This window comes from Dasypus novemcinctus, chromosome 25 (assembly GCF_030445035.2).
Source record: "Dasypus novemcinctus isolate mDasNov1 chromosome 25, mDasNov1.1.hap2, whole genome shotgun sequence".
In the NCBI taxonomy this organism is placed as follows: Eukaryota; Metazoa; Chordata; class Mammalia; order Cingulata; family Dasypodidae; genus Dasypus; species Dasypus novemcinctus.
The window spans coordinates 33,655,545-33,799,723 of record NC_080697.1 but is presented as its reverse complement, the minus strand read 5'-3'; the positions used below and the strand labels follow the sequence as shown (position 1 = coordinate 33,799,723).

Sequence of the window (144,179 nt, the reverse complement as noted above, 5' to 3'; positions counted from 1 at the left end):
GTTAGTATCGGGCAAAAATATAACCAAAGCTAACTATGGACAGTAGTTAGTTAATAATCTTCCATTAAGTGTAATAAAAGGAAATATACTAAGTGAAAGAAACTAGTCAAAAGGTACTACGTATTGTTTGACTCCATCTGCAAAACATAAATACAAATAAATTAGAGAGACAGAATCAGAATAGCAGCTATGTACAGAAGAGGAAGGAAAGAGCGAATGAGAAGTGATTATTTCCTGTTTGCATGTCTCACAGCCTGCAACCCCATCTTTACCCCTGTAATATCATCTTACCTTTACTGAAAAGAGGCTAATTATAAAATATAATCTATTGTATAAATTGTGCTATTTTTGTAAATTCAGAGATTATATGTAACTTTGATCATTTTGATCAAGACTGACTTAAAAGAAAAAAAGATTTCATAGTCTTCTGGTAAGACAGACATGAAAACAAATGATGAAACTTCAGAGTAATAAGCAGGTCACTGAGAAGGGATAGAGGTCTGAGGAGCCCCCTACAGGGAATGGCTGATTCTGCCTGTGCCATCAGAAAAGTTTCCTGGGAGAACATCTGAACTGACCTTGAAGGTCCCAGAAGAGTTTCCAGGCTTAGAACCAGAACAGCAGCACATGTAGAACAAAGATGTCATAGTACAATAACCGGCACTGGGGAGCTCAGTGAGGTAGGAGTGCAAGGCCCCTGGCGAGGGCAGGAGGGGCGGTTTTGAATCTCCTCCCAAAGAGCCAGGCAAGGCAAGGGTTTCCCCAGAGGAGGAGAGGAAGCTGCTCCCACCACCATCACCTGAATTCTAGTGGGGGATGAGTGGGGGCTGGAGGAATGTGCTACTTGAAGCCTCAGGTCTTGGCTTCTCCTCTCTTTCTTCTGAATTCCCCTCTGTCCCAATACCACCGTCACCTCTCCGGGCTGAACTGCTTACTTCCTCATTATCATCCAGGCTTCTTTCACGGCCCCTGTCACACATAATCCCACCTCTCCGTGTACCTGTCCATCTCCCTCCCTGATCATGAGCTCCCTGAGGACAGGGCAGGTGGCCTGTTCTCTGTGGCTTACCTGTGTCTGTAAGGCCTAGCCCCCTGTGAGAGTCTCAGGGTGAATCCAGTAATATTTGATAAAGAAGGGAAACTCATGCTTTGGTTCAGCTGCTCTGCGGGAGGAACTGGAGGGGGCGAGGTTGGAGGCAGGACGTCTGTTAGGAGATAGAGTTTGGAAGAGAGAGAAGAAAGGAAGAATGGCAAGAAACAGATGGATTTTGAGAGGCCAACACAGTGATGTCTTGATGTAAGAAGTGTGAGAGAAGAGATGAGGTGGGCAGTCCTGTCCCTTCCAGCCTCCAGCCCAAGGGTGTATGTCGAAGGAATGAATGAATGGCTGAGTACAGAAGCAGCACAGGAAATGGAGTGGTCTTCTCTGCTACCACAAGGTCTAATTCTTCTATACACAAATTTGACTCCTGGTGGGGTGCTTTGGTTAGGATACCAACTCTATTAAGCCATGTGTTGTTGAGAGATTGAAGTCTACCTCTCTAGGCTTTAATTTCCTTGCGGATGAAATAGAGACAGCAGGTAACATGCATATTTCAATGTCTGACACTTTTACTTTGTATGTGGAAGAAAGCCTTGGTGGTTTCCCATCAAAAGGAACCAGGACTCCAGCAGCTGTCCTTGGGAGAATGAAAACATCAGCGTGGGCTTAGCATATTCTTGTGTTGTCAGATGCTTCAACAGTATCTGGGTCAGTGCTAAAGTGACAAGTCAACTCAAAGGGACTCCCACTGGCCCCAGTTCTGACCATTTGAACATTAAAATAATAGTTGACCTCCACTTCTGCCAAAGATGGAGTGATAGGGACTGGATTGACCCTTGCACCTGAAATAATGAGAAAAAAATAAAAACCGGACAAATATATGAAATAACAGTTTTCAAGAAACTGAATGTTAGGTAATGAAAAACAGTGATCCCTGAGAGATGGGAAATAAGCAGGATGAACCTTATGGTTGCCCAAATTCACTGCCTTGAGGAAGTATCTAGGTTGCAGTGCAGGGAAGGGAAACTCAGATGGACCCCAACATATTTCCCGACAGAGAGAGAAAATCTGGGAGATCTACAGAGAGTGCCCTTCAAATAATCAGCAGAGTCAGTGTATGAATGTATGAATGTACATACTATGGGGTGGGGCGGGGGGGGGGGCAGCCAAAAAAAAAACACCAAACACACATCTGAGATGATTAAAGAAAAGTGTTTGGCAGTGCTCACACAGGACTAGGAATAGTATCTGTTTCCACCAGCCAGACTGGAAAAGCTCTTAAAAATGGAGTATTGTATAGAATATTCAGGAAGACCCTGCCCTACTTGTTGGGGAATAATTAACATTACAGTGAAAACTTTTTCAGATTTACCTAACAAATTATAGAAGTCGTACCTGAAAGCATCAAATTGTTTCCAAGTATCTTTACTACATCCAGAATAAAACTCAAGTAGATTTATAGGAATACAAAAATATCCATCACCTAAAATGATAAAACTTGCAATGTCTTGCATCCAGTCCAAGATTATCAAGCGTTTAAAGAAATAGGAAAACATGACCCATAATGAGAATATTCAGTCAACTGAAACCAAAACTGAACTGCCACAGATGTTAGAATTAGTAAATAAGGACATTTTATTTATTTATTTATTTTTAAAGATTTATTTTTATTTATTTAATTCCCCTCCCCTCCCCCAGTTGTCTGTTTTCTGTGTCTTTTTGCTGCGTCTTGTTTCTTTTTTCTTTGTCCGCTTCTGTTGTCATGAGCGGCACGGAAAGTGTGGGCGGCACCATTCCTGGGCAGGCTGCTCCCTCCTTCACGCTGGGCGGCTCTCCTTATGGGTGCACTCCTTGCGCGTGGGGCTCCCCTACGCGGGGGACACCCTGTGTGGCACAGCACTCCTTGCGTGCATCAGCACTGCGCATGGGCCAGCTCCACACGGGTCAAGGAGGCCCGGGGCTTGAACCGCGGGCCTCCCATGTGGTAGACGGACGCCCTAACCACTGGGCCAAAGTCCGTTTCCCAATAAGGACATTTTAAAAGCCATTGTAACTGTATTTTATATGTTCAAAAAGTTATATGGAAGATATAAAGAAAACTCAAATTCCTAGGGATAAAAATCAAAATCTCAATGATGGAAAATACACCGAAGGGAATTAATGGCTGGCTAAACATGGCAGAAGAAATAGTGAACTTGCAGACATAGCAATAAAAACTATCCAAAATGAAACACACAGAGAAAAAAAAATCTAATAAAATGTAAAGAGCATCAATGAGCTGTGAGACAACTTCAAGCAGCATAATATATGTGTAACTGGAGTTCCCAAAGGAGAGGACAGAGGATACAGGAGGGGACATAAAATTTTTTAAAGAAATAGTGGCCATTTCCCCCCGAATTTGACAAAAACGAATAACTAATAAATCTACAGAAACAGGAAGTTCAATGACCCTTGCCCCAAGGGCAAGAAGCTTGAAGAAAAAAACACGAAGGTTTATGAAAATCAAATTACTCAAAACCAGTGCTACGAGGTGGCAGACTTGGCCCAGTGGTTAGGGTGTCCGTCTACCATATTGGAGGTCCGCGGTTCAAACCCCGGGCCTCCTTGACCCGTGTGGAGCTGGCCCATGCGCAGTGCTGATGCGCGCAAGGAGTGCCCTGCCACGCAGGGGTGTCCCCAGCATAGGGGAGCCCCACGCGCAAGGAGTGCGCCCCGTAAGGAGAGCTGCCCAGCGCGAAAGAAAGTGCAGCCTGCCCAGGAATGGCGCCACACACACGGACACAGGGAGAGCTGACACAACAAGATGACACAACAAAAAGAAACACAGATTCCCGTGCCGCTGACGACAATAGAAGCGAACTAAGAAGACGCGGCAAATAGACACAAAGAACAGACAACCGGGGTTGGGGGAGGGGAAGGGGAGAGAAAAAAACAAAAACAAAAACAAAACCAGTGCTAAGAGAAAATCTTAAAAGGGGGCAAAAAAGACACTATATACAGAGGAACAAAGATAAGAATGACAGTTTCTGGCTGGAAATAATTTAAGTGACAAAACAGTGGAATGACATTTTTAACATATTGAAAGAAAAAACTGACAACCTATTAATAGAGTTATATATTCAGTGAAAAAGTCTTTCAAAAACAAAAGTGAAATATTTTTTCAGACCTTTAAACCTGAAATAATTCAGCACCAGAAGACATACATTCAAGGAAATGTTAAAGGAAATCCTTCAGTCTAAAGAAAAATAAAACCAGAAGGAAATCTAATTATTTTTAGACAAAAGAATGAACAAATTCAAAAGTAAATAGATGGGTACACGTGCACATATATTTCTCATTCTAAATTTTTCTTTAAAAGATAATTGACTGTATAAACAAACAAACAAAAAATACATTGTTGGTTTTATAACCTATGCATAAGTAAAATGTATGACAACAGTAGCAAAAAGGCCAGAAGGGGGAAAATGAAAGTCTATAATGGTAAGATTCTTATCCTACATGAAGTGTGATATTATCACTTGAAGACAGATTGAGATACTGAATACTATAAACTCTAAAGTGGCCATGAAAATAGCAAAATAAAGTGCTATATCTAATAAGCCAATGAAGGAGAGAAACAATGGAATCATAAAAAATATATTCAAATAATCCAAAAGAAGATAGAAAAATAGGGAAAAGGGGAACAAAGAACAGATGATACATACAGAAAACAGCAAGATGACAAACTTATATCTAACAATATCAATAAGCATATTAAATGTAAATTATCTAAACATGCCATTTAAAAGGCAGAGATTGGCAGGGTTGGATAAAAAAGCAAGACCTGGGAAACGGACTTTGGCCCAGTGGTTAGGGCGTCCGTCTACCATATGGGAGGTCCGCGGTTCAAACCCCGGGCCTCCTTGACCCGTGTGGAGCTGGCCATGCGCAGTGCTGATGCGCGCAAGGAGTGCCGTGCCACGCAAGGGTGTCCCCCGCGTGGGGGAGCCCCACGCGCAAGGAGTGCGCCCGTGAGGAAAAGCCGCCCAGCGTGAAAAGAAAGTGCAGCCTGCCCAGGAATGGCGCCGCCCACACTTCCCGTGCCGCTGACGACAACAGAAGTGGACAAAGAAACAAGACGCAGCAAATAGACACCAAGAACAGACAACCAGGGGAGGGGGGAAATTAAATAAATAAATAAATAAATCTTAAAAAAAAAAAAAAAAAAGCAAGACCCACCTTTATGCTGCCTATCAGAAACACACATTAAATATAAAGATAGGTTAAAAGTAAAGTTATGCCATGATAACATTAACCAAGATGGGTGAAAAAAGATTTCACTTTTGTTTTTGAAAGACTTTTTCACTGAATATATAATTCTATTAATGGGTTGTCAGTTTTTTTCTTTCAATATGTTAAAAATGTCATTCCACTGTTTTGTCACTTGAATTATTTCAAGCCACAAGCTAATGTGGCTATATTATTATCAGGCAAAATAGATTTTGAGCAAAGAATATTAACAGAGTTAAAGAAGGTCATTTATAACAGGTCAAGTAATCAAGATGACATAGTATCTAGATAAATTTATGTCCCTCATAAAAAAGCCTCAAAGTACTTAAAGCAAAAACTGGTATAAGTAGAAGGATAAATAGAAAAATCCAAAATTATAATCAGAGATTTTAATACCCCTCTCTCAATAATTGATAGAATAAGTAAACAGAAAATTAGAAGTCTTATAACAGACTTGAACACCACCATCAATCAATGCTACCTAACTGAAAATTATTGAATGCTCCATGTAACTGTAACAGAATACAATTTGTTTCCAACTGCACACAAAGCATACCATATTTTGGGCCATAAAACAAGTCATACTAAACATGCTCTCTGACCACAATGTAATTAAATTAGACATCAATAACAAAAAAAATATGGAAAATCCCCCAATTATTTGCAAACTAAGTAACATATTTCTAAATAACCCATGGGTCAAAGAAGAAATCAAAAGTAAAATTATTTTGAACTGAATAAAAATGAAAACACAACATATCAGAATTCATGGAATGCTGCTAAAGCAGTATTAGGGAAAATGTTTTATCACCAACTGCTTATTAGAAAAGAAGGATCTCAAATCAATAACCTCAGTATCCACCTTATGAAATTAGAAAACAAAGAGTAAACTGAATTCAAAGTAAGCAGAAGAAAGGAAATAAAAGATCATGGCAGGGCGGCGGGCGGCAGGCGGGGGACCCGAGCCCAGCCGAGCCCAGCCGAGCCTGGCGGCGGGGTTTCTGTTCTTTGGGTTTTTTTTTCTTTTTTTTTTTCTTTTTTTTTTTCTTTTTTTTTTTTTTCTCTTTTTTGTTGTTGTTGTTGTTCTTGTTGTTCTTTTTTTTTTTTTCAATCCTCTCTTTCTTGTCCCCAATATTCTTCTTATACTATTTTACCTTAACAATACAATAGGTCCTACAAGAAATACCTCACATTTGCTGGGTTTCCTCACCCTCCACTGCCTCATTTCTCTGTGAATAGATTTAGCCTATCTACACTATCCCCTTTCCCCTACAACTTGATATCCTCCACCATCTGCTATCTCTCCTATATTCCATCTCCCTTTCTTTGATCCACAAAGTGTCTAACTCTTAATTTCTAATACCTTTGTTTAGTTGTCCATCTGGTATTCGTCCCTGAAACTATTACCTTTCTTTTCTATTTCCCTTTCTCACGAAAACAATAGCCCCTTAGTACGTACCACATTCCTCCCATATTCAGTCGTCTACCTCATTATAGGTACTTTCCTACTACTATAACTCTACACAATTTACATGATCTAACCTCCATCCTCCCAGAACTCATATCGTTGCTTTGTAAACATATATCACCAATACTACTTCACACTTTTTCCTTCCTTACACAATTGACTTTCCCCAGCACTAATACTTTCCTTTAAAGTGAGCTTAACTAGCAATAAGAAATTGGAATAAGAAGAACAAAGTGACAAAGAGAAGATATAACACTTACGCAAAAACAACAGCTAATTAATCTCCAAGACTAGACAAAGAAGCTAAGGAACTGATTAAACCCATCAAGAAAAAATGTTGACAAGACAGCAACAAAAATCTACAAACCAAACCAGTAATCAGGAAAACATGGCTGAATCCAATCAACAAACTGAAAATCAGGAAGGGGGGCAGGACTTCGCACAAGCAATGAAAGATCTCAGAACATTTATCACCGACAAATTTGATGAAGTAATGAAAGAGGTTAACAGCGTGAAGACAACACTTGGAGGGGAAATTGCAGACATGCGCAAAAAAATAACAGATATGATGGAAATGAACACCACAATTCAAGAAATCAAAAATACACTTGCAGCAAATATCAGCAGACTAGAAGAGGCAGAGCAGAGAATTAGTGATGTGGAAGACAGTGCATTGGAAATCAAACAGATAGTAGAAGTGGTCAATAAAAAGGTAGAAAAAATCCAGATAGGACTTAGGGACCTGAATGATAACGCAAAATGCTCAAACATACGTATTATAGGCATTCCAGAAGGAGAAGAGAAGGGAAAGGGGTCAGAAGGAGTGTTGCAGGAAATAATGAATGAAAACTTCCCAAATCTACTGAAAGAGACAGATGTACATATCCAAGAAGCACAGCGCACTCCACTGGTCATAAACCCCAACAGGCCCACCCCAAGACATATACTTGTCAAATTATCCAATTCTCAAGACAAAGAAAAAATTCTAAAAGCAGCAAGAGAAAAGAAAACCATCACATACAAGGGAAACTCCATAAGATTAAGTGCTGATTTCTCATCTGAAACGATGGAGGCAAGAAGGCAGTGGTATGATATAGTCAAGGTACTAAAGGAAAAAAATCTCCAACCAAGAATACTCTATCCAGCTAAACTAGCATTCAAAAATGATGGAGAGTTCAAAATATTCACAGATAAACAGAAACTGAAAGAGTATATCAACAAGAAACCTCCCCTTCAAGAAATTCTTAAGGGAATTCTGCAGGAAGAAAGGAAAAAACAGGACAGTCAGAGATGGAGGAGAGTGTAAAAGCAACAAGAAAGACAAAAATAGAAGGGGAAAATAAAATAATGCAAACAAAATATAACAAACACAAATCCAACCAAAATATGGCTACCATAAATAACTCTCTAAACGTAATAACACTGAATGTCAACGGATTAAACTCACCTATCAAAAGATTCAGACTGGGACACTGGATAAGGAAATATGACCCATCTATATGCTGCCTACAAGAGACACATCTTAGACCCAGAGACTCATGGAGGTTGAAAGTGAATGGCTGGAAAACAATCATACAAGCAAACAACAACCAAAAAAAGGCAGGAGTAGCTATATTAATATCAGACAAAATAGACTTTAAATGCGAAACAATTGTGAGAGACAAAGAAGGACACTATATTTTAGTGAAAGGGACAATTTGTCAAGAAGATCGAACAATCATAAATATTTATGCTCCTAACAAGGGCGCCTCTAAATATGTGAGGCAAACGCTGGAAAAACTAAGTGAAAGAATAGATGCATCTACAATTATAGTGGGGGATTTTAATACACCACTATCAACTCTGGACAGAACATCTCAAAAGAGAATCACTAAAGAAACAAAACATTTGAACAGTATATTAGAAGAGCTGGATCTAATAGACATATATAGATCATTACACCCAAACACAGCAGGATATACATTTTTCTCAAGCGCACATGGAACATTCTCCAAGATTGACCATATGATAGGCCACAAAGAAAGGCTTAATGAATTCAGAAAGATCGAAATCATACAAAACAATATCTCTGACCACAGTGGAGTCAAGCTGGAAATTTGCAAGGGACAGAGACCCAGACTTCACATGACAATTTGGAAATTAAACAGCACACTCTTAGAAAAACAGTGGGTCAAAGAGGAAATCTCAAAAGAAATCAATGACTACCTTGAAACAAATGATAATGATAACACAACATACCAAAATTTATGGGATGCAGCAAAAGCGGTACTGAGAGGGAAATTTATAGCCATAAATTCATATATCAAAAAAGAAGAAAGAGCAGAAATTGAAGAATTAACTGCACATTTGAAGGAATTAGAAAAACAACAACAAAGTAACCCAACAGGAAGAAGAAGGAAGGAAATAACAAAGATAAGAGCAGAACTAAATGAAATAGAAAATAAGAAAGCACTTGAAAAAATAAACAAGACCAAGAGCTGGTTTTTTGAGAAGATCAACAAAATTGACAAACCTTTAGCGAGACTAACAAAGAAAAAAAGAGAAAAGATGCAAATACACAAAATAAGAAATGAGAAAGGTGATATTACCACTGACCCCACAGAAATAAAGACTATCATAAGAGGATACTTTGAAAAACTATATTCCAACAAAAATGACAATTTAGAGGAAATAGACAAATTCCTAGAAATACATAAGCAGCCCATACTGACGAAAGAAGAAATTGATGATCTTAACAAACCAATCACAAGCAAAGAGATAGAATCAGTCATTAAAAATCTCCCAACTAAGAAGAGCCCAGGGCCAGACGGCTTCACAGGTGAATTCTACAAAACATTCCGGAAAGAACTAACACCAATCCTGTTGAAACTATTCCAAAAAATCGAAACAGAAGGAACACTGCCTAATTCCTTCTATGATGCCAACATTACCCTAGTACCAAAGCCAAACAAAGACACCACAAGAAAGGAAAATTACAGACCAATTTCTCGAATGAACCTAGACGCAAAAATACTTAACAAAATACTTGCTAATCGTATTCAACAACACATTAAACGAATTATACACCATGACCAAGTGGGATTTATCCCAGGTATGCAAGGATGGTTCAACATAAGAAAATCAATCAATGTAATACACCATATAAACAGATTGAGAGAAAAAAACCACATGATTATATCTATAGATGCAGAAAAGGCATTTGACAAAATACAGCACCCCTTCCTGATAAAAACACTCCAAAAGATCGGAATACAAGGAAACTTTTTGAACATGATAAAGAGTATATATGAAAAACCTAAAGCCAACATTGTTTACAATGGCGAAATCCTGAAATCCTTCCCTCTAAAATCAGGAACAAGACAAGGATGCCCATTGTCTCCGCTCCTATTTAACATTGTCTTGGAAGTACTGGCTCGAGCACTGAGACAAGAACCAGATATAAAAGGCATTCAAATTGGAAGGGAAGAAGTCAAAATTTCATTATTTGCAGATGACATGATCCTATATATAGAAAACCCTGAGAGATCTTCAACAAAGCTCCTAGAACTCATAAATGAGTTTAGCAAAGTTGCAGGTTATAAGATCAATGCGCAAAAATCAGTAGCATTTCTATACACCAATAATGAGCAAGATCAGGAGGAAATCAAGAAACAAATACCATTCACAATAGTAAATAAAAAAATCAAATACTTAGGAATAAATTTAACTAAAGAGGTAAAAAACTTATACATCGAGAACTATACAAGATTGTTCAAGGAAATCAAAGAAGACCTAAATAAATGGAAGAATATTCCCTGTTCATGGATAGGAAGACTGAATATTATTAAGATGTCTATCCTACCAAAACTGATCTACACATTCAATGCAATCCCAATAAAAATCAACACAGCCTTCTTTAAGGAACTAGAAAAACTAACTATGAAATTTATTTGGAATAAAAAGAGGCCCCGAATAGCCAAAGACATATTGAAAAAGAAAAATGAAATAGGAGGAATCACACTTCCTGACTTCAAAACATACTACAAAGCTACAGTAGTGAAAACAGCATGGTACTGGCATAAGGAGAGACACACAGACCAATGGAATCGAATTGAAAGTTCAGATATAGAACCTCATGTATATAGCCATATAATATTCGATAAAGCCACCAAACCCTCTCAACTGGGAGAGAATGGCCTATTCAACAAATGGTGCCTGGAGAACTGGATAGCCATGTGTAGAAGAATGAAAGAGGATTACCATCTCACACCTTATACAAAGATCAACTCAAGATGGATCAAAGACCTAAATATAAGAGCCAAGACCATAAAGACCTTAGAAAGCAGTGTAGGGAAACATCTACAGGACCTTGCAATAGGAAATGGCTTCATGAATATCACACCAAAAGCACGAGCAGCAAAAGAACAAATAGATAAATGGGACTACCTCAAAATTAAAGCCTTCTGCACCTCAAAGGAGTTTGTCAAGAAAGTAAAAAGGGAACCCACACAATGGGAGAAAATATTTGGCAACCATATATCTGATAAGAGACTTATAACTTGCATATATAAAGAACTCATATATCTCGAAAACAAAAAGATAAACAACCCATTTAAAAAATGGGAAAAAGATTTAAACAGACACTTCTCCAAAGAAGAAATACAAATGGCTAAAAAGCACATGAAAAAATGCTCCAAATCCCTAGCTATCAGGGAAATGCAAATCAAAACTACAATGAGATACCATCTTACTCCCATAAGATTGGCAGCCATGAAAAAAACAGTAGAATACAAATGCTGGAGAGGATGTGAAGAAAGGGGAACACTAATCCATTGCTGGTGGGAATGCAGAAGGATCCAACCATTCTGGAGGACAGTTTGGCAGTTTCTCAAAAAATTATCCATAGATTTGCCATATGACCCAGCAATACCACTGCTGGGTATATATCCATCAGATCTGAAAACAAGGACACAAACCGATATATGTACACCAATGTTCATAGCAGCATTGTTCACCATCGCCAAAAGTTGGAATCAATCCAAAAGTCCATCAACAGATGAGTGGATCAATAAAATGTGGTATATACACACAATGGAATACTACTCAGCTGTAAGAACCAATACACTACAATGGCACGTGATAACATGGATGAACCTTGAGAATCTTATGTTGAGTGAAGCAACCCAGGCATTGAAGGACAAATACTATATGACCTCAATGATATGAAATAAGTTAACTGCCTCAGAGAGCTAGAGTCTGGAAAAGTGGCTTACTGGAAATCGGGGGGTGGAGGAAGGATGTGAGTTAATGTTTGTAGGGGTGGAATCTGTGATGAGCTGGGGGTAAGTATGAGCACAAAGAAGGGACAAAATGGGGGCAAGGGGTTACCTTCGGGTGGGGTTTTCTGGGTTTGAGGGGGGCTGGGGATGGGAAGAGGGGTAATATGGTCCAAGAAATAGGTGGGAGGGAGGGGCAACATACAAACATGGGAGAGTGCCAGAAGTTCGTTGAGAACTAAATGTTGAGTAAAACGTATCAAAGTATAAGTAGGAGGGTCACCTGGTTAGGACGCTCAGGGGGTATGGTGTGATGTGGGACGGACTCCGGAGGGAATAGCTGAAGGCTCATTTTGCCAAGGTGGGTTCTACCATTGGGTGGGGTGGACCCATATCCTGGGGAAGACTAATGCCGTCGAATAGAGAGAACTGTATCTCTCGTGAGAAAGGACGGCTCCCAGGGCATTAGATTGGCAGGCGTTGTGGGCCCTAAGGGGAGGGGAAAATGGACATGCAATGGATAGAACAAAGGTAAATAAGGGGGCAAAAGAGGAGTTATGTGAGAGTACACGAGGATGAATATAAAACAGCTAATATTACACCAAAAACATATAGGGGATGACAGACTAATAATGAAAACCATAAGACAAAACATAGGATAACTAAAAAATTTAGAAAACTGTACAACCTAAAGTATGGACCACATAGTAAGCACAAATGTTACCTTGTTTGAAAACTATAGTTTCGGAATCTGTACATCAGTTTCAGGAAATATGATATGAATAAGTTAAAAGATTATTGCTGTGGAAGGGAAAAGGTTTTATGGTGGATCTGGGGAAATACTGTATATTGTATATATGAATTTTGGTGATCTAAGACTCTTCTGAAGCTGACATTATGTTGGGATTCACTTTACGGGAAGTTATGGATCACAGAGTGGTTCAACAATGGCAGCGGAGGAATACTGATATGGGATGTTATTGACAGGATATATATGGTTGACAGGGAGTTATACAGGGCATATGCCCAGGGTATATGGTAATGTCTATATATACTCATAGTGGAAACAATTAAAAACAACAGCTGGGGGGGTACTGGGCTCCTGGCCGGGGGGTCACTGTTGTGGGCCCTGGGAGAGCAGCGGCAATCCTTCAGGTGCAACGGCAAGAACTAGGAAGGAAGGAGGGCCCAACAGTGGGCTCTTGATACTAATGGCTACACTTTTGAGCCTATGCACCTGCAATAAGAACAAGGCCTAGAGTAGCATTGTGCCTGGGGGTTTCCTCCTGACAGCCTTCATGTTACTCAAATGTGGCCACTCTCACAGCCAAACTCAGCGTGTAGATGTGATGCATTCCCCCCAGCGTGGGACACGACACCCGGGGATGAGCCTCCCTGGCACCGAGGGATCACTACCACATACCAGCTGAAGAAGCAACTAGAAAATGACCTTGAATTAAAGATTCAATGCGGAACAGCAGAATATACCTGTCTACATATAATAACATGACTTCGGGAAGCGGTTTGACCTAATGTAAGGGGGAAATGGAAAGGAGAAATGAGATTATAAGGCTGTGAGTCTCTAAAAAAGAGTCTGGAGGCTGTCGGAAGGAATACCCCTATGTACAACTGAACAGAGTCTAAGAGACAGATAAGGTAGATACAACCCCAGGTATTGGTTCTTTTGAGGGATAAAGAGACCCACGGGTTCTATGGTCATGGCAGAAGGGGTTCACTGCCATGACAGATGGCCCTTCTTTGGAGCTGGTGTTTCTGCGTGATGGAAATGGACTCAGAGGGGATCTCTTTTCACAAGACTTGCATGCTACTTTATTGGAATTGTAGTTGGTGCTGAGTTTAAGATATATGTAGGGGATTTGAATCTCTGGACTGATAATATGACACCCAGGCCCAGAGCCTCAACAGACTTCAGCTCCTACACTTTGACTTATTGGACTTACTCCACTCAGCTAACATGGAGTTGAAGAAGGTCAACCACCACAACATGGAGCCTAGAGTGTCTACAACTAGAAGTGGGAAGAGTGCATCCAGTACCCATGTGGAATCTAAGCCCTCACTTGACATAGGTGTGCAATGGACACAACCAATCCAATGTCCACAGAGAAAATGTGAAATGGGTGTGGGAACGGTAGCCATGGGGGCTGCTGGGTGTGGGGAACGGGAGGAAGAGATGAGATGTGGAGGCGTTTTCGGGACGTGGAGTTGTCCTGGATAGTGCTTCACGGACAATTACGGGACACTGTAGATCCCCCCAGGGCCCACTGGATGGAACGTGAGAGAGTCTGGGCTATGATGTGGACCATTGACTATGGGGTGCAGTGATGCTCAGAGATGAACTTACCAAGTGCAATGGATGTATCACGATGATGGGAGAGAGTGTTGCTGTGGGGAGAGTGGGGGGCGGGGGCGGTGGGGTTGAATGGGACCTCATATATTTTTTTAATGTAATTAAAAAATAATAATAATAAATAAATATTAAAAAAAAAATAAAATTTAAAACAGTAAAAAAAAAAGATCATGGCAGAAATCAATGAGATATAAAAGAGGAAAATAATTTTTAAAAAATCAATGAAACAAAAAACTAGCTCTTTGAGAAGAACAATTAAATTGGTAAACCTCCAAATGGATCAGGGAAAGAAAAAAAGTCTCAGGTTACCAAAATTGGGAAAGAGAATGATGACATCAATATAGATTCTACAGAGAAAAGGAAAGTAAGGGGATATTACAGATAGCTTTATGCCTGTAAACTCAGCAGTTAAGATAGAAGGGAAAAATTCCTTGAAGGACATGAATTACAAAAGTTCATTCAGGGAGAATTGGATTACCTGAATTGCCCTATATCTGTTAAAGAAATTGAATTTGTAGTTTAAAAAACCCTATTACAAAGAAAAGTCTAAGCCCTAATGGCTTCATTGGTGAACTCTACTAAACAGTCAAGGGAGAAATCATACAAATTCTATACGAACACTTTCAGTTGAAGAGGAAGACACAGTTCCCAAACCAATTCTTTTTCCCTTTTTTCTTTTAAAAGATTTATTTATTCCTCCTCCCTCCCCCTCCCCTCCCCCTCCCCTCCCCTCCCCCTCCCCTCCCCTCCCCCTCCCCTCCCCTCCCCTCCCCCTCCCCTCCCCCTCCCCACCAGCTGCACACGGTCAAGGAGGCCCAGCGTTTGAACCTTGGACCTCCCATGTGTTAGATGGACGCCCTAACCACTGGGCCAAGTCCGTTTCCCCCAAACCATTTCTTGAAGCCAACATTACTCTGATACCAAAACCAGAAACAGACATAAGAAAACTACAGACCAATACCTTTCATGAGTATATGCGCAAAAATATTAAAGCTTTAGGAAACTCAGTCCTGCAGTATATAAAAAGGATAATTACTACATCATAACCAAGTTGGGTTTATCCTAAGAATTCCGGGGGAGGAGGAGAAGGTTAACATTCAAATAAATATATTAACAAACTAAAAAAGGAAAAATGATTATCTCAATACACACAATAAAAGCATTTGATGAAATCTAACACCCATTCCCAGTAAAAACTCACAGCGAACTAGAATAAAAGGGAACATTCTCAACCTAATAAAGGGCATCTAGAAATAATCCACAGGTAACATCTTTCTTTTTTTTAAAAAGATTTATTTATTTATTTATTTTATTTCTCTCCCTTTCCTGCCCCTGCCCCCATTGTCTGTTCTCTGTGTCTATTTGCTGCATCTTCTTCTTTGTCCGCTTCTGTTGTTGTCAGTGGCATGGGAATCTGTGTTTCTTTTTGCTGCATCATCTTGTTGTGTCAGCTCTCCGTGTGTGCGGCACCATTCCTGGGCAGGCTGCACTTTCTTTTCACGCTGGGCAACTCTCCTTATGGGGCACACTCCTTTCGTGTGGGGCTCCCCTACGCGGGGGACACCCCTGCGTGGCATGGCACTCCTTGCGCGCATCAGCACTGTGCATGGGCCTGCTCCACACAGGTCAAGGAGGCCTGGGGTTTGAACTGCGGACCTCCCATGTGGTAGGCGGACCCCCTAACCACTGGGCCAAGTCTGCTTCCCAGTAACATCTTTCTTAATGGAGAAAAACAGAATGTTTTTCCCTAAAATCAGGAACAAAGCAAAAATATGTACTCTCTCTACTTCTATTCAACATTGTACTGGACATTCTGGCTTGTGAAATGAGGCAAGAAAAAGAAATAAAATACATCCAGATTAGAAAGGAAGAAGTAAAATTGTCTTTATTTTCAGATATGATTATCTATATATAAAAATATAATGGAATCTACAAAAAAAAGCTACTAGAACTACTAAGTGAGTTTAACAAAATTGTAAGATTCAAGATCAATATACAAAAATCAATTGTATTTCTTTATGCTAGCAATGAGCAATAGGAAATCGAAAATTTAAAAACAATTTAAAATAGTATAAAAATATGAAATACTTGGGAATACATCTGAAAAAAAGATGTGAATGACTTGTATATACTAAAAAGTATAAACATTGTGAGAGAAATTAGAATGCTAAATAAATGGAGAGACAGTCCATGTTTATGAATTGGAAGAGTCAATATTGTCAAGATCTGTAAATTCAGTGCAATCTCTATGAAAATCCTAGCAGGCTTTTTAGTAGAAACTGACAAGATGATCCTAAATTTATATGGAATTACAAAGGACCTAGAATAGCCAAAACAATTTTGAAAATGAAGAACAAATTTGGAAGGCTAACTACCTGATTTTAAATTTTACTGCAAAATCTCAGTAATCAAGGCAGTGTGATATTGTGCAAGGATAAGTATAGAGATCAGTGGAATAAAATTGAGGGTTCAGAAATAAATCCTTACATTTATAGCTAATTGATTTTTGACAAAGGTACAGAAGTAATTCAATGGAGAAAGGATAACCCTTTCAACAATTGGATACCCCCATGGAAAAAATGAACTTGGACCTTTACCTCACATCATACACAAAAATGAATTAAAAATGAATCATAGTCCTAAATGGAAGAGTTCAAACTGTAAAGGTAGAAGAAACATAGGCAAGGAGGTAAAGAAATTGGAATTCTCATCCATTGCTGATGGCAGTGTAAAATGGTGCAACTACTTTGGAAAATAGTTTCACCATTTCTTAAAAAGTTAAACATAAACTTACCATATGACTCAGCAATTCTACCCCTAGGAATCCACACAAGAGAAATAAAACTGAAGTCCTCACAAGGACATTAACACAAATGTTCAGATCTGCAGTCAAAAAGTCAAAAAGTAAGAACAATTCAACTGTCCATCAACTGATGAATGGATTTAGCAAAATGATGTATATTCACGTGATGGAACACTATTCAAAAAAGGAACAAACTACTGATACCTGCTACAACCTGGATGAACTTCAAAACATTATGCCAAGGGAAAGAAGCTAGACACATTAGACCACACATTATATAATTCTATTATATAACATGAAATGTCCAGAAAGGGCAAATTTATAAAAACAGAAAGATGATCATTGGTTGCCTAGGTCTGGAGGTGGGAATGGGAATTAACCACAAATGGAATAAAGGAATTTTTGGAGGTGACGAAAATGTTTTAAAACTGGAATATGGTGATAATTGCACAACTTTATAAATTTACCCAAACCCGTTGGCTGGTTCACTTAAACTGCTGAATTTTACAGATCATAAATTGTACCCCCAGTAGAACTGTTAAAATAATAATAAACAAACAAAACGAGGGCCAACAACTTAGATGGTGAAGAAGTTACTATCTATTTTTATTTTTATTATTTTTCATAGTAGGGAATTATTATTGTATTATTCATTCTGACTTTTAATTATTATTCATAGTGGGGAGCTAAGAGATACTACCTAAAGCAGTGATTTTCAAACCTTTTGGTCTCAGGACTCCTCTATACTCTTAAAAGTCATTGAAAATAAGCCGATGTGGCTCAGGTGATTGAGCTCCCACCTACCACATGGGAGGTCCAGGTTCAGTTCTGTTGCCACCTAAAGAAGACGAGCAAGGGGAAACGGACTTTGGCCCAGTGGTTAGGGCGTCCGTCTACCATATGGGAGGTCCGCGGTTCAAACCCCGGGCCTCCTCGACCCGTGTGGAGCTGGCCATGCGCAGTGCTGATGCGCGCAAGGAGTGCCGTGCCACGCAAGGGTGTCCCCCGCGTGGGGGAGCCCCACGCGCAAGGAGTGCGCCCGTGAGGAAAGCCGCCCAGCGTGAAAAGAAAGAGCAGCCTGCCCAGGAATGGCGCCGCTCACACTTCCCGTGCCGCTGACGACAACAGAAGCGGACAAAGAAACAAGACGAAAAAAAAAAAAAAGAAGACGAGCAAGACAGTGAGCTGACACAATGGGCTGGCACGGCAAGCTGACACAACAACATGACACAACAAGAGATATACAGGGGAAAACATAATGAGAGAAACAACAAAGCAGAGTGGAGGTGGCTTAAGAGATTGGGGGCTTCCCTCCCATGTGGGAGGCCCAGGTTTGATTCCCAGTGCCTCCTGAAAAAAGAAGACCAGCACACAACAAACACACAGAAAACGCTAAACAACGAGGGGTAAGGAGAAATAAATAAATAAAATAAATCTTAAAAAAAGCAGCCACTTAAGACCTCAAACAGCTTTTGTAAAAATGTGGAGTATATCTATCAATATTCATCATATTATAAATTAAAACTAATACATGGAATGTATTCATTAATTCATTTAAAGCTACCAATAGTAATCACATTGCATGTCATCATATAATAACATATTTTTATGAAAAAATAATTATCTTTTCATGAAAAGCTAGTGAGAAGTACGGCATAGCTTCCATGTTTGAAAATCTCTTTCATGCCTCATGTATTCATTTTCTATCAAAGTGTAACAAATTGTCAGAATCTGAGCGACTTAAAACAAGATCTGTTTATCATCTCACAGTGTCTATGGGTCAGAAGTCAGGTGTACAGCTGAACTGGGTTTTGTGTTCAGGAGCCTAGAAGCCTGAGACCACGGTGCTGGCCAAAGTGCATTGTCTTCTGGGACGTGGGGTCTTCTTTCAAGCTCATGGAGTGTCTGGCAGACTTCTGTTCCTTGTGGTTGGAGGACTGAGAACGTCCCTCCTTGCTGGCTGCCTCAGCTTGTAAAGGCTGCCTGTGGTTCCTTACCACGCGCCCCTCCACAGGCCCTCTCATTCTTTAAATCGCATCTTTCAGGAGGGCTCACCCCCTGGGCAAGCCCTGATCCCAGGGTTCCTGCCCAGCATACTCTCAGGTTCTGCTTACCATTGAGGGGAGGAATTGTACAGGGTGTGCACACCAGGGGTGGGCGCTTGGGGTCGTCTTAGAATTGTGCTGACCACATCCGGCTGATTAGAAGTCAGTTGTCTTCTCCTATCTGCTTCTGCATTTAATCTGTTGCACTATGTTGTTTTGGTTGAAGTATATGAAGAAAATCTGGCTTCACAGTGACATAATTGGAAATAGCCTGTTCAGATAATTTGGATGTCTTCTTTGATATTTGCAGCAGTTTGATATGGTTATGAATTCCAAAAATAGATATTGAATTATGTTTGTAATCTGGTTTGTACCTGGGCGTGATTAAGCTATGATTATTAAGGCTTTGATTGGGCCACATCATTAGGGCATTGAGTCCCCACCCCTTGGTGGATAAAAGGCATGGCAAAGGACAGAGTTGAGAGCTTTTAATGTTGGAGTTTTGATGGGGTTTGATGCTGAAGCTGGAGCCCCAGGGAGAAAGACAGAGCCATTTGCCTGATAGTCTACAGCTGACCTTGTGGAGAGAGGCAAAGCCTAGAGAGCCTCATAGTCTACAGCTGACCAATGAGTCCAGAGGAGCTGAGTCCAGAGGAACCCAGGAAGCCTGACCCTTCGCAGACGTCGGCAGCCATCTTGATCCAACACATGGAAAGAGACTTTGGTTGAGGAAAGTAACTTATGCTTTATGGCCTGGTATCTGTAAGCTCCTACCCCAAATAACTACCCTTTATAAAAACCAACTAATTCCTGGTATTTTGCATCAGCATCCCTTTAGCGGACTAATACAATATTATACCCAAATTTGACAAAATGAATGAACTCTTGCACTCTGTTTCATTAAAATCCATTGGTCTAGCATGCACTTTAATTGGCTTTTTAACCCATACATCATTTTGCAACATCACACATAGGTTTTAGAAAATAGTGGTTCACTGAGATATACAGATCTTCCAAATGTTGATACATTTTTGTTATACAGTATAAAAAAATCACATTCATTAATATCACTACTGATCTTTCCAGAAAAGCCTATACATATTGGGAAAATGTCAAATGCATGAACAGATGCCAGTTTTTCATAATTCTAATATCTGCTTGAATTTCATCATGGCAACAAATACTGTCAGTTCTTATCCTCGAATTTTTGAGAAAGTTGATTTTGGAGAAAGTCTATTAAATATCCAAGTCTAAATCTATCTGCCAGTAAAAAATGGCATTCCAAGAAAAAAGTGAAACTATTTCAGTTGAACTATGTGCAAAGTTCCCGAAGTGAAAAGAATGGATACATTTGGGGAACCAAAAAGAGCTGGGTTGAAACACAGAGTTTGTGGAAAAGGGGTGGCAGGAGAGGTGGATTCAAAGAGCAGGCGAGGCGCAGACCACGAAGGCACTTGTGTAGTGGAAGGTTTTGGCTGGTCATGACCCGGGTAGATTTGCTCCGTGGTAGGTGTCCTCTGACGCCTGCTGGGCCTCCCGGTGTGGGGTGGTCAGTTAGGACAATGAGAACACCAGAAAGTAACAATCAAGCCTTGATTCACCTACTTTTGCCAGCAAAAGGCAATAAACCCGCTGACTCTCCCAGGTTCCAGTTTTTTCCATGGCACCAGGCAAGGGGTCAGGTGACACGCAGTGTAGTCAGAGGGAAATGGTGTCATCACTTGCCTTTTTTTAAAGAAAACTTTACTTCAACTTCAAAAAAGAAAATAACAGACAAAAGGCAACTTAACAAATCATGGAAGCATTACTTTTTAAAAATCCTGTCCAGGCACCTTTATCTCATTTCATGCTAAAAACAAACTCAATTGTTTCTCTGGTGTTCAGAAAGCTACACAATGAGCACAGATTGGTTAAATGGGCGGCAGATCAGCGGTTAGGGCGTCCGTCTACCACATGGGAGGTCCGCGGTTCAAACCCCGGGCCTCCTTGACCCCTGTGGAGCAGGCCCATGCGCACTGCTGATGTGCGCAAGGAGTGCCCTGCCATGCAGGGGTGTCCCCCGCGTAGGGGAGCCCCACGCGCAAGGAGTGCGCCCCATAAGGAGAGCCGCCCAGTGCAAAAGAAAGTGCAGCCTGCCCAGGAATGGCACTGCACACACGGAGAGCTAACACAACAAATGATGCAACAAAAAGAAACAGATTCCCGTGCTGCTGACAACAACAGTAGCGGACAAAGAAGACGCAGCAAATAGACACAGAGAACAGACAACCGGGGTGGGGGGCGGGGGGGAGAGAAATAAATAAATAAATAAATAAATCTTTAAAAAAAAAAAAGATTGGTTAAATGACACAACCAAGGTCTCCTTGTTAATGAAGACAATGAAGAAAAAGAAATGCCTTATCATATTCATTTCTCATAAAACTAAGCCCCATATTCTTTTATTACCTTTAGCATTTGATATAGGACCTTCTTTGCTTTTGCTACAAAAATATGACGTTGTTATTGTTAACTATGGGCTATAACTGTATTATTAGAGCTCTTGCTTTTTCACGGGCCAGGGGAGTCTGGGTGGGGGAGGGGGGGAAGGCTGGAGTGGGAAAGTATGCACTGAGTCCAGTGGAGAAAAGTGCATCAGTGCAGGCTCCTGATAAGGAAGCTCCTGAGCAGAGAGGCACCTGGGCTAGGAATGCAGATATGTGAGCGCACATGCCTGGCCTGGGTGGGGGTCCCGAGTCCTCGCCTGCCACAACCTGCAGAAGACTACAGCCCCGCCTGTGCACCACGTCTGGTGTGTAGGGGGTGGCTTTCCCCCTTGGCCCTGCCAGGCAAAGCCTTGTAATTGCCAGGCCCGAGGCCTGGAGAGAAACTCCTCGGGGGCCCGGGGGTCCCAGGCTGCAAGGAGAAGCCCAGGCTCTGGCTGTCTTCCTGGTGAGCGAGGATGAGCCCTGGCGGGGGAGCTAGGGAGGGTGTGGTGGGAGACAGGTTCCGAGGCCCCGACCAGGACACGGAAGGCTGGTGGGTAGGCCAGGGGCTGGGCCAGACTGACACACAGTATGTCCTAAATTAAATAGCAATCCCAAAGGCCTCTCGTCTCGGGAACCTAAATGACATGTTGTTCTGCTGGGAAATGCTGTGTTTTATAAATACCACTGCACAGTGGGTGGACCAAGCACATGGATGAGGCCATGGACAAAGAGCAAAGGGTCTCAGAGAAAATGACACGTCCCCACCCGGCCCGCTGACACTGCTGCTGGAATGGCCGGTGGCCACGCAGCCCCCTGCGCACTGGCTGGCTGAGGAGGGCTCCGCCCGGGGCGGGTCTGAGCCTGCTAGGAGAAGCCGGTCCCAGGATGAAAGGCCTTCCCCCTGGGGGCCGGTAGCGCCTCTGAGGAGGAAGCTCTGGAAGCAGCGTGGTGAAGGGAAAGACCAGCTTCAGAGTCACACGGGCCTGGGTCTGCCTCCTGCTCTGTGGCATGGTCCCCACGTCTGTAAATAGGGAAAAAATATTTGCCTCGAGGCCACTGTGAGGAGCCCGTGAGAGGAGGTGGTGAGGCCTGTGCTTCTACTTGTGCTTCCTGGGATCACCTCCCAAACAAACCTGCTGTGCTCAAAAACTTGCCTCGAGGTCAACATGGGCCCCTGGCCCTCCCCCTTCCTCTGTGGTATTTCCAGGGGCTTTGGCCTTGGGCTAAGGTGATGGAGGGAGAACCTGACCCCCAGAGGATGGAAAGAACAATGGCAAGTGTCATGAATACCTGCGGATTATCAGCTGCCTGAGAACTTTCAGGGTTACGGGGAGGGCTCTTGGTAACTATATTCAGAAATTGTGACAACCCTTCTCCACCTTGGGCACCTCTTACTGGATTAGAAGAGGACAGATCAGCCAAGATGGCCCAGTCACTTCCCCAAGACCCATTAAACCCAGGAGCTGTTGGTGGCTGGGTTTCCACCACCTGGCCAAGAGGTGGAGAGGCTGGACTGCAGCGAGAGACACAGGTATCAAATGAAGAGTCCTGTCCCCACACAGCAACATGATTCCAGATTGTGCCTTTGACTGCTATGTCCCTGTTCTGGGGTTCCCTTGAGAACCCTGCATCCTTCTGATTTTTTTCCAGGCCCAGTGCTTTCTGTCCTTTGCAACCAACACATCCTCCACAGGTAGAGGAATGGGGGCTCTTTGGGGAGCATGAGGGTGGTGGTGGCTGGAAATGGGCTAGGGACGCAGCTTGGTGGGATGGCCGCTCGACTGGCATTTGGAGGCCTGGCTCCACCCTTGGCAGCTGTGAGGACCTGGCAAGTCACTTTGAGCCTTGGTTTCCACCTCTGTAAAATGAAGATAATATTTGACCTTCCAGCCTTACAGGGGCTGCTGGGGGCATACAATGAGATTCTGCAAGTGGAAGAGAAGAAGCTACAAGAAGGCAAACAAATGGGATAATAAAGTGATTCCAAACACTGCAGGCCATGGGCCAGTCGGCCAGCCCTGTCTAGACTCCTGGGTCCCAGGGCACAGCCGTCGACTGTGTTGGACCCAGCTGAGAGCAACTGAGGGACGGAGGCAGAAAGATTGTTGCTGACCTCTCAGAGAGCCAGTCCAGGAGAGTTGGGGGTGGTGGTGGAGGGCAGAAACCAAGTGGTACTGGGCTAAGGAGCAATTGGGAATTGAGGCAGTACATGCAGTAGTTTCAAAGACCTGTAGGAAAATGTAAAATGATATGTGTTCAGTGCTACCCACTGCCTCATTATTTATAACAGCAAAAAGTTGGATACAGCTTAAATGGCCATCGACAGGGGACATGTACAATGGAATACTAAGCAGACATAAGTAATAGGAAGTTCTGTTTATAGGGATCTGGAACAAATCCCCAAGATGTATAGGTACATGTAAAAAGCAAGGTATAGAAGAGTGGAGGCACTACTTCTGGGTATAAAAGGGCAGAAAGCCTGTAAATGCATGTTCTTGCATTTGCACAAAATGTCTTTGGAAGAAGCTGGTCATGTTAGTTGATCTGGAAAGGAGAACATGGGCAATGAGGACCTACAGAAGAGACATTTTACTGTCCACTCTTTTGAAACTTTTGAACTTTGATAAAGGAGATGGCTTCTAATAAAAAAAATAAATAAGTAAAAAGAATAGGGAAAAAGACCCCTGTATTCTTAAAATAGAATTCCCTTTCCATGCATTGAGCCATGGATGTGGCTCAACCAACTGGGTTCCTGTCTACCATAGAGGAGGTCCAGGATTCGATGCCCAGGGCCTCCTGGTGAGGGCACGCAGTGAGCTGGCCCATGCAGAGTGCCAGCCCACGCGGGAATGCCACCCACGCAGGAGAGCCAGCCAACATGGAGAGTTGGCGCAGCAAGATGACGCAACAAGAGACACAGAGGAGGGAAAATAAGAAGACATAGCAGAATAGGGAGCCGAGGTGGCGCAAGAGAGTTATCGCCTCTATCCCACACTGGATGTTCCCAGGATCGGTTCCTGGAGCCGCAGAATGAGAATACAAACAGACACAGAAGAACACTCAGTGAATGGACACAGAGAGCAGACAATGGGGGGAATGGGGGAATGGAGCGGGGGGGATAAATAAAATAAATCTTTAAAAATAAATAAAAAGAAAGAAGAATTGTATGGAGAAGGCAAAAAGGGTTTGACTGGAGAGGGTGCAGGGGAGAGGGAAATTTTTGTTTTGTTTTGAAAACGTGAGAAACACAAGCCTTTTACCTGAGGGAGCAGAAGGGCTGAGCCAGGAGGGCTGGAGGGGGCATGGAGACACTGGGGGACTGAGGAGTGCAGCAGGGTCCTGGAGACGGAGGGAGGAGCTGTGCGTGGTCAAGGCAGGCTTGCTTTCTAGGGGGTGAGGTACCTATACCCTCAGAGACTGGAGGGGGTGCAGGAGGGGTGAGAACAAGAGGATCTTGGACAGGAATTTGGGTGGCGGGACCCAGAAACACACTCAGCCAGGCTCAAGCATTTTCCAGCCCCGGGAAATGCCACAGAACCCATTGGCAAGAGGTACAGCAGTTGAGAAGCTGAGGCAGACATTCAGTCTCTCTCAAGGGCCTGCCACAACCCCTGGTATCTGCTCCACGTCCCTGCTGCCACTGCCCACCCAAAGGTTTTCAGCTTCCCCCAGGGCGGGACACGGCTGAAAAGGGCTACCAGCCCTGTGCCCACGAGGCTTACAGCTGGGGCTCCACAGGGCCCAAGGGCCTCAGCCTCCATTCCTCAGTGCCGCATCCTGAGGGGAAGAGGGCTGTTTGTGTCGGGCCTCCACTAGTGGGTTCGGGAGAGCTGAGCCATGGGCTACTGATGGCTGCCCCTCGGGCTGATGGGTGTGTTTTGTTTTGTTTGGTCCCTGTGTGTGGGAAGCTCTAGGATAGCAGGTGTGCGTATGTGGGGAAGGAGTGGAGAAAATTCCTGTTGGATGTCCTCCCTTTTCTTGACAAAGGCGAGGGAGCAGGTGGCAAACAGTGGGGACCGTCACGAGGGGAATGAGAGAGGGGGCTGAGAAGGACGTGCTAGATAGCTGAGGCTGGCCAAAGCCTTGATTTTCTTTGAGGTGTTACCCCTACCACAGGCAAGGGAAGATGGAGGCCCAGACTGAGACCAGAAGGGACCAGTTCCTCGGCCGCCTGCCGTCGAGTCTCAGGGCACCCACCCCCTCGCTCACCAGAGTCCTGCCAGAACTTGCTCCCCATCCCGTCGGAGACCACACAGAGGCACTGAGTGGACTCTGGCCTTACATCCTGGAATTCAGGGAATGCTGGGCATCCAAGGTGGGGGAGGTGGGGGAGGTGGGGGGGGTGGGGGGGTGTCCACAGTGCGAGAGGCCTTGGCTTCTCTTTGGGCAGGGCCCCAGGGGGCAAGCAAAGCTGGAGCAGGGTGGGGACACCCGAGACAGAAGGCAAAATTGTAGGTCCAATTCCATGTGTACATTTTTCTGGGTGCTGAATATTCATCATTTTTAAAATCAGCTGCTCAAAGAGTGACCCTAAAGAGTTAAGCTCCGTGCTCTTGAGAACAAGGATTCTTGGAGAAAGCACAGATGAGGGTCCACAAGTGCCACAGGACATGTTGGCTGGGCCCAGGGCTCGGTGTGCACCAGTCCTGGGACCCATTATCCCCACAACGGCTCGGCACTCTCACGAGGGGGAAGGGGCTGTCTGTGAGGGCCAGAAGAGCTGTGACACGAGGGGCCCAGGCAGTTTTACTCTTTTACTATGGGACACCAAGATACCATTGTGCCTCTCCCACCTGTCCACTCCCCCATCCCCACCCCACCCCACCCACGAGAGGAAAACCCAGCCTGGGGGCTTGGCCTTGGCAGCTAAGAGGCACCTGAAGCCCTTGTGCTCACAGCCAGGCCCCCGGAGGCCTGTGGTTAGACTCCAGGGGCACCATCGAGGGTCAGTTCCTCAAGCAGCACCTCAGAAATACTTACGGAGGGGAAAGTCGGGAAAATACAGGAATTCCTGCTAGTAAACGTAGGAGGGCTTGAAGCCACGGGTGCTCAGCCGTGGGAGGGTGGAAAGCCTGGGCTACTGGGCCCCTGAGAAGAGTCCCGTCTTCTGGTCGACCAAACCCCAAGCGAACTCGGCGGTGCTGTACCAGGCCCAGCTGACATCCTTCTGCGGAGGGTCATTCCACGGTCCCAGAACTGGCTCACCCACCCACGCCAAGGGGCCAAACAGGGCTCCTCCAGTACCATCTCCCTGGGGCTCTGCGTTGTGTGACCAGGCCCCCACCTCTTACTTGTGTGGACTTCGCAGTATACGGAGCACCCAGGAGGTCATCTCTCATTTGAGCCCCACCATAATCCTGGGAGGTAGGAAGGGCGGGTACTATTGGGCCCATTTAACAGCTGAGGAAGTGAAGATTCCCTGAGGGGAAGGATTCTGCCCCAGATCACATGGTGGGTTAATGGTGTCATGTCAAGGCTGGGGCTCTGCCCCCATCCTCTCCCTCCCTGTTGTTGCTGCAGAGAAGGCAAAAACCTTCCTCAGGAAGCCTGGCCACTCATCCCCGCTTTCCCAAGAACAGGTGAGAGTGACTTGGACTTCAGGTCTGACCGCATCGGTGTGAGTCCTGATGATGATGGTTTCCTGCAGGAACCTGGGCAAATTGTTCGCTCCTTCGTTAGTCACCTTCAGTTTATAGCCCAAGGGCCCACCTAGCACAGGGCCTGACATGCGTGAAACTTTTTCAAATACCTGCATATAAACTAACCGTGCACCCACACAAGGACGTTTCTGTAACCTATGCTCCCCTAAATGAAGGTGCTCATAAGGTCATTTTTATTTTTCACTCAAATCCTCTTCTTCCAGATTAGTGGGAAATCCAACCTCTCCCTCTGCACTTTTTCCCTTTCCCCGGGAATTGTCCTAAGCCTCTTACTCCAAGTCGGTCTCTCCAGCTGCCCAGGAATACAGCTGTGAAGTCCAAGCAGCCACTACGGCTGTTTGTTGCCACGTGGCGTCACTGCTGGCTGCCAGCCACACGCCCCCCACGTGGGGCCTGGCGCTTGGAAGGACAATCCTGTGCCCTCAGCGGCAAACTCAACCACGCGGACCCCTTGTCGAGCCCCTAGAGGCACAGCTTTCGGGGCCCTCTTTTGGCCTCATGGAGGCACCAGCTCCCTGGAGGGCTGGGCGAAGGAGCCCACCTTGTGTGGCTTCTTTCCTAGGAATCCACACCCTGATGAGAGGGCAGCTTTTCCTTTCCAACTCTTGAGATTAGAGCATTGCATCACGACAAAGAAACAACCCACCTCTACAGGTCTGACTTATCCCCAGGGTGTCCAAATCTTCTCAACAAAAACTAATGATATGGCCTCTTTTCTGGAGGAAACGAACCTCCAGAACTTAAGATGTGATTTTATCCTCTCCACTAAGACGACTTCTTAGTTGCCCCGTTCCCTGGAGCCCACCACCAGCCCACCCTCCGTCCCACAGTCAGGGAACTGAGCAGACTAGCCTTGCAGTAGCCGAGGACACATTGCTTTATTTGGTTAGCCTCGATTCAGAGGACACTCCTGAATTCAGGGAATAAAAAAAGGACCAGAGAACAAGTATGGTGATTTCTTAATTTTGATTAAGTGCATTCACTTTGACACTGACTGTAACCACTTCAGGAATATTTTTTTTTCTTAACATATTTATCTCATTAAAGGTTTTACACGGTTTCCGCTGGACAATGCCGAGGTACTGTCTTTCTCTAGGAAACTGGCTGGATGTGTTCCATTTTAACAAAATAGTGATGTGAAACTGTCAACATTTCACATCGCTAAATTCCATGCCTGATCTGCCTGGTGGTAAGAACAAAATCAACTTCTTTTTCAAGAAGTATTTGTATTATTAAAAATTGTAACGGGTCTAACCTTTATAGCAAAAGAAGAGCTTTGGTTTAGCTGAGTGATGGCTCTGCCTGGGGGAGGCGCTGAGCCACCTCTCAGGAGGGTTTGTTGGAAGCGTCCCTGCTCCATCCTCTGACTTCACACCCAAGTCTCCTGCTGCGGAAATCCCACCCCGGGCACCCCTGCCAGCTAATGGACGTCTGTGCAAACGCCCATTTGTCACAACACAGCAACAGGCCTGCAGGTCCAGGGCCATGCTAGTGTTTCTGAGATACTCGTGCCCCCCGGCTGTGTACTGAGGACATTGGGCTGGCGCTTCTTCTCGAGAGAGGGTGCCTGCCAGGGCGAGGCCACTGCGGTGGTGGGGAGGTGAGAGAGAAGCGTCGGCGTGCTCGGGCTTCCCCGGAAGCTGCCTTGTCTCCATCTCCCTGTGCTGGAGCCACCCGGCCGCTCAGGAGCCTGCCTCTGCGCCTCCCCAGGCGCGGCTCTGCTCTCCAAGCTTCGCGCCCCCAGAGCACGCCACACCTGAGCCGGTGGCTGGAATCCGACCCCAGCCCCGTGGGAAGCCCGGCTTCCAGCAGCCAGGCCGGTGCTGCTCCCACCCTGCCGCCTGCTCACAGGGTGTCCTTGCACATCACGCTGCTCATTTGTCAGTTCAGGGTCTCAACCGGAAGACTGCACGGCTCTTGTAGCCTCATTTCCTGTGATTATCTACCTTCCACCCAGGGAGGAAGGGCGTAAAATGGCCCGTAGGGCAGTCTTCAGGCTGCCTGGGCAGGGGAAGGACTAGAGGCCAGGTGACCACGAAGATCTGTTCAAGGGGGGCCTGGGCGAGCTCCTACTTGGCAGTGAAGGCAGTTCTGTGTCTCGGGGGCGGGGTGGGAAGACAACAGAGGAGACCAAGCGCCCACCTCCTGGTTGAGAAAGCCTGGAATGGTATAATCATGAAGTTATGGAGCTGGGGAGGACCTCAGAGAAGATCAGGACTCATTTTCCAAAAGGGAAACTGAGGCCCAGGAACGGAAAGCCTATTACATGTTAATGAAAGAGCGAAGAGTAGAACTTGGGTCTTCTGGTGCCCTGCCGGGTGAGCTCCTTTCCACCAAACCCCACTGCAGAAGGAACAGACCTCTCTTCCGGGGTGTCCGGAGGCCGGGGCAGGTGAGGGATGGGGCAGGTGGGGCTGAGGCTACAAGCAGCTGCTGGAAAAGGAACTGCCAGAGGCCTTAAATGTGGACTAAATGCTCGCTCCTCACACGAGGTGGAAGTCCAGCAGCTGGGCTGGGAGCCTGCCAGCAATGCAGAAGCTCAGGCCCCACCCTGGAGGTACAGAATCAGAATCTGCATTTGACAACAACCCAAGTGGCACATTTGCATGCTAACAAGGCACGGGTGCTGCAGGGGCCTCCTTTGGAGAGATCAGTGCGGGAAGGCAGGCCCGAGGATGCACTTCCTTCAGGAGTGGCTCACGGTGCCCCTTCCACAGAACAGACCCCAAGGCTTGGGGACCCAGAGGTGCTCACCTGTGACACCTCAGGGCCCCAGGCCATGACTCATCCAACCAGCCTTCCCCACTGTCGAGTGGGTGATCAGAGGGGCTCGGAACAAGGCTGACTGACAGGCTCTCTCTGCAACCGCAACTGAGAGGCGCGGATTGTCCCGGCCACCTCCACTTCCTTCACTGGCCCGCGCGGCTCGGCTCGGTGCCTGCGCCCTCGCGCTGGGCTGGATCTGCAGAGCTGCACTCTCTCCAGCAAGCAGACGGGGGTTGAAAAGGTCAGTTTTCAAAGATCCAGGGGGCCTACATCTTGGAGGTGGTTCAGGACCAAGGGAGATGCCCCCGAGGCCTGCTCGGGGTGGGGTCGGGTCTGCGGGGGGGGGGGCCCGGAGCTGAGGCGGCGTGTTTGGCAGTGGGTGACCCCAAGGCTGCCGTCCCCCAAACCCCGGGACTAGTCCAGCCTCAACGGCAGTACTCCCGCTCGATGCTCGCCATCAGCTCCTCTTCCGAGTAGTCGTACAGGACGGCCGGCTGGCTCTCGGGCCTCTTGTGGCTGCTCTTTGGGGGTCTGTAGGTGAGAAACGAGGATGGGATGTCAGCCGGCAAGATGTCCCCTTCAAACATGTCATCTCTACCAGACAGCCGCAATGGGCCCTTTCACAGATCTCTGATCCACCCTAAAACCAAAATGGAATACCTCTGCCAGTTTCCCACCGTCTAAATCTCTCAGCTCAACATCTAAGACAGGTTCCACCCCCTGCCCAATTCTCGGGCTTCATTTCCCACTCCTCGGACCGCCGAGACCTTAGACCCCAGCAGGAAGCCGGGCCACGTGGTGTTCAGGAGGAAGGGCTCTGGGGCTGCCTGGAGGATGAACCCCAGCTCTGCCACTCACAGCTTGGTGACCTTGGGCAAGTCATTGCCTTCTTTGAGCATCTTTTTTTCTTTCTCTAAAATGGAGATAATGCTGTGTTCATAAGCTCATTCTGCGGGGTAAACACGATCATGCACGGACAGCGTGTGACAGACTCTGGCACATATATGTGCCCTTGGTGAAACGGGAACCAGCATTACGATGTTCGTTTGCTTGGTTTCACTGCTGTGCGTCTCAGCTCTGGGGACCCACACAGGACTGCTGTGGTAGGACAGGATTAGGGGTTTGGAGTCCTGTGATGCTGGCTGCTCTTCAGTCGATCTGGCAGGAAAACTGAAGGGTGATCTAGACCCTACGCCCTGCAGACCGGGCTCTAGGCAGTGCCCACCCGCCAGCCTGGCCCGCCTGCCAGCCCCCTGCACTCTCTGGACTCTGCGTGGCCTTTGGGTGGTGCTGAGGGCCTCCCTCTCCCTGTCCTTCAAGGCTTCCACATGGCTGTGTCTTCCTGCACTACCCTTTGACAGGCGGGAGCCCCGAGCAGGGTGTGAAGATGTGGCCATGCTGGGTGCTGCCCGCTGGAGGGAGCTGCCTTTGGCGGGGGCATGCAGGTCTGCAGCTGCAGAGAGGGTCAGAGGGTTGCACAAGTGCCAGGTGCAGAACACACTGGCCTCCCACATGCCAGTCAGAGACCTGCCACCGTGCCAGGAGAGGAGCCCTGGGTCTCGCTGCCATTTATCAGTCACTGAAATGTGCCGTGCCGCCTACCCTTTCTGGGCCGCTCTTTCCCCAGCTGTAAGCTCAAGGGGCTGCTGGGCGAGATGACCTTTCAAGGGCTGTCTCATTTCCACAGCTATGTTCCTCAACTGATGTTCAGAGAGCAGCATTCCGGGACCCTGTCTGGCTCTCCCAGGAGCCTGGGCATGAGCTGGGCCCAAGGGCACAGTAACTTGATTTTGTCTCCCAAAGGTGTATACGGCCAAAGAGGTGTCGGGGAAGAACGAAGATCTAACAAGTAGGATTCGGGGTATCCAGGTACAGACATCCCCGCCCCTTGCCCTAGAAATGACAGGTTCAATCCCCAGCACCTCCTAAAAAAAGAGAAAATTACTTCAAGAAAAGAAGACAATCTGATTCTCTAGAAAGCGCCGGTCAATTAGAATTGGATTACAGAGGCCTGCAGGCTAAATGAGACAAGAAGCAGTAACCGAGGGGACCCCTGGGAGTGGATACAGGGGTGAAGCCTATGCGGTAGAAAGACAAGAAAAAACCAGCTAATTAGTTCGAGAGAGAACTCAGTCCTCTTAAATTCCTTGGGTTGATGAAAACTATAGTGAAAGTCACTGCAAATAACCTTTAAATTCCACTGGGGATATTCAGCCAGGACTGGACTCATGCTTTTGGGGGGCAGCCCACTGACGCAGCCCCAGGAGCAGCGCTGCCTCCTCTACGTACCCCACAGCGCCGTGCTGGGGGTCTGCTCTGCGCCAGGCCCAGAGAGGTGCAGGGCCAGGGTCTCAGCTCAGGGTCCTGAGGCGCCAGGCCCAGGGCCACGTGCCCCGCCTCAGCGGCCCACTGCGGCGAGTGCGTGAGGCAGCGGGGGAAAGCCTGAGTGAGTGGGGACGAGGGCGTCCCCAACCAAAGGCTGCGGGCCTAGCTGCCGGGCAAGGGGTGGGAGAGATCCCACCTAGACTTTCCTACTACTCGGGCCCCTGGCTGTGCCTAATTCCTCTGCTACCTGAAGAGCTAAATCCCAGCGCTGACTCCCACCTGAGGGCAGCAGCCAGTGTTTTAGCTCGCCCTCCAAAGCCCTTCCTGCACTTTTAAATATAGCTCTCTCCGCTCCCCTCCACAGGCCCCGTGCTGCAACTCTACCAGCCTGCGTGCCGTTTCTTGAACGAGCTGTGTTATTTCAGACCTCTAAGTCTTCTTTCTGCTACCTGGAATCTCCCTCCCTCCTCTCTTCTCAGTAAAACCTCCATATGTCCTTCAAGCTAAATTTAAATATCAGTTCCTCCATGAGCCCTGAGACCCCTCTTGCTGCCTCTGTGGTCCCTCTGAGTGTCCCACCGCCCTGTCCTCTGGAAAGCTGCTCGGATACCTGCATTTCCTAAGAGACCGGGAGGCCGTGCCGGGCAGGGCCCGGGCCCCAGACTTCCCTGTACTGCCAGTTCTTAGTGCACCTGCCCAGTCCTCCACGGAGGTTTGTGAAATAAGGGAAGCCAGTGTGTCTCTTGCCAAGAAATCATTTGGAATTGAGGATAAAAATATTGCGCCAGAACTTTCTAACTTTTCTGGATCCATCGTCTTACCACATTCACAATCACCCATATCAAAACCTTTCAAGGCAGTGTCATTCCTGCCATTTTAGCACCAAGGACGTGAAAGGGAAGTGATGGGCAGGGGTTGCAAATTGTCCAGGCAAGCCCAGAGTCCAGGCTTTTCCTCGCGTCTTGGCTGAGCTGCTCCCGAGTGCACTGGAATCCTCCAGCGGCTGGGCCACATCTTTCCTGTCGTGGGGTGGGGTGTCCGGCCAAGCCGGGCAGGGCCGACCAGCTGCAGGGAGCAGACAGGGAAGGCCTGGTCTTTAGGCCTGGAGAATTTTAAAGGAGGACAAAGTCCTCATCCTGGGGTCCTCAACCAACACTACAGAAGTGCTTTTTCCTGAAAACACTGTGATGGAATAATAGGTTTACCACCCCTGGCTGTGATCCCCTCAAGGTCAGGACTGTATCTTCGTACAGCACCTAAATACTTGCTGAATTAATTAGTGAGGGTGGAATGGGGAATGGAGAGGGCCAGGCAAACCCTGGTATGATTTGGGCCAGTCCCCTTTTTAGGAGGAAGGTCAAAACTGCTGAGAAATTGGGGGGCTTCTGCAATTTTCCCTGGCTGGGGACCTTACCTTGAAGGATAGAGCTTTGTTCTGAAAGAGGGAGCCTGTATCAGGAAACAAGTTGGGAAGTGGAAAAAGCAGGAAATAGGGAAGTCTGGGGGAACGGAGCCAGAGCCAGCAGAAAAAATCTGTGGACTTTTGGAATAGGAAGTAAGCTTTCCCATACTTACTCTGAGACACTGCTGCTCTCTTGGTGGTCCTCGTCACTCGGTTTGGGGGACACCTTGAGAAGGACAAAAGGAAGAGACGTCAGACGGCTGTTAAAGTACACACTGCATAGCATTCTGGCTCCATACTGACCGAAAGACAATGGCCACTCCATTCAACCCAGGACCGAATGAGTCTTGGAACTGGACAGCCTCTTCCACCTCTCTGTCTTGTTCCACGTGCTCATTTTGTGGGTAAGGACACCGGGGCGGGGAGCTCAAAGAGCAAGTGGCAGAGTCAGGACTGTGCGCCCTGCTGCCCAGGCGGCTGCTTGGCAGGATCCCACCCGGCCCCTCACCCGGCGTGGTCCTGCCCGCAGTCTAAGTGTTGCCCTGGGGATGGTTGGGCAAATGACCTCACCTCTAGGAGCCTTGACACCCGGCCCCGCCCCCCCATCTGTAATATTGGGCAAAATATAAAACCAGGTCATGACAAGGAGGTGGTACAGATAGTATTCCAGCGGGGGAAGGGGAAGCTCCGTCAGGGCCGGGCTGTGCTTGGCCCCCACAGTGACCTGCGCTTAGCACAGGGTCTAGCACAAGGCAGGCGCCCGCGGAGGGGAGGAGGGCTGTCCCTGGAGAGGAGCAGGGAAGACTCCAGGGCGGAGCAAACTCCCCAAGTGACGCGCATGCGCGCGCACACAAATACTTCCCGCAAGTCGAAGGAAGGTGCCGTGCACGAAGAGTGAGCCTTCATGTATGCAGATTGAAAAAAAAAATCAACTGGGGCTCGGGCTCAGGTGGAAGGCAGGCTGTGACAAGAGAATCTAACTCTATTTATAAAGGCATGACGGCCTCACAGGGTGGAGAGGACAGGAGCCGGCCTCAGTGACTTTGGGAACTGGCCAGGCTCAAGAAGGAAGGGATCACACCCAAACACGGTGCTCTGGATGGAAGAGCTGTTCCTCACCGGGACGACTCTGCAACTGCTGCCCATGTACACGACAGGCGGACAGAGAAGGAAATGGATGGAGGACACTGGGAGCCAGGCTTCTCACTGCCAGGGAAGGAAGTAATGATAGATAAGCGGGGGAGAAGGCTAGAGTGAACCGAGGGGTGCTTGATTAGAGTGGGAGACATCAGTATGAACTCAGGTTTAGCTTAATCCAGAGACAAAGAGATAAGGAAATAATTATAAATTCGTGTATATGTGGTTAGCATACAGACTATCCTGTCCACTGAGAGGGCCTAGAAGCAGTGACAACCCAGTGGCCACCCAGTGCCCACATTGTAACAGGAGCCAGGGCTCCTTGGAGAAACAGCTGATTCTAGGGTTGAGACAAGGAACAGAAAAGATGAGCCTGGAGCATCTTCTAGAGCTGGAAAGTAAGGAAGTGCTCCCGACACAAAAGGATGAGGGCATGCCAAAGGGACACAGAAGCCAACTGAAAGAGCTCCCAATGGCCAAAGCTGGAATCTGAGCCACAAAAAATAAACAACATAGTATTTATTGGATTATAACCCAAAGTATATAATAAATATCTTTGAGTCCATCCTTATATAAATACTTGATCAAATAAATAAATAAGCAAATAGAGAAGAGACAATGCTCCTTTATAAAAGAATTCCAATTAATGCATGTAGATACTATCCTCTCCAGGAGGTGGAGTGTTGGCCCTCGCACCCCTTAAGTGTAGACTGCACTTAGTGATTTGCTTCCAAAGAGTAGTATGGGAAGGAGGGAGATGCAACTTGACAGTGGAAAACCTAACCCATATGACCTTAGCCAGGGGGTTCAAGGTCAACTTCGACAGCAATAAGGCAAGTTGGTAGCATGTACTCTTGATATGATGGCACTTTGCCTTTGTGTGTTTTTCTCCACAAAACCCATAACCTCAGTCTAACCAGGAGAAAATCATCAGACTAACCCAAATTTAGGGAGACTCTGAGCCAGCCTCCCCTCCTTGCCCTAACTGGCCCTTCCCATGTCCAGTTCTTCCATCTGGGGCAGCAGCATCTTTCACAGCACAGTTGTGACCTGGTCCTCAAAGGCAGCTGGTGCCTTAACGATTTTTCCCAGTTTCCCCAAGCCATGGAAGGGTCAGGGAGACGCTTTGGCTGCGGAGAGCAGTCATCAAGGAAGTGAGTCTCTTCCCAGGAGGGCCAGGCAAGTGGGTGCTGGGGAGTCTGGGTGCCTCCATCTCTCTCCTGCCCTGAGCTTCTCAGCTGATGCTGTTAGTTGACTGTGCTCATGAGCACAGATACAGACCCCAGTCTACCCCAGACCCTGCAGGTGCTGGGGGAAGTGCTCACAGGACTCCTTTCAAGGTGGGGCATCTGTTCCCTCGCTCAGGTGCTTCACGCCATGGAGCCAGTCTTTCTCCTGGGTTCCACCAACTTCAGCTTCTTGCTCTCCTGGCTCTCTCTCAGCTTCTGTGGGCTCCTCTCTTTGCCTCTGTGCTCCACTGATTCCAGCCTCTGGCCCTCTCTCTCAGCCTCTGGGAGTTTCTGTATCTGAGGCCTTTTTTCCCTTCTGTATATTCATCCTGTTTATAAAGGACTCCAGTGAGAGGATTCAGACTCACCCTGGGCTATGTCTTATTGAAGTAACCTAATCAGAGGGTCCCACCTACAACAGGTTCACACCCAGAGGAATGGGTTAATTTAAGAACACAATTTTCTGGGGTCCACAAAAGCTTCAAACTACCACACTCAGACCCTGTTTTTCCATGCAAAGGTAATTCTTGAAATTAAGTAAAAAATTTCTAGATTTGAGAGGGAGGGAGGGAGGAAGGAGCCTAATGGAACCCAGGACTGGAAGGCAAAGGAAATTTCAAGATAATGTGCAATAAACCTAGAAAGCAACTTGTCCATGTTCAAATCATCTTCATGACAACTCAAGTGATTGAGATTGCTGACTTTAACATCTAAAGAGGTGACATGTAAGAGAGGGTTCACATTTCTTCTGCCTGTCCCCACAGGTTCAACATGCACAAACTAGAGGGTGGTGGATTCTGGCTCAACACAGAGAACTAGCAGCATTGCCCACAGAGGTTGAGAGCTCCCTATCAATGAAATCTGACAGAGGCTGGGTGCCCATTTGGTGGGGATTCTGCAGAAGGAGAGCTGAAGTAGAATTAGAAAGGGGGCTCTTTTGCCCTTGAAATTTCTCTCCCTGGTTCTGTGAGTGAGTGAGTTGATGTAAAGATGAAGGCCACATGATGACAGGAAGGGTTCTGCCTTTAGGTAGACGGAAGGCACTGGAAACTGGCACCAGCAATTGTTCCTCCAACTGGAATTTAAAATCAAGGCCAAACACACACTTGCATTCTACGAGAGACGTTCAACAGCTGAAAAAAGGAACGTAAGGGATAATCTAACAGTGAGTTTCCTGTTCCTCTCTCCCACGTATGCACTGACTCTGAGGAGCTTCCCCCGACCCTCCCTCTCCCAGGCTGTGTCGGTGTTTTAGTTTGTTAAAGGCTGCCAAGGTAGTATACTAGAAACAGTGTGGCTTTTACAATGGGGAGGTATTAACTTATAAGCGTACAGTTCGGAGGCTGAGAAAATGTCCAAATCGAGGCTCCTTTAGATGAGCCTTTTCTCCCTGAAGACCGGCCGCTGACAGTACTGGGCTTCTCTCTCTCATGTGAAGCCACATAGTGGCATCAGCTGGTCTCTGCCTTCTCCTACAGACTCTGCTGCTTTCAGCTTCTGGCTGCTCCACCTGTGGTTTTTTTCTCTCCTGGATTCCATTGATTTCAGCTTCTTGCTATTACGGACTTCTCTCTCAGCTTCTGTGGCTTCCTCTCTGAGCTCCTAGGGGTTTTTCTTTGTCTCTCTCTGTAAATTCATCCCATTTATAAAGGACTCCAGTTAGAGCATCAAGACCCACCCGGGGAATGCCTTACTGGAGGAATCTAATCAAATGGCCCTTAACTGAATCTAATCGAAAGGTCCCACCTACAACAGGTTCACACCCAGAGGAATGGATTCATTTAAGAACATAATTTCCTTGGGTCCACGAAAGCCTTACACCACAAGGTCACCTTTATGTACTGCCCTTTGCCCTGTCTGTACCCCTCTCATTGTCTATCACTCTGTTTTGTAACCGCTGGGCTAGCCTCGGCTTCCCCAGACAGCCTGAGAACTCCTCCATTCATCTCTGTGCTCCCAGCACTGAGCACCGGGCCGGGTTCCAAGCAGAGGCTTTGCTATGGAAGATGAGGTTTGCTGAAAGGGCAGCTGGTCTGTACATAGGGGGCCGCTGAAGGCCTGGCATAGGAACTCTACTTATTCTGCTGACATTGGGCAGCTTTTAAAGGTTTTTATGCTTGTTTGTTTTTTTAAGCAAGATAAGCTCTTCTCCTGTGCACTCTTGGCACATAATCCTACTCCGTCAATAAATAGACTTCTGCAGGAAGTTGCTTCCATTCTACCCAAATTCTCTTTGAAAGCCTGTATTCATCCTCCAATTCTGAGACTTAATCATACTGTTTAATCATTCACCAGCAGTGTATTCAGCACCTCCAGGGAGCCGACAGCTACTTACATCAGCTACCATGGGGACACGGGCTCTGTACTCCTGCGGTACTCACAATCTCAACAGAGAAATACGTCTTAAGCACATTAAACAATTAGCAAAATATGTAAGACTTATACCGAGAGCGAGTTCGGTGGCTATAAAATGAGTGTGCAATAGAAAGGGTGATACAGGATGGTAGTTAAGAGCATGCATTTTGAAAAAGAGAGAGATATACAGACCTGATTCTCCCCCCTGCCCGCACTATGACTGAACGTTTCTAAACAATGGTTTTGTCATCTGTAAAATGAGTTTATTGTGATATTATTTTTAAATAATTACCAAATTGCCTGGTACTTGATAAGTACTTGTTAAATATTAGCTATTATAATTTATATTATCATCAGACCAGTGCTACATACTATGTTTCCCTAATTGTTAACCTGCTAACATTAGCTAATACTCCCCCACGAGATTACCAATTCCCCCAAGTTAACAGATCTCCAAGCTGGGGCACACAATCAACACTAAGTAAATTAAGATGCAATCTTGGGTTTAAAACCCAAGCAGCTGGCAGAGTAGAGTAAAAAGAGCCTAAGAAGAAGGTGCAAACCCCACTTAGCCGTCTAAAGGACGATCTGCCTTTGTGTGAATTATGAGGTGCTCTGAGCCCCAGTCAGCCAACTGCATAATGGGGACTAACCCTTCAGGCTTGGGAGAAGTTGAGAGAGAACATTCTTTTCATAAAGGCTGCCTTCGGTGACCAGCAAACACCCGTGTCAGTCTCTGGAGCAATGTCTGGTCTGCCGATGTCCTCAGGCACAGCGCTGCTAGAAGAGAGCCCAGGCGCCCCACGGGCCATCCCCGCCCAGGCCTTCTTGGTCTTCAAGGCCTGGGGCAAGGCTCTAGTGCCGCATATTCTTCCCTGAGAAACTCGTCCTGACTCGTCTTTTGGGAAACAGTGAAAATAAACAGGAGCCAGCTGACAACAGATGTGTCCTGGTGATGCAAATCATGTGGGAAAATGGCAGCGGAGGGCCGGCCAGCTGCCTTAGGCGGTGGCTCGCTGGCTGGGGACGTGTGCGCACCGTCTACCCGGCGCCATCTCTAGGCAGAGGCTGGCAGCAGGGCACACGGGCACAGCGCCAGTCTCGGAGACTCTGAGAAGCCATGGGTGGCTGCCAGTGACTGATCATCTTTCCCGTTTGGGAAGTCAACATTCAAAAAGCATTTATTTGGACACTCTTTGTGCCTAATCCATGCAGGACTGTAAAGATGAAAAGGGGAGGACTCCTAAACCAGGAAGGAATTCGCGCACGCGCACACACACCCCTCCTGTGACGGTGAGCCCATTATCTGCTCTAGCAGCCCATTTCACTCAGGGCAGCTCAGACTAGCGAAAAGATCTTCCATACACTGATGCCAGCTCTGCCTCCCTCCAACTTTTAGCCACTGGTCCTAGTTTTCTTTTCAGGAGCCACAGCGAAGAACACTTTCACCCAGGTACCCTCAACTACTTTTAGGAGAGGAACAGGCAGTCGTCCTCCACGGACCCCGTTTTCCTCCTGCCTTCTGCTGGAACCAGCTTTGGCTACCATCCACTTTGGCTTTTCCTTTCGTCACCAGATTCCAGGAGGTTCGTTAAAAATAGAGTTTCTTTGACCAGGCTGGTGATTGCGTGAGACCACCTGATTTGGAATCAAACACCTGCCCCAGAGCAGCCTGGCCTCGGCTCGGAAGGGCAGAGGTCTCTACTGTCAATTGGGACAAGAAAGCGGGGATTTCGGGGGAGCTATGGGAAGGGAACACCACCATGGACGTGAACGGCCAGCATTAAAGCTGGGTGCAAAAGGAAGGCCAGACTCGTTTTCTTTTGCCATTTCCCTGATGGCACAGCTTCCTTACATCTTTTCATTTTTCTCCTGTGTTTCTTTTTGTGTCTCAGGTTTGAATGTGTGGCTCTCACTCATTTGTTCACATCTGCAACTCGGCATCCTTGGATGGGAAATGTATGAGGCTCCCTCCCAGAAAACACAGCCTGCTGAAAGCACAAGGGAGCTCGGCTGACAACAAAGCCACGGCCTCCCTTGGTAGCCACTCCAGGCCTGTTCAAGCATGTTCCTGCCACCAGCCGACTGGCTGCCTGCCACCTGCTGGCCCACACTGCCATCTGGACCCTACGGTGGCGGGCTGCGCCGGGCTGGGACCACACAAGCCCTGGGAACAGGGGATTGAGCTGGCCTCAAGGGCATGTGTGCATGTCTGTGTGTGTGTTTTTTGGGGGGGGGGGGTGTACATGTGTCACCACTTAAGACCCTAGAGGGCTGGAAAAAACAAACCACAGCTGAACAAGAAGCCGAAAACACTGACAAAGGAGTTGAATACAATGATCTCTAATGTCTCCTATGACTCTTACAACTATCATAAAGTGTCGAAGGTTAATTTTTAAAATTAACTTCATATTTTAAGCACCAAAACGTATTATACTCTGCCTCTTTCCAATCTAGAGAATTCTCCCCTGAACTCTCTATTTTTATTTCTAACAGTTTTATAGGTATATTCATATGCATATCAATTCTATGTATAATTGACCTAGAACAAACTGCACATTTAAAGTATACAATTTGATAAATTTTGACATATATGCTTATGTGAAATCATCACAATCAAGACAGTAAATAAATTTATCGCCCCCAAAAGTTTATTCATGCCCCTCTAGAATCCCCTCCTTTCCTTCTCTGCTCCTGCTTTCTGTCACTACAGATTAGTGATACCTTTCTAGAATTTTAGAAAAATGCAACTATATGTACGTACACTTTTGGGGGGAGGGTAGGTCTGGTTTCTTTTACTCAATGTAATTGTTTTGAGATTTATCCATGTTGTGGCATGCACCAATAGTTCATTCCCTTTTATTGCTGAGTAATATTCCATTATATGGCTAAATCTCCCCATTTTACTCTTTGCCTAAGAATTATCCTTCTTCAAAGCCCAGGTTTGTTTATTTGGTCTTTTTTATTTTTTGACATTTTTAATACATACAATAGAGAGAATAGTATAATGAATCTCCTAATCTCCTGGTTTCAATAATCTTCAGTATTTTGCTGATCTTGGTTATTTATTCCCTATAATCGTATCCCCCCATCCCCTGAAATATTTTAAAGCAAATATGCTTCAATCCCTGACTTTCTGGCATTTCACCCATAACAGTATGCACCTCCAACAACCCATAACCACAAAGTTATTATCACAGAATCAGTCTCTTGATTCATCTAATACCCAGTAAAGGCCCTGTCAAAAGCCTACCTCCTTGCTGTGCATCTCCCCCTCCTCTATCTCCCCAAGCACAGCTTCCAGGGACCACCGGTGTGACATTCTGGGCACACAGCCTACCACTCCAACTCCTAAGAGACATGTCCAGGGCTCAAAATGCTTGTTGTGTAAATGAATGATTCTGCTGACAGGGTGCACAGTCTTCTCATATAAGAACCTGCTTCAAGAATAAGGGGCTCTGGTACCTCAAAAAAATAAAATAAGGGAAGGGGGGGTGGATGTAGCTCTGTGGTTGAGTGCCTGCTTCCCATGGATGAGGTCCTGGGTTCAATCCCTGATACCTCCTAAAAGCAAAAAACAAACGAAAAAAACAACTCTTACTGGGGACCAGATGTAGCTCAGTGGTTGAGTGCCTGCTTCCCATGGATGAGGTCCTGGGTTCAATCCTCCTAAAAAGAATAAGGAAGAGAAAAAATAATTCCCCATCACTCAAGAAACACTGATTCCTGTGGACGATGCTAGGTCTTATAGTAAGGCCAATAAAGTCTAGATGTGGCATTTCAACATCTTGTTTGCCTCTTGGAAATACCTTTTACTGGCTGTATGTGTTCAGACATGCTGCTCCACTTTCGGAGAGCTCAGTTTTTCCATGCCAAAATGACTTACCGGTCTCATAAAATTGTGACGAGAATCAAATAAACTAATGCTAAATTATACAAATTCAGAGCCCAAAAGGCCCTTTGTGATCATTGGGCCCAATTTTATGCTTTTATAGATGAGAAACCAGGCCCTGAGGGGACTTGTTGGAAAGCAATATCCCAGAATTCAGGGCTCCAAACCACCAATGTAGAACTCTTCTCATGAGCACAAGTTGTACATGACCGAGCTTTGTAAACTGTAAAGTACTTACATACAGGTAATGAGGGGATTTTATTTCCTCCACAGGGATTCTGCAGAAGAGACTCAAGGGTTTATGTAAAAACGATCAGGAGGGAGAGGTGGTTTGAATGCTTAGTTCCAAGCAGGCTTCAGTGGGTGGTGACTTGGTCCATCTGTGTGATGTACCCATTGAAAACTTGCCAGCTCTGAGGTCTGGGACTGGACACGTGGGGGGCACCGCAGGTGCAGCCTGCTTGCCACTAAAGGGCACTGTTCTCTCTAAGCCTTCCCTAACCCATTTATATCTTCTCTTTGTCACTTTTTTCTTCTTATTCTAGTTACTTGTTGTTGGTTAAGTTCACTTTAGAGGAAAGTATTAGTGTTGGGGAAAGGCAATTGTGTAAGCAAGGGAAAAGTGTAAAGTTGTATTGGTGATGTATGTTAATAAAGCAGGAATATGAGATCTGGAAGGATGGAGGTTAGATTCATGTAGATTGTATAGAGTTATAGCTGTAGGTAGAGTACCTTTTATGAAGTTGATGACTGAATTTGGGAGGAATATGGTATGAACTACACAGCTATTGTTTTCATGAGAGAGGGAAAAAGAAAAGAAAGGTAATAGTTTCAAGAGTGGATAATAGACAGAAAACAGAACAAAGGTATTAGAAATTAAGAGTTAGACACTTTGTGGATCAAAGAACGGGAGGTGGGGGGTGGAATATAGGAGAGACAGTAGATGATAGTGGATATCAAGATGCAGGGGAAGGGGGATAGTGTAGGTAGCCTAAATCAGTTCACACAGAAATGAGGCAGTGGAGGATGGGAAAACCCAGCAAATGTGAGGTGTTCCCTGTAGCACCTATTGTATACTTGAATTAAAGTAAAAATAAGTGGAAGATGAGGGACAAGAGGGAAAGAGAAAACCGAAAAAAAAAAAAAAACTAATTATAATAAAGAAAAAAGAAAGGCAAGAAGAAAGGAAGAAAGAAAAAGAGGATGGGCAAACGGTGGGGAACGGATAGGGAGAAGAGAGATACAGGTACACACGTGTCACAATTGCAACACTATCTAAAACAACAACTTCCCCCCGCTTTGCCCTAAAACCCCCCCGTCTGTCTGCCCAAATGGGTCTGCAAGCACCTCCCTTCCCACAAACCCCCAATAGGCCGCCCAGGGCCCACGAACTCCCCGGTACTGCAGATGCTCAAAAAAAAAAATTAAGTAAAATTAAAAAAAAAAAAAAAAAAAAAAAAAAAAACAAAACAAAAAAAAACCAGAAACCCCTCCGCAGGCCCGGCTCCGCCCGCCGCGGAGGCTTGGACCGGCTCTGCCCGGCTCCTCACGCCGCCTTGGCCTGGCCTGGCTCCGCCCAGCTCCGCTCGCTACAGCGGCCCAGCCGGCTCCGGCGTCCACCTCCCGCCACCGCGGCCTGGACCGGCCCTGCCCGGCTCCGTACCCGCCGTGGCCTGACCCGGGCCCGCCCGGCTCCAAACGCTACCGCGGCCCGCAGCCGGGGCCTGCACCGGCCCCGCCCGGCTCCAAGCGCTACCGCGGCCCGCAGCCGGGGCCTGCACCGGCCCCGCCCGGCTCCAAGCGCTACCGCGGCCCGCAGCCGGGGCCTGCACCGGCCCCGCCCGGCTCCAAGCGCTACCGCGGCCCGCAGCCGGGGCCTGCACCGGCCCCGCCCGGCTCCAAGCGCTACCGCGGCCGGCAGCCGGGGCCTGCACCGGCCCCGCCCGGCTCCAAGCGCTACCGCGGCCGGCAGCCGGGGCCTGCACCGGCCCCGCCCGGCTCCAAGCGCTACCGCGGCCGGCAGCCGGGGCCTGCACCGGCCCCGCCCGGCTCCAAGCGCTACCGCGGCCCGCAGCCGGGGCCTGCACCGGCCCCGCCCGGCTCCAAGCGCTACCGCGGCCCGCAGCCGGGGCCTGCACCGGCCCCGCCCGGCTCCAAATGCTACCTACCGCGGCCTGGCTCGGCCCCGCCCGGCCCCGCTCCGGCGTCCGCCGCTGCGGCCCGGCCTGGCTCAGCCCCACCGAGCGGGGCTAGATGCCTCGTCTCCGCCTACCCAAGAAGGGAATCCTCTACAGGTAGCTGGGATCTCCGTGTATATTTCACAGATGAATCCTCTCTGTTACCTTCCCTCCAAATCGATGTCCAGACACCTCCGGACCAGCAAAAATCCCGAAACAATCCGGTCCCAAAGAGTCTCCAACGCCGCCCAGCCGATTCCCTGCAGAAGACTCTAACAGGGATGTTCACTCAGCCGCCATCTTGCCCATCTCCCTAACCCATTTAGAAGCTCCATTTAATGGTTTCTAAGGCAAAAAGCTGAAAGGGGTACTAGGCCTCTGCATGTGAGGGCTGTTTCATGTTCCTAAAATGAAGGAACCATCGATTTGTTTTTCGAAAAGAGGCTCTGGAATGAGGGTAGAGAATGGAAAACTGAGGGTTAATATGTGCAGAATTGGTAAAAAGTTTGTAAATCTTTGGAAATGAATAGAAATGGTGAAAGCACACCTACTATATGGGTATGACTGGTTGAAAGGGTAAGTCTAAAGTCATGTATATTACTAGAAAGAAAGCTAAAAAATGTAACATGGGACTGTATAACATAGAGAAACCTCATGTAAAATATGAATATGGGTGATATTGCACATATAAGACTATTTTTTAAAAATATAAATACACATATACTAGAGAAAAAGAAACAGAATAGCAGATATATATGACAAGGGACACACAGAGATGGAGAGGTGATGCATTTTTTGTTTATTATTACTATTATTGGAATAATGAAAATGCTCTAATAATGATCAAAGTGATGAATGCATTACTAATGTGATTATACTGAATACCATTGATAGTATACTTAAAAAAAACATTTACAATAAAAAAGTGCCTCATAATATTACGAGTTGGTTATTATTATCTGCAATAATTCATTCCCTTAAGATGTGAAGAATTCCCAAATAGGAATTTGATTATCCAGAAAGAATTATGACCTAAATTGAAATTAATTAACTAAACCAATAATTTATTTCATTCTTCAAGATTATTATGTTCAATAGTTAGGCCTTTAATATAAAAATTAGAATTATGTTATAATTACTGTCTATTATATTAGAATTAGTATTTACCTTTATAAATGTTGGTATACAATCTATTTCTTATAATGGATTCTATTAAATCTAACCTGGCCTCACACACACAAAAAAACTAATGTGAAGACAACCAGCAAGATGGCAGCACAGTAAGGAGGTGCTAGAGTCATCTTGTGCTACAGGGCAGTTAATCACCCAGAGCTATCTAAAGCACCTGTTTGGGGGCTCCAGGAGACCAGAAGAGCATCCTGCAATATCCTTGAAAGAATGGAAGGAGACTGCCCATCTGCAGAGAAGATTTGTGAGTACAGCACTCCACACCCTCGAGGCCAGTGCCCATCCTCCCCTGACGGCGCTTGGGAGCTCTCTGTGGCTGGAACTGGAAATTCCACCTCCCAAAAACAGGGAAGGAAGAGACAATTGGGCACCAGCTTCAGCTATTGATTAGTAACTTCAGCAGGCTTAAAGCATAATCCAAGAACAGTTAAAGTTTGAACCTGTCCAAGTCAGAAAGAGGCCAGAAGCCACCATCTTAACTCTGCGCCTGGCATGAGGGGAAGCAGGGCAGACTAAAAATCCCAGTAGGGACTGGCTTCTCTCCATCCAGATAAGGTTGCAGCTCTAGCCTAAGCCCCAGTGCAACCACCAGCAGGGAGGAAGTTGGGAGGCCTGTGCCAGCCTTTCTGGAAACTATAGGCCATGCTGAGGAAGCCAGTAAACATCCTACTTTGGTAGCTCAAGCCGCCCCAGGAGCTATTCTGTGACTGGAAATGGAAGCTCCATTTCCCAAAAACAGGGGAGGAAGAGACAGTTGGCCACTGATTTCAGCAACTGATCAGCAGACTTGGCTGGCTACAGTACCACCCTAAGAACAGCTATAGTTTGAAATTGGCCAAGTCAGAAAGAGGCCAGTATCCACCATTTTGACACTGCCTCCAAGCATAAGGGAAGCCAGGTTGACTGAAAATCACGGTGGCATTAGGGACCAGTTTCTTTCTCCCAGATTGGCCTGCAGTCCTAGACTAGGCTTCAGCCCCACCTCTAGCAGGGAGGAAGCTGGCGGGTCCTGTACCAGCCTCCCTGGGTAACTGCAGGTGCATTTGGCTAGCACAGACTGAATAGTCAGAAGTCTATCAGGACATCTGCGTTCATCTTGGACCCATACAGCATAGGTTACTGCCAACACCTCCAGCTACATCCATGCCCCAGGTCGGGGAGAAAGGGGCGTGAAGCTTCATCAGTCTCTCTGGGCAATTACAGTCTAGGCCGGCATGACTTGGACTATTACACACAGCTGTGGCTCTGTTTCTACCCCTGGCAAAGGAGAAAGGTGGGAGAAGCTTCACTGGTTCCTGGGGCAATGTGGGCAGCTTGAGCCTCCACAGCTTATAACACCAACTACATCCACCAGCAAGGGAGAATGGGCAAGAAAGCCTAAAGAGAGAAACTGCATGTAGAATAAATACTTTAGTAATCCAGATGCCAAGACACCAACAAAAAATTACAATCCTATGACCCAGTTAAAGGAACAAAATAATCCTCCGGATGACATAAAGGAGTTGAGACAACTAATCATAGATGTTCAAACAAATCTCCTTATAAATTCAATGAGATGGCTAAAGAGATTAATGATATTAAGAAGACATTGGATGAGCACAAAGAATTTGAAAGCATACATAGAAAAATAGCAGATCTTATGGGAGTGAAAGGTACAATAAATGAAATAAAAAATACACTGGAATCATATAATAGCAGATTTGAGGAGGCAGAAGGAAGGATTGTTCAGCTTGAAAAAATGGCTTCTAAGAGTAAACATACAAAAGAACAGATGAAGAAAAGAAAGGAAAAAATTGAACAAGGTCTCAGGGAATTAAATGACAGCTAGAGATGTGCAAACGTATGTGTCATGGGTGTCCCAGAAGTAGGTTAAGGGAAAAGGGACAGAAGGAATATTTGAAGAAATAATGGTAGAAAATTTCCAACTCTATTGAAGGACCTAGATATCCATGTCCAAGAAGCACAACATACTCCCATCTGAATAAATCCAAACAGACCAACTCTGAGATGCATCCTAATCAGAATGTCAAATGCCAAAGACAAAGAGAGAATTCAGAGAGCAGCAAAAGAAAAGCAATGTAAAACATATAAGGGATACCCAATAAGATTAAGTGCCAATTTCTTATCAGAAACCATGGAGGCAAGACAACAGCGATATATTTAAGATACTGCAAGAGAAAAACTTGCAGCCAAGAACCTTATATCCAGCAAGATTGTCTTTCAAAAATGAGGGTGACAGGTGGCAGACTTGGCCCAGTGGTTAGGGCATCCGTCTACCACATGGGAAGTCCACGGTTCAAACCCCGGGCCTCCTTGACCCGTGTGGAGCTGGCCCATGCGCAGTGCTGATGCACGCAAGGAGTGCTGTGCCATGCAGGGGTGTCCCCCGTGTAGGGGAGCCCCACGTGCAAGGAGTGTGCCCCATAAGGAGAGCCGCCCAGCGGGAAAGAAAGTGCAGCCTGTCCAGGAATGGTGCCGCACACACAGAGAGCTGACACAGCAAGATGACGCAACAAAAAGAAACACAGATTCCCGTGCCGCTGACAACAACAGAAGTGGACAAAGAAGATGCAGCAAATAGACACAAAGAACAGACAACTGGGGTGGGGGTGGAGGGGAAGGGGAGAGAAATAAATAAATAAATAAATCTTTTTAAAAAATGAGGGTGAGTTTAGAATATTCACGGTAAACAGAAACAGAGAGTTTGGAACCAAGAGAGCACCTTTGCAGGAAATACTAAAGGGTATGCTACAGCCTGAAAAGAAAAGACAGGAGAGAAGCCTGGAAGAGACTCTAGAAATGAAGATGGTATCAGTAAAAGTAACTAAAAGCATCAAAATAGTGGTAAAAATAAAATATGACAGCTAAAACCCAAATATTTGGAATAAACTTAACCAATGATGTAAAGCACTTTATTCAGAAAACTACAACTCATTGTAAAAGAAATTTAAAAAAGACCTAAATAATTGGAAAAGCATTCCATGCTTACAGATTGGAAGACTAAGTATCATTAAGTTGTCAATTCTACTCAAATTGATACACAAATTCAATACAATCCTGATAAAAATGCCACCACCATTTTTTAAATAAATGGAAACATGATTATCAAATTTATTTGGAAGTGTAAGGAGTCCTGAATAGCTAGAAACATCTTAAAAAGGAAAAGTGAAGCTGGAGGACTCTCTGTAGCAGTTTGATAGAGTTATGAGTTCCAAAATTAGGTACTGGATTATGTTTATAAACTGGTCTGTACCTGGGCATGATTAAATTATGATTAGGCTGAGCCTCCTCTTGACATAGAGGTGCAATGGACACAACCAATCCAATGTCCACATAGAAGAGGTGGCATTGGATTGGGAAAAGTGGACATAATGGACAAAGGGTATGGGGAAAGGCAGGAAGAGATGAGAGGTGGAGGCGTCTTCGGGACATGGAGCTGCCCTGGATGGTGCTTCAGAGGTAATCACCGGACATTGTAAATCCTCACAGGGCCCATTTGATGGAATAGAGGAGAGTATGGGCCATGATGTGAACCAATGTATATGAGGTGCAGAGGTGCCCAAAGATGTACTTACCAAATCCAATGGATGTGTCATGATGATGGGAACGAGTGTTGTTGGGGGTGGGGGAGAGGGGGGGTGGGGGGGTGGGGTTGAATGGGACCTCACATATATATTTTTAATGTAATATTATTACAAAGTCAATAAAAAATAAAAAAATTAAAAAAAAAAATTATGATTAGGGCTTTGATTGGGCCACATCAATAGGGCATTGAGTCCCCACCCCGTGGTGGGTGGGAACTCACAGATAAAAGGCATGGCAAAGGACAAATTGGAGTTTTGATATTGGAGTTTTGAGTTGGAGCCCAGGAAGTGAACACACAGGAGAAGAACAAAGAAGAATAGAGACAGCTCCTTAGACACAGCAGAAGCCCAGGGAGAGAGACAGAGCTGTTTGCCTGAAAGTTTACAGCTGGCCTTGTGGAGAGGCAAAGCCTAGAGAGCCTCATAGTCTACAGCTGACCTTGTGGAGGTAACAAGAGCAACTGAGCCTGGAAATAAGCAAGCCCTGGGAAGAGAGGAACCCAGGAAGGCTGAGTCCTGGCAGATGTAGGCAACCATCTTGCTCCAACATGTGGCAAAAGACTTTGGTGAGGGAAGTAACTTAAGCTTTATGGCCTGGGAAATGTAAGCTTCTACCCCAAATAAATACTCTTTATAAAAACCAACTGATTTCTGGTATTTTGCATCAGTACCCCTTTGACTGATTAATACACTCCCATTTCTGGACTTTAAATCATATTACCCAGCTACAGTGGTAAAATCAGCATGGCACTTGCATAAAGACAGACACATAAACCAATGGAACTGAATTATGGTTCAGAAACAGACCCTCATATCTATGGTCAAGTGATTTTTGACTAGCCTGTCAAACCCACACTGCTCAGGCAGAACAGTCCATTCAACAAATGGTGCCATAGCTACAGAACGAAAATGACCCCTATCTCACACCTTATACAAAAATTAACTAAAAATGGATCAAAAAGCCTAAATAGAAAAGTGAGAACCATAAAATTTCTAGAAGAAAATGTAGGAAAATATTTCCAAGACCTGGTGGTAGGTGATAGATTCCTAAAGGAGCTAAGAAGAGGACTGAGATGGACTACAGATGTTTAATCTATGTAGAAGTTTTAATTAGCTTTATTATAAAAGAAATGTACAGAGTTGATTTATATAGTGAGTAACAGCTGGTTTATAAATGGGGATGTGGCTGAAAATGGTAGTCTAGGGATGTAAGTGCCAATTGACAGAAAGCTAGAGAATAATTTACAGACTAAATAGCACAGCAAACCTAGAGGTGGATGAGAATTGTGGTTGATGGTACAGATGCCAGAGTGTCTTTTGTAAACTAGAGAAAATGTACATCACTATTGTAGGGTGGTAGGAATGTGGAGAAGTATGGGAAAAATAGAACTTGAGTGACTTATGGACTGTGGTTAACAGTAATAATGTAATCAAGCATCTATGCCAAAGATGTACCATGTTGATAATGGGGAAGCATGGAAAAAGTGTGCCAAATGTGTGCTATGGATCTGGTAATAATCAGATGATATCTCATAATCTGTAACAAATGTTCCACCATGCTGTGGTGTATTGATAAAGGGGTATTATTTGGGAATTCTCCTATGTCCATAATTGTTTTGTAAGTTTACAACTTCTATCAAAAAATATATTTAAAAAATAATAATACAGTGGGTTGAAAGAAAAATATACCAAATGTAACATAGGGACTATAATTAATAGTAAAACTTTGACAATATTCTTTCATAATTTGTAACAAACGTCTCACAACAATGCAAGGTGTTGGTGGTGGGTTAATGTATGGGACCCCTGTATGATGTTATGCATGTTTGCTTTTAACTTCACAACTTTCACTATACACTTATTGTTTATATATGTTCATGTATAAATGATATAAAAATTTTTAAAAATAGGTCAGGTTGGGAGAAAATACTTTGGTTGTAGTAATATTTTGAAGATACTCTTTAATCATTACCTAAAAATGTTTATCAACAATGCAAGGTATTGGTGGTAGGGTGTATAAGAGCCCTTATGATGTTATGTATGTTTGTTTTGTAAGTTCATAACTATTACTATATACTTATTGTTTATGTATGAGTAATATACTTCAATAAATTTTTAAAAAGTTATGTGGAAAAAATAAGAGGCTCTGGAGAAATATGCTTCTGGCTCTTGGGACTGCCAGTCCTAGGTCTCCCACCTCCATTCAGGAAAATGTTTCCAAAGCCACAAAGAAGGAGGGCATGGGAGAATTGGAGAAACTAAAGGGGGTAGGATTGGAAGAAAATAACAACAAATTATATTTAAAGAGTTTTATCAATTTATAAAGCACTTGCACATATATTCTCATTTAATCCTTCTATTAAACTTCTGTTTAACGAACATTTATTGAGTACCTATTTAGACTCAGAGTTCAAGAGGCTTGACCAAGCTGGCATGGGATGGACTGCAGTCTGCCTGATGCACAAGACCTGTGCTTCCTCCACCTGACCCCACTGGTTGTCTGAGATGATGGACTGTGACACCCTTGCACTGGGCAGCAGACACTCCAGCTTAAACTGTAACCTTGCTGTAGGAACTGGCGCTATCACCTTGCTAGGTCCCAAAGGCCTCAGATGAAAAATAGGTAGGTAGGACTGGATCATCTCTAAGGATCCTTCCAGTTCTAATAATCTACAGCTAAAAATGGAAAGCAATTACAAGGGACCTGGAAATGTCCACTGGATTCTGGCTACCAAGAGGCAGAGTTCAGTGGAAATCTGAATTGGTAGCCAGGCTGGGGGCTACTTTTGTTGCTGAGTAATGGGCTCACAGAGAAGGGGTGGCATTTAGGTACCAAAAAACCGCTGTTCTGCTCAAACCACTGCACTGACCCTCCTCACTAATCTCTACTTAGGGCCTGTCCCAGCTCCTATGCTAAAAATTCAAAGCTCCTGTGCTAAAAAAATTTCTACTTAGCATCGGTTTTAGTTTCTTAGGCTGCTCCAGCAAATACCACGAAAGAGGGTGGCTTAAACCATGGGAATTTATTAGCTTACACTTTTGAGGCCCAGAAAATGTCCAAATCATCAGGTGATGCTTTCTTCCCTAAGATCAGCTGCTGGCGATTTCGTGGCAAGGCACATGGCGGTGTCTCCTGGTCTCTTCCTTCTCTCCTGGGTTCCCTTTCAGTTTCATTTCCTGTGTCATTCTCTCTCATGTCTGAATTCCCTCTGTTCATAAAGGACTCCAGTACTAGGATTAAGATGCATCCTGACTGAGGTGGGACATACATTAACTGAAGTAACCTCCTCAAAAGTTCCTACTTACAATGGGTTTACACTCAAAGGGATGGATTAGAGTTAAGGACATGCTTTTCTGGGATACATACAGCTTTAACCCACCTCAGCTCAGCATTTCTCTCAGAGAGTACATGTCCAGCCTTGCTCCAGCCACATCCTATGCATTTCATCCTTTCACTTCCTATATCCAGCACTTAACAGCAATCACTGAAGCCCAACACCAGGGCAAGGCACCGTGACACTACTTCTAATCCTTACAGGCTTCCAGTCATTACAACAGCCAACACCCAGGAACCAGAGAGGAGAGAGACCTCTGAGAAGGCATGGTCCTGCTCCCATCTCCAGGCACTGTACACCCAGCATTTAAAAATCTAACTGTTTTTGTACATCTTCTGAAGAGTCTCCCTTTAGTTCAAATGTATTCCAGGTTCCAGATTAAGCATTCTTCTCCAACCCACCCATAGACTCTCTTAGCAATCTTATACTCTTGCATAGAGCCCACCACTAACTATATGCCAATGTTCACAAAATTTCCTCTTGAAGGGTGTCTTCAAATTTCACTAGCATATTTAATATTCAAAAACTTATTCAGCCCATCCTGGGACTGAGATTTTATGGTTCATTTTCATTCAGTATTCTAATAGAGCCACCCTTACGTCATCCAGTGCATCCACAACTGCTGCACTGCTAAAAAAGAACCTTCCTGAAAAAGTTGACTACACTCAATTCCTTTCCTCCTATTTTCTCAAGAACCCAACCAATGGGAAACGGATTTGGCCCAGTGGTTAGGGCGTCTGTCTACCACATGGGAGGTCCGTGGTTCAAACCCCAGGCCTCCTTGACCCGTGTGGAGCTGGCCCATGCACAGTGCTGATCGCGCAAGGAGTGCCCTGCCACACAGGGGTGTCCCCCGCGTAGGGGAGCCCCATGCGCAAGGAGTGCACCCCGTAAGGAGAGCCGCCCAGCGCGAAAGAAAGTGCAGCCTGCCCAGGAATGGCGCCGCCCACACTTCCCGTGCCGCTGACGACAACAGAAGCAGACAAAGAAACAAGACGACCAAATAGACACAGGAGAACAGACAACTGGGGGAGGGGGGGGGGAATTAAATAAATAAATCTTTAAAAAAAAAAAAAGAACCCAACCGAGCCCATCAGACTTTTCACCATCACTCCACTGAAACAGCTCTTAGCAGGGCACTAGTGACCTTCAGGTGGCTAAATCCAACAGTCAGTTCTCAATCTTCATCTTACCATCAGCAGTCTTTCCAACAGCTGATCACTCCCTGCTTCTTGAAACGTTCTCCTCCCTTGGCTTCCATGGCACCTGATTCTCTTGGTTTTCTTCCCACTTTACTGGTTGTTCCTTTTAGGTTGTCCTTAAGAATATCCCCTTCGCAGTGTTAAGTCTTTGGCTTCTAATTAGTTTATATAAAGCCGCAGAAGGGTGCCTAGTACATAGTCAGTGCTTTTTAAGTATTAACTATCATCATTATTATTGGTGATCCAATCTGATCTCATGGGTTTAAATCCTCCTATGTTCTGAGCGTTCCCAAATTCATAACTCCAAACACAACTTCTTCCTTGAAAGACAAGCTCTTATATAAATCTATTTACTTGACATCTCTTTTTGGATGTCAAATAGCATCCCTAATTTTACCATACTCAGTACTGAATTCCTGATTAATGACACTCCAAACCTGCCTCTTCCACATTTCCCAAGTCAGTTAAGGGCAACTATGTCCTTCCAACTGAAGCCAAAAACTCTGGAGTCACCTTTTATTCCTTTCTTTTTCACACATCCCACAGCCAATCCATCAGCAAATAATGTTGTCTCCAACTTTAACATATGACCATAAGCCAATCGCCTCTCACCACTTCCCCACTAACACACTGGTAGAGACCACCATCACCTCTTGCTGAGGTTACTGCAGTGGCCTCCCAACTGGTCTCCCAGCTTTCCAACTTGTGCCCTTCTGCCCCTCCCCTGGTCTATCCTCAATACAACAGCCAAAGTGACCCTTCAAACATGAGATCCTATCATTCCTCTATTGAAAATCCTCCAGTAGCTTCCCACCTCATTCAAAGCAAAAGCCCAAAGCCTAACGCTATCTGTTCAAACAATAGGCTACCGCTTCATTTCCCACTTCTCACTACCTTGCTCACTCCACTCCAGACACTGCCCAGTTGGCTGCTCTGTAAACTCACCTAGCAGGCTCCCACCCAGGGCCTTTGACTTGCTGATCCCTTTTCTGCTCTCCCCATTCCCCCTTCTGCTTTTTTCTTACGATTTTTGTTTGCCCTTGGTCTTACCAGAATGTAAACAGAGGTCTGGTTTTTTTTCACTTATGTATTACCAGCACCTAACACAGTTCCTGGTACTCAAAAACATGCTGAACGAATAGATATTCCACAATATATTTTCCTGGTTAATAGACCATTGATTGATAGACACAATGCTACATTTTTAAAAGCCACAACTTGATTAAGTAACTTATTGAATCACAAATCCTTTTCTCATATAATTTTCCCACCCTAAATAGTTTTGAGTTTTAAACATCCCCCTACAAGTCTGCTGATTTTAAAGTTCCACTGACTTTTGGTAAAGAAATCCTGCCTTGGGTACCTAAGTCTGTACAGACTCAGAGTTAAAAATTAATCCAAAACAGTAATAGGAAATGGTTTAGTGACTCAAATACATGAATTTGAGGAATATTTTGCATTCATTAACATAATAATTAAGATTATGCAGCACTGTGGAAAGCTGCTTATGAGACACAAGTAGAAAAATATAAAATCAAATCTGTAGTATTATATTTTCAATTATATAAAAATTATATATATAAGCTTATCAGTTGTTTTTATGTCTCTTGTCCTCTTCCAGTTCTTTATAGAGATCTATGAAGAACTAGAAGAGAACAAGTGACATGAAAATCACTAGGTTAAGAGAGGAGTACTTGATTTTCAGGTTGTTAATGATACAATATTGCTTTTGCCTTTAAAATATTTTTAAAAGTCTCAACATTGGCAAAAACACAACAACCTGGAACTAGCCTTAATATCTCATAATGGGGGATTAAACAACAGTACCTCTATACACTGGGCATATTTTGAGGCCACTAATGGGAGAAATGCATCTTATCTTAGAATGCTAAAGAAAAGAATGATATAAATTGTATATATATACTATGCTCTAACTGCATAAAAGATACATAGGGAAAGAGACATAGAAAAGACCAGAGGTAAGTAAATCAAAATATCAGTAATGTCTGTGAGAGGTAAGCTATGAGAACTTTTTATTTCCTTTTAAAAATATACTTCTGTTTTTCCAATTTTCTACAATAAACATTTATCCCTTTATAATCAGAAAGTAAAGATAACATAGACACGTTTTTATTTTAAAACTGCTCTTAGTGAGAGTAACTTTCATTTTGTTATTGGAGACAACAAGCAGGACAAGTGAAACTTCTGGTGAATAGCATAACCTTTCTGTGTTTGACAGCACAGTGATTTACCCATGACTTCTAGGACCTGTTCAAGCTAGGCCAAGGTGAATGGGGACCTGAGAAAAACTGAGCAAAGCAACTGATTTGGAATTCTACTGTCATACAAAGCATAGTATAGGGAATTTATAGTCTGAAAGACTTGGATTGAGTCCTTTCAAGCTTAAATGGAGTTTGGGGAGGAATTCCTATTCCAAAGGGTTAAGGCAAGGATTAAGTAAGATAGCATATGGAAAGAGCTGTCTCTTAGAATACCCTTAATAAACAGTGGCTATTACTCGGCATATATTTTCCATATCTGGAAGAATTTTTGAGTGATTATAAGTAGAATGCAAAGCTTTCTGCTTCATAAAATTAAAGCTGGTAAAAGAATGAACTTCTTTCAAAGTTTTCTTCTACTTCTATCTTTGTTCTTCTGTCTTGGCTCCTCATGCAACCAGCAATATCCACACTCAAATGGTCTCATGAAAATGTTCAAATAAAATGGATAAATAAAATATATTTAGAGATATAACATAGTAACTAACTGAGAACCTACATAACTTTTAGTAAAACTTTTATGACCCCTAAGCACATAAACATAGAAATGAATAAATTGGCAGCTGAAAATAACACTCAAGCGGTGTTATGAGGACAAGAAGGGTGTTCTTTTAACAGATAACATAAAAGTTCTTGGTAAGCGTGCTCAAGATAAAAGTAACAGAGCCCTTGAGCATTAGAGATTAATACATTTTAAAATCATGCAGTAAAGAAAAATGCAGAAGAGGTTAAGGACCATATTATGGGTAGAATCATTAAAAGTGTTGGATCTGCCTTGTGATCTGAACGTTTGGAAAATGGAAAAGACATGGAACATTTGATGAAGACCCTAAATGCACAACACAGCAGTGTGCTATAATGAAGGGAAGTTAGGGTTTGGCACCTGACATACCTGCCTAAAAACTCTGACCCCCCCATTTGTTGACAGTGTAACTTTGGGTAAGTTATTAAACTCTCTGGGATGAAATGGCCCCATTTGTAAAATGGAGAAAGTAATATTTACCTCTAAGGACTGTTGGAAGGGAAAAAATGAGATCATGAATATGAAATACCTAATAACATAAAACAGATGCCCCTCAAATTTCTCCCGCTTTCTTCATTAGTATGCATATTATCTGCAATGAAGCTAAATGATTTCACAAGTATCTCTGTAGTGAACATATACGAAAACTTAAAAGTACATGAAAGAGAGGAGAATTGTGGGAAAATGGTGGAGTAGATGCTCCAGAAATAGAGTAACCTATACTCAAACAACTATTGAACTCACTGGCACTGTCTGAATCAACTATTTTGAAATTCTGGAGTCTAGCGGAACACTTTACAGCATCCAGGAATGACCTGGAAGAGGCTGGTAAACTGAGGTAAATAGCACTGAATTTCATTCCCATCCCCCAAGCACATGGCAGACTACACCCTGGGCTCCGGGAGCAGCCTGCTAGTGCCGGGGCGGGCATAAAGACCTAGGCCCCCAAAATCCCAGGTGTGGTCTGATTGCTAATCACGACTTTTGATCACCTATCTCAGTTCACTGGGAATCCAGCTTTCAGGACAGCCAGTGTTTCAACCCCCACTATGGTAAAAGTGGCAGATGAGTCTTAAAGAAGGGGTACTTATTTTTAATTTTTCGCTGTACTCTTCCCATTCCCCAATAGGGAGCAAAAACAGTTTGGGAAAGAAGTCACAAGCTGATGGCTTCTGCCCTCAACAAAAAGAAGGACAAAAACCCTATCAATCCCAAAGGAGTGGGAGAACTAGATTTCCAAAGTAATAAAAATATAATACTCAATGTCTGGGTCTCAAGAAAAATGACAAAACACAAAGAGGAAAGAATGGCCTATATATAGGAAAAAAGAATTTGCCAAAACCTTCCCTGAGGAAGCTCATACATTGAAACTAGTAGTCAAACTTCAAACCAATTGTCTTAAATATGTTTAATGAGCTAAAGGAATTCATAAACAAAAAGCTAAAGGAAATTAGGAAAGCATTGTTGGAACAAAACAAAGATGGAAATGATGAAAAGAAACAAAACAGAAATTTTGGAGTACAAAGTACAGTAACTGAAATGAAAAACTCATTAGACAGATTCAACAGCAGACTTGAACAGACAGAAGAAAGGATTAGAACTTGAAGATAAGACAATATAAATTATCCAGTGTGAGGAGCAGTAGGAAAATAATGAAGAAGAATGAACAGAGCCTGAGGAACATGGGGACACCATTAAGCATGCTGATATATACATCACTGGACTCCCAAAGACAAGTGAATGAAAAATGGGCAGGAAAAAGTATTTGAAGAAATAATGGCAAAAAACTTCCCAAATCTGAAGAAAGACATGACTATGCACATCCAGGAAGCGCAACTAACTTCAAGCATGATAGATTCTAAGAGTACTACACCAAGAGACATTATAACAAAATTGTCAAAATCCAAAGACAAAGAAGACTTTGAGAGCAAGAAGAGAGAAGAAACTCATCACATACAAGGGATCCCCAATAAGATTAACAGAAGATTACATGCATCAGAAACCACAGAGGCCACAAACTCTGGGTTTCATATTGGAAAATTTTCTACTGTCATTCTGTGAAAATTAGAGCAAGTATGCCTATATTTTAGAAAGGGTAAATCCTGCCATTGTTTAATTATGGTGTCCTTTTCATGGAATGTAAATAGGAAGTTAAGTTTCAAAGGTGGGGAGGGTAATCCTGGATAGTTCCCACTGTGTCTATTGACCTTAAATCTAAAGGAAAACCATAGCAAATGGGAGTGGGTAGTTTTTTGTCCTGTTGTTTTTTCTTCACTTTATTGTTAGATTTGTGGCCAATACATACACCAGAGGTAAACCTGACTCAGAACTATAAAAGGTAGTTGTCCCAGTTTGCTCCTGGCCTCCTGAATGAGCAAGTGCCTTGAGACTCGTGCTGCCTGCTCCTGTGTTGCCATATGACATCATGCCCAACTGGAACTACACTTTCAGTTTGTGCACTACCTGGTGATCAGGTTTGTGTTCAGTTTGGCAGACATGGAGGGGAGTGCTATCCCATAAAATGTCCTTCCTGACTATTTCCTAAAGTCAAACAATCTCTTGCATGCTAAAGCATCTTGGTACAGAGATACATTACAGCTTGACAATCTTTTGTTGATGAGCTCCCTCAAAATTGGAGGAAGAATTTTTAACCCAATAAAGTCTTTGTAAATGAGGGTATTCCCCTTCACTCTTCGTGCCAGGTCCCATTTTTTTACATTTTATTCATTCACTGAATTAAATGGCCCTTTGCAGTAACTTGTACATAAATGCTAGAAAATTATGTTTCCTGTTCTGAGTAAGAATTAATCGTAGTAAATGCACATCTGGGATTGTTGCTATGATAAAGATTGTGATTGTTATTTAACAGGTCAAATCCTGACCTTGAAGTGCTTTTATACAGCTCTCCAGTTGCAAATATGACCCTAAAGTCATTTCTTGAAATACAATTGAACTACACTAAATTTTATATAATTTTTCAAGTTCTGTAAGCTTCCAGATTTTTTCTAATTAGAAGATAATGAGATAACAGGGATACCTTTATCCCTCAGCATTTAGCCCGTATTACTCACCCTATGAGTGATTCTAGAATTGCTTGTCATATAAAATCACCATGGTTTATGAGTTTACAATATTACCATCTGTGTTATTTCATCTAATCCATTGCTTAAATAGTGTGCTGCTTTCCCATGATTGATTTTATTGTGGTTAATATGTTATAGAATTGCAGTATTTTCATATAGCTTTTTGTTAGTTGGGGTTTGGGAGTTTTGAGCGGTTTATTTTTTTTTGTACTGTGCATGAAATATCTACTTTATCATGATGGAATTGTTATTTTTTTTTTGTCTTGTGATTTTTGAAGTGATATTTAGTTTCGTGTGATTATACTATTATACCAGTCTTAACTGTCTTACTTGTATTGTATCACATTCCATAGTTATTTAATTCTTAATAAACCATTCAGTTGCTTAAAAAGAAGAAACCAGGGAGGCCAGAAGAGAGTAGGATGGAATATTTAAAGTCCTTAGAGGAAAACGGACTTTGGCCCAGTGGTTAGGGCGTCCGTCTACCATATGGGAGGTCCGCGGTTCAAACCCCGGGCCTCCTTGACCCGTGTGGAGCTGGCCAGGCGCAGCGCTGATGCGCGCAAGGAGTGCCGTGCCACGCAAGGGTGTCCCCCGCGTGGGGGAGCCCCACGCGCAAGGAGTGCGCCCGTGAGGAAAGCCGCCCAGCGTGAAAAGAAAGAGCAGCCTGCCCAGGAATGGCGCCGCCCACACTTCCCGTGCTGCTGACGACAACAGAAGCGGACAAAGAAACAAGACGCAGCAAATAGACACCAAGAACAGACAACCAGGGGAGGGGGGGGGGAATTAAATAAATAAATAAATCTTTAAAAAAAAATAAAATAAAATAAAGTCCTTAGAGAAAGAACTGTCAACCAAGAATTCTGTATCTGGAAAAATTATCTCCACAAAATAAAGAAGAGATCCAAGATGGTGGATAGGAAACAGCAGGCTGCATTCCTACTCTAGAAGCAGAAGGAACTAAGCAGGCTTGACAGGCATAGGAGAAGCCAAAGGACTGCTGGGTGATTAAAAGAAGTAGCTGGCAAGGGGGGTGGGCAGCTAGGCACTAGGGAAGCAGTGGGGCCATGGGGAGATCAGTGTGGGTGGCTGGCAAGGAAGGGCCTATCCAGATGCCAGTGGCCTGAAAGGGAGGTCCAGTTCTTTTTTTTTTTTTCCTCCCCTCTGCCCAGGAAGTGGTGGGGCTGTGGGTGAAAGGCAGGAGTGGGTAGCTGGCAAGGAGAGCTTAGCCTATGCTGGTGGCCTGAGTGGGAGAACTGTTTTTGTTTTTGTTTTTTCCCTCTCTCTCCTCATCTAGGTACCCAGCCAATGGCAGGAACAGGTGCCCAGTGAGGAGGAGTCTAGCCCAACACTGGGGGCCTGAGAGGAAGACCCATTTCTCCCCCTCTCATCTCTACTTTCCTTACCTTCCTTTTTTCTTACTTTTCCTTATTTCTCTTTTCCTTTTGTCCATCTCCTTTTTTCTTTTATTTTTTCAGTTAAACACAGGCAAGCCTAAAGATTTAGAATAGGTGGAACCAAGTGTTAAAGAAGAGTCTTAACACAAAGCCAAACAAAAATAAAACCCCAGGCAAGAGAGAGAAACTGACCAACACTGTAAACTCATGAAGATAAACAGATGCTTAAACATAAAAAATAAAATAAAAATAAAAATAAAAATAAAAATTACAAGCCATACTAAGAAATAGGAAGATATGTTTCTGTTTCAATGTAACAAACTAAAAAGCCAAAGGAAATGCAGAATTTGGAACAACTAATCAAAGATGTCCATACAAATCTCCTAAATCAATTCAAGTAGAAGAAGGAAAAGATATTAAGACAACACTGAGTGAATACACAGAAGAAACTGTAAATATACACAAAAAATAACAGATCTTACAGTAATGACAGGCACAATAGAAGAAATTAAAAATATACTAGTATCATACAATAGCAGACTTGAACAGACAGAAGTAAGAATTAGTGAATGAGAAGATAGGATATCTGAAATCATACAGAACAGATAGAGAGAAAAATGGAGAAAATTGAGCAGAGAATCGGGCATTGAATGACAGCATTAAATGCAGAAACATATGCATTGTGGGTGTCCCAGAAGGGGGAAGAGAAGATAAAAGGGGCAGAAGGAGTCTTTGAGGAAATAATGGCTGAAAATTTCTCATCTCTTATGAGGGACAGGGATGTACATGTCCAGGAAGTGCAATGTACTCCGAAGAGAATAAATCCTAACATATCTACTCTGAGACACATACTAATCAGGTTTTCAGACACAGAAAATAAAGAGAGAATCCTAAAAGTAGCAAAGAGATCCATCATATATAAGGGGTGCTAGATAAGATTAAGTTCTTACTTCTCATCTGAAACCATGGAGTTAAGAAGGCAGTGGTATGACACAGGTAACATGCCAAAAGAGAAAAAGCCAAGAATATGTATCCAGCAAAACTTTCTTTCAAAATTGAGAGAAAAAACAAACAAACAGAAATTTAGAGAAATCATCAACAAGAGTCCTACCCACAAGAAATACTAAAGGGAGTTCTGCAGGTTGAAAGGAAAGAGAGGTTTGGAGGAGAGTGTAGAAAGGAAGATTATTAGTCAGGGTAACTAACAGGATAAAAAGAGAAATAAAAATAAGATACATATATATAAGTCAAAAAATAAAATGGAAAATGGTTGAAGTACTTCCTTTAAAGAAATAACATTGAATGTTGATGGATTAAACTTCCCAATTAAGACATAGACTGGCAGAATGGATAAAAAAAATATGATCCATCTATATGCTTCTACAAGAGACTCATCATAGACACCAGGACACAAATAGGTTGCAAGTGAAAGGTTGGAAAACAATTTTCCACACAAACAGTAACTAAAAAAGAGCTGGGGTAGCTATACTAATATGGGACAAAATAGACTTTAAATGCAAAACTGTTCTAAGAGACAAAGAAGGACACTATATATTAATAAAAGGGGCAATCTACCAAGAAGAAAGAACAATCATAAATACTGATGCACCTAACCAGGGTGACCCAAAATACATGAGGCAAACACTGGCAAAACTGAAGGGAGAAATGGATGCCTCTATAACACAGTGGGAGACTTCAATATATCACTCTCAGCAACAGACAGAAATCTAGACAGAGGACCAATAAAGAAAAAGAGATCTTGAATAATACATTAAAGGAACTAGAGCTATTACATAGTCTAATAGACATATACAAAACATTGCACCCCAAAATGGAAAATTCACAAATATATGGAAGTTAAAAAACACACTCAAACAATCAGTGGAACAAGGAGGAAATAACAAGAGACCAGTAAATATCTCAAGGACAATGACAATGAGAACACAATATATCAAAACTTACGGATGCAATGTAGACAGCAGTGAGAGGGAAATGTGTAGCCCTAAATGCCTACATTAAAAAACAAGAAAAAGCTAAAATCAAAGACCTAACTGCACATCTGGAGGAACTAGAAAAAGAACAGCAAACTAATCACAAAGCAATCAGAAGGAAAGACATAACAAAGATTAGAGCAGAAATAGATGAAATTGAGGATTAAAAACGAGAGGATTAACAAAACCAAAAGCCGTCTTTTTTTTTAAAAGAAGATTAATAAAATTGACAAACTCTTAGCTAGACTAACAAAGGAAAAAAAATAGAAGATATAAATAAACAAAATCATAAATGAGAGAGGGGACATCACCACTGACCCCACAGAAATAAAAAGGATCATAAGGGGACACTATGAAAAATTGTATGTTAACAAGCTGGACAACATAGATGAAACGGATGAACTTCTAGGACCACACAAACAACCTACACTGATGAAAGAAGAAAGAGAAGACTTTAACAAACCACTCACAAGTAATAAGATTGAATTAGTCATCAACCCCCCTACCCCCCAAAAGAAAAGCCCAGGACAAGATGACTTCACAGATGAATTCTACTAAGCATCCCAAAAAGAACTAATACCAATCCTACTCAAACTCTTCCAAAAAATTGAAAGGGAGGACATTTTACCTATCTCATTCTATGAAGTCAACATTACCCTAATACCAAAGCCACATAAAGATGCTACAAGAAAAGAAAATTACAGACCAATCTCTCTAATGAACTCAGAAGCAGAAACCCTCAACAAAATACCTGCAAACTGAAACCAAAAACATATTAAATGAATTAGAAACCATGATCAAGTCGGCTTTATCCCAGGTATACAAGAATGGTTTAACATAAGAAATTCAATTAATTTAATATACCACATTAATGTATCAAAGGAAAAAAATTACATGATCATCTCCATTGATGCAGAAAAGGCATTTGACAAAATCCAGCAGCCCTTTTTGATAAAAACATTTCAAAAGATAGTAATAGAAAGATACTTCCTCAATATGATAAAGGGCATATATGAAAAACCAACAGCTAACATTGTACAATAGTAAAAGGCTAAAGCTTTTCCTCTAAGATCCGGAACAAGACAAGGATGCCTGCTGTGACCACTCTTATTCAACACTGTGTTAGAAGTTCTTGCTAGAGTAGTTAGGCAAGAAAAAGAATTAAAAGGCATCCAAATTGGAAAGGAAGAGGTAAAACTTACACTATTTGCAGATGACTTGGCTCTATAAAGAGAAAGTTCTGAAAAATATACGACAAAGTTACTAGAGCTAATAAACAAGTTCAGCAAAGTGGCAGGATATAAGATCAACATGCAAAAATCAGCAGTTTCTGTACACCATGAATGAGAAATCTGAGGATGAAATGGAGAAAAAAATCCATTTACAATAGCACTAAAAGAATCAATTATCTAAGAATATACCTTAACTAAGGATTTAAAGGACTTGTGTACAGAAAACTATACAATATTGCTTAAAAGAAATTAAGGAAGACCTGAATAAATGAAAGGACATTCCATGTTCATGGATTAGAAGACTAAATATCATTAAGATGTCAATTCTACCCAAATTGATTTACAGATTCAACATAATCCCAATAGAAATTCTAACAGCATTATTTGCACAAACGGAAAAGCCAATTATCAAAATTATTTGGAAGGGTAAGGGGCCCTGAATAGTCCAAAACATCTCAAAAAAGAAAATGAAGTTGGGGAACTCAAACATCCAGATTTTAAAGCATATTACAAAGCTAGAGTGGTCAAAAGAGAATGGTACTGGCATAAAGAGAGACATACTGATGAATGCACTCAAACAGTTCTAAAATAGACCCTCACATCTATACTCAATTGATTTTTGAGGAGGCTGCCAAGTCCACTCAACTGGGACAGAACAGGCTCTTTAACAAATGGTGCTGGGAGAACTGGATATCCATATCACAAAGAATGAAAGAGGACTCTATATCACACTTTATACAAAATTAACTCAAAATGGATTAAAGACCTAAATATAAGAGCCAGGACTATAAAACTAATAGAAAATTTAGGGAAGCATCTTTTTTTTTTTTTTTAAAACCTGAACATTTTTTTTAATTATTTTATTTCTCTCCCCTCCCCCCTCCTCCGTCCCAGTTGTCTGATCTCTGTGTCCATTTGCTTCGTGTTCTTCATTTTGTCCCCTTCTGTTGTTGTCAGCAGCATGGGAATCTGTGTTTCTTTTTGTTGCGTCACCTTGCTGCATCCACTCTCCGTGTGTGCAGTGCCATTCATGGGCAGGCTGCACTTTCTTTTGTGCTGGGCGGTTCTCCTTATGGGGCGCACTCCTTGTGCGTGGGGCTCCCCTAAGGGGGGGACACCCGCGCGTGGCAGGGCACTCCTTGCAAGCATCAGCGCTGCACGTGGGCCAGCTGCACACGGGTCAAGGAGGCCTGGGGTTTGAACCGCAGACCTTCCATGTGGTAGACAGATGCCCTACCCACTGGGCCAAGTCCACTTCCCTAGGGAAGCATCTGTAAGATCTTGTGGTAGTTTTCTTAGACTTTACATCCAAAGCACAAGAAATGAAAGAAAAAATAGATACATGGGGCCACCTCAAAACAGAAAAGTTTTGTGCTTCAAAGGAGTTTGCTGAGAAAGTAAAAAGGCAGCCTATACAATGGGAGAAAATATTTGGAAACCACACATCTGATAAGGGTTTGATAGCAAGCATATATAAAGAAATCCTACAACTCAGCCATAAAAAGACAAACAACCCAATTTTAACAATGGGCAAAAGACCTGAATAGACATTTTTCCAAAGAGGAAATACAAAGAGCTAAAAAACACATGAAAAGATGTTCAACATCACTAGCTATCGGGGAAACGCAAATCAAAACCACAGTGAGATATCATTTCACACCCACTATAAGGGCTACTATTTTTAAAAAAACAAGTACGAGTGTTGGAGAGGATGTAGAGAAACAGGAACACTCATTCATTGCTGGTGAGAATGTAAAATGGTGCAGCAGCTATGGAAAGCAGTTTGGCAGTTCCTTAGGAAGCTAAGTAAAGAATTACTGTATGACCCAGCAATCCCATTACTAAGTATACAAACCAGAAGAACTGAAAGCAGGGACTTGAACAGGTAGTTTCACACTGATGTTCACTGCAGCCAAAGGATGGAAGCAACCTAAGTGTCTGTCAATCTATGACTAGAAAAACAAAAGGTGTGCATTCATTTGTACAATGGAATATTATTCATCCATAAAAAGGAATGAAGTCTTGATGCATACAACATGGATGAATCTTGAGGACACTATGCTGAGTGAAAACAAGCCAGACACAAAAGGACAAATATTGTATGAGCTCACTGATATGACCTAATTACAATAAGCAAACTCATAGAGTCAGAATCTAGAATTCAGGTTACCAGGGGTAGCCTGGGGGTAAAGGATGGAGACTGAAGCTTAATTTGTACAGAATTTCTATTTAGGCTAATTGTAAAGTTTTGGAAATGGATGATGGTAGCACATTATTGTGAGTGTAATCAAGAGTACTAAATTATATGTGTGAATGTTTTTAAAGGGGAAAATTTAGGTCATGTATGTTTAGAATAAAAATCAAAGGATAAAATATGGGACTGGGGAAGCAGACTTGGCCCAGTGGTTAGGGCATCCATCTACCACATGGGAGGTCTGCGGTTCAAACCCCGGGCCTCCTTGACCCGTGTGGAGCTGGCCCATGCACAGTGCTGATGTGTGCAAGGAGTGCCGGGCCACGAAGGGGTGTCCCCCGCGTAGGGGAGCCCCACGCACAAGGAGTGCGCCCCATAAGGAGAGCCGCCCAGCGCTAAAGGAAGTTCAGCCTGCCTAAGAATGGCGCCACCCACACGGAGAGCTGACACAAGATGATGCAACAAAAAGAAACACAGATTCCTGTGCCGCTGACAACAACAGAAGTGACAAAGAAGATGACGCAGCAAACAGACACAGAGAACAGACAACTGGGGTGAGGAGGGGAAAGGGAGAGAAATAAATCTTAAAAAAAAAAAAAAATATATATATATATATATATATATAGGACTGTATAACACAATGAACCCCAGTGTAAATGATGGATTATAGTTAATAGTACAAATATAAGAATGTTCTTTCATGAATTATAAAAAATGACACAGTGAATGGACACAGAGAGCAGACAATGGGGGCCAGGAGGAAGAAATAAAGGAATCTTAAAAAAAAAAAAAAATTACAGGGAAGTGGATGTGGCTCAAGCAACTGAGTGCCTGACTACCACAGGAGAGGTCCCTGGTCAGTTCCTGGTGTCTCCTAAAGACAGCAAGCTGGTGCAACAGGCAGGCATGGCAAGCTGACATAATAAGATAAAGCAACAAGAGACACAAGAAGGAAAAAAATAACGAGAGACCCAACAAAGCAGGGAATGGAGATTCCCAGTGCCTCCTGAAAGAAAATGAGCAAGACACAAGCTGACATGATGGGCAGACGCAGCAAGCTGATGCAACATGATGATGTAACAAGAGGCACAAGAAGAAAAGTATAATGAGACACAAAGCAGGGAACAGAGGTGGCTCAAGTGATTAGCTGCCTCTCTCCCACATTGGAGGTCCCAGGTTTGGTTCCCTGTGCCTCCTAAAAGAAACAAGATGAACAGACAGAGCCAAGTGTGAATAATGAGGGGGTGGGAGAAATAAATAAATAAGATAAATTTTTAAAAAAGTACAACACTAATACAAGGTGTTAATAATAGGGTGGTGTATGGGGAAAATATACCTAATATAAACTGTGGACTATAGTTTATAGTACTATTTTAATATTCTTTCATCAATTGTAACAAAGGTACACATTAATGCAATATATCAATAATAGGGGGTATACGGGAATGCTGTATTTTTTACACAATTTTTCTGTAAACCTACAACTTCTCTAATTTAAATAATTAAATAATAGGACATAAAAATAAATTGAAATATAATATACATACATAAAAGTACAGAAATAAGAAATGTTTAGCCCAGTGATTATTCACAGAGTGAATACATCCATGTAACCAAATAATAAAGCTTATCAGCACCCCATTAAAAAAATACAATGAGATACAACTTCACACTCACTAGAATGGCTATTATTAAAAACACTGAAAACAAGTGTTGGTGAGGCTGGAGAGAAATAAGTACCCTTGTTTACTGTTGGTGGAAAAGTAAAATGGTGCAGCCATTGTGGGAAATATTTTGGAGGTTCCTCAAAAAGTTAAATATAGAATTAACATATGACCCAGCAATTTTACTACTACATATATACCCAAAAGAATTGAAGGCAGGGATTTGGACAGGTATTTGTATATCAGTGTTCATTTGTATTATTCACAATAGCCAAAAGGTGGAAGCAACCCAAATGTCCAACAGATGAATGGATAAAGAATGTGTGGTTTAATCATGCAATGAAATACTATATAGCCATAAAAATAAGTGAAGTGTTGGTACATGCTACAACATGGATGAATCTTGAAGACATCATGTTGAGTGAAATAAGCCAGATACCAAAGGTCAAAAATTGTATGCTCTCTCTTACATGAGATACTTACAATAAGCAAATTCATAGAGACAGAAGGCAGAAGAATGGTTACCAAGGTTAGTGGGAGGGGAGAACAGGGAATTCACTGCTAAATGAGTAGGAGTTTTGGTTTGAGATGATGAAAATAATCAGGAAACAGACAGTGATAAAATTGTGTTGCTAATGTACTTAATGTCAAATAATTTTCAGTTAAAATGGTAAAATTATTTTGATTTTATATATAATTACAACTAAAAATTAATTAATTATAAGAAAAGTACATGAAGAGAAATATTTTATCTAGCTGATTTGCATTGATACCAAAAAGATTTTATGAAATCAGACTGGAAAATAAGAATGCCATTGTTGTTCTCTTTATTGGGTGAGCTGTCTCAATTGTTATATTTTAGTAAATGTACATACACAGACACACACAGTGTCATAGATTTACCAGTGGCCTTGGTCTCATTAATCCTTTTTTCTTCTTCATTAGATCCTATGTTTCCCGACCAGAGGGATTTCTTAACATAACCCCAATAGAGAGGGACTACTGTATTCTTTACATTTGTACTTTACATCAAATTGGTTCATAATTTTTCCTGAGCTTACACTATGGAGTGAAAATCCTCTTAGAGTTTCATTACAAAGTATTATAGTTCCATACAAAAAAGAGTTTACTGGAAAACTGCTTCTGCCAAAATATAAAGGAAACACAATAAGAATTGAAAAACTCCATGTTTACAGTGTTTTTAAAATTATTTTAAAATCAATTTTATCAGAACATATAAAGTGTGTGTTTGCTTTTGTTTGTTGGCAGTGGTATTTTTCTCGTGTTTTAAATTATTGCTTTAAATACTTCTTTAAAATTAATTTTTAAAATCCCCAGTTTCTTAGAAAATTAGTGATGGTGAGGATGTGGAGAAACTGGAATTCTCATGCATTGTTAGTGGGAATGTAAAATAGTGCAGCTGCTGTGGAATACAGTTTGTTGTCTCCTTAAAAACACTGATTTATCATACAAATCTACAGGCCCATTCTTAGGGATACCCCAAAGAGCAGCATTATTCACAATAGCAAAAAGGTGGAAACAACCCAAGTGTCCATCAACAGATGGAGAGATAAACAAACTGTGGTACAGCCATTCAATGGAATACTATTCAGCCCTAAACATAAATGAAGTTCTGATCCATGCTACGACTTGGATGAATCCTGAAAACAATATGTCAAGTGAAATAAGCCAGACACAAAGAATAAATATATATATGAATCCACACACAGGAAATATTGAGAGAAAGCAAATTAACAGAGACAAAAAGAATAGAGAGTAGTGATGATGGTAGTAGGGAGAATGAGGAGTTATTGCTTAAAGAGTAACTAAGAAGTTTCTGTTTTAGATGATGAAAAAGTTTTAGGAATGGAAGGTGGTGATGGTAGTACACTGTAAAAGCAATTAACAATACTAAGTTACACACTTCAAAATGCGAAGGCAAAATCTACATTATATATATAGTGCCACAATAATAGAAATTTCCAGTTTTAGATGGAATATGGAAATATTTCATTTATCCAGCAACTGTAAATCAGGAAAACAACCAAGAATTAGAAATAAGGCAAAAGCACACCTGAACAATTAAAATAATTGCTCAAGTTCACTCCAGAGATTATTCTTGATCTTCAAGCCAAGGAGGGGTCTTCTCTCAGGTCTTTTAAGCCCGACGGTTTTGCCCTTCCTTCGGCACAGTTCTAAGTAAGCTTGCTTATCTGATTTCCCCACCCATGGCAAATTAGAAGGGTGCGTGTTAGGGCAGACTTGGGGCAGTGGGTGGAACACAAACAAGAGTGGCTGGTTGCATGTAGGCTGACCATAGTAAAAAGTGACAGATGAAAGCCTGAGGATGGACTAATGGACAAAATGGCAACGGAGAACAAATGTCACAGCTGGGAGAGGCCATTTTGATAAGGGTGCAGGAGTCAGGCTATCTGGGTTCTAATCTCTGCTAGAACTGTGACTTTGGTCAAGTTATTTACTTAACTTCTCTGTGCCTATTTCTTCTTTCTCACCTGTAAAATGGGGATGATGATAATAGTAAAGATTTTAAAAATTAACACATCTGGTATAGAGTAAGTTAAATATTGCATGATTATTATGTATTATATATCACTAATATTATAACTATATAAAGGATAACTTATTATATAATCATCCCTTGCATATAGTCAAGTGCAATACATAATATTCAGAAGGAAGATTCAGGGAGATGCAAATCGGTCCTGAGGATATTCTAATCAACAGTGGTTAAGATGTTAAAATGTAGGTACTTAAAAAGATAATTTTCACTTAAGTTTAATATTTGCTTATACAGAATACCTCTCTCCCCCCAAATGGTAGATAATTATGTAAGAAGTAGTTTTCTTCTTGTCTTTCTAAAGAAATAAAAGCTGTATTATTTACATCTTCAATCAAGCCTTTTCTCTGCTCTTGAAAATCACTGTGAAAAACGACTAGCTTCTACGTATGGATTTCACTACTAATTCACCAATCTTTGAATTTTTTCCTGGCTCAGTGGTATTTTGTTGACGCAGAGTTCCTTGTAAAATGTGCAACTGCTAAAAGAATCAATTAAAGGATGGAATCTGTAAAGCATAAAAGCATAAATGCCATCCTCCAGCATACAATTGGCCTTCTAACTGTATCTGTCAGGGTTAGTAATTTATGAGGACTCAACCTTTTTACTTTGTCTTCCCAGATCTGAAAATAATGAATTGAATTCAAGCGCTCCCTTACAACGCTAATCATCTATGATTAGAGAATTTGTTCATCCACTCAAGAAACATTTATACCATAAATGATATACATAATCCACATCCAAAAGAATAATCATACCTGCCTGGGTTCTCCCTCCCCTGAATCTCCTGACTGCCGTCTCCTCGTCAGCCCTCTCACCATACTGCTTTCATTCTGGTCCTAACCACCTGGACTACTGAAGCAGCCTCTTAATCCATCATTTTGCCCCTAGCCTTATCATATCCAGTTCATTCTCCCACAGCAGATGGTGAAATCCTCCCCAAACACAAAATGTTACTCCTCCTGTCTCTTCAAAGACACTCACAGCTCAAGTCCCAACTGCTTGGAGTAGAAGCCTCAGCATGACATATCCACAGCATCACATATCCCTTCCAGACCCTTCCAACCTCTACTGCTGCCCAGGCACCAGAAGAACCAGTCACCATCACCTTTGCATATGAAGTTCTCTGGGCCCAGAATGTTCTTCCTCTGTTCACCTGGTCCCCTGGTTAACATCCACCAACCTTAACTTCTCCAGAGGATTAGCCGCGCCCTCTCTATAAAGCTCTCTTATCACACTGTATTTACTTTGCTGTTTGTGGATCTTCCCCCCCACCCCCCAATTCCACCACAGACTTCTTTAGGGGAAGGACTATGCCATCTATTTCATCTCTAGCACCTACTGTTACAGGTGCTCAAACAATAACTGAGAAACAACGGAAAGAATGAGTAAGACAGTCTCTGCACCCTAAGAGTCACTTTGATACTCAGTAAATGGTGGGGGGCAGTCCATAATTTCAGATTTTCACCTCTGAAGATTCCAAAACGTGTAAAAATGTCTGCTAAAAGACTGCTTCCTGCTGTGTCAGGCTTTCTTTAGGAGAGGGAATTTTTTCCAAACCTCTCAACTGTTTGCCCATTTTTAGTGTTATGTAACTGAATGCTGATGTAGGCTTGAAGGAATTTTGTTATATAATTCAGTCCTACTGACTGCCCCTCATTTTTCCTTTGAAAAACCGCGTAGGGCGGGTAGTGGGGCCGGGTGGGAGGGCAGAAAGGAGGCAAAGCGCTCTGCACTGGCGAGGCTCTTCCCTCCCTCTCCCCTCACCCCTACCCAGGCCTTTTCAGGATTCCACTGCCCGGCCACTGCCCAGTGAGGCACTCCCTAGGTCCCCAGCAGTTGTTCACCAAAGGCTCCCTAACTCCGGAGAAGGCGCTGCTGCCTTGGGCATCTCCAGCCCAGGAGCTGATGTTAACGGTCTTTTCCATTCAGCCTGGCCGCAGGGAATGTTGCCAAACCACAGTGCTCATTTTTATTGTTTTTCTAGAACAGCAGGGCTGTTATTACAAGTGTTCTGGAAAAGAGAATAAGGAAGCTAAAGAGAGACCCCACAGCGTCTTAAAAATAACCAGTAATAGGAAAATTGCTGGACCAGAGAGGCCAGGATCCTGATATATTTTGTCTGGCACGGCAGGAAATTAGTGAACCACTGTTTGGCTGAAGGGTCTTCCCCCTTAGGACACCCCTAATAGACAGAAGCCCTGGCATGGCCAATTAGGGCTTCAGGGAAAGGCCAGCACTCCGGGCCAGCTCCCACCTGGACTTCAGGGAACGAGGAACTTTGAGGGTGGGCACAGAGTTCCAAAAGGGAAGAAAGGTGAACTCGGGCCGAGGAGAGAGGCGTCGGAGGCACGTTCCCGCACGGAAGAGCTGCTGGCTGTCCCTCTGTCCTTTACAGTTAGTTGCTCCCGGCACCATCCAAACACTCGAGATAGTCAGACCAGCCCCCCCGAGAGGAGGCAGCGCCGCAGAAAATCAGAAGGGGCGTCAGAGAAACAGAGGCCAGGAGATGCAGCAAGAGACCTCAGCCGATTCAGAGGCGGCGAGACGGTGGGTGACACCCGGGGTCGGCAGGGGAGGGAGAGACCGAGGCCCCGCGCCTGTCTAGAGGGGACGACGGACGGGAGCGAAACGCTGCAGGGAGAGACGGCGGCACCGGCTGGCTTCGAGGAAAGGGGGGGTCGCCCGAGAGCAGACGCGCACGCGGATGCGGGGACGGCGGGGAGGGGGTTCGCCGAGGAGAAACGGCCGCGGCGGCCGGGGCCACCGGGCCGGCTCGCGGGCTCCGTCACTCACCGGGCCCCCGGCGCCGGGCGCGGGTGCGGGCCGGGCCGTCCTCCGCGGGGCCAGCTCCCCGGAGCCCCAGGCCGCCGACTCCGCCAGCAGCTGGTCCAGCAGCCGCAGGGTTTCGTCCCCGCCGCCCGGGGGCTGCGGGCGGGCGGGCGCCGCGGGACCCGGGCCGGGGTCGGCCGCCACCTCCGCCGCCACCGCTGCTGCCTTCGGAGCCTCCTCCGCGGCCGCCGGTGACCCCGCTCCGCCCTCCGGGGCAGCCTCGCCGGGCCCCGCCGGCCGGCTGTGAGGGCTGCGCAGCCGCCTCAGGGCCCGGCCGCTCCGGCTGCTGCCGCTGCCCATGGCGCGCCCGCCCGGCCCGGGACCCGCGAGCAGGCCGGCGGCGCCGCGGGGGGCGAGGCCCGGGGGCGGGACGCGGATGGGGACCCGGCCCTGGGGAGAGGCGGGGCCGCGGGGTGCCCCCTCCCCCGTCTCGGCCCCCCTCCCCCTGCTGGGCCCCCCCTCTCCCTGGGTCCCCCTCCCCCTGCTGGGCCCCCCCCTCCGCCTGATCCCTTTCCTCCTCCTGGGCCCCCCTCCCCCGCCTGGTCCCCCTCCTGCCCCAGGGCCCCCCTCCTCTGCCTAGGCCCCTCCCCTCCTCCTGCCTCCCCCCTTCTCCGCCTGGGTCCCCCTCTCCTGGGTCTCCCCTTTCAACCCCCTTCCTTGCCAATTCCTCCCTCCCCGGCTCTGCGCCGCGACCTCCGCGTCGACCTTGTGCCCGCCGCCGCCAGGAACCGAAAACACTTAGGCCCGCACAGGCCTGGGGGCGTTTGTTCATTTATTTCGTTCATTATGAGCGCCAGGCCTGGGTGAGGTGATGGGAGTTTGGAGGTGACTTCGCAGCTTTGTCCTCCTGGAGCTTAGGGGCCGGCGGGCGCTCTGAGCCAAATATTAAAATGGGAGAAGGGGGGAGGGCGGTACAAGTACCTCTGAGGAGTGAGTGAGGTCAGGCGTGTGGAGGGGCCTCGCCCTGCGCGCGCTCCCACCCCTCCGTTTCTGCCATCTTCCCTCCCGCGCACGAACAGGCAGACCCCAGAAAGAACAGGAGGGAAAGGGGGGCGATCCTATCGTTCAGAAACCGCAGGGGTCCCCTCCAGCCTTTCCTCTTGGACGCGCGGCAAGAGGACCCTCCAGTTTTACCCTCTTGTCCCAGCGGAGGTTGGGGTGTGAATGTCTAGCCTTAGAGAAAACCAGAAGTAGTAATCACTTTTAGAAGAAAAAAAAAAAGCTGAGAAAAGCAAAGGCCAAAACAACAACAAAAAGCTAAAATAAATACCAATAGGTAGTAGTCATAATTCTAGTTTTCGGTCATTAGATATTTAAAACACACACACACTTATTTTTAAATGAATTACCTTGCAATAAGAGTAAGAAACTTTCCAAAGATGTCTGAATCAAACCCAGTCAGTCATTATTGTTGGCTGTGTTTGTATTTAACTTAGACTTAACTTCCTCCTCCGGGTTCCCCAATTCTTTTAAAATCCAACCTTTCCCAGACAGAGCAATTCAAATATCCTGGGTTTAGCTCCCCTATCTTGACTTGACTTTGACCCTGATTGAGTCTGGATTGAATGATACTTGTGAAAATGAAATTTGGCTGATCTTTCCCAACCATAGAACTGAAATTTTACTTTTTTTAATCAATTCAGAATATAGACATCAAAAACTTTGTGCCCAAGAAAATGGAATAAACATGGGATTCCTTCAAGCCCATTTGTGTTTTATTACCAAGATGTTTATAATTCCTCCCTTGTTTTTTTATGGATGTGTTGTGTTCACCATCCAGTAGGAGATGAGGCCAAATACATTATTTGATGTATTTGGGTGTTCTGAGTCCACAGATATATCTACTATGGAAGCTATTGACGTAAATTTTCTCTTTAAGAAAAACAAATCTCATCTTGAAACTCTTTAAGCCTGAGGAAAAGAACATTGGGAGGAAGAAGGAAAATTTTCTTGAACTAAATTCAACTAAGTTTAATCATTTAAAGGAAAACATGTTTTACTTCTGCCTGAGTGGAATCTAGTCATGTGATTCACAGTTTAAATATATCCACAGCTCCCTGTGGTCACCTCCCAGAGCAACCAATTTTTTCTGTCCACTCCTGATTCCAATTCTTTTTCCCCAGACTTGTCACATTTGATTCCACTTCAGTGAGAGCAAACCCAAAGCCGATGTCCTTTCCACTCAGAACAAACAAAAAACCACCCAGATTTTATTACAAGTTTCCCACAATAAGCAAACAACCAAAACCTTTCCCCTGTGACTAATGCCCCCTATGATCATCTCTGGAAGTCAACTCTTTGTTCCAAAAAGTTATCAAAGTCTCAGAAATATTGGGAAATTGAAAATAGGGCCTAATTTTGTTAAGAAAATATCCTCGCAGCCATACCTCTACAGCTAAAGGACTCTTTATGCAGTGTTTGTGATGGTGGTTACTGGTGGGTGAAAAATGAAGCCTAACCTGGAAATTATCTGCTTAACACCTGGGAAATAAATACTTCCTCTCAATAAAAAAATGAAGCTTTGGAAGAAAACTGCAGTCAGTTGGTCCTTTCAGGAGCCGTGTTCCTGAATGATGTTTGCCCTGGCAACAGAAGGACTAATCAGGCATCCGGAGGTGAAGCCTGGTCCTTTCCTTGCCTGAGTCTTCCCCGATACAGTGGGCTGCCAAACCCCATCAACCTTTTAAAGCCCCACTCAGGTGCCCCTTTCTTCAAAGACCTTCCAGATCTCTCTCCCTCCTTAGAACCTCTATAGTCTTCTGTCAGGCATGGCATGTTATATAAGAGAGATATGTTGCGTAGGTTCCTGTTATTAAAATAGGCAAAAAGATAATATTTATAGTCAGGTGACCGGTGAGACAACATTTGAAAGACAGCCACCTGAATTTCTGTTTTAGTGATTGCTCAGTAACTTGAGAGAGCCACAAGGCTATTAATTTGTGCTGATATGGTTGTGCAGCACTATCTCTTGTAATTGCTATTGTCTTCTTGCAAAGTGTCCAAGCTTCTGTATTGGGTTTCATGGTTTCAACAGAGAGAAAAAGAAAAATGTAAATGCACTAGGGGTGATAATTGAGTTATTGAACTCCTTTGCAATATTTGCCCAGAAATAAGATATTGTAAGGGCTCAAGGCTGTGTGTGTAGTCATGGTTGAGCTGGCCCATTGTTAACTAAGATAAATTCCATAACATTGTATAAAATTCTGTCACCTGCGGTGGAACAAGGATGACTTATTCCCAGTTTAACAGGAAACAGACATTGGAATATATGATGCAGTCTTTTTGATCTGCTTGATCAGTTCCCATCGCTTAAAGAAACACCTATGGGCTTCTGGTTCAAAATGGCAGGTCATGCACACAGTTTGATTCTCTGTTTACTTAAGACCTTCTGAAACTTAAGATACTGAAGTTAAGAAAAAAGGAAGCTCAGAAAAGAAAAGGGGATGGGGGAACAGTTGTGAAGAAAATCACAAAGACGAGATTTCAACACATTTCTGGAACATGAATAGCTGATAGAGAGCTGCACAAGAAACAGGCTGAGTAATTGCAGCCTGCAATATGCTGTCCAGGTCTGGAGAGGAAATGGGAGTCAGCCTTCACGACAGAAGAGGCTCTGCGACTTGGATTAATTGAAGGTCTTTATATGGGACAAAAGCATCAGTCCCTCTTCTCCTTGCTCCCTCCTCATTCGTGTTTAAGGGAAAAGAACTAGGTAGCTGGTGTGGTTTTACACTGTTGCTGTGTAAAGGAGACTACTGTTCCTATTTAACCTGGAGTAGGAATTTAGCCTGGGAGTTGGGAGTGGGGTGAGGTGGGACTTACTAATAGGCAGACTTTGGATTAGTGGGGCAGACAGGAAGCTGGCCACCTTGTCACTGGGCTACTCTTGGGTCGGTCTTGGAAAAGTTTGTGGGTGTGGCAAGCGCCATAACTGTCCAGTGCAGTGTGGTAGTTGTGGGCACATCATAGGACCTCTGTGAATGTAAGTTCTCCTTTGCAGATTCCTGCACAAGGACGGGCCACGGGCTAGCTTGCCTTGCCATGAACCCACAGTTTTGAGTTGGAGAAATCATTCAAAGTACACTCAGACTGCAGGCTTTCTTAAGTTATCACCCCGTGGAAATTGTGAGGGTGTGTACAGAGGGAGGGGAGAGTGGAGAGGTTAGAAGATGTTTTAGCTTCCTTGTCTGGTCAAGCAAATGCCATGCCATGGGTTGGCTTAAACAATGGAAAATTTATTCACTCACAGTTCTGAGGCTGGGAGAAAGTCCAAATCATGGTATCATCAAGGAGATGCTTTCTTTCTGAAGACTGGTGATCTGGGGCTGGCTGCTGGCAATCCTTGGTCCTGGGCTCCTCTGTCACATGGCAAGGCATATGGCGGCTCTCCCTTCTCTTCTGGGTTCTGTTGACCTTCAGCTTTTTTCTTCCCATGACTTTCTCTCTATCTGAATTTCATTCTGCTTATAAAGGACTCCAGTAATAGGATTAACATCCATCCTGATTGAGTGGAGCCATAGCTTAACTGAAGTAACCTCATCAAAAGGTCCTACTTACAATGGGTTCACACCCACAGGAATGGATTAAGTTTAAGAACATGTTTTTCTGGGGTATATACCTCCAAACTACCTGAGGGAGGAAGGGCTAAACTTGTGTGAATTTGGCCATTGAACATGTAATTTTATCACAGAAGTAAATCTTTGCACTATCACTGGCTAAAAAAGTGTGCAACAAACATGACATATCCAACTTTAAACTCAAACACACTCTCATGAGTGGCAACTTCTCCAGTGTGGAAACTGCCCCTGTTTGACTGGTCACTTCTGCAAAGAACCAGCCAGCAGTCTAAAGAGCTGGGAAGATGCTTAAATTCCTACTTAGCACTAGAGACCTGAGATTTAACTAGTAAATGAATCAACTGAAAGGACTGGAAGTCTTCAGTTAAAGGTCAGGTTAAATATTAGAGTCTCCTGGCTTTTAATTTGTAGCTCTTTAACTTAGGAAGTGGAGTTGAAATCCCTTCCCCTTACAGCGATTACTGATTAATGCCTGGCTGGAAAGATCGTCTGTTCTGGAATGCAGTTTTTCTTCTCTAAGCCATCCACCACCCCTCAACTGGGGTAACTAACAATTCTGGTGAGCTGCATAATGCCAGGGCTGCACGAGTCCCTTTATAGACCCTGGCTCATTAAACCAGCCTCACAACAACCTTATAAGGTAGATACTATCTTCCTCCATTTTATGGATGGCAAAGCTGAGGCTCAGCAGGGGTGGGGACTTGCCTGAGGTCACAAAGCTAGTAAGTAGGGAAACGGACTTTGGCCCAGTGGTTAGGGCGTCCGTCTACCATATGGGAGGTCCGCGGTTTTGCCGTGCCACGCAAGGGTGTCCCCCGCGTGCGGGAGCCCCACGTGCAAGGAGTGCGCCCGTGAGGAAAGCCGCCCAGCGTGAAAAGAAAGTGCAGCCTGCCCAGGAATGGCGCCGCCCACACTTCCCGTGCCGCTGACGACAACAGAAGCGGACAAAGAAACAAGACGCAGCAAATAGACACCAAGAACAGACAACCAGGGGAGGGGGGAATTAAATAAATAAATAAATCTTTAAAAAAAAACAAAAACAAAACAAAGCTAGTAAGTAGCAGAGCTGAGATTTGAACTCAAGTCTGCTGGACCCCATGGTCTTTTCATTATGCTGGCTATAACCAAATAAGTGGAAACATAACTGAATAGACAGGCTGAGCTCTGAGTATTAGGAGCTACCCCTGTAGAGTCAAGGACCACCATGACTGTCCAGCAGAGCATGCACTGGCTGGTGCATAATAGGGCCTCAGGACATAGGGTGACCAACTGCTCCTGTTTGCCCAGGACTGAGTGGGTTCTGGGTTGTAGAACATTCAACCGGATGAGCTGATACCCTACATGGAGGGTTATTCTGGTTGTTCATTGCACAAGGGTGCCTGACCAAGGGGGCAAGTAGAGGCTGAAATGCTCCATGCACCAAGATGTCCCCTGGAGAGCTGGGCTGTGTGCCCCCAGAGGAAGGTACCATATGGACTAGCTAAGGCCATGCTAGTTCCTGGGACACTTAACCCAGAGCTTTAAGTTGTTCCATGATTAAAGTAACGGCCTAATTTTAAACCAGACTTTTGTCCTGCTGTGTCAGGTAATTTCTCCCACTCCCTTTCCCTCACCCCCAAGGAGATAAAGCACACATTCCTAACCACATTCTTATAAACTTCTCCCACCATGGACAGAAAGTGAATGAGAAATACGATGGCTCTGGAGTGCCCTGGCTGATAGTCATGACTGCTGTTTTCTGAGCATTTCCTTCTGGACATAGGGTAGGAATGCACTTCCTGACCCCCTAGTAGTTGTGTGGTCATGGGACAATCTCTGGCCAATGAGTTGTGAGCAGGAGTGAGGTGGATCATTTCTGGACCAGATCATTTAATTGCTGGTGAAGGATCCTCCCCAATTCTCTTTCTCTTTGTCATGGTGACGAGCACTGTTTGAGATGGCAACAGCTCCGTCTACCAGGGTTCTAGAGGACAGAGGGACAGTTTGAATTTGGTGAGTCCCAGAAAGAGAAAGATTATGTTTTTGAACTAATCCATTCCTGTGAGTGTGAGACCCTTTTGACTGGACTACATCAGTGGGGCATGACTCAGGTTGAGTGTCCACTCTCTTATGGGGTCTGATATAAAAGAAACAGAAAGAGAGAGATACACGGAGGAAAAGAAAGCTGTGTGAGAGAGAAAAGACTGCAGGAAAGCAGAGAAGCCCCGAGGGCTGAGAAAGGTCCCGGAGGCTGGAACCAGCAAAGCATGGGAAGAGGGCCCCTCGGGGTTGGGCGTATGGAGTAGCTCAAGGTTGAAGAGAAAGCAATATGCCTGATAGCTCAACAGCTGAACTCTGGAAGAAAGTGGAGCAGCTGAGACTGAGAGGAGGCCCAGTAAGAGACAAGCCCTATGGCTGGTTGCCCACAGCTGAGCTCTGGGAGATGATAGATTCTAGAGGGGAAGGCAGGGACTGCTGTAGAGATTGGCCTTCATCTTAACCATGTGACAGGACACTAGGATCACCAGTAGCTGATTTCGGTGAGAAAGCACCTCTGCTGGTGCTTTGATTTGGATATTTCACAGCCTCAGAACTGTAAGATTTTACCCTAAATTAAATTCCCATTATCAAAGCCAACACATTTCAGGTACTTTACATTGGCAGCCTTTTGGCAAACTAAAAGGACTCAGGAGATCCCCTAGCCAACTCACGATGGGCAGGTAGCCCAGGGAACAAGTAAACCTTTGTTGTTGTAAGCCACTTCTTTTTGCGAGCTATTTCTTACTGCAGCATGACCTAGCCTGTCCGTACTCCTACACCATGGTAGAGAAGTTTGCACTTGATTCTGTAGGTCAGTAATATAGTCAAATTTGCCATTTTCAAACATCATCCTCCCCTGTCTCATGAGGAAGTTTAGACATAAATAAATTTGATAGTATGATTAATTTTAAATCTATTCTGAAAAAATTAAGATTTTTCAAAAATTGTGTGTGTGTGTATATATATATATGTAAAAATTACTGGTAGTCACAAAAATGTCTCAGAGCAATAAAAGAAGCCAATTTATTTTCCTACATTTCTTAAGTTCATATTTCTAGTTGATTGTCCTGGGGCTTTCTCTGCCACACTGAAGGCTCATGATTCTGTGTAGTCATGTGCTCTTCCCATCTATAAAGTAAATCGGCACCATTCCAGCAAGCTCCCTTCTCGCACACACCATAGCTAAGAGACAGTGGGTTGCTGGGATAAAGAAGGGTGACAATGATAAGCTGACAGGCCGTTGATGGCAGAGGGAATACAAAGAGGTCGGCTTTACCCAGGTGGGAGCTCAGACATTCTTTCTGGATCTGACACTCATGTCTAGCGATGTGAATCTGGCTTCTTTCCAGCCCTGAGTTAGAGTGCAGTTTGGTAGACATGCTTCCTTTTATCTTTACGACAAGGGTAATACTCAGACCTGAAAATGGAGTGTTTAGTTCAGGAGTCAGCAAACTATAGTCCGCAGGCCAAATCCAGCCTGCCGTCTACTTCTATAAATAAACTTATTGGAACATAGCCACGTTCATTCATTTACATATTGTCTCTGGCTGCTTGCTACTATGGTAAAATGGAACAGTTGCAAAAGTGGCCATATGTCTTAAAGCCCTAAAATAGTTAACAAAAAGAGATTCTTGATCCCTGGTTTAGTTGAGAGTCCTCTGGGTTTCTCCCATTAATCCTAAGTGACATGGTTTATTTGTGAAAGAAAAGGAAGTTAATATTAACCACCTAAGATTTTTCATAGTGTATTCCTTCATACTTAAACTTGGTGTTCTTCCTGGGACCCTAAGTGAGATTGTTGTATTATGAAATTTTAAGTAAAAAGGTTCTTGTAGATAAATCAGCTTTCCTTATGTGTTTTTTTTATTTTTCAATTTTTTTGTAATTTTTAAAGAAATGTTAGATTACATAAATGTTACATCAAAAATATAGAAGGACGCAAAAGTGGCTCAAGCAGTTGAATGCCTGCCTCCCACGTGGTAGGTCCCAGGTTTGGTTTCCAGTGCCTCCTAAAGAAAACAAACAAACAACAATAAAAAACAACAAGCAGACGAGAAAAAAAGAAATGAAAAGAGAGGATTCCCAGATACCCCTCCCACACTTCCCCCATTAAAATCTTCTTTTATTAGTGTAGTACATGTGTTACAATTGATGAACACATTTTGAAGCATTGTACTAACAAAGGACTATAGTTTACATTAGAGTTTACATTTTGCCCTGTACAATTTTATAGGTTTGGCAAAATGTATAATGGTCTGTATCCATCATTGCAATTTCATGCAGGCCAATTCTAATGTTCCCAAAATGCCTCCATCTTACAACTATTCTTCCCTTTCCCTCCCCTCAGAACCTTTGGTAGCCACTGCCTTTATATCAATGAATCAAGTTCTTCCATTGCTAGTAAATCTACTTTAGTCCATAGTTGCATTCACCCCTTATGTTTGTTCATTCCTCAGTCCTGAGGATTTGGGGATGGTGATGCCCACTCTGTTTCTAACCGAGAGGGGGCTTAGGTCCCATGGTGCAGATGGATGAAACTGTCTTGCCTGCAGTTGTAGGTACTCTTATTTTTTGGGATGGGCAAAACTCCTTTTGTCTGTTGTTCTGGGCAAGTCCCATGAACTGTAGCATAGGAGTTGCAACTCTGTTGAGATACAGGACTCAATTGGCGTATGAAGAGACCAGATTTAAGTCTCTGGGACATATGTTTTAAGAAGTGTAGTGCTAATTATAGGTTCAGATAAAAGGGGTAGAAGAACCATTTGTATGGAAATTATAAATGAGTATAACTCTGTTACATTGGAGAACATATATTCCAAAGTAGGGCCCACTAACAGGGTAATGAATTCCTGAGATTGTGTGCCCTGCCTAAAGGATCTCTGGATTTGAGGCACTGTTTACTGTGGCAGTAAATGAGATCCTGCTGAGACATGCATAAGTATAACTTCAAGAATGATCTCCTAACTCACTTTGAAGTCTCTTTAGCCATAAAACTCATTTGTATTTAATATTTCCCCCTTTGGTCAAGGTTTTTTCCCAAATGCATTGCTAGTTGGTGCTTGGTAATAATCCCTCAGTGCCAGGGAGGCTCATCCCTGGGGGTCACGTCCCATGCTGGGGGGAGGTAGTGTGTTTATATGATGAATATGACTTAGACAGAGGCCACATTTGACAACAAGAAGGCTCTCTGGAGGTAACTCTTAGGCAATATATAATATTAGGCTAAGTTTCCATTTCACAAGCAAAGGTTCATAAGTACAATCATCGATATAAAGGGTCTGTCCTCCTCTCTAGGCACTGTCTATGTACTTGGGGGATTCCTGCCCCTCTAGTAGAGAATGTAGCAGGGCTTCCCAGGATGGGAATTCAATATTCTTTTAGTTATTGTGTGGGTCTCCACCCACACAGACAATGACCCATGACCAGTTGAACATATTCATATGCCATAGAGGCATGCTCCAAATGCACCCCTCCCCATATTCCTCCCATCACCAACACCTTGCACCAGTGATCCTCCCCTGCCATAGCTGTGACCCTTCTAGAATCCAAAACCTCCCCCCATAAGAGCCAAAAAATAAACAAATAAAATAATAATAAATAAAATACAAAAATAAAAAATAACAAAATAAATATTTTTCCATCATGTTGTTCATTACCAAAGATCTGTTATCTTTTATGTACAGTGACAGTTTCTTTTGTATATACTCCAAGTGTCTTAATTTCCTTATAATTTAAAATTCCTTCTTTTGTAAGAATCAGAAATTAGGTCTGAAAATCATCTTTATTTTTCTACTTCTCTTGTTTCTTTTTTCCTTACAGTTAAAAATATTAAAGCATTTCCCCTCCCCCTCTTCTTTCTCTTAAGGAAAAGGAAAAGGAAAAATCCTTTAGATTTCCATGGTTTTGCAAGTCAATACCAGGAGCATATTAAAAGTTATTTTTAATCCACTCAACCATACTTATCCAAATATGTTTTGTTACTTAAACTGAAAGTAAACATCTTTAACTTACAGCCCAATGAAACAATCAGAAAAGAAACTCAATCCAGTTGAACAAGTATATAGTCCATATACATTCAGTTTGATTCACCTCTACAAATGTTTGTCAAGCACCTACCATGTTTATAGAATATAGAAATTCATGATACATAATCTCCACCCTTGATGAGCTCCGGGCCCAGTGGGAGAGAGAACTACATTAAATAATTAAAATAAAGGGAGAAATGGGAAATAACAGGTGGAAAATACAAAGGAAGGAGATTTAAAATGAATTAATAGTTCCTGGAAGGGCAAATAAAATGGCACAGAAAAAAATACCAGAGCTGGGTTTCAAAAGATGAATAGAATGAAGAGCAAATGTGGCTCAAGCGATTGAGCTCTCTCCTATTACATGGAAGGTCCTGAGTTTGGTTCCTGGTGCCTCTTAAAGAAGATGAGCAAGACAGCAAGCTGACACACTGGACTGGCACAATGAGCTGACAAAACAAAATAATGCAACAAGAGACACAAAGAGAAAAATACAATAAGAGACACAACAAAGCAGGGAGCGGAGGTGGCTCAAGTGGTTAGGTGCTTCCCTCCCACATGGGAGGTCCCAGGCTCAGTTCCTGGTGCCTCCTAGAAGGATGACAAGCACACAATGAACAGACACAGCAAGTGCAAACAATGAGGGGGCGGGGAGAAATAAATAAAATAAATCTTAAAAAAGAGATGAATGGAAAAAGGAAAGATCTTACAAGAAGAAGGGAAGGGTAAATGTAGAAGCAAAGGTACAGAAATGTATAAACAAGAACCATTTGGGAATTATTGATTAGTTTGGTATGTAGAAGAGGGGTGAAGATAGAGAAATGAGAGAGAAGGCTATTATCTGAATGTTTAAAAATGTGTAGTTTGCTTACTACTATAGTGGGGGAAACTTTAACAATCTGATTTCTTAAAATTCTATAGTTTGAATGAAATGAAATCCAAAAGTAAAAAAAAGCTTCTCACACCCCATCTCCCATGCCGTCTCCTATTCCCAACACTGAGGTCATTCTGGTACTTGCCTTGTGGGGCGCTGTGTTGTCTTTGCATGTCTGACCCCAGGGAGGAGTGCACAGCCTGGGAAGGAACCTCAACACATGCTCAGAGAGCAGACTCCTGGAGAAGGGCAATATTTATCCAAGGTCATGTGGCAAGTATTTCAAAGCTATCATTTACAGTGTTCTGGCCACTCTGTGAGGTTCTTAAGATTTATCCCTTTGCAGCATTATGGGGTAGATTCTATTGTTCTCTGTTTGACAGTTGAGGGCCCTGGCTTAATTTGCCACAAGGCTGCCAATGCAAAGTACCAGAAATAGGCTGGCTTTTATAAGGGGAATTTTATTAAGGTAAAATCTTACGGTTCTGAGGCCATGAAAATGTCCAAATTAAGGTACCATCAGAGATGCTTTCTCACCAAAGTCAGCGACTGGTGATCCTGGAGTCCCTCCATGTGGTGAGGCAGCATGGCGGGCTATTTCTGCTGAGGTCCCTGCCTGCCCCTCAAGGTGCACTATCTCCAGGAGCTCAGCTGTGGATGATCAGGCATATGTCTTGTCTCTTTCCTCATCTCTCAGCCTTGGCTGCTCCACTTTCTCCCTGAGCCCAGCTGTGGGTGATAAGGCATATGGCTCATCTCTTCAACCTTGAGCTGCTATGTGGGCCCAGCCTCTTGGGGATGTCTTGCCTTAGCTTTGGCTGCTAGTGATAGTGATCTTTGAGTCCTCTCTCTTACATGGCCAGGGCAAAATGGCAGAGCTCCCTTTTCTCTGTGTCTCTTCTCTGTGTCTCCATTTATATAAGACTCTAGTAAGAAGGTGAGAGACCCAAACTGAGTCTCGCCTTACTGATATAGTCCAATCAAAGGTGATATAATCAAGTGATCTAATCAAGATCCTTAACCGAATCTAATGCAATCAAAGGATCTCACACCCACAGGCATGTATTAGTTAAAAAGACAATTTTTTATTTTTGGATTCACCAAATTCAAACTGTCACAGGCCCTCAGGGTCAGAGATTCCAAGATGCTTGCCAATAATCACACAAATAATCAGTGATGGACTTTCATGTGGTCTCTCTGCAAATTCCATGTTCTTCTATCACCTTCCTCAAACTGAATCCAGATAACCTGGCTCCCCAGCTGCACTCTCCATTGTACCAATGAGCCACCTGCAGTTAGAAGAGCAGCAGATAGTTGCAGAAATGGCTTTGATGGCATTTATAAAGCATATGCCCACTGTCCTCTGAGGAGCTTTTCTCCCAGACCAGAGCTGTATCAGCATTTTCTATGCCCCCAAAAAGATCACAGTCCACATTCTAGTTTGCATAACCTGGCACCCATACACACATGTCTAGTGGCAGACTACAGGAAAGATTTATTTGTATGTGTGTGGAGTCTCTCTCAGCCATCATTATATCAAGCTCTTTACTGCATTTCTAAGGTCAAATCAGATCTGAACACCAGCCTCCCTTAGAACGAACATTCATTTACATATTAACTGGGCCATTAATCTTCTTTCTGACTTGGACAGTCCAAGTGTGATGGTTTGTAGCTATGTGTACCTCAGAAAAACTTGATCTTACTTTTAAAAGTATTTATTTATTTATTTATTCACACCCCACACACACACCCTCCACCCCCATAGTCTGATTTCTGTGTCCGTTTGCTGTGCATTCTTCTATGTCTGCTTGTATTCTCATTAGGCAGCTCTGGGAATTGGTCCTGGGACCTTCCAGAGTGGGAGAGAAGCGATCATTTCATTGTGCCACCTCAGCTCCCTATTCTTCTATGTCTCTTATTGTCTCTCCTCTGTGTCTCTTGTTGTATCATCTTGCTGCACCAGCTCTCTGCATTGGCCAGCACTCCTGTGCAGGGTGGCACTCCTGCATGGGCTGGCACTCTGCATGGGCTGGCTTGCCACACAGGCCAGTTTGCCTTTACCAGGAGGCCCTGGGCGTTGAACCCTGGACCTCCAGTATGCAAACGGGAGCCCAACTGCTTGAGCCACATCCATTTCCCTTGGTCAGTGAACTTCTGACCATCTCCACTGCTAACCCCTGTTCCAAACCATTGCTCATATCTTGCCTGGTGGCCTAGTTTGCCAGGGCTGCTGTAACAGATGTCATGCCCTGTGGACTTAGGAATTTATTGACTCACTGTCTTGAAGGCTAGAAATCCAAAGTCAAGGTATCAACGGGCCATGCTTTCTCTGAAGTCTGTGGCTTTCCGGTTGCGGCTTTCCAGCCATCCCTAACTCATCTCTGCCTCCATCCAGAGTGATCTGGTTTCTCTCTCTCCCTCTGTCTTCACTCCCTCCTGCTTATATTGGATATATTGGATTAAAGCCCACCCTGATTCTGTTTGATCTTTGCATCTTCAAAGGTCCTATTTATGCATGAGCTCACACCCACAGGGACTTGAACATACTTTGGTGGGGCAGCATGACTCAATCTACCACACCCGGATTATTACAAAAGTTTTTTTTCCCCTCCTTCCCTTGTAAACAGTTTTATTCATTTTAAAGAATCTATAAATATTGCCTCCTTGAGGTTCTCACTGTAGTGTGCCTGTCAGCCTCCTCCAGGGAATGAGAGGAGTACACAGATGGCACCAACAGTATACATACACACTTGCACACACCAGGTGTCTAGGTAAAGCAAAGTAGCAACCAGCATGCCAAGTCAGGTGGACAGGATCCTAATGCTCCAGCGTTTAGAGTGCAGGGGTCAGGGCCCAGGAGAAGCCCCCAGTGTGCGTATAAAGTCTGGTGGGATGAACGGGGAAAGGAAAAGAAAAGGATGGCTCTGCGAGGAAGCCAGGACCAGTTCCCGAAACCTGGGGGACACACCTATGAATTCGAGGTGCTGTGCTTTATTAAGAGACTCATATTACCACCTAGGGTTCCTCTAGGAATGATTGGGTATGATGCCAGGACTATGAGCAGCAGCTGTCCAAACAAAGCAGAGGCAACAGTTATCAGCTGCATCACTAAATAAAATGTGTGAGCGCTGTTTCAGCACTGTGAAGGAACAACATTCCAGTAACTACTGCATCAGCAATGCCTGCTTCAGTCCTTCCTCTCTTCCCTTAGACAAGAGAGCAGGCGGTACATGCTGACCTGGGAACCAGTTTCAGTAATGGTGTTACTGTGCTGTCCACAGATGGGTTGCAATATATGTCATGTTACCTTCTAGAAGTTTTGATAGCACATATCTATAATACAACAAACTTTTTGAAGAGGTAATTTTAAATGAAATTGCCATTTTGTCTAACTTTGTGAAGTCAGGTTCATAATAAATTTCCTATACGAAAAAAAGATGTGGCAGGAAGGAGCCACTGGCACCTGCATCTATGCCCTGTATGGGGAGCCAGGCCCACCCCGTTCTCTCAGGGTAAAGTGCTGACAACACAAGGTCTGTCTCCTTCAGATAATGGACTGGAGGCAGGAGGGCTGGCGGCTGACCTGTGCCTTGATCAGGCTGAGCACCAGGCCCTTTGGATGGGCTGTTTCCACTCGTCAAGGTGCTAAATGAGAACAAGGAAGGAAAAAAGAAAAAAGAGACAACAGAACCGTGTTTGAGAAACAAGGAGTACAGGGCCATTCCTAAGCTATGTAAGCTCTCTACTGCCTGGTGTGTCTGGGGCTCAAACTTCAAGGAAATAAGGAAACGGGGTGATTAAGGAACTTATACTGGTTTAAATCTTAAATACAAAAGGGACTAGAAAAATGGTGGGGGAGAGAAAGGAGATTAAGAAAGGCAAAGAGGGAAGCAGACTTGGCCCAGTGGTTAGGGCATCCATCTACCACATGGGAGGTCCGTGGTTCAAACCCCGGGCCTCCTTGACCCGTGTGGAGCTGGCCCATACGCAGTGCTGATGTGCACAAGGAGTGCTGTGCCACGAGGGGTGCCCCCCGCATAGGGGAGCCCCACGCGCAAGGAGTGTGTGCTGTAGGGAGAGCCGCCCAGCGCAAAAGAAAGTGCAGCCTAAGAATGGCGCCGCCCACACGGAGAGCTGACACAACAAGATGACACAGCAACAAAAAGAAACACCGATTCCCGTGCCGCTGACAACAAAGAAGCGGACAAAGAAGACAACGCAGCAAATAGACACAGAAAACAGACAACCGGGGCCGGGGGGGAGGCAGGGAGGGAAGGGGAGAGAAATAAATAAAATAAATAAATCTTAAAAAAAAAAAAAAAAGAAAAGAAAGGCAAAGAGTCCACTGAGGTATTTCAAAGAGGGTAGACATGGGAGCTTCTGCTCTCAGGCTGGACAGTGGGCCTGCCCTGCTCAGGGCACCTCGTGGGGCACCACCACCAGGCAGCATGGGGCGCCACCTCCTCCTGACTCAGCTGCTACACCAAGAGCTATAACACAGCCCCTGGGCCCTGGGCTTGGAAACAGCCTTGAAAACCTCTTTTAAGGAGACAAAACCGAGCACTAAGAAGGCTCCTCGCAATGGGCATAGCTCAAGGCTCTACCTCATCTCAACCTCACAATTTTCTCTCAAACTTTGCTTTTTAAACCATCTCACACTCCCCTAAACCACCACCTTTTCCATCAGCCTGTAGACAAGCACCTGTCCAAGAGCTGGATGGGATCCTTTAGTAATATTAGGACTGGGAAAAGAAGTGCCACGTGAGGGCTTACTCTAACCTTGCGGTTTCAGGTTGTGTTTATATGTGGTTGTGCTGGGATGGAGAAGGTGGGAGGACATGAACTGAACAACGGTCTCTCTACACCTGTGGAAGGCTCTGCTGGAGCCTATGGACTGAACTTCTCTCTCCCGCTATCAGGCTTCAAGGATCTGGAAGGCAGGGAGGAAAACAGGAAGGAGAGGCCCTGCCTCCAAACAGAGGGTGTTGCTGGAGTTAGCCCCTGGGCATCAACTTGAGACTCACTGGGTCACACCTCTCTAAGCCTATTTCTTCAACTCTTAAGGAAAAAGGAAGGAGACTAAGGGGTAAGAATCCCACTTCATGGGCTGTAGTGAAGACAAAAGGTGCTAATATACAAAAGCTCCAGTGCCTGGCCCAGAGAGGTGGTAAAAAAATGCACTTCTTGAAATGTAATCTTCGGAGTCCCAGGCCTTAGTGAATGCACCTGGTCATAAGCAATCCTTCAAAAGGGTTGTCCTCTTAACTGGGGGGTTCTGAGATGTCAGGCCTCCTTCCTAAGCAGGCAGGCATACCAGGCAAAGGCAGACTAGCTCTGCTACCAGGATGAAGAAGCAGTTTTGTCAGCCAATATTTTGGTTCTCACCTGCTGCTCTTGTACTTTCAAAGGAAAAAAAAAAAACCGATTTGAGGGCACTCCACTCCAGTCCACTATGGTCGCTACCTTTTCATGGGAGTCACCCCCCAAACCCCATCCCAAACTGGAATTTTCAAATTGGTTGCAATGGGCCACAGGCAAGAAAGTGCCAGGTGGGTGTTTGTAATGAAGCCCCCTGTATTAGTCAGCCAAAGTACCAGAAATCTGTTGGCTTTTATAAAGGGTATATATTTGGGATAAAAGCTTGTAGTCCCAAGGCTGTGGAAAGTCCAGCTCAAGATACCATAAGAGGAGCTTTCTCAGCAAAGGCAGCTGCCACATGTCGGATCAAGATGGTGAGTGATCTCTGCGAGGTTTCATCCTTCCCTCTGAGCATCCTCTCTCAGGCTCAGCTGTTCAGTTTCTTCCCAATTTCACCTGCAGGCTGGCATAGGGCTTGTCTCTTAGGGCTCCCTAGATCAGTCTCAGTTATTCTGCTCCCTTCCCAAGGTCTTCTGTAAGCTATTAGGCAAAATGGCTCATCCCGGGGCCTTAGCTGTTTGAGCCTTCTCCTTTCTATCACACGGCAGGATAAAAAATAACAGAGCTCTCTCTTCTTGTATGTGTCTGTGTGTGCCTGTTTATTATCAGACCAGCAAGGGGGGGGGACTCAACCTGAGTCACACCCTACTGAAATGGTCAAATCAAAAAGCCTAAAACCATTTTAACAGGTAATTCAAAGGCCCCTCAACTGAATTGAATACAATCAAAGGGTATCACACCCAGACGAACAGATTACTGTACAGACATAATCTTTCTCTTTTGGGGATTCATAAATAATCTCAAACTGTCACACCACCCAAACTCCTTTTTTTTAATATATATATTTCTAATTAATTTATTGAAGTATATCACGCATACATAAATATATATAAATAATAAGTGTATAGTAATAGTTGTGAACTTACAAAACAAACATATAAAACATCATACAGGACTCCCATAATTCACCCTACCAACAATAACTTGCACTGTTGTTAAACCTTTTTAACTAATCATTAAAGAGCATTGTCAAAATATTACTACTAATCAAAGTATTTTTCCCCCAACCCATCCTATAATTATCTTTATATCATTTATATATGAACATATATAAACAATTAAGTGTATTGTAAAAGTTGTGAACTTACAAAGCAAACATGCATAACATCATACAGGGGTTCCATAAATCAATCTTCCACAAACACTTTGCATTGTTGTGAGACATTTATTACAAATTATGAAAGAATATTGTCAAAATCTTACTACTAATTATAGTCCTTATCTTACATTTGGTGTGTTTTCCTCCAACCAACCCTATTTTTATTTTTTTAATATATTTTTTATGGCAAAAGTTGTAAGCTTATAAAACAATCATGCACATGTGCAGAATTCCCAAACAACATCCCTCTATCAACACACCACACTGTGGTGGAACGTTTGTTAAAGATAAGGTAATATCATCTGATTGTTACCATGTCCATAGTGTATATTTGGCTCACATTTTCCATACTGCCCCATTATCAACATAGTGTATCTTTGATATAGATGCAAGAATATTGTATTATTACTGCTAACCACAGTCCATACATAGTTCACTCCAGTTGTATTTTTCCCATGCTTCTCCACCTTCCCAGCTCCCTGAAGTAGTAATGTACATTTGCTCTAGCTCACAAAGGACACTCTTGCATCTGTACCATCAACCACAATTCTCATCCACCTCTTGGTTTACTGTGCTATTCAATTCCTAGGTTATTCTCTAGCTTTCTGTCAATTGGCATTTACATACCTAAACTACCATTTTCACACGTCCCCATTTATAAACCAGCTGTTACTCACTATGTGTTACCATCCACTCTATACATTTCCACACTTTTACAGTAAAGCTAATTAAAACTTCTACATACATTAAATATTAGTAGGCCATCTCAGTCCTCCTCTTATCTTCTTTAAGAATCCACCACCTACCACTAGGTATTGAAGTTATTTTCCTACAATTTCTTCTAGAAGTTTCATGGTTCTTACTTTTATTTTTAGGTTTTTGATCCATTTTGAGTTAATTTTTGGATAAGGTGTGAGATAGGGGTCGTCTTTCCTTCTTTTGGGTATGGATATCCAGTTCTTTCAGCACCATTTGTTCAATGGACTGTTCTGTCCAAGATGTGTGGGTTTGAGAGGCTAGTCAAAAATCACTTGACCATACATGTGAGGGTCTTTTTCTGAACCATTAATTTGGTTCCGTTGGTCTCTGTGTCTGTCTTTGTGCCAGTACACATGCTACTTTTACTACTATAGCTAGGTAATATGATTTAAAATCTGGAGATGAGGGTTCGCTTTTCCTTTTAATGATGTTCCTGGCTATTCAGGATCCCTTACACTTCCAAATAAATTTTATAATCATGTTTTCAATTTTTTTTTTAAATCCTGGTGGAATTTTTATCAGGATTGCATTGAATCTGTATATCAATTTGAGTAGAATTGACCTCTTAATGATATTTAGTCTTCCAATCCATGAGCATGGTAGTTCTTCCAGTTATTTAGGCCTTCTTGATTTCTTTTAACACTGAGTTGCAGTTTTCTGAATATAAGTGCTTTTACATCATTGTTTAAGTTTATTCCTATTTGAGTTTTATCTGTCATATTTTATTTTCACCCCTTTTTTGACACTTTGAGTTACTTTTATTGATATAATCTTCATTTCTTCATTTTCTTCCAGGCCTCTCTCTTCTGTCTTTTCTTTTCAGACTCTAGCATGCCCTTTAGTATTTCCTAAAAATCTGGTCTCTTGCTTAGAAATTCTCTCAGTTTCTGTTTATCTCTGAATATTCTAACCTTGCCCTCATTTTTGAAAGATAATCTTGCTGGATATAAGATTCTTGGCTGGAAGTTTTTCCTCTTGTAGTTTCTTAAATATATCAGACCACTGTCTTCCTGCCTCCATGGTTTCTGGTGAGAAATCAGCACTTTTTTTTTTTTTTAAGATTTATTTAAGATTTTTTTAAGATTTATTTCTCTACCCTTCTCCCCACCCCCTGACCCCCATCCCCCACCCCCCACCCTGATTGTTCTCTGAGTCTATTTGCTGCATCTTCTTTTTTATCTGCTTCTGTTGTTGTCAGTGGCACGGGCATCTGTGTTTCTTTTTGTTGCGTCATCTTGTTGTGTCAGCTCTCCGTGTGTGTGGCACCATTCCTGGGCAGGCTGCACTTTCTTTTGCTGTGGGTGGCTCTCCTTATGGGGCGCACTCCTTGTGCGTGGGGACACCCCTGTGTGGCACGGCACTCCTTGTGCGCATCAGCACTGCGCATGGGCCAGCTCCACATGGGTCAAGGAGGCCCGGGGTTTGAACTGCGGACCTCCCATGTGGTAGACAGATGCCCTAACCACTGGGCCAAGTCCGCCACCAGAAATAAGCACTTAATCTTACTGGGTATACCTTATATGTTATGCATTGCTTTTCTTTTGCTTTTCTCAGAATTCTCTCTTTGTCTTTGGCGTTTGACATTCTGATTAGTATGTGTCTTGGAGTTGGTCTATTTGGATTTTTTTGGATGGGAGTACATTGTACTTCTTGGACGTGGATATCTATGTCCTTCTACAGGGTTGGGAAATTTTCTACCATTATTTCCTTCAAATATTCCTTCTGCCCCTTTTCCCTTCTCCTTCTGGGACACCTATTACACATATGTTTGCATGCCTTGTGCTGTCATTTAGTTCCCTGAAAACTTGTTCAGTTTTTTCCATTCTTCATCTGTTCTTTTGTATGTTCACTTTCAGAGACCATTTCTTCAAGCTCACCAATCCTTTCTTCTGCCTCCTCAAATATGCTATTATATGATTCAATGTTTTTAAAATTTCATTTATTGCACCTTTCATTCCCATAAGATCTGCTATTTTTCTATGTATGCTTTCAAATTCTTCTTTGTGTTCATCCAATGTCTTCTTAATATCCTTAATCTCTTTAGCCATCTCATTGAATTTATTAAAGAGATTTGTTTGAACATTTATGATTAGTTGTCTCAACTCCTTTATGTCATCTGGAGGCTTATGTTGTTCCTTTAACTGGGCCATAGTTTCCTGTTTCTTGGTGTGGATTGTAAATTTTGTTGGCGTCTTGGCATTTGGTTTACTAGAGTATTTATTCTAGATGCAGTTTTTCTCTTTAGGACTTTCTGCCCTTGTCGCTTGCTGGTTGTGCTGTAGGAGCCAAAAATGTAATTGATGTTATAGGCTGTGAAGGCTCAATCTGCCCTCATTGCCCCAGGGACAAATGAGCTTCTCCCAACCTTCTTCTTTGCCAGGGGTAGGGATAGAGTCACAGCTGTGTGGAATAATCCAAGTTGTGCAGGCCTACAGTGTAGTTGCCCAGAGAGACTGATGAAGCTTCACACGTCTTTCTCCCCTTCCTTGGGTGGGGATGGATCTGCAGGTGTGGGCAGCAATCTATACAGTGTGAGTCCAAGATGACACCAGTTGCCCTGGTAGACTTCTCATTATTCAGTCTGTGCCAGCCAAAGGTACCTACAGTTACCTGGATAGGCTGGTACAGGACCCACCAGCCTCCTCCCTGCCAGAGGTGGGGCTAAAGCCTAGTCTAGGGCTGCAGGCCGATCTGAGTGAAAGAAACCGGTTCCTACCATCACTGTGATTTTTAGTCAATCTGGTTTCCTCTCATGATGAGTGGCAGAATCAAAATGGCAGCACTGGCCTCTTTCCAAGTTGGACAGATTCACACCCCAGTTGTTCCTAGGATTATACCGTAGCCAGCCCAGTCTACTAATCAGTAGCCAAAATCAGTAGCCAGCCATTTCCTCCTCCCTTGTTTTTGGGAAATGGAGCTTCCAATTCCAGTCACAGAATAGCTCTTGGGGTGGCTTGTACCTCCAGAGTAGGATAATCACTGGCCTCCATCAGCACACTGATTTTCAGTCTGCCCTGCTTCCCCTCATGCCAGGCACAGAGTTAAGATGGCAGCTACTGGCCTCTTTCTGACTTGGACAGGCTCAAACTTTAGCTGTTCTTAGGATTATACTTTAGCCTGCTGAAATTACTAATCAGTAGCTGAAATTGGTGCCCAACGCTCTCTCTTCCTCCCCCATTTTTGGGAAGTGGAGCTTCCACTTCCAGCCACAGAACAGCTCCAGAGGAGCCTTGTGCCTCCAGGGGAGGATGGGCACTGGACTCCAGGGCATGGACCACTCTACTTACTTATCTTCTCTGCAGAAGGGCAGTCTCCTCCTTCTGTTCCTTCAAGTATGTTGCAGGATGCTCTTCTGGCCTCCTGAAGCCCCCAAACAGGTGCTTCAGATAAGCTCCAGATAGCTCTGGGTGTTTACTAACTGCCTTGTAGCAGGAACTGATTCCAGGAGCTCCTTACTCTGCCGCCACCTTGCTGGTTGTCTTTTTAAATATATTTTTAATTTTTTAAAACAATACTTAGATTACACTAAGTGTTGCACAAAAAAATATAAGGGATTCCCATATGCCACACTCCCCACATCTTCCTTCCTTCCTCACATTAATGACTTCTTTCATTAGTGTGGTATATCCGTTGTAATTGATGAATACATTTGGAGCATTGCCGCTAAGAATGGATTATACTTTACATTGTAGTTTGCACTCTCTCGAACTCAATTCTATAGGTTACAGCAGGATATATAATGGCCTGTATCTATTGTTGCAATGATATTCAGGACAATTCCAAGTCCCACAAATGCCCCCCATATTACACCTCTTTTTCCCTTTCCCTGCCTTCAGCATCTCCAGTGGCCACTGTCTCCACATCAATGATATAATTTCTTCCATTGCTAGAATCACAATAAGTCTATAGTAGAATACCAGTAAGTCCACTCTAGTCCATATTTTAGTCTCCAATCCCAAAGATTCTGGGATGGTGATGCCCACTCCACCTCTAATTGATAGGGGTCCTCGATCCCATACAGCTGATGGATGGGACTCTTTTGCTTGCAGTTGTAGACTCTCTCAGTTCCTTGGTAGGATGGTTGCCCATCCTCATCTCCTTGTTAGTTGTCCTGGGTGACTCCAATGAACTGTAGCGTAGGAGTTACAATTCCAGTGAGGCTCAGGGCCCAATTGGCACACGAACAGCCCAAAGATTCAAGTCCCTTAGATGTACACCGACCAATTCCAGCACCAACAATAGGTTCAAATAGAAGGGGCAGAAGAGGCACGTGTAGAGAAGTTACAACTGAGTCCAACTCTGTCACACTGGGGAGCATAAACTCCAAAGTAGGGCTCACTGGCAAAGCCCCAGACTCCAGAGCTATCTGCCATGAATGTAGCACCTGGCTGTCTCCAGAGCCCTCAGGAGCCTCACTATTTGAGGTAATATGTACTTTGACAGTCTATGAGATCATGCTGAGGCGTTACCTCTGGGTTAACCTTCTGACTCACTTTGAAGTCTCTTAGCCATAAAACTCATTTGTCTTTACCTTTTCCCCCTTTTGTTCAAGGTCTTTTTCCAGTTGCATTGCTACTTGGTGCTTGGTAGTAATCCCTTGGTGCCAGGTAGGCTTATCCCCCGGTGTCATGTCCCATGCTGGAGGGGAGGTAATGCATTTGTATGCTGAGTTTGGCTTAGAGAGAGGCCACATTTGAACAACAGGGAGGCTCTCAGGAGGCAACTCTTAGGCACCCTACAGCACTAGGTGAAGTTGCAATTTCAAGAACAAAGGCTCATAAGCATAATTGTCAATATCCAGAGCCCTTCAATGGGCGATCCTTCTTCACTAGTCATTGCCCTGCTCTTCAGGAATTGTTGCTGTTGTTAGAGAATGTGGCAGAGCTACCCAGGATGGGAATTCAATATTCTTTTGGTTATTATGTGGATCTCTGCCCACTGTGACAATACCCCATGAACATTTAAACACATTTATATAACTTATATGTATGCCCAGGTAAACTTCCCCCCATTTATTTCCCATCACTGACACCTCACACCAATGATCCTCCCCTGCCACAGCTGTAACCCTTCTGCCCCTCAAATACTTGAGTCTTCTTGACCTATCCCCAAGGAGAAAAAAATAGGCACAAGAAACAGCCAATACATGGACCTTGGCTCCACCTAAAGCTCAAGATACTGGGGAGACATCAAGAGTCTGGGTGAGCCATAGTGCATGTGGCTTCAGCTCTCAAGGGTAAAGGAAGACATCCAGTCTCTTCTGAGGGGAAGGACCATGGTTATAGGAGACAAGGCTGGGAGGAGGAGCAGGCTGACCTCAGCATCTAGCTTGCATCTGAGTATAAAATCTCTGTGTGCTTGATGAGGACACCCCAAGGCCAGCAGTCCACTGAGGACAGGATGGAATTTGAGAACAGAAGGGGAGGTCCTCAAACAGCCGAAGGACCCCATGCCCAGGGCCAGTTCTATGGATCCTCCACACACAGGCGCTAGGTGCTCCTACAACTGAGAGCATTGCCATAAGCCTGCCAGGGACCAGGCAAGCAGACCTCAGAGCACTTTCACACTTTCATGCTTGCAATGTCAAAGTCATTGCTACCATCACACTCCATACTTGGAAACGTGCATGTCCTCTAGCCATCTTCTGCTTGGGTGAGCCAACATCTTCCTCTCTAATGTCATTTTCCTCTGCATCCGGGACTTCACCTGGAATGCTCACAAAGTTGATATCTAGAGCCTCCACTGGTATCATCTCTTCTTTTTCTGATCGTGTCCTCATGGCAGCCTGGGGGGAAGGGAGGGGGCTCTCCCTCGTCTTCAGTGCCCAGGGCATTGTAGAAGTCAGACATCAGGAGATTCTGTTGGTGCCAATCTGGGGGATACCATGGATGGGATGGACTGGGCCAGCCTGCTGCTGGCAGGGTCTTCTGGGGAGGAAACTGTGGAATATGAATAGCCAATAGGTCCTAATGATGACAAGGTAAGATTCTCCCTCTCTCAAGTTATACCACGTTCCTCTCTAAGATGCTGAGTAGACTGCCTCTGAGAGAGGTGCAGCTCCAACTCACTACACGAATACTCACCTACCTCTTCCTGCAACAGAAGAGTTTTGGAAAATAGACTTGGAGAGATGCTTTTTGAGCTTGAGTGCTAGGCTGCTGCAGTCAGGCTGTCAAGGTGGGGAGAGTGTCCTGCAAGGGAGTAGGAGGTCGTCACTGCCACGGGAAGGTGGCAGTCCTGAGAGGTAGCCACCTCCAAGCATGCCAAATGGTGGGACCACCGGGGATGGGGTGTGGGGCCCACTGAGGGCCTCCAGGAGAGACCCCACTTCTTAAGCTGGTGGAAGGCTCCCTTCAGAGTCAGGTGTCTGGGATGAGATGATGGGGTGAAGCTGCTGGGGGTAAGGGGCCCAGTTCCTTCCTCATGGCTCCGATCTGAAGCAGTGCCCAGAAAGGCATTTGGCAGACAGGGCAGTTGTTGGCCTGCTAGTGTGTGTGTGTGGGGGGCGAGGTGTCACAGAGAAAGAGGTGGAAGCAGGATGGAACCAAGGGGTACCAATTGTCTGAGAGTAGCCTGGCACTGTTGTCATTCGCTTCATCCTCAGAATCAGGTGTGTTGTACTTGTTTTCACGTGCAGAGGTTCCTTGAAGGAGGTAGCTGGCCCCATCTGCTGCTTGTTTCGTTTGAGGGGCTTGACACAGAAAGTTCCATCTGTGTGCTTTTCAAAAGAACCCAGCAATATTTCGCCAGGGCCAAAATGCTCAACTCCTGTCTGCCCACTAAAAGGGAAGCCTCCTGCTCCAATTCAGAGCCAAAATCCTCCTCAGCCCATTCCGAGTGGGAGGGCAGGCAGAACTGCTTATTTACCTCCCGCTCAGTGTATCATCTTGAAACCAAGTATTGAGAATGAACAAATAACTAGAGTCACTGAATTATTATAGAATGGGTTTCTTACTTTTAGTATAATATAGAATGTCTCACTCACTTGGTTCAAATACTATGTTTTATAAGTGCTAATCTTTAACTCATAACTGGCCCCATTTGTACTCCATTATCTTATCATGCATGGAATTTGTCAATCCTTTACATCCCCTTGACAGCTTGCTTGTTTAGATCACTTATGTTAATTAAGTGATTTACAACTTTGTGTATTACCTCTGCCAAACTTTGTCTAGTTTAGCATTATCTTATGTGGACTGAACTCTTTACAACTTTAAGTATTACCCCAACCAAAACTTTGTTGCTTCCTAATGGATGTTAATGAACCAATTTACAACCCAGTTTGTAACCTGTAACCTGATGCTTACCCCAGTCAGCCTCTGGAGCCCATGCTTAAACACTTCAAATTAAAACAAATCAATCAGTATTCTGTAACATCCCAACACCACTATCTCTACCCTCCTTCATTTGAATTTCGTATAAGCCCAAAGCTTCTCTAAATCAGGAAGAACAGATCTTAGAATTTTCTTCTCTTCACCTGCCTTGAGCAATGCCCTAAAGACTTTTTCTCTCTTTGAAATCCCGATGTCTCTCGTGATTGGTTGTTGAGTACATCAGGCTTATAACCCTGGTGTTTTGCCTGGCAACAGCCTCAGATTGCAGGCTCTTGTCCTTTTGGATGTAGCTGGCAATACTGTTCTGGAACTTTCCAGTGGCCTGAGAATAGGTAGTGGCCTCAGGAGCATCAGGGTCAAAGGTGAATCTCACATTGTGGTGGACTTTGACTTTGCCAGCAGGGCTCTTCCCATCCTCAGCACATCTTGCCTAGTCTTAGTGTGTCCTTTCAGATGTCGATCAGGCTTTTCGGAGTCTTCCCTGGTTCTTGGGAAGATGGGGTGGCATCAGGAAACACTGTTTCCCAGAATTTCAGACCGCAATTCTCTTCAAACGGGTCATCTCCAGGATGAGTTGAGTCCTTTCTTAATGAAGTGACTGGCAAGATAGTTTCCCGACTTGGGTGGCTACGTGGGGTTGGACAGATTTCTACCTCCTCCCCGGGTGCTGCCAGTAGGTCGGAGCCCCCAGGCCCTGCACTCCCCTCCTGGTCTGCAGCTCCACTGTGGCCCTGGCGGCTGAAACCGCGGTGCAGCATCCTTCCCCAGCGCCAAGGTGGTGCCTCTGCCAAGGGGTATTGCAGGGCTGGGCGCAAGAGCCCCTTCACCAGTGTCCCCACTTCCACCCTCATCTGCAACAGTCTATTCTCAAAACAGCAGCTAGACTTAAAATATAGGTCCATTATGTCCCTTCTGTACTCGAAAACCTATAGTTGCTCCCCACGTCTTTCAGGGTCAAAATCAAAGTTCTTAAGATTGTTTATAATCTGGCCCCTTGTGACTTCTCTGATCCTGGCTCCTACTATTCTTGCCTCCTCTCAGTCCTCTCCAGGCTCATAGGTCTCCTCACCTCAGGGCCTTTGCATGGACGTCTGTCTCATCTCCCAATAGCCACATAGCTCCCATCTATCCACATCTCTCTCTCACCTCTTTCAAGGCTGTACTCAAGTTTCATCTCAGTGGAGCCAATTTTAAGTTAATCCCCCCTCCTACCTTCCGGATTCCTTTTATTTTGCTCTATTTTCTTTCTATAGCACTTTTTCCTTCTAACAGACAACTTAGTATACTTACTGATTTTACAATTGTTTATTCCTCTACCGTGTGCTTCTTGGGGCAGGGATTTTCATCAATTTTGTTCCCTGCTGTGACACCACACCTAGAACAGCACCTGGCTGGCAGGAAAGAAGTACAAAGTCAACCAATAGTTGTGAGGAAAGAATGTATGTGAACCACCTGCTCTCTCCAGGAATAAGCATAGACAAACAGTCCACAGAACTGCCATCCAGCCAATGCCAACTTGGAAATGAGGTCGGTTTTCAAGTGCCAGCTTGATGGCTTGGTGGCTGAGTGCATTTTGGAAATGGAGACACTCAGATTTGTGTCCTCCCTTTGCCATCAAGGGAGCTTTGGATAGACTACTTAAAAAAATCTCACTGTGCCTCAGTTTCCCCATCCATCAAATGGGATCAGGAATACCTAACTCATGATGCTGTCCTGAGAGGCGAATAAAAGAAAATGTGATAATGGATGCTGAGCAATTAGCACCATGTCTAGCACATAACAAGCACCCCCCCCCCAAAAAAAAAGGTTTGCTAAAAGCACATTTGTAAAAGGTGACTATTTAAAACTCAAAACACACTTTTTCCAGAAAATGTGTGGGAAAAACTGGAACTCTAGAGAAAAGTTGGGTAACTGAACTGATAATCAGTTGAAGACTAGTATCAATTAAATGGACATTTATTGAGGCCTGATTACATGCTAGCCCCTAAACCAGCAGCAGATGGGACAACTTCATTTTACCTTCTGGCTCTGGACGCATCACTGGTTTTACAAACTCAGAGTTGGTCAGAGTTCAAGAGATACTTAGAGATGGCACAGTCTAAGCTCCATCCTTTCAGATGAGCAAACTGAGAACAGGGGAGGGTGACACTTGCCAGTGTCACACAATCGATTTGTGCCTCAGCCTGCATGTTCTCCAGGATGGGTTGCTGCGAGGCCTGGATGAGGTGTACAGAAGGATTCCCACACAGAGGGGTGGCTGCAGCTAGGCTTGTACAACCAGCCAGTGGAGAAGAACTAGACACAGGTCTGTCTGGCTCCAAAATCCATCCTCTTTTTGGTGCTCAACATGACTGTATCAAATTCTGGTGGTTATATGAAATGAAAACGTGTCCTCTGTAATATAACTATGCCTCTGCGTCTTCTGTATATTAAGCAACTGTTTCACTGCTTTCAGTCTTCAAATGTAAAGACTAAGCTCCATTCCCAAACTTTCGTTTCTTTAAAATGTCATGTTTCACATCATAGTATCTCTGACAGTTCCTGGAAAATAATGGGAGAGGAGAGATGCTTGTTAATGCATGTAAAGCCTGAAGGCTCCCTCTAGTGATTATTACTGATATAAACTATCCACGAGCACACTCCAAGACCAAATTGGCATGGGCTCCCAGAACTTGTACAGGGGGCAGCCATTTGCGCCTAAGTTGGGGAGAATGGGCGGCTATAGTACTTGACAGATGCTGTTCCAAAAGCACATTATCTGATCTGCATTTCCCCCCACACCCTGCCCCCACTCCTCCTGGCACCATCACTGTCCCATTCCTTCAGTTTCACTTAACTAAATTTAACATTGAACAGGTCCTTCCACGTGCAAGACACTGCTCTAAGAGATGTGGGAAACACAGAGCTTCATAAGATCTTTATGTTGACTTGACTCACAAAGATGAAAATACAGCATGTAGTTCCATTCCACCCACTGAGCATCTATTATGTGCCCGAAGTGGGCTCAGGAATTGTTTAAAGATTATAATGGTTAGCAACCTCAGCTGTGAGATAATGCACAAAAACTTCTTGCAAGTGGCTGCTATATAATGTATGCTCAATAAATGTAGCTATCATCATCATCATCATTACTCACTGTCATCATCACCATACCACTGGTCAAGGATAAATGGGCTTCTGGTATCAAAGTGGTTGAGAGATAGGGCTTTTAGTGGAATAAAGAGAAAACCTATCTATCTATCTATCTATCTATCTATCTACCTATCTATCTATCTATCATCTATCTATCTATCTATCATTACCTATCTAACCTCTGCTTTGGTTCAAATGCTTCCTTCTCTCTTGATGCATCAATAAAGCTGGAAAAAAGAAGGTGGGCTTGGCTTGAGTGGTTTTTGCTTTGCCCCTTACTCTCTCCCCAGATGCCCAGAAAGGCCAGCAACAGTGCAGTGGGGTCTGCACTTGGAGTAGGCAAGCACCTTCTCATGGCCTTCCTTTCCACACCTCCTTCAACAGCTGGCAAGGAAGGCCAGAGGATGAAGTCCTGGTGGTGAGCTCAGGAACCCAGGAAAGCAGCTGGGGTTTAGGCCACTTAGTCCAATTTTTGTCTTAAGTCAAATGATGTTGAACAGGTTTCTTTCCTGCAGGTCTTCTCAGGCCTTTACTCTGCCAACACAACATCCCAGGAGGGAAATGAATGGGTGACATTTCTCAGAATGCTTTGTCAAGTGTCCTTGGTTCTTTAGAAAATCAGCCCTCACCAAAGGCAAGTCATACCTTTGAGTCATCCTCTGAAAGGCTCAAGGGCAGTTTTTCAGAGCAAATTCTGTTCATGGGTCTTGGTCCTACATTAGGAAAGCTGAAAATGATCAAAATGTCCCCACTGAATATAAGATAGACTGTTCTGATTGACTGTTAGTGGGTGTTCTCTTTTTCTTGGGCATCCAGCTTTGACAGTCAGTTGAAATCTTGGAGCACTGGGACCACCAAACACAACAAGGTGCCATTACAGGGAGATGGCTTTATTTGTTTCCTTTGACAAAAGCTCAAATCAAACCAACTCCCAAAATGCACAAAAAGAAACTCAAGCAAGGGGCCCAAAGACAATAAATTTAAAAAATACATTAGGCTTTTCAAGTGGTGTTGGTCTCTAAGATCTCAGGTTTAGCCCAAGGATTGCAGCTGGAACAACCAGTCTCACTCACTGCTAGGAGCCCGATGACCTAAATGAGAGGCAGGGAGAAAATGACACTGCCCCTGGACTTCTTTGAGCAAAGGGTCTGAAGGAAGAAAGAGACTTGCAATAATGGGTGAGGTTAGAAGTGTTGGCAGCCCCAAGCATTAGTGGAACTGAGTAAGAGAAAATGGACAGGTGATAAGGGCACTTGCTTGGAATTGTTGTGGTCAGAGATGGCAAAGAATTCACTGATTCGATTGCCAAACATTGAGCATCTAAGCGAGGCCCTGGTGAAACCATTGGCAAGGCCAATGAGACTCAAGGATCCTACAGTTTTAGAGAAGGAGGCAGAACCATAGCAGAATGAGAATGCCAGAAGTAGAATATCCTGGGAGCAATGTGGAGAAAAGGGGGGCAGCTTGCTCCAGAGGGTATCAGTCAGGGCTTTGGGCTGCCAGCAACTCTGACTTACATAAGCAGAAAAATAATTTATGGGAAGAAGATCGGGTTGCTGATAGAATTGATTGGAAAGTTGGAGAATCTGGCTCAGAAAATGAGCAGAAACTAAGGCAGGCTGGGCAGCAGAGAGCACAAGGTCATAACTTGGAACCATCTACTTAGTACCCATCATTGACGTTACTGCCCCTGCACAGTCATCACACTGCTGGGAATACTCCCCGTTATCCCTGAACTTGGCATCCCTCTACCCCTCAAGGCAAAATACCAGGCAAGAGCATCCATTTGGCCAAACCTCCATCTCATGCTGGTTCTCCACTGGGGAACAGGTATAGCTGTTCTCCCTTGGTCACAGTGAGAGGTAGGGGGATGTGTTTGAATGCTGGTAGCCAAAAACTGACAAAAGTACACTACAGGGTTTTAGGTGGCTCCCTGGAGAAGAAAATGCCTGAGCTAAGTACTCAAGAACAAATGGGAGAATTGAGGAAGTCAAGTGGAACTGACTGATGCACACAGGTCAATGTTCAGCAGATTCATGTCCCTGGAATAGAAAGTGCTGAGCATGGAGTGGCAGGAGCTGAGGTGCATGGGCAGGACAGGGACAGGCTGGGGAGGGTTTGTGGGCCAACGTAAACTCCAGGGCTTCAGGCCAGAGCCTGTGGGACATGTGGCAGAATTAAAGCAGAGGAATAACAGAGTTGGCTTTTAATTGAGGGTTGGATCACTCTGATTGCCATGTGGCAAATAGAGTGGATGGGGCAAGATTGGAATCAGGGAAACATTCAGGAAACGACTTGTGGTCGTTTTGAGTCTTTTGTGAACCCCAGAAAAGTATGTTCTTAAATTGGTCCATTCCTCTGGGTGTGGGACCCTTTGACTGGATTGGATTCAGTTTGGGTCCTTCAATTGGAGTACTTCAGTGAAGTGTGACCCAGGGTGGGTCTTGATCCTCTTGCTGGAGTCCTTTATAAACAAGAATAAAAATCTTCACAAAGCTGCAGAAGCTGACAGAGAAAGCCCCAGGATCCCAAAGCTGAAATCCACAGATTTCAAAAAGAGATACAAAATTTATACCAAGATTTAAACTCATACAAATACCTAGGCACAGCTTGGTATGCTACTTTCTTAACTTTGAAAGGGTTTACAACTCTTATCTAAATTTAATTCTGGAAAGCATACTTGGCCCAGTGGTTGGGGCGTCCGTCTGCCACATGGGAGGTCCACAGTTCAGACCCTGGGCCTCCTTGACCCGTTCGGAGCTGGCCCATGTGCAGTGCTGATGAGCTCAAGGAGTGCCCTGCCACGCAGGGGTGCCCCTGCATAGGGGAGCACCATGCGCAGGGAGTGCGCCCCGTGGGGAGAGCCGCCCAGCGTGAAGGAAGGTGCAGCCTGCTCAGGAATGGTGCAGCACACACAGAGAGCTGACACACAAGATGACACAACAAAGAGAAACACAGATTCCCATGCCTTGTCAACAACAGAAGCAGACAAAGAAGACGCAGCAAATAGACACAGAAAACAGACAACCGGGGGTGGGGGGAATAAATAAATAAATAAATCTTTAAAAATAAATAAATAAATTTAATTCCAACATTAATCCATCCTTTCAGTAGAAAAGAGTTTTCCATTTTTTCCCTAAACCTTTTTTTTAGAACCAAAACTTTTATCAGAAGAAAAAAAACATTACACTCAGCCGACCCTTTATAAAATTTCAGCCCCAACTCCAGCGTGTGGGGTTTCTGGCATCCTGAATAGGCCTCTCAATTCCAGCCTTTACTGTGTGTGCTTTCAACTTGCCAGATATCTGCTTCTCACATCCCCAAGTGGCTCCCAGGGTCACTACTCACTCAATTCTTTTTTATCTTTGCTTCAGAAAGATTGACACCTCTTTACTGTTTTCTTCTCTTTTTTTAAGCTTAATATATTTATCATAATATTTTACTTTCATTTCATGTTATTACATCTTTATTTATTTTATACATTTTGTTTTTTTTAAAGATACTTAGATTACACAAATAAATGTTACATAAAAAATATAGGGGATTCCCATATGTCTCACTCCCTACCCCTCCCACACTTTCCCACATTAACACCACCCTTCATTAGTGTAGTACACTTGTTACAATTGATGAACATATTTGGAACATTGTCACTAGGTGTGGATTATAGTTTATACAATTTTTAAAGTTCTGGCAAGATATACAATGGCCTGTATTTGTCATTGCAATGTCATTCAGGACAATTCCCAAGTCCCAAAACTGCCCCCATAATACACTTATTTTTCCTTCTCCTTTGCCCCAGAACCTCCAGTGGCCACTGCCTCCACTTCAATGACAAAAGTTCTTCCATTACCAGAATCACAATAAGTATATAGTAGAATAACTGTAAGTCTCCTCTAGTCCATCATTTATTCCCCAATCCTGAGGATTCTGGGATGGTGATGCCAACTCTGCCACTGATTGAGAGGGGGGCTTAGATCCCATGGAGCAGATAGATGAGACTATCTTGCTTGCAGTTGCAGACTCTCTTTTCCTTGGGATGGTCATTGTCAATCATCTTCTTGTTAGTTGTCCTGGATGAGTCCTATGAACTGGAGAGTAGGTGTTGCAAGTATATTGAGATTCAGGGCCCAGCTGGCCAGGAACAGCCCAAAGATTTAAGTCTCTTGGACATACACCTATCAACTCTAGTACTAACTATAATTCAAATGGAAGAGGCAAAAGAGCCATGTGTAGGGAATGACAATTGAGTCCAACTCTGTCACACTGTGGAGCATAAATTCCAAAATAGGGCCCACTATCAGGGCACCAAACTCCTGAACTATCTGCCCTACCTATAGTGTCTGGATGTCTCCAGAGCCCTCAGGAACCCTGTTATTTGAGAAAATGTTTACTTTGGCAGTCAGTGAGATCCTGCTGAGACATGCATAAATGTAACCTCTGGAATGACCTCCCAACTCACTTTGAAGGCTCTTAGTCATATAAACTCATTTGTCTTTTTCTTCCCCCCCTTTTGTTCAATGTCTTTTCCAGTTGCATTATTAGTTGGTGCTTGGCAGTAATTCCTCAGTGCCAGGAAGGCTTATCCCTGGGAGTCATGTCCCACATTGGGGGGAAAGTTATACATTTTTATTCTGAAAGTGGATTAGAGAGAGGCCACATCTGAGCAACAAGGAGGCTCTGAGGAGGTAATTCTTAGGCACCCCATAATACTAGGCTAAGTTTCATTTGTAAAGGGAAGGTTCATAAGTACAGTCATCAATATCAAGGGTCTGTCAATGGCCCATCCTTCTTCACTAGTCACTGCCTGTGTACTCAGGGGATTCTTGCTGTCCCATTAGAGAATGTGGCAGAGCACCCCAGGATAGAAATTTGATATTCTTTCAGTTATTGTGTGAGTCTCCACCCACTGTGACAATGCCACATGAACACATGAACATATCTATATGCCTTATAGGTATGCACCAGGTTAACATCCTCCCATGCATTCCCTATCATTCCCACACCAATGATCCTTCCCTGCCACAGTTGTAACCTTTCTATAATACAAAATTTCTTCACAAATGAAGCCAACAAAATAACCAAATTCAATTAATAAGCAAATGAAAAATGATAGTTCTAAAAATAACAAATAAAAAACAAAAAAATTAAAGATTTTTTGAATAATAAAAAACAATTTAAAAATCTAAAATTAAAAAATATTTTTGACAGTATGTCTATCATCACTGTAAGATCTGTTGTCTTGTATGTACAGTGACATTTTTTCCCATTTATTCCCCAGTATATTATTTTTTTCATTTTGTCTTCAAAGAAGCTTTAGGTTCCAGAAAAATCATATAGATAATATAGGGGATTCCCATATTCCCACCATCCTTCCCCTTTAACCCTTTCCCCTATTAATAACATTTTACATGTAGATGGTACATTTGTTACAATTGATGTACAAATATTGAAACATTGCTCCTAACCATGGTCAATGATTTACATTATGGTTTACATTTTGGATCATACACTGTTATAAATTTTGATGAAATGTATCCATCATTGCAAGATCGTGTAGAACAATTCTATCGCCCCAAAAATGCCCCTTGTTCCATTTATTCTATTCCTCCTTTCCACCCCTCAGGACCCATGGCAACCACCAAGCTTCACTCCTTGAAGAACAAGATTCTAGTTACTTGCAACAACATTGAGGGCTTGACATACTGGCCTGTCTTCCCCTATTAGGCATTGCCTATGCTCTCAAGAGACTCCTGTCCCTCTATATGAGAACATAGCAAGACTCCCCACAATGAGAGTCCAACACATTCCTGCTCATTATGTGGATTTACACCCACTAATACAACATAATATGACAAGATAAAAACACCCATTCCCTAGAAGCCTTCCCCAGGTGCACCCTGTCCCACATGCCCCCACATTCAATACCCTAAACCAGTAACCCTCTCCTGCCATATTTGCCAAAAGAACATTCCCAACACTGTAGTTTCAGCCACATACCTGTAAATCCCCAGAGTTCACCTGCTCCCTCCCCCAACCCTTCCCCCAGTTCCATGGATAGTCCAACCCACCCTCTCCACCCTACCCCCCTCACAGACCAGCACTGCCCAACCCAATAGTATCACTGCACAACTGTCATGCCCCTCCATTGCACAACTACACCTTTCTACTTTTTCATAGATTTTGCCCACATGGGCATTGGATCACAAACTCTCCTCCTTTTCTGTCTCCTGTAAACTTATCTTCCAGAATCTAACTCTGTGAAACTGCTCAATTTGCTTAATTCATATCAGTGAGGTCATGTAATATTTGTCCTTCAGTGTCTGGCTTACTTCACTCAATGTAAGGTCTTCAAGACTCATCCATGTTATCCCATGGGTTAAGACTGCATTCCTTCTTTCCTGCTAAGATCTGGAACAAGACAAGGATACCCACTGTCACCACTCTTTTTAAAACATTGTATTAGAAGTACTTGCTGGAACACTTAGGCAAGAAAAAGATATAAAAGGTATCCAAATTGGAAAGGAAGAAGTAAAAATTTCACTGTTTGTAGATCACATGATCATATGCCTTGAAAGCCCTTAGACACCTACAACAAAGTTTCTAGAGCTTTTAAATGAATTCAGTAAAGTGGCAGGTTATAAGATTAATGTGCAAAAATCAGGCATTGCTTTACACCAGTAACGAGCAATCTGAGGAGGAAATCAAGAAAAAAAACCCATTTACAGTAGCAACTGTAAGAATCAAATACCTAGGAATAAATTTAAAGATGTAAATTACTTGTACATAGAAAACTACATAACACTGTTAAATGAAAGCAAAGAAGACCTAAATAAATGGAGGAATAGTCCTTGTTCATGGACAGGAAGACTAAACGTCATTAAGATGTCCATCCTACTGTAGCAGTTTGATATTATTTGTGAATTCCAGAAATAGATATTGGATTATATTTGTAAACTGGTCTGTTCCTCTAGGCATATTAGATTGGATTGGATTCAGAAGTTTCACTTTTACTTAACTGAATAATGATTAAGGCTTTGGCCACATTAGTAGGATGTTGAATGCCTGACCCCTTGGTGGGCACATGACAGAGAACATGACATGGCAGAGCAGAAAGTTAGAGTTTTAAAAAAAATACTGGAGCCCTGGTAAGTAAACACACAGAGAAGCAGATATATGAAGAAAAAAGAGAAGGCTCCATTAGAGATGGCAGAGGCCCCAGGAAGAGAGACGAGCGACTGACCTGATAGTTTACAGCTGGCCTTGTGGAGAGAGCAGAGCAGCTGAGCCTGGACAGAAATGAGCCCTGGGAGAGAGATGAGACTTAACCCAGCCTACAGCTGATATTGGAGGAAGTTGGGACCATGTTGCATTAAGAGGAAGAGGATGCCTGAACCCTTGCAGACATCAGCAGTCACCTTACTCCAACAAGTGGCAACAGACTTTGATGAGGGAAATAACTTATGCTTTATGACCTGTTAGTTGTAAACTTCTACCCCAAATAAAAATCCTTTATAAAAGCCAACAGATTTCTGGTATTTTGCATCTGCACCCCTTTGGCTGACTAAGACACCTACTCAAAATGATTTACAGATTTAATGCAATCCTAATAAAAATTACCACAGCATTTTTTACTGACTTGGAAAAGCTAACTATGAAATTTATTTGAAAGTGCAAGGGGTTACAAATAGCCAAAGACATACTGAAAAAGAAAAATGAAATCAGAGGAATCATACTACCTGATTTAAAGCATACTACAAAGCTACAGTGGTCAAAACTGCATGGTATTGGCACAAGGTTAGACATACTGACCAATGGAACCGAACTGAGAATTCTGATAAAGAGCCTTGCATAGATAGTCAATTGATATTCAACAAGGCCACCAGGCCCACTCAACTGGGAGAGGATATCCCCTTCAACAAATGGTGCTTAGAGAACTGGATATCCATATTGAAAAGATTGAGAGAGGGACACCATTTCACATCTTATTATTTAAAAAATTAGCTCAAATGGATCAAAGATCTAAATAGAATAGCCAAAACCATAAAGATCTTGGAAGGTAATATAGGGAATCATCTACAAGATCTTGTATTAGGAAATGGTTTCATGATCTTTACTGTTTTCTACCCCTCCCAAATATGTGTGTGTGCATGCACATATATGGATAGACACACATGTTCAATATTGTTTTTCTCTTTCCTTTTAAGTAAGAAGAATGAATGATTATGGAACACCACTTATGTGTAATATTAATTAACTCCTGTGTGATGATGTTTTTCTAATTATAAAAGATTTCCTCACATGATTCTTAGTTGCTTGACATTCAAAACAATCACTGGGGGAGAGTGTAGGCTACAATGTAGACCACTGTCCATGTGGTGCAGCGGTACTCCAAAATGTATTCACCAGGTGCAGTGAATGTGCCACAATGTTGGAAGAGGTTGTTGATGTGGGAGGAGTGGGGTGAGGAGGGGGGGGGGTAGGTAGGGAACCTCATATTTTTTAAATATAATATTTAAAAGAAAATAAAGAAGAAAACAAAAACAAAAACAACCATTTGCTTAAACATGACCCTGCATTAAAATGCATAGAATTATTCATTAATAGCTGTACTTTTATAGGGCCTTTGCCCAATGTTGTATAGTGCTTGTAATTGTTTAACAAAGCACTCTCTGATAAAAAACAAATTGAAGAGTTTCGATGTTGGAGTTTTGATGCTGGAATCTTGAGCTGGAGCCCCAGGAAGTAAGCACACAGAGGAGCTTGGTCATGAAGAAAGAGAGAAGGCCCTGGGAAGAGAAACAAACCATTCACCTAATAGTCTATAGCTGGCCTTATGGAGAAAACAGATGTGCTGACCCCAGAGAGAGATGAACCCCAGGGAGAGAGGAACCCAGGAAGTCTGAACCCTGGAAGATGTCAGTAGCCATCTTCTTCTAACACATGGCAAAAGATTTTGGTGAGAGAAGTAACTTATGCTTTATGGCCTGATCACTGTAAGCTTCTACCCCAAATAAATATGCTTTATTTTAAAAAATGAAAACCAAAACCTTACTTGTATCATTTGCCGATTCTCTTTGTGTAAATACTACACTTAATGCAAATATCAGGCTACCAATGTGGCGTTACTGAAGTTGGTGAGAGATGTGCACAACCATCTCTCAGGAGCTGGTACAAGGGAGCTCCGCACATCACAGCCTTTGCCAAAGATGGGCTTCTTTTTCCAAAAAGGATCATGGTGCTTTGTCACCTCTAAATATTTAAATACACATTGGAACAATTATCTATATACATTTCCTTCTAGAATTAATACTTTTAGCTCCAGAGAGAATAGTTTCTACACAGGGCTTTCCTCACCACTTTGACCTTGTTAGTAGGACAGATGGAACCATCTGACTTTGAAAATGTTATCAATTGCTTATGGGGCTCTTGCAGAAGTAAAGTGAATGAGCTGAAATATTCTGGAGGCTCTTGTGAGGTGTGTTCATTGTTTCCTTTGCCATGGTTGAGTTATTCTGTTCCCTGAGTGTCTCTCTCTTCTTTCTCAGAGAAAACTGCTGGCTGACTGCAAGGTTCTAGAAGCTGCAAATCTAGTGTACATAGTCAGTGCTCAGGAGTACTGGCATCAAGCTCTCCTCACTTAGGAGGAAACAGGTAATTTAATTTTTTTCAGCTCAATTGCTAAAAGTCTCAAGATTAAGCTTGGAGCTCCAGATTTCCATTTCTAGAATGTTTTGTGGCACACTTCCAGCTTGCCACAGTTTCTGTATCTATTAACAAAGAACATTGTTTCTCTCCATAGTTTTGTTGGACCTGAAACCACAATTCCTGTCCTCCAAATCTTCCCTTGGATTAGATAAGGTCAAGTAACCAGGGTTTGTATGTGGTATGAGATTCCTCAATCACCCAGCTAAAGCTTTCAGAAGTATTTATTGAGTGCCTATTGTGTGCTTTGTCTGTGATGGGGATTAAGTAGAAGATATGGTCCTTTTCTTCATAAGGAGTCCCCATAAAGAGAGCTGGCCAGTGCGAAAGAAAGTATAGCCTGCCCAGGAATGGCACCACATATATGCATAGCTGACACAAGATGACGCAAAAAAAAAAAAAGAAACACAGATTCCTGTGCCGCCCACAAAAACAGAAGCGGACAAAGACGACGCAGCAAATAGACACAGAGAACAGACAACCGGGGTGGGGGGCGGAGGGGAGAGAAATAAATAAATAAATAAATAAATCTTTTAAAAAATAAAAATAAAAAGCATTTCTAGTTTTATGACTTTACTGTTTGGTAGTGTCTCATCCATCAAAAGGCCATTAAGTGGTTAGAGACCAATTGTTCTAGCTAACAGGCCTTGGGGCCCTGAGGCAATAACTTTCTCCCTAGCAAAGGTATTTTCAGTTTTACAGTTTCTAAGACATTCCAAAGCATTTTAACACAAACCTGTAGTGAGAAATGTGGAAGTAGGAAGGAGGAAGATAAAATGGGGGTGAAGGTAAGTTATGAATAGAGTCTTGGCCCATGACCCCCCTGGGAAAGGGAACTCCCACATCATGCATCTTAGCTCTGTGCACTGCTGCCTTCCCACCCCATCCCAGACCAGGTCCCTGATTCATGTCCGTGCCCTGCAACCCCACCCTCTCAGCTGGCGTCAGGTCTAACAAGCCTGGGAACACAGCACAGACGCAGACAGTTCCCACACCCCGGCCTCTTTCCTCCTAGGATTATATCCTGTGGGGGCTGGTGGGAAAACCTGTTTAAAATGGAGAACCAAAAGAAGGCATTAAACAGGCTGTACGCTGTAATCTCACTCACAAATAACCTCCTGGTGTCAGAGCCAAAATATGTTACCAGATTTTGTCTGGGTTCTTGGCTACACTGCAAGAAATGAATTTCAAGAGCATGCTGAGTTAGTTAGGCCAGTAATTTATTAAGGAATGGTGAGGAAAGAAATGGGAGAAAATAACAGAGCATAGATTCCAGGCAGAGAGGAAGGGCCTGAAGAGTGATAAAGAGGGCTGATTTACAGAATACAAATCCCCAGTATAGATTATAAATCCCTAGATTTACTCAGGTATTTGTAATAGAAGCAGAGAGGCTTCAGTGATCGTGTGTTGAAGGCTAGGACTCAGGAATTCTCTGAGAAGGAAGATTTATTATGACCAGCTGGGCCTGGCGGACTCCTGTCCAAAAACCTGAACCCTAAGTTGGGACTTTTGGTTATTTTATACAAGACACACATGTGGTAGGGCCAGGAGAGGTTTAGGGGTCAAAAAGACTTTTTTTTTGTTGTTAGTTTTTTTAGGGTTTAACCATTTGTTTGAATACTAGCTAAGCTTGAATTAACATATTGCCCACATTCCAGATAAGCTTGAATTAACATATTGCCCACATTCCAGATAAGCTTGAATTAACATATTGCCCACGTTCCAGGTAAGCTTGAATTAACATATTGTCCACATTCTATCTAGATGTAAGTTTGAATACACGTTCAGTCTACATCTTTTCTGAATATTCAAAGCCTATAGGGCTTATATCACTTAATTGGCTTTCTAGAAACTAGGCATACTTGGATACAGATTTAGGTAGGTTTGAATTCATGAATAGGCTATATTATATTGATCATGAAATTGTGTATATTTCACTACATGTGTACATGTGTGAGAGGAGGTTAAGGAACAGAAGACGTGTAATGTCCCAGAAATGGGGGACCTGTTTGAGAAAGTGTGTAAAAGGGAAAAAAAAAACATGGCATATGCGAGGAATAATATAGCAAAATTGCCATTTACAGGATTAAGGGGGGAAGAAGTAGAATGGCATATTCTGACTAACAAAGGAGTAAGACTAAGAAAAATTTCTAATTTATCTTACAGGCCCATTTGTCAGAGGTTCTTGTTTTGTTTTTTTTATAGCAAGCAGAGTTATTTTGATGTTGATATTATTGATACAGATAGATGTAGGATAACCAAAGAGCTGAGACTCTGGAAATGTATACATCTTTATTAGACTGCTATGACAAATACTAAACAATGGGAATTTATTGTCTCACAGTTTCAGAGGCCAGAAATCCCAAATCAAGGCCTCAGCAATGCTGGTGTTCTGGTGCTGGCTGCCAGCAGTCCCTAGGGTTCCTTGGCTCATACCTCTGCTTCCCGTCACATGGCAAGTAACTCTCCTTTCTGGCTTTTGAGACTTCCGGGTTCTTTTTCTATGGTTTCCAGCAATCTGGATTAAGGCCCACCCTGGATTAGTTCACCATTAAACCTTAATTAAACATGACATATTCTAAAGGTCCCATCTATGATGGATTCACACCCACAAGGATGCAGAGTAAGATTAAGAACATGTGTTTGTTGGGGTTCATAATCCAGCCCACCATAGCAGGTATCAGTCCAAAGGCAAGTGCCAAGTTTTTCAATCACCTGCATGTTTCTATGTGCTTGCCTCTTATAGTTAGATAAAGTTAATATTCAGTGCTCCTGGTGTGCCATTTGTTGTTGATCCAAGACATGGAACAGATGTCCTTCAGAAAGGTTGGTTGAGTTGGCACCCAGCCCACATAGGACCTTAACTGTAGTTAATTCAGACTGTTATCCTGCTTTCAATTTTTGTAAGTTCTAATTACTCTAATATTCTGGCCACTTTAAAATGTTTGTATTATCTGTGTACTCCAGAAACCCCCAAGTTAAGAGAATATATCAGGAAAAGGCTCTTGGACAAGAAGCAGCAGGTGGTGACCAAACATATCACTGACGCCTTTGGCCTGTTGTTCCTCACAGACAGTTTGGACAATGCAGAAAATCTGCCAGTATGGATGGTACTTGTATTATGGATTCTCTCCCTCCTGGTCTGGGCAGAACACTCTTTCACCAAGTTAGAAAATTAGCTTATGATACTTTTTCTTTTCATATGAAAAGGAGATACTAAGCTGAGATGGTCTAAAGAAGACAGCTAAGATAATTACAGGGTTAAAAAAAAAAGGTAGCATGTAAGTAAAAGAGAAAGGAATAATATTTTACCTGGTACATATGGGCTGAGAGGAAACTATAAGGATAGCCTGTGGCTATTTTTCCATCTCTCTTGAGACTTGAACAAGATGGAATATGTTTAAATGATTGCAAGAGTGATTTCATTTCCTTCTAGTGGAATACAGGTAATTCTTGGTTTTCTTGGAGAGGCTTGTTTGTACATACAATCCAAAAAAAGTTTTACCTACTTACTTGGTGCCCTGGTACTGTCAAATGCTCAGACTTAGAGAGCATATAAAATATCAAGAGAGGAAGAAATGAGGAGGGAATTTCAGCAATGATTTTAGGTATTTATCTTTATGGCATAGAATTCAGGCCATCTGAATGATCAGTTTAACATACTTTTCTCATAGTAATGGGCAAATTTATTATTTGATGGGAATTTTTTTTTACCCCAAATTAAGAGGGACAGGCTGCTGAAGAATCTCTTAGAGACTTGGGAGAGTTTTGGAGAAAACCTGTTGCTGTCATCAATCACCAACCACACCACTTCCTTGCTTTCCCCCATCAGATTTGTACAATCAAGTTGGCTCACTTCTCATTAGGCTGGAACAGAGAATGGGTCGAGAAAGTAAACCAGTAGGGACCGATGAGATTTCCAGGGACTGATCCCAAAAATGAGGGAAAACGAACCTGGGATTACGCTGAGGGTGACAAGGAGAGGCAGATAATCAATAACTGACTTCAAAGTGAAGCAATGCCAAGTAGTTTTAGTTAAATGTCCACATTTTATTGTAGATCTTGCCCATATGTACATTTGCAAAATGTGGGCATTTGACTACTTTAAGGTGGAAGTGTGTAGTTGTACAGTGGAGAGGCATGACAGTGGTGTAATGATACTGTTGGGTTGGGTGGTGCTTGTTCGTCAGGGGGGTGGGGTGGGGAGGGTGGATTGGACTATCCATGGAGCTGGGGGGAGGGTTGGAGTAGGGAGCAGGTGCACACTGGGGATTGGCAGGTGCATGGTTGAAACTACAATGTTGGGAAAGCTCTTTTGACAATATGGCAAATAAGGGTTGCTGGTTTGGGGTGTTGGATGTGAGGAGCATTTGGGACAGGGCACACCTGGGGCAGGCTTCTAGGGAGTGTGTGAATGTTCATCTTGCCATAGTGTGTTTTACCAGTGGTAGAGACCCACATAATGAGCGGTAAGGTGGTGGACTCCCATCCTCAGGAGGCCCACTATGTTCTCAAATAGAGAGGCAAGAGTCTCTCAAGAGCATGGGTGGTGCTTAATAGGGGAGGACAAACCAGGTGTCAAGTCCTTAGTGTTGTTGCAAGTAACTATGAATCTTGTCCTCCAAGGAGTGAAGCCTGTGGTTGCCATGGATTTCGAGGGTAGTGAGAGGGAGGAATAGAATAGATGGATCAGGGGGCATATTGGGGGCAATGGAAGTGTTCTACATGATCTTGCTGTGATGGATACAGGCTATGTTGCATTGCCTCAAAGTTTATAGAAGTGTATGGTCCAAAATGTAGACCATAATGTAAACCATTGACCATGGTTGGTAGCTATCTTTCAATATTTGTACGCCAGTTGTAACCAATGTACTATCCACATATAAAATGTTATTAATAGGGGAAGGGGAGAAAGGAGGAAGGTGTTGGGTATATTGGAGTCCCCTGTGTTCAGTATGTGATTTTTCTGTAACCTAAAACTTCTTTGAGGACAAAATGAAAAAAGTAAGACACTGGGGGAATAAACAGAAGAAAAAGTCACTGTACATGTAGAGCAACAGATCTTACAGTGATGAAAGGCAAAATGTCAAAACAACTTTAAAATACTTTTTCATTATTTTTTATTATCCCAAATTTTTATTTTTAATTTTTTGTATTTTATTTCTTATTTTTAAAACTACCATTATTTCATTTTCTTATTAATTGTATTTGGCTATTTTATTGGCTTCATTTTTGAAGAAGTTTTGGATCACAGAAGGGTTACAATATCACAGGGGAAGGTCATTGAAGCATGGTGTCAGCGGTGGGGGAATATATGGAAGGAAGTTCACCTGGCCATACATATAAAGCATATAAATGTGTTCATATTTGTGGGACATTGTCACAGTGGCTGGAGATTCACACAATAACTGAAGGAATATCAAGTTCCCATCCTGGGGAGCCCTGCCACATTCTCTAATGGATCAGCAAGAATCCCCCAAGTACAGGGCAATGACTAGTGAAGGTAGTCCTTTGATGGGCCCTTGATATTGATGATTGTGCATATGAACCTTTACTCTTGAAATTGAAACTTAGCCTGGTATTATAGGGTGCTTAATAGTTGCCTCCTGGGAGCCTCCTTGTTTCTCAAATATGGCCACTTTCTAAGCTGAACTCAGCATATAAATTCATTACCTTCCCCCAGCATGGGACATGTTTCCTGGGGATGAACCTCACTGGCACTGAAGGATTACTACCAAGCACCAATTAGCAATGCAACTAGAAAAAGATGTTGACCAAAAGGGGGAGAAAGTAAAGACAAATGCGTTTATATGGCTAAGAGATTTCAAAGTGAGTCAGGAGTTCATTCCAGAGGTTATGCTTATGTACAACTCAGCAGGATCTCACTGACTGCCAAAGTAGCCAAATAGCAGGGCTCCTGAGGGCTCTGGAGACATCCAGACACTATAGTCAGGCCAGATAGCTCAGGAGTTTGGCACCTTGCCAATGAGCCCTACTTTGGAGTTTATGCTCCCCAGTGTGACAGAGTTGGATTCAGTTGTGGTTTCCCTACACATGGCTCTTCTGACCCTTCCATTTGAACCTATAGTTAGTACTAAAGTTGATAGGTATATGTCCAAGAGACTTAAATCTTTGGGCTGTTCACGTGCCAGCTGGGCCCTGAATCTCAATGGAGTTACAACACTTACTCTTCAGTTCATTGGCCTCACCCAGGAAAACTAACAAGGAAGTGATGATGGACAACTACCATATCAAGGAACAGAGACAGCCTACAACTACAAGCAAGAGAGTCCCATCCATTGACCCTATGGGATCACAGCCTCCTCTCAATTAGGTGGAATGGACATCACCGTCCCAGAATCCTCAGGATTGGGGAATGAACTATGGACTAAAGTAGACTTACTGCTATTCTTCTATAAACTTACTGTGATTTTAGCAATGGAAGAAATTATATCATTTATGTGGAGGCAATGGCCACTGGAGGTTCTGAGGGCAGGGAGAGGGAAAAACAGGTGAAATACAGGGGTATTTCTGGGACTTGGGAATTGTCCTGAATGACATTGCAATGACAGAAGCAGGCCATTATATATCTTGCCATAACTCAGAATTGGGTGGGAGATAGTGTAAACTATAATGTGAACTATAATCCTTGCTTAGTGGCAATGTTCCAAAATGTGTTCATTAATTGCAGGGAAGGTACCTCACTAATGAAGGATGTTGTTAATGTGGGATAATGTGGGAGGTATAGCCAGCAGGCATATGGGAATCCCCTACATTTTTTATGTGGCATTTGTATGATCTAAGTATCTTTAAAAAAATAGAAAAAAAGTCCACATTTTTAAAATTTAAAAGCCTATATTATCCAGCAGTGTGTCTATGCCACTCATTCACTCAACAAATGTCTATCAATTGCACTCTTTGTTCCACACCCTGGAATATTAAACATGAATAACACAGTCATCCCTTCAGTAAATTCATAGTCCAGTGAAGAAGACATATGTAATCGAATAGACATAACGTGGTGTGACACAGGCTATAATATAGAAATGAACAAAATATTATGGGAGCACAAGAAAGAGAGCCCCAACTCTGCCCTGGGGAGTCAGAGAAAGCATCCCATGCAAAATGTCTTAAGAATGAGAAGGCAGGAAGAGCATGTGCAAAGACAAGGGATCATAAAAGGGATGGTATGTTTGGGGAATGGTCACAAGTTCAAGGGCAGCTACCTAGGAGGCTGTGTCAGGCCAGTGGAGAGACAATGGTTCTGGAGAAGTTGATTGTGCCCTGACTATGACGGGCTTTAAGTGGCAAGCTAAGGAGTATGGTTGTTACATAGGCAAACAACTCTGTGGGTTCCCAGTCTGGAACTAGAGGTCAACACTGTCCCTGGTTGTGAATGCCCCGGCCAGCGGGGCAGGGAACGGGGGCTCGTGGTCACGCGGAGGAGAATGGTGAGACAGGAGACGCGAGGAATGACAGCGAGACACGGTGAGGATCAAGCTGCAAAGTTTTATTGTGAGAACAAAGCATTTATACTCTTGGGAAGGGGAGGGGTAGTGGGAGGGATGGCGGTTAGGGATTGGTTATTGCTGTCACTAGGGGAAGTGGCAGGGTCCAGGGACTGGCTGTTGCCGTTGCTGGGGTGGAGGGCAGACTTCAATTTCGCGCCTTGCGCCTGCGCGTTACTGTATTAGCCTAGGCAGTGGCGGGAACAGAGAACAAAGGAGCAGGGAGGGAGAAGAACCAGGAAATGGGCTCCACTCCGGCAGCCATGCTATTGGCATCGCTGATCTTAGCGCACGCCCTCAGCAATCGTCCCCAACACCTGGTGGTCACTCCCCTATATTATTTGAACACATATTTCTGTCTCTGACTAGTCTATGTTCTCCTACAGCAGGACTGTGTTTTTATTTTTGTTTAATAAAAAAAATTTCTATTCTAAGTGTGGTCCCAGGACCCAGAAGTTTGGTATCACCTTGGAGCTTATCAGAAATGTAGAATCTCAGGCCCTCAGATTTTAATAAGATCTCTAGGTGATTCTTATGAACATTAAAGTTTAAGAAACATCTTAAAAAACTACCTTGCACAAAATTGAAGCTCATTAAATATTTGTTGAATTGGATGTCATTGAAAGATCTGTTTGAATGGTGATTGGATTTTTCATTTGGATAATTACTTCTCCTAATAGCCTGATGGATTACATACCTAAAATAACCTACAGAAGGCATGTATTTATCCTACTTCCCAATCTTGCAAAGCCTAAAGAAGTTTGGGATGCCAGAATTGGACAATAAGGTTGTCAACCCTGTGTGATTATCTCAAGCCAAATCTTGTATTGGTGACAAACTTGAAGCAAAGCCTGGGGAGAGGTTGCCTTTAGGGAGGGGCTGGCCTGAGGCTTCTTATGGCCCTAACCAAGAATGAATACTCACATCACATATGAGTAGCCTGCAGAGGTTTGTGGAAGACAAGATCCAGCTGCTGGAGAAGGCCATTGACCAGTGCTTTTCCCAAATAGAGTGGCCTCTGCAAAAAGGGGTCAGAAATGCAAAAATGACAGATCCTCAGTGGATGCTTGGTGGTGAGTGGCTTTTTTCAGGAAAAACTCACAATATGCAGTGAGGTCTGCGTGGTCCTCAAGCTCTTTTAGCACTCTCCTATTGCTTCTGAAGGACTAAACAGGTAGAAGAGAATAGGAAAGATGATTGCACATAGAAAAGCATATGTAGGGAATTGTTCAACTGTGCATTGCTGGTGCCAAGGAAAGAGTACATGGTTCAGCAGAAACAGAGTTTTGAGTCTCAACTCTACCAAGCATCAGCCATGTAGCACTGAGCAACGCCCTAAACCTCTTTAAACCTACCAGTTTTTTCATTTGTAGAAAGAGGGTGCTAAAGACTTCCCCTACCTATCTTGTAGGGTTGATATAAGGATCAACCAAATTGCATCACATGAAAGCAGCTCGTAACCACTCACTTGACATATATTTTTAAAATTAGTTATATGAGGTTCATAAGGCATGAAAATGTAAGCTCAAGGTAAAATTTATCTAAGACTAAGGACTAAAAATAATTTTTAAAAGGTCTCTAAAGATCAGTGGACAACACTGGTAAATGTGGCGAGTGTGATACAGAGGTCTGTAGCCCTGGAAGTAGTGCCTATATAATTACATTGTAGTTATTTTTAGATTTGGAAAGTTGAATGCTTAGTAATAAAAAGTATGTGAATAGGTTGTGTCCAGTGGAGTTCTTCAAATTATGTAGATTTTTCCCTACACATGGGATGGCACTAGGTTTCTAGCATATAACCCCTTCTGGGTGTCATCATCTGTGCGTTTTCTGTAAAACCTTGTTCAAATACCTAGATTAGTAGGTATATTCTGTGATTGGGATGAAAGGGAAGTAGGAGATGCCTCTAGTGTAAAACAAAGAATAAAGGCCAAGAGAGCTAAAAGTTAAAAGAGTAAGTAAGTTGGAATAATTAGGACTATGGTATATTTCTATGTGGTTATTGATTGGGACTGAAGAATAAAAATCTATTGTTTCTTGGATGGAATACATATATGTGAGAGTATAAATCCATGCATTTGTTTATTCAGAAAATATGAACAAAATGCTTACTCTGGTATCAGATACTGTGATAAGCCTTTTATATGCATTATCTTACTTAATTCTTTTACTATCATTTTAATTTGCAGAGAGGCTAAATAATTCATCCATGCCCACACGTAGAATCCACATCTACTTCAGGTCTGTGTATCTTCAGAACCCAGACTCCCAATCCCTACTCTTGCCTGTTGTCTCCTAAACTTACTTTGCACATTATTTTAGTTACTTGTAATTGCCAAGTTATATAGTTAAATAGTTTAACATTTGTAAATTCCATCAAAGCAGTAAGGTTTGGTCCATTCATTCATTTCTTCATGTAACAAGAAGTAAGAGGCAGTGTAATTCCTGGTGAATGGCATAGTCTCTGGTTTGAATATCCCTTTCCCTACTTGACCTTGAACAAGTTACTGTCTTTCTTTATATCTCAGGTTCCTCATTTATGAAATGAGGGCAAATGTACCCAAGCCATAGGGTTGTTGTAAAGATTAACTGAAATAAAGTATGTAAGGAGATTTGTTCAGTGTTTGACTAAGGCACTCAGCAAATATAAAATCAGAATAAAAGTCTACTATAATTATTATGATTAAGTTTGGAAAATTAGAAAGATGACCCAAATACAGTCCTTATTCAGAGGAGATGAAATAGCAAAAAGAGAAATACAATTAAAGGTAGTAAGCAGTAAGGATCATAAGAGAACCAAAACGTTCTCCAAATGTTCAGAGAAGGGAGTGATTTTTTGTGGGGGCTATGGCAGGTAGGAATCTTTTGTCTATAAATCAGAGTCTCTAACTCAAGCCTGCCTACAACATAAGGAAATGTGTGGCCCCATATGACTGAGGTCCAGGGAAAGAGTGGCTCTTGTCCTCCTTCCCTCTTGCTTTCCTCAGTGTGTGAGCTTCAATCTCAGGCTGCTTTCCTCATGATGGCAAAGTGGCTGTAGCCGTTCTTGTATTCACATTTGCACTCCAAAAAGACTAGAGCAGAGTTTCTCAACCTCAACATTTTTGACATGTTGGTCTGGATAATTTTTTTGTGTGGGGCTGCTGTGTGCCTGGTGGGATGTTTAGCTGTCCTATGCACGGTGGCCTCTACTCACTGGATGCCAGTAGCACATCCTCCTCAACCCCCACCTCCAATCATGACAAATTGCTTCAGGTTGAGAACCACTAGTCTAGGTGAAGAGAGGGATGTCATTTTTGGAAGCTTTTTCATAAAAGTGAAGGCACCACTAACAAACTTTCCCTATTGTGTCTTTGGCTCTAAATGGGTCACATGCCTATTTCTAAAAGCAGTTGCAGGGAAGCTGACTTGGCCCAGTGGTTAGGGTGTCCGTCTGCCACATGGGAGGTCCACAGTTCAAACCCCGGGCCTCCTTGACCTGTGTGCAGCTGATGCATGCAAGGAGTGCCCTGCCACACATGGGTGTCCCCCGCTTAGGGGAGCCCCATGAGCAAGGAGTGTGCCCCGTAAGGAGAGCCGCCCAGTGCGAAAAAAGTTGTAGCCTGCCCAAGAATGGCACCACCCACATGAAGAGCTGACACAACAAGATGATGCAACACAGATTCCTGTGCCCCTGACAACAACAGAAGCGGACAAAGAAGACGACGCAGCAAATAGACACAGAGAACAGACAACTGGGGTGGGGGGGGGGGGAAGGGGAGAGAAATAAATAAATAAATCTTTAAAAAAAAAAAAATAAAAGCAATTGCAAACCATAACTAGAAGACAATCAAGTAAGCCTTCAAGAGAAAGGGGTATTTGAGCCTAGTCCTAAAAGATCAGTAGTATTTCCATAGACAAAGAAATATAGGGGGAAACGGACTTGGCCCAGTGGTTAGGGCGTCCGTCTACCACATGGGAGGTCCGCAGTTCAAACCCCGGGCCTCCTTGACCCGTGTGCAGCTGGCCCATGCACAGTGCTGATGCGCGCAAGGAGTGCCGTGCCACACAGGGGTGTCCCCGGCGTAGGGGAGACCCACGCACAAGGAGTGCGCCCCGTAAGGAGAGCCGCCCAGCGCGAAAGAAAATGTAGCCTGCCCAGGAATGGTGCTGTACACACTTCCTGTGCCACTGATGACAACAGAAGCGGACAAAGAAAGAAGACGCAGCAAATAGACATAGAGAACCGACAACTGGGGGAGGGGGGGAATTAAATAAATAAAAATAAATAAATCTTAAAAAAAAAAAAAAGAAATATAGGGAAGAGGGAGGCATTCCAGGTGAGAAAGGATTAAACACATTTTGGAGCCAGAAAAATAGCTGAGTCTAACTGTAGCTAAAAGAACATCTAGAAGGGTTCCAGGGGGTATTAGGCTGAAAGGGTCAGCTTGTTGCGGACTTTAAATCAGGTCAAAATATTAGAACTTAGTGAAGGTTTGAGCAGGAGAATGGCTTTATCAGAGATGTGCTTTGGGAAGACTGGATGCAGAGAGACCAGTTGGGGCCCTTAGATTAGATTAGATACAGTAAGGATTTGAACAAGGCGCATGGCAGATGTAATGGAAAGGAAGAGATGGCTTGGAGAGGACATTTGAAGCAAGTCTCAATCAGAATTTTCAATAGATTAGATAGGGGGGATGTGGGAGAGCAAGGGGGCAAAGACAGCTGGGAAATTTTGTACCTAAGAGAAAAGATCATGTAAATTAAAAACAAAAACAGAGATGAGAGGAAAGAGTTTTTCTCTTAGGGGAAAACAATATTTTCAGTATTGGAGATTATGTATCTAGTGCTTAATCTAGGTGCAAAATCTAATAGAATGATGGAAATGTGGAACTCAAGTTCTAGAAAGGGGTGGGACTGGAGTTCTATATTTGGTAACCAGCTGCATGTAATTGTAAGACGTTTAGGAGGGAATGGTATTGAGGAATAGAGAGATGGATGATGCCATGCATAACTTCATAAAAAGGTCACATTTAGGGAACAGAAGAATAATGAGGAACCAGAAAAGGGGACAGAGAAGGATTTATAGGAGAGGAAATAGCTTAGTACAATGAAAACTAAGGGAGGAAAGTTTGTTAAGAAGGAGACCGTCAGATGCTCCTGAGACGTCAAGAAAAATTAGGATGAGGAAGGGGTCATTAGATTTGGCTGTTGAGGTTATTTACTGGTAACTGTGATAGTCAGCCTCCAAGATGGCCCCTGGTGACCTCACCTCTTGATACTCATGCCTCCCCCCCCCATACTATTAATCAGGGCTGGTCTCTGAGACCAGGAGATTGCTTCTGAGACCACTGTGTGTGATGCCTGAGGCTAGGCTATCACCGGCCATTGAGGCTCTACCTCAGTCACTTAGATCACTTGCTGAGGAGCATACCAACTTCCCTGTGTGCTGAAGCCAAGCAACTCTGTGGAAAGGCCCACGTGCAGAGTTACTGAGGCCTCCCATCAATGGGCAGCATCAACCTGCCGGCCGGTGGTGAGCTGCCTCGGAAGCAGATCCTCCAGCCCCATTCAGATGACCCAAACTCCAGCTAACAGCTGGCGGAACCTCACGGGAAACCCTGGGCCAGAACCAGCTAGTCAAGCCACACCCTCCTTCTGGCCCCACAGAGACTGTGACCAATAATAAATGCTTACTGTGTGTTGTTTTTTGTTTTTTTTTTTTAAAGATTTATTTATTTATTTAATTTCCCCCCCTCCCCTGGTTGTCTGTTCTTGGTGTCTATTTGCTGCGTCTTGTTTCTTTGTCTGCTTTTGTTTCTTTGTCCGCTTCTGTTGTCGTCAGCGGCACAGGAAGTGTGGGTGGCACCATTCCTGGGCAGGCTGCACTTTCTTTTTCACGCTGGGCGGCTTTCCTCACGGGCGCACTCCTTGCGCGTGGGGGCTCCCCCAGGCGGGGGACACCCTTGCGTGGCACGGCACTCCTTGCGCGCATCAGCACTGCGCATGGGCCAGCTCCACACGGGTCAAGGAGGCCCGGGGTTTGAACCGCGGACCTCCCATATGGTAGACGGACACCCTAACCACTGGGCCAAAGTCCGTTTCCCTGTGTGTTGTTTTAAGTTACAAAGTTGGGAAAATTTGTTTTGTAGCAATGGATTACTAAATGACCCTGAAGAGATCTGTTTCTGGACAATTATAGAAGAATCCATATCATAAAAAGTTAATCATGGGAAGGGGACTTGGCCCAGTGTTTAGGGCATCTGTCTACCACATGGGAGGTCCGCGGTTCAAACCCTGGGCCTCCTTGACCTGTGTGGAGCTGGGGCATGCGCAGTGCTGATGCATGCAAGGAGTGCCGTGCAATGCAAGGGTGCCCCGGCATAGGGGAGCCCCATGCGCAAGGAGTGCACCCCATAAGGAGAGCTGTCCAGTGCGAAAGAAAGTGCAGCCTGCCCAGGAATGGTGCCACACACACGGAGAGCTAACACAGCAAGATGACGTAACAAAAAGAGACAGAGTCCCGTGCCGCTGACAACAGCAGAAGCAGACAAAAAGAAGAACACACAGCAAATGGACACAGAAAACAGACAACTGGGGCCAGGGGGAGAAGGGGAGAGAGATAAATAAATAAATAAATAAATAAATCTTAAAAAAAAAAGTTTATCAGTGAGAAAGGGCTGAGAAGGTGAAGGCATGAAGTAGAGACCATCCCTTTGAGACAATTTGCTTTGGAAAGGAAGAAGAAATAGCGATCTTTAGGCTTTCACATGGACTTTGTCTCATCAATTGTCCCCTCTTGTATCAGCCCTTTAGTGACTTCTTTTTCTGTGACTACAAGCACATTCAAGGTATTCCTACCATACAAACAATTTTCCTTTGTGGTCAGAAATTTGGACAAATATTTATATACTTACATCATATCATTACTTAAAGGAGAATAATCTAAATGCCAAATAATAAGAGAATGGTAAAATAGTTATATACCTATAGGATATATTATGTGGTTATTAAAATTATTTTTAAGTATTTATACTGAATTGGGAATATGCTTATGCTGTAATATGAAGTGAAAAGAGCACAAGTTATCCTCCCAATTATATCATGCTGTGCTGTCATTTCACTTAAAACATATTCTCTTGAAATTTATTTTTTAATGTTTTTAAAATTTTTAAATTTATTTCTCCCCCCTGTTCCCCCTGTTGTCTGCTCTCTGTATCCACCCACTGCACGTTCTTCTCTGCCTGCACTCTCACTGGGCAGCTCCCAAACCAATCCTGGGACCCTCCCGAGTGGGGGACAGGCAACTACTCTCTTGTGCCACCCCAGCTCCCCTGCTCCACTTTGTCTTCTTATTCTCTCTCCTCCGTGTCTCTTGTTGTGTCATCTTGCTGTGCCAGCTCTCCGTGACGACTGGCACTCCTGCGTGGGGCAGCTTTCCCACGTGGGACGACATTCCCATGCAGGGTGGCACTCCCACGTGGGGCCACATTCCCTAGTGGGCCAGCACTCTACATGGTCAACCCCCGCCTACCAGGAGGCCCTGGACATCGAACCCTGGACCTCCCAGATGGTAGACGAGAGCCCAATTGGTTGAGCCACATTTCCCAAAATATTGACTATTGATTACAAAACCATCTCGTGAAATTTTGGTCAATTCATATGTATTTTTATTCTCTTTACTAAGGATCACCATGTGAATAAAATTTCTAAATGTCTCTTAGTGTTATAATATTTTTTTCTCTGATTTATAAATGTATTTCTCTGGGGAAAAATCTTACAAAGACAGAAAAATAAAACAGCATTTCATTAATATTTACCAAAATGTATACAAAATTTGGACTATCCTTGGAAAATCCCAAGTATGTACTCATAGTGGAGTCATAGCTCATTTTCATTCATTCATTAAATAATCACTTCTTTAAAAAATATGTATTGAACACTATTGGTTGCTATTGCCAGATGTTGAGAAGACAAAGATGGAGAAGACATTGTCCCTGATCTCAAGAAGCTGATGATCTGGCATGAGAGCCTGATATAAAATTGTGTGAGAAGGACTGTGATAAAAGTGAGCACAGGGTGCCTTGGAAGCCCAGGGCAGCAGCGTCTAGCTGCCTTGGAAGAGTGATTGCTCTCCTGCTATCTAGCTTGATAACATATTTGAAGATCTTGTTGTCTCTACTCTTTTCTGTGATTCTTGGTAACAGCCTTTGGCTAAAAGCAATGCATTTCTGTTCCTGTGACATTCTAGTCAATGTCTATGAACCCTACTAATTTACTGTCTACTTATCTAGAGGGTTAAAAGACACCAAGATTTTCACCAGACTCTGAAAGCTGTCTGCCTGAAGAATGGCATCTATGCCTCTAGGACTCTTGCAAGAATAGATCTGAATGAAGCCATAACTCAGCCTGTTTATGATCACACTGATGCCATTTTTGGAGGTATTTTTACGTAAAGGATCTTTCATCTCATTCTTTTGTGAACAACATCTGAAGAACGTTGGGCCAGAATCTTGTCTTTAAGAATTTGTACTTTGGATTTGAAAGTGTAAAGAGTAGCTTGGAACTTGAGCAGGAAAGCTTGGTGTTTGGCAAACATGAAAGCCTTCTTAGTTGGGTTTATTTAAAGATTTCTCATGCTAACCTAGGGTAGAGATTGAGATGTTGCTTTCATACTAATATTATGATTCCCACTATTTTTCAAATATCTCAACATGTAAGCAAGCGATCAATTTTCTTAGGGATCTGAGCCCAGGACAGGATATTTTGGTTGGAGAGAGTGGAGCTAAGCGAACACGTGGCGGTGAGGACGTTCTCTGAATGTGAAAAGGAAAGGGGACTCAACAATGAGTCTGTTTGTTTTTGACACACTGAATGCTCACAGAGGTGGCATGGTTTGGGGGGTATAACTTCTTGGTGCCCCTGTCTTTCCCTCCTCCCCTGACTTCCAATCCCTTTTCCCAACAACAGAAGCAGAAGGTTTTGTTTTTTTTTTAAGATTTTATTTATTTATTTCTCTCCCCTCCCCTGCCCCAGTTGTCTATTCTTTGTGTCTATTTGTTGCGTCATCTTTGTTTGTTTTTGTTGTCAGCGGCACGGGAATCTGTGTCTCTTTTTGTTGCGTCATCTTGTTGTGTCAGCTCTCCGTGTGTGCGGTGCCATTCCTAGGCAGGCTGCACTTTCTTTGGCGCTGGGCGGCTCTCCTTACAGGGTGCACTCCTGCATGACAGGTCACTCCTTGCGCGCATCAGCACTGCACTTGGGCCAGCTGCACACAGGTCAAGGAGGCCCGGGGTTTGAACCGCAGACCTCCCATGTGATCGACGAACGCCCTAACCACTGGGCCAAGTCCACTTCCCGAAGCAGAAGCTCTTAATCTCTAAATGTAGCTCCTGTCCCCAATATCTTTTCTCCTTCACCTCTGTCATTTCATGTGGTCGATTCCCTGCTACTTCATGATCCATTTTCCTATGTTTACTTGTGTCTTACTCAGCACCCACATTTTCCACCCCCACTTTTCTGACAGTTCCTTTATACACATTTTGGATCATGCCATTCTGTGAATAAATTCCAAATTCCTTAGAGTGTCATTGAAGACATTTCCACCTCGCTCCAACTTGCCTTTTCCAGTCTTTCCTTGCCCTGTAGCCTATCATGGGCCCTCTCCTTTAGCCAGCCTGCGGGGAAGGAAAGAGTTACTGTGATGTGCCAGGCTGTATGCTCAGCACTTTGCAAGCATTATGTCATTGACTCCTCCCAATAACCCCATTACGTAGCTTCTCTCTTTTTACATAGAAAAATCTGAAATTGGGAGGAATTACACAACTTTTCCAGTGTCACCCAGCTCCTAAGTAGAGCTATGCTGTGCTCTGATTAGAGAGTAAAGCCTGTGCTCTGTCCTCTGCAATATGCTGCTTCTTACTCCTGGCACATTCTGAAGCTTTGTTCACTATATTGTCCCCATGGCAAATAACTCTTCCTTTTTTCACTTCCCTAAATCTTGCCTGTCTTTTTAAGTATAGGTCAAGGGAAGCGGACTTGGCCCAGTGGATAGGGCGTCCATCTACCACATGGGAGGTCTGTGGTTCAAACCCCGGACCTCCTTGACCCGTGTGCAGCTGGCCCATGTGCAGTGCTGATGCGCGCAAGGAGTGCCCTGCCACGCAGGGGTGTCCCCCGCATAGGGGAGCCCCATGCGCAAGGAGTGCACCCCGTAAGGAGAGCCACCCAGCGCGAAAGAAAGTACAGCCTGCCCTGGAATGGCGCCGCACACATGGAGAGCTGACGCAGCAAGATGACGCAACAAAAAGAATCACAGATTCCCGTGCTGCTGACAACAGAAGCGGACAAAAAGAAGAACATGCAGCAAATGAACACAGAGAACAGACAACCGGGGTGGGGGGCAGAACGGGAGAGAAATAAATAAATAAATAAATCTTGAATAAAGTATAGGTCAAGTTCCACCCTTTCAAGGAGAAGCAACTGGGCAGTGCAAAGATGATGAATTTTGAAATTTGACAAAACTTGACTCTGCCACTTATTAGCTCTGTGTCCTTGGACACATTGGTAATCCTCTCTGAACTTCAATTTTCTCATCTCTAAAATGGGGATTATTACATCAACTTCATAGGTTTTCTTAAGTCAAGGGCTTAGGACAGTCATAGTACCTGGCACATTATTAGCATTTGATAACTGTTAGATCTCATCCCCCTTCTATTTCTCAGAAATGTATTCAAGGCCACCAGCTAGTTTCTGTTTGTTTTAACCCCACGGTAGTGACAACTGTCTCTTAATATTTTGATCTACTTTCTTTCGTAGGGCTTGGAATCCCTCTGGTTCGGCTCTGATTCCTAACATAGATGTTTCTAAACACTCGCTACAGGAGAAAATAATGGAAATTGGGATGAGAAATGGCTGGAAATACGACAGTGGCAAGATAAGTTTCCTAATCCAGGAGGTAAGGTTCTTATAAAATGAAGAATGTATCAAGGTTGGGTAGTGGCTTTCTCTCCAGAAGGATTTTGTATTTGGCCTGTTTATCTTCCTGCCTATTCCCCAGGAGTTTCTGGGGTCTGGAAGTACTCACAGAAGGAGCTTATCCCAATTTCCATCATTTTCTACTGTTCGCATTTCATGGATGACAAAACTAAGACACAGAGAGGTGTATCCCCAGGTCCTGCAGCTAAGGGCTGAGCTAGGATTTGGGACCAGGCGACCTGGCTTCAGGTCAACAACAATAGCATAATCTCAAGAACAATTTTTTTTTTTGAGAGAAATCTCTTATGTACATAAAACTTTCGTCATTAAACAAATGTCAATAAACTATTGTAGGTCAATCAGTTACAGGGACTAGATTTAGGATTCATTTTTTTTCTGTCTCAGGAGATAGTTCCTAAGAGCGTCCTCCGAACTACACATTTCTGTCAGGTATGTTTGGACCACCTTGCCTCAGCTCAGGATCTTGGGGCTTGCCTGCCCATCCCCCAAGATATATTAATATAAATTCTTTGTCAGAGTCTAAACTGCTGTTGGCCTTCTCCTTGACCATGTAAATCTCCAAATTTGTCTGCTCAGTCCAGGCTGAGTCCAGGCTCCCAAACACCTACAGAGCCTGACTTGCGGCTATTTTAGAATATCCATGAAGCAAAGTTCCAGGAACATCCCAAACCTGCCTCTGCCCACTCCCCTCCCTTACTCCCACCACTGCAGCTTTGGAAAACACTATTTTCCCTCAATACAAAGCATGTGTTTCCCTTGGAGGGGGCTGAGAGGTATCTCATTTACCCGTAACAGTTTAGTTTCAGTCACCTAACATATTACTACAGTCTACAAGTATATGCAGAAAGTAAGCCAAACTCCTACAAGTCAATCCCATAGTAGTACATAGACATTGGACCTTTAGGCACCAAAAAAACTATTTCTTTTTGAAAAACAATTACTATATTGACCATGTGCAATCTATCTTAAATCACAGAGATGTAGGAAGTTAAAACTGGGCAAGACCCATTCCCTGAATTTACTGGCAAGGAAACTGACTTCCAGAGGAGTTAAGTTACTAGCTCAAGGCTAACAGCTAGAGCTAAACCCAGGGCTTTGGGCCCCTGGTTTGGTGTGTTGAAGAAAAAACATACGATTTGAAATCAGGAGGTCTAGATTTAAAACTAGGCTCTGCCAGGCCAGGAGTCAGGTGTTTTTCAAAGAGAAGCAAGAAATGGTTAGAAGAGGGAAAGTTTAGTTGATGAAAAGACTGAGATTAGCAAGAAGATATTTCTCAGGCAATTGGAAAGAAGAGTCCAGTGTGTGATTGAGCACAAAGTAAGTCTCAGTAAACATTTAACCAAGACTAAATGTAGGACGGGATAATGGCCAGCTCTTTTCCTGTTTTTCCCTCTCTGCTGTTTCTGTCCTCTCCTCCGGGCCTCAGTGCATCCTGTTAGCTCCTAATTCAGCCAATAAGTGCCTGAGGTACAATCCCGCATGAATAGATGGGGGAGGAGATGCTGAGGCAGGCTGGACCCCTCAGAACTGCTGCCCTGGTAACTCCTGGGCTATTTGGGACCTGACCCTTGGAGTAGATTTAGGATTTGGTAATCCACACTCTGTATCCTCTCCTGCTGGGGGTTTGGGTGGGGTCCCTTTTGTAGGATTCACTTTCCCTTTGGCCCTGCTGTTCTAACAGAATGATTATCCTTTGTCATGTAGAAAGGAATCACGAGAAGTTCAAGGGCAGTTATCTCCACCATGTTGACCCTAGCTTCATCCCAGTGGGATGGTCTCTACAAAGACCTTGCAGGTAAATACATAAATCTTCTGCGTAAAAGGTGATCATGCAGACACATCTGGCTATGTTGCTCCTTACTGAATTTGTTTTAAAAATTAGATTAGGAAGAATTTCCAGGCAATGAATGGACATGATGGTGAAACGTGAATACACCACTCTTTCCTGAGCACCAACTGAGAGTAAACATTGTACTTGGGGCTTTCTACCTACCTCCTCGAATTGCCACATTCAGTGCAGGATCCTCGCATTCAGTTCTCAGATTCAGTACCTCACAGAGGTCAGTGCCATGGCACCATTCTGCAGAAGCAGAAACAGAAACTCTGAGAGGGTGCCATTTCCCACGTCCCATAGCTAGGAAGTAGCAAATTCAAATCTATCCTCTTTCCACAACTTTGCTCTGCTGTCTCCATAAAGGCTTTCCTTTAAGTTGACACTTTCTCAGGAAAGGTCTAATCTTTCTGGTGGTGGTTTCTACTGGAAAGTTTTCCCTTCAGGAGCCCGAGAATGAAGCACCAGCTCCATGTGGGCCGAGGCAGGCAACCATTTCCCTCTCATGCTCCCTGCTGGCCTGGCACACAGAAGGCTGCAGGGTGGGTCATCCTCTGGGTGCACCCAGCAGGAACACAGCTGACCAGTCCACCCAGCAGACTCCTCTGGCACTGAGGCCTTGGACTACGCTTCCTGCCTATTAGGGTAAAGTGGAAGGATTCACGGCAAGTTACTGGTAAGAGTGGAAACATGCAAAAAATAAGTGGGCAGTTTCTAGAAAAATTAAAAATGCACATATCCTTCAGCCAGCTGTCCTACTCCCAGGCATTTATCCCGTCCACGTCCTCATACATAGGTAGACTGGCACGTGTACAAGTTTAATTAAATTAGGTACACCAAAATACGGAGGACTGTGCTACTGTTAAAATGAATAAGGCGGGAAATGGACTTTGGCCCAGTGGTTAGGGCGTCCGTCTACCATATGGGAGGTCCGCGGTTCAAACCCCGGGCCTCCTTGACCCGTGTGGAGCTGGCCATGCGCAGTGCTGATGCGCGCAAGGAGTGCCGTGCCACGCAAGGGTGTCCCCCGCATGGGGGAGCCCCACGCGCAAGGAGTGCGCCCGTGAGGAAAGCCGCCCAGCGTGAAAAGAAAGAGCAGCCTGCCCAGGAATGGCGCCGCCCACACTTCCCGTGCCGCTGACGACAACAGAAGCGGACAAAGAAACAAGACGCAGCAAATAGACACCAAGAACAGACAACCAGGGGAGGGGGGGGGAGTTAAATAAATAAATAAATCTTAAAAATAAAATAAAATAAAATGAATAAGGCAGCTTTATGTGCAGGGTTATGAATTAATCTAAAAAATATATTGTAAAGAGAAAAAAATCAAAGTGAGAAGATGGGTGAAATAGTGAAATATACTAGCATTTGAAATATATATGCATTTGTTTGCCTATGCATGAAAATCTCTGTGGGATACACAGGAAACTGGTAACTGCTGTCTCTGAGGAGGGGATATGGGGACAGGGAGGAGCAGGAGACTTACTTTGTATTCTGTGTATTTTTGTGCCTTTTAAATTCTGAACCATGTGCCCAGGTACCTGCTAGGAAAAAAAATAGATCTGATGCCAGTTCTGAGTAAATCAGGGTGGAAATGGTCAGAGCTGTTTACAAAGTAAAAGCCACAGTTGCTGCTTTGCACATGTGCCCCACACTTGTCTGTCTGTCTGGAAATCCTCATTGTCCCATCTCTGGATGGTTGGGTGGTGCCTCACCCAGTCTTAATGGAATCCAGGGAAAGAGCTACAACACCACCACACAATTTCTTCTTCTCTCTCTTGATCCTCTCTTTAGGTCTTCACAGCAATCTGAGCTTTTAAGATGACAGTCATCCAGTTGTGTCCTCTTAAAAAATACTCACCAAAGATCTTCCAATTATCCAGATTTCACAGATAGAAAACATTCCCCTCAATTTGATATAAATTGCTTCTGTCATAATATAAGGCTATTTTTTTCCCCCACTGTTAATAAGAAATGTATTCTCTGTAGAGGGTGCTGTGACAGGGGCCAAGGACACAAAAAGATCTATAAAAAACAGTCCCTGCTCTCAAGGGGCTTATCACCTGGTTGGTGAGACAATATGTGTAGGAATGTAAATAACAATATTGGGTAATGAGCACTCACCCAACAAGAAATTGTCTTCCCCTCCTCGGTGCCAGGCAGTGTTCTAGGAACTGAGGGCCCAGCAGTGTCTGGTACAGTAAAAGATGCCCACCTTCATGTTGCTAACATCTCAGGGGTAGTAAAAATAGTAAGTAAAATATCTGGCAGGCCCAATGGTGGTAAAGGCTGTGGAGAAAAATAAAGCAGGGAAAAGCGGGACTGCTGGGAGTAGGTGACAAGGTTGTCAGGGACGGTCTCAGTTTTCAGCAAAAGACTGGAGGGAGGTGGCCCGGTTCAGACGACTGAGTGGTTATTCAGGGCGGGGCCTGGGGAAGCCTCCTGTGCGTGGGGTCCACGGATAGAGCCCAGAAGGGTTTCACGAGGCTGAGAGGAGGGAGGCCTCCCAGCCAGGGAGCAGACAACTAGACTCGGGGTTCTCACGCCCCTCCTGCTCTCCAGGCCCATTGCAGGCCAGGCTCTGAGCCAGGCAGAGTCATGGGCTGTGGCACGTACAGCCAAGGGGGTCAAAAAGACGTTCAGGAGCAGCAGACAGCCCCAAGGCAGCCTGATGTGTTCCTGCTGAGAGGCTGTAATTAGGTTGCAGATCCTGGATGGAAACCAGGGATGCCCAAACAGACCAAGTTCATGAAGAACGGGGCCTGAGAGGAGAGAGATGCCTGGGAGGGGTAGGTGGAGGGTTGTTGTGTGGGGTGCTCTCTCTCTCCTTCCCCACAGGTCTTACACGGTCTTAGTAAAGATGCACAGTGATTTCCCAGTTGTTTTTTTTCTTAATGAGTCTGTTTGTGTTTCCTTCGAGGGCAACCCCCACGCTGAAAAGGGTCTTAAAGCAACAGCAGGAATGCCTGGTTGGATTCTGGTTATTTATCAAACAAAGGGATTAGACTATCTGATATCTAAGCAGCATCCCTGATCTCACATCCAGTGGCAGGTGACCCAGTACATATCCGGATTCTTGGGGGATTTGTTTTTCTGGGAACTTTTCTGAAATGCATGCTGTCTGCTCTTTCAGGAGTGAGTACGAGGAGATGGAAAAGCTCCACAGAATCCTGAGGGAGGCTGCTGAGAACGCAGTGCTAAGGAGGAACCTGCAAGCTTTCCTCCTGAGGCTCGCCCAGCGCAGCTGCCCCTCCTCAAAGTTAACTTTAATCCTTGGATATTAGCCCCAAGGGTGTGAAAAATAAGAAAGAATCAGAATTACCTCTGTTTTGTTTTAATTTTTTAAAACTAATAAAGAACTTCTCTCAACTATTTGGACTTTATATATGATACATGACCCAATACATTGTTATTTCTGTCATAAGCGGATTTTATTCTGTAATTAGAAAGAGTCATCTTGAATCCCTAATTGGAATTCTAAAGCTTTAGGGACCCAATTCTTAGTTTTGAGTAAGGAAGCAACATTGTACCATGGAAAGAACATGGGTTTGAGGTCAGACAAAGGTGAGGCTTGCTTTACCACTTCTCAGCTGTTATCTTGTCCAGTGATTGTGATCTCAAGACCCTGCATTGTACAAGTTACTAAGGACGCTAAAGAATTTCTATTTATGTGGGTTATGCCTATTGTAATTTACTATCTTTCAAAGTAAAACTGAGAGCAAAATGTTACAAAATTCTAATTTTAGTTTAAAAACTCATCTCATCATCGGCAAGAAGTACCTGTCAGTTGTTTTCTTTGGTGTCACAGTTTTCACTCTTTTTGTGTGTTTGTGAGGCACCAGGACCAGGAATTGCACCCTGGACCTTGTATGTGGGGAGCCAACAAACTACCAAGCCCCTTGGGCTCCCCTGAGTTGGTTATTTCATTTGTTTTCTTGTTTGTTTTGTTTTTAGAAGGAACTGAACCCAGGACCTCCCATGTAGGAAGCAGGCACTCAACTGCTTAAGCCATATCCGCTCCCCACACACATTCATTTTTGAGAAATTTCCATCATCTAACCAAGTTCGATTAACCATAGCTGGTCAGTTATTTCAAGTCAAGCAAAAAATGATTTCCCTGAAAAAGTGTTGTGTTCAGCTTGCATGTCAATCACAAAAGTGCTTTGCCTTGAGGCACCACAGGTGCTTTACGTGTACTATGTGTGTGCACACATACATTTCTGAGCCATTTTAAAGTAGCTTGCGTCATGTCCCTTTACTCCTTTATATTTCCATATATTCCATAAGAACAAGTATATTCTCCCACTTTATGCCGGTATAATGATCAAATTCAGGAAATTTAACATTGATATAATACTATCATCTTATCTATACTCCATATTCAAATTTCTTCAATTGTCCTAATTATAGCCCATATAGCAACTTTTTTTTCTATTATATTGTCCAGTTTAATATCACATATTATATTTAGTTGTCATATCTCTTTGATTCCTCAACCTTTCTTTGGCTTCCATAACATTGCCATTTTTGAGAAAAACAGGCCAGCTGTTGCGGTCACCAGTTGGGCTGAAGTGTGGTTTGCTGGCCTGGCAGGGGAGCAGCCGCGGTAGGCCAAGCCGCTGCCCCCATAATAGGGTGGCTGGTCGGACTCACCGCCACCCCTGAAGGGAGCTCGGCATGGGCGCAGAGTGCCCTCGGGTCTCCCCTTCTCGGCAGCCATGCTTCCGCGGCCGCCCCTCCTCCCGGATGGCGCCACCCGATGCCTGTGGGGCAGCACCCTTCTTCTTCTTTCTCCCTGCGCAGGCGCAGGGCAAAATATTCCAGTCTGCCCTTTTCCCCTCCCCCGACAGCAGCAACAGCCAGGTGTGGGCGGAAAAATCCAGTCTGCCTTTTCCCCTCCCCCGACAGCAGCAACAGCCAGGCATGGGCGGAAAAATCCAGTCTGCCCTTTTCCCTCCCCCGACAGCAGCAACAGCCAGGCGTGGGTGGAAAAATCCAGTCTGCCCTCCACCCCAGCAACAGCAGCCACCAATCCCTAAACCCTGCCCCTTCCCCCAGCAACAGCGACAGCCAATCCCTAACCACCACCCCTCCCCCGTCCAGTACCGCCCACTGACCTTTCGCCGGCAACCAATCAGAACAGGGCGTGGCTTCGACCAATCAGCCTTCCCCAGCCCCTATAAAACTGTTGCCTCTCCCTCAGTAAAGTGGACTTGCGTGTTTACCTTGTCTCCGAGGTAGTTCTTCTGCCGTGCGCCCTCCAGTCCTGAGAGCCCCCGACAAGGGCCTGGCCTCCCTTGTCCCCAGTTCGTCGCCTGCTTCTCCGGGCGACCCCTTCGTCGCCGGCTTCGCCGGGCGACCCCGTCAGCCGAACCGCGCAACCCCTTGTGAGACCGATCCCTCGTCTGCTGCCGGACCGACCCCTCGTCCCAAGCGGGGACCGACCCCTCGTCCAGAGCTGGACCGACCCCTCGTCCGCAGCCAGACCCCACCTCTACCGACCGAGCAAGCCGCCGCAGTTGGCGCCCAACGTGGGGCAAAGCAACCCCACCACAGCACAACGTGGGGCAAAGCAACCCCACCACAGCACAACGTGGGGCAAGGCAACTCCACCACAGCCTCACTCCATAACCTGGTGGCCCCCCCCCTCCTCTCTTCTCACCTTGGGACTTCTTTCCTGCAACATTGCTGATACCTGAACCTTGGCGACCTCATACGATCCACGGCGGTCTGGGAGAATCGCTGGATGGCTTTCTCCTTCCATGTCGGGGGCTTATACCGACCCGCTATGATTAAGAGGCGCCAATAAAACTCTCAGGAGCGCGTGCCTGAGCACCTCCACCCCTGCCTTCACCTCTGCCTCCTCCCCTCCGTGCTTGCTCCCCTTTGCCTTGCTCCACTGCTCGTTGTCCCGCCCTCCCCTCGTCGGGGCCTTCTCTTGGCCCGCGACCACCGTCAGAGCCCCACCGGCTCCGACCCCTCGTCTCACCGCACACCTCGGCTCCCATCGCCGCGCTCTCAAGGTAAGGGCCCCTTTTCTTATCGGCTCCAAAAGGCCATTAGCAATGGGTAACATCCTATCTGCTAAGCAAGCCCCACAAGTTTGGGCCCTCGCCGGTCTCCTAGACACTCACCGGTGTAAGATCTCTTTCAAACAGTTTCAAGTATATTGGGACCTTCTTCTCCCCTTTAATCCGTGGCTTACCACGTGTCAGCTTTGGGACCCGGACACCTATACTTGCCTTATAGATAGGGTCACTTTTGCTGTGGAGCAGGAAGGTAAGAGATTCCCTCCTGGCTTATTACAGGCAACATGAAGTCCAGAAGAAATCTTGAAGGGTATAATCTATGATATGCTATATAAAAAAGGATTTAAAAGCAGCTATACAAGAAAGTAAGAATTATGAGTCAACTGTAAATAAATTATATATTTCTGTTAATGTGTTGTAATTGTTCTGTGTTTGTCTGTCTGTTCGTTCAATGTCAACGTATATTGTGATACCTCCGGATGGTAAATATAAATTACTAGAAATCTTTAAAAGAGCTCTATTCAAATGGCCAAAAATTAAATAAGCGCTTATATTAATACTTAAGTTTATTATATTAATACATAAGTTTAAATGTTAATAAGATATCTACAATTTTAAAAAAAATTGTAAGTCTTAATTAACAAAATTAACTGTACGTCTTCATAAAAAGTTGTTCTTGCCTAGATTAAAATGAATAACTTATTTTTCTTCACAGGATAATATAAAGAATGTAAAACTTATATGAATATTAAAAAGGTTAAAAGTTTGTAAAAATGCTAACGGAAATGTAATAAGTTTTGCAAAAAGACGTATTTTGTCCTAAAGTAAGATGGCTAATTTTTCATAAACTCTTTGAAATTTAATTTGCATGCGGCAAGTGTAAAAGGTATTGTGATAACTTTACGTAAGGGAATGTGCTCTGTAGAGATAAAATTTATCTTCAGTAGTTTACATTAAGGTATTAAATGGCTAATTCCAAAAGGTCATTCTTAAATATATATATATAAAACTGAATTGATGATAATAATAATAAAAGGTAATTTTATAACAGGAAAGATTAACAGCAACCAAGCTCCCCTGCCAACTTGCTTTTAGGAAACAGTTTCTAATATTGCATGCTACTAAGTATTTAAAGAAAAGTTATTCTTAAGGAAACAGAAGATGATTTTGTCTTTGCAGCCATTGTCTATTTAGCAACACCCCTCGCTATCGGCCTAGCCACTGTTGCGCTGGACGATTGGAACCTTAAAGACTCCTCCTCACTGTCATCTTCCTATCTATCGTTACTATATTTACTGCCCTCATTCTCCTTCGTTTATAAAGCAGTCTCCTACAAACCACAAAGCTTCTGTCTTAAACATACCATTCTCAACCCTATCCTCTAAATGATCTTCTCACTTCCCCCACAGCCTTTAATACTGTATTTCTTTCTCATAACCTTTGCTTTCTTGATAATATTTTCCGCCATCTGTCTAGCCGCTACCACCCCAGAAGATTGTAACCACGGCCCCCCATGCCGCCATCGCTCTCAAGCAGCTCCAGCCCTGCTAAACGGCCCGCAACCCGCTTTCCCCGGCCCGCGGCCTGCTTTCTAGCATCCAATAACGCTTCTGCTCTTGCCTCCCCATACTTCTGCGGAGCTTCCTCCTGTCTCGACCTCACTCCTCTTCTCAGCCATCCAAAGCGTCCTTTCTCGTCCCCCGCCCCCCTCCTTTTTTCGCTTGAACCCCTACTGCGTTGCAGATTGGGCCGCCCCATGTCGGCCCGCCCCATTAACATCGGCCTCTCTCGCGCCCGTGGAGACTTTGGCCTTCTTATTGTCCTCGCCTACGTCTCCACCACTCCCGACGCTGCCGCCACCACCGTCGCTGGTGCCCTGACGCGACTTGTCCTCACCGCTGCGATCCTCCAGACCATCACACAGTCTGCCTCTACCGCTCTTCGCCGCCAAGAAGAGATCAACTACCTGTAACGCGCTGTCATCCTGGACTTTTAACAGCAGATGGACCTTATAGCCACCGAGATCAACAAGAATTGGACATTGGCCACCCTTGCTTGCAATGGCAAGATACCGCCCCCCCAAATTGTACATTTATATCCCCGTCATACTCACCTCCCTCTTCAGCCCCGCTTCCCTCATTGCTTACTGCCTCTTGGGCCTCGGCTACTTGTTGCTGCTGCCATCCTGGCCCTTATTTGAAAAGAAGGGGGAAATGCGGTCACCAGTCGGGCTGAAGTGTGGTTTGCTGGCCTGGCGGGGGAGCAGCCGCGGTAGGCCAAGCCGCTGCCCCCATAATAGGGTGGCTGGTCGGACTCACCGCCACCCCTGAAGGGAGCTCGGCATGGGCGCAGAGTGCCCTTGGGTCTCCCCTTCTCGGCAGCCATGCTTCCGCGGCCGCCCCTCCTCCCGGATGGCGCCACCCGATGCCTGTGGGGCAGCACCCTTCTTCTTCTTTCTCCCTGCGCAGGCGCAGGGCAAAATATTCCAGTCTGCCCTTTTCCCCTCCCCCGACAGCAGCAACAGCCAGGTGTGGGCGGAAAAATCCAGTCTGCCTTTTCCCCTCCCCCGACAGCAGCAACAGCCAGGCGTGGGTGGAAAAATCCAGTCTGCCCTCCACCCCAGCAACAGCAGCCACCAATCCCTAAACCCTGCCCCTTCCCCCAGCAACAGCGACAGCCAATCCCTAACCACCACCCCTCCCCCGTCCAGTACCGCCCACTGACCTTTCGCCGGCAACCAATCAGAACAGGGCGTGGCTTCGACCAATCAGCCTTCCCCAGCCCCTATAAAACTGTTGCCTCTCCCTCAGTAAAGTGGACTTGCGTGTTTACCTTGTCTCCGAGGTAGTTCTTCTGCCGTGCGCCCTCCAGTCCTGAGAGCCCCCGACAAGGGCCTGGCCTCCCTTGTCCCCAGTTCGTCGCCTGCTTCTCCGGGCGACCCCTTCGTCGCCTGCTTCTCCGGGCGACCCCTTCGTCGCCGGCTTTGCCGGGCGACCCCGTCAGCCGAACCGCGCAACCCCTTGTGAGACCGATCCCTCGTCTGCTGCCGGACCGACCCCTCGTCCCAAGTGGGACCGACCCCTCGTCCCAAGCGGGACCGACCCCTCGTCCGCAGCCAGACCCCACCTCTACCGACCGAGCAAGCCGCCGCAAGCTGTTTTACCACTGGGTTTCTCTGTTGTTTCTTTGTAATTTAGAATATGCCTCTTTGGCTATAATAACCACACAAGCGCCACCATCACTTTCTAATGAAAAAAAAAAGGGGGGTTTAACTGCTAACAGCTTGGCACAAAGGGAGGAGAATAAAATCTAAAAACTTCTACGAGTCTAACCTGGTTGTGGGAGCAGGCTCCTCCTCTCGGTCCAGCTATGGGGGCGAGTGTCCAGAGCGGGGAGGGTGAGGAGAATCTGGTCTTTAGGGCGTGGAATACAGCCTGTCATAAATGCCTGTATGAGAAGTGGTGCTGGTGAAGACCCTTTTAAAATACTGGAAGAGGAGGGTGAAAATGGCACTTCAGCCTTTACTCACTTCAGCTGTGGTGGTCAGGAGGCAGATACCTTCCCTTCTCAAGCTTCCCAGGCCTCCAGATGGGGTGAACTGCTGAACGGAGCACAGCAGTGGGAGGACCAAGAGCCATGGCCTCTGTAACTAAGGAGAGGAAACTCAGGCTTCAATCTTCAGAGGTTCACTCTCTCCAGGCCTCTCTCTCTCTCTCCTCCTCACACATTTTCTCTAACAAACTCTCCACAGGCCCCATGTCCAGGGCACCCACACTCTGCCTTTATGAACACTGCCCCTTTCCACTTCTCAGTGGAGAACTTCAGAGCTCAGCCTTTGGCTAGAAGGTGACGGAGACCATCCTCTGCCTAGGTGTGTCATCTCTGAAGTGGGAAGGAACAGACCTTAATTTCACAACTTCGGCCCCTCCACCAGCAAGAATTGTGGTCTTGCAAGTTATCTTTGGGCAAGCAGGTCTCTCCAGAGCAAATATTAATTTTTTTCCTTTTATTTTTTAAGAACTTCCATTTTATCTCATATGAGGAAAGCTTGCTCTTGGCATGATTGTGCTAAGGAGCCTCTACTACTTCCTCTACCTGGCTTCTATTTCTAGAATCATCACTTAAACTGGGATTGAATCTGTCTTAGCCACCTTGGCTAGGCTGTGCCAACTGTAAGTAGATTCTTTTTGCTCACTAGATCACTCCCTTGGGAGATGCCACAATTTCACTACAATAATCATAAATGGTGACTGACCCTCAATAAGGTCTTAACAAAGCAGGAAAATGATAATTTTAGAATGCACATCACCCAGTCAAAAATGTAAAAAAAAGTGTTCCGTGCTCAAGAACATAAGGAAGAATTTTTTGTTTTGTGGACTACTTCATTACCTACAAATGACTGATATGAGATGTTATTATGTTATCAAAATACAACATTGACATTTCCATGTGAACATTGTCAATGAGGCAGTTGTAAAAAAGAGTCACTCTTCCTCTCCAAGCATTTTTACTATATGCAACAGTGTAATCAAATGAGTTTTGGTTAATCTTTTGTTTCTTACCATTACTTTCCATTCCAAATGAGTTACCCAAAATAGAAGGAATATGTGCTGGTTTATTTTCTTCTTTCTAAATACTGTCATAACCCACTCTTACAACCACACAATTTAATTTAGGGGCAAAAAGAAAATTGATAATGATCCATAAAATCTGGGCAGGACTATGCTCCACATATCCTCTGTAATAAAAACCACTTGAAATCTCTATTATAAAATCTTGCTGCATCATCTGTATAAAAGTTCTTGCATTCTCCTCCTTGGAAGAGACGTGGTTTTTACTGCTGGAAAGCGGACAAGTTATGTGACCATGACCTTTTTCTTCTGGTATCACTGGAGGAAAAGACAGAGTTTGCCTTAAGCCGAGGCTGTAGGCAGAAAGCTGGTGACTGCTACCTGGGAGACAGTCTAAGGCAGTTGGTTGATCTCATTAGAGAAATTTAAACCTATAGGAGAAGAAAGACATTTTTAAAGTTCTGGGTAGAACTGTTGAAACTCTATTAACTACTTGTGTCTTAGAAAGAATTCAGGGGGAC

The 144,179-nt window shown here is 44.1% G+C and overlaps 1 protein-coding gene, 2 long non-coding RNA genes and 1 pseudogene across 7 annotated transcripts; 2 read left to right on the top strand and 2 right to left on the bottom strand.

Moving 5' to 3' along the window:
* Window positions 1-28,228: 28,228 nt before the first annotated feature.
* CYS1 (cystin 1) lies at window positions 28,229-74,087 on the bottom strand. Of its 2 annotated transcripts, XM_058287887.2 has the most exons (4): window positions 73,705-74,087; window positions 34,042-34,094; window positions 33,288-33,531; window positions 30,564-30,672 (listed from the first exon to the last, which is right to left on the bottom strand). In XM_058287887.2, the coding sequence occupies exons 1-3, from the start codon at window positions 74,038-74,040 to the stop codon at window positions 33,318-33,320; spliced, it is 603 nt and encodes a 200-aa protein (XP_058143870.1). In that variant the 5' UTR covers window positions 74,041-74,087; the 3' UTR covers window positions 30,564-30,672; window positions 33,288-33,317. The 2 variants fall into 2 exon arrangements, with proteins under 2 accessions (XP_058143871.1, XP_058143870.1); XM_058287888.2 differs by lacking the exon at window positions 33,288-33,531 and having other exon boundaries at window positions 28,229-30,672; window positions 73,705-74,073.
* Window positions 39,871-41,243, top strand: LOC111763852 (uncharacterized). The gene is made up of 2 exons (XR_002796602.2): window positions 39,871-40,175; window positions 40,485-41,243. It is a non-coding gene; the product is annotated as an uncharacterized lncRNA (long non-coding RNA).
* LOC139437613 (uncharacterized) lies at window positions 72,607-136,430 on the top strand. Of its 4 annotated transcripts, XR_011647475.1 has the most exons (6): window positions 72,607-73,458; window positions 112,586-112,691; window positions 128,524-128,671; window positions 131,048-131,186; window positions 132,932-133,022; window positions 136,192-136,430. It is a non-coding gene; the product is annotated as an uncharacterized lncRNA (long non-coding RNA). The 4 variants fall into 4 exon arrangements; XR_011647478.1 differs by lacking the exon at window positions 112,586-112,691 and having other exon boundaries at window positions 72,610-73,458; XR_011647477.1 differs by lacking the exon at window positions 128,524-128,671 and having other exon boundaries at window positions 72,612-73,458.
* On the bottom strand, window positions 98,061-100,663 carry LOC105745997 (E3 ubiquitin ligase RNF157 pseudogene; annotated as a pseudogene).
* Window positions 136,431-144,179: the final 7,749 nt, after the last annotated feature.

Coding starts and splice junctions, on each gene's coding strand:
- CYS1 (XM_058287887.2), bottom strand. CDS start 74,040: ATGGGCAGCGGCAGCAGCCGGAGCGGCCGGGCCCTGAGGCGGCTGCGC. Junction 34,095..73,704: donor CGCCCGGCGCCGGGGGCCCG/GTGAGTGACGGA, acceptor GTCCTTCTCAAG/GTGTCCCCCAAACCGAGTGA. Junction 33,532..34,041: donor GAGAGCAGCAGTGTCTCAGA/GTAAGTATGGGA, acceptor TGCTCCCTGCAG/CTGGTCGGCCCTGCCCGGCT.